Source organism: Arvicola amphibius, chromosome 14 (genome assembly GCF_903992535.2).
Source record: "Arvicola amphibius chromosome 14, mArvAmp1.2, whole genome shotgun sequence".
NCBI lineage: Eukaryota > Metazoa > Chordata > Mammalia > Rodentia > Cricetidae > Arvicola > Arvicola amphibius.
The window spans coordinates 12,141,580-12,243,560 of NC_052060.1; the positions used below are offsets into that span (position 1 = coordinate 12,141,580).

The following is a 101,981-nucleotide window of genomic DNA, read 5'->3' on the forward strand; positions in this document are numbered from 1 at the left end:
ACATCTTCCTCCCAGTGGGGGAGCTTGAGGCAGGAAAGGAAGATGGAAGCCAACATGAATAGGGAAGGAGGCCCCGTACTCTGGGATCTAATTTGACTTTCCTATTGACTGATAATTAAAAAAAAATCATCAACACGATTAATAAAGCCAAAATTGCCTGCAGAAACAATTTGTTTTCCTAAAGACATCTCAATCAAGACTGTTAAAAACAACAGGCAAATTCTGCTGATTGGGGTTCCCTTCTTAGCCCCATTAATAAAGGAAGTTAAGAATGGACCCAAACAGAAGCACAGCAACAATTTTATCAGAATTTAAGAGACCAGCTCCAGGGCAGGCCAGCTGTGAGTCTCAGCAGCTGCCTTTAGGAGAAGCATAGAGGGAAATGAGAAAGGTCAGTCGTGCTGTTTGAGCAAGCAGGCCAAGGTCTGTCATGTGCTAGTAGGCCTGGGAAGTGGGGCTTTAGAGGGGGAAAAAAAGTCCAAAGTATCAGGAAAAGCTTTGGCCAGCATCCAAGAGAAAGAGAGAGACAAACAAAACGAAGTTGCTGAATTCTGACTCAGGTGGGCAGATGCAGTGAACAACTTCCTGGCAACGTGACTATCCCGTGTTAGGGAGTGGGGATGTTGGCAAGAAGGGAAGTTTCTCATTAACAGAAGAATGAATGACTTCACCTCTTTCTTTCTTTTTTCTTTTTCTCTTTTCTTTCTTTTTTTTGGTATTTTGTATGTTTGTATGTTTTTTGTTTTGTTTATTCAAGACAGGGTTTCTCTATGCAGCTTTGGAGCCTGTCCTGGAACTAGCGCTTGTAGACCAGGCTGGCCTTGAACGCACAGAGATCCACCTGCCTCTGCCTCCCGAGTGCTGGGATTAAAGGCACGCATTGCCACCACTATTTCTTTAACTTTTCTTTAGCTTAAGGTAATCCTGCTTTCCTAGGGCAGCCCTCCTTCCTGAGGGTGGTCCCTTGGCCAGGTGATTAGCTCACCCAGCTGGAGTGTCAGGTCTCCACCAGGCCAGGACTTTCCCATAACAGGCTCTCACTGATACTCGACCGCTTACTTAGGAACGCACGTTTATACCCTTGAGTCAGAGAGCACATTAGTCTTCCTCTCTCATCCCTAAGCCTAAACAGTACACCTCACAAACCCTTTAGCGATTCTATTACAGAAGAAAATCCTTTACCATAAGAAAAACTAAATAGCCAGGCAGTGGTGGGGCACACTTTTAATTTCAGCACTCGGGAGGCAAAGTGGTCTATGGAGGGAGTTCCAGGACAGCCAAGACTACACAGAGAAACCCTGTCTCAAAACAAAACAACAAAACACCAGAAAAGGAAGAAAAAAATAAGTAAATCAGCTTATATGTTTCTACTTAGCTTTTAAACTCTACTTCAATTTTAATCTTTGCTTCGCCTTTTATTTTAAGGGTTAGAGACTATAGTCTGTAGGCTGTAAGCTGTATTTGTCAAGTCTATCAACCAAGAGGTTGCGACTAATATGGGGACATAGAAACATAACATCTCAGAACTCCATTGCTGAGCCAGCCTGAGCCGCCAGGTTTCTGGCTGCTACACGGACGTCTGGAAATGCTGCATTTTATAACCCCGGATCTGCCTAGAGAGACTAGAATTTTTGGCAATCTTGCAAAATCACAGGAGTTTTAATTAAATTGCTTTCAACATGGCTTGACTTAATGAGTCGTCGGACAAAATGTTGAATTAACACAAAGAATTTCCTAATGGAGCGAGAACAAATAGGAGGTGCTTGTCTGAGCTTTCTATAATTGGAGTCACCAATCAGAAGTGTCAGCTGAAGGCTCCCTGAAGAAATCCTTTGTCTCTGAGTCAGCATACAAAAATCAAACGCTGAGAAGAAAAAAAAAAAAGAGTCGACTTCTCAAATGCCGAATCGTTCAGGGTCAAAGGGAGATGGATGGGGCCCTCCTCGCTGCTGAGAACTCATGATCTAGACGTGGAGGTGAAAAGTGGACACGTATAAGATGGCTGTAAATTTCAGTTGAATGTAAGAGACCTAAATATAAACACTCAAGTGGCTTAAGTCGGGTGGAGGGTCAGTGTGGAGGGTCAACAGAGTGTTTGCTGCAAGGTTTGGGGGGGGGGCACCAAAGGAGCGTTCTGAGCCAGTCCAGGAAGTAAGGGTAGTTCCGTTGGAATGCGCAGACAGGTCAGGGTTCCAGGTGGAAACACGGTTCTTGTTGAGCTGACTGCAGGATGAGAGACCAGCAAGTGTACCAGTCTCAGTGCAGCAGGACTATCCAACAAGGAATCACGGGCCTTCAGGAACGGGCGGGTGGGGCTGGAGATGGCTCAGCCCTTAAGAACACTTGCCGCTCTCGCAGAGTCCCTGAGCTCAGTTCCCGGCACTGGGCACCCACACTCAGGTGCATACACATAATTAAAAATGCAATAAATCTTATCTTAAAAAAAAAGAGCATGGATAAATTCAGCATTAGACCGAGAAAAAGACTGAGAAGAAGAAAAGTAAATTTGACTTTATCCTGTAGGAAGGGCGAGCAATCCCTTCGCGGTTGTGTTTACAGAGAAGCCAGCTAACGAAGTTCTCCGGACTGCCGTACAGGGAGAAAATAATAAGAGAAATAAGCCAAGACTATTGAAAGAGTTCAGCTTGTCTATGGCCATACCTCCCTGAATGTGCCCAATCTCCTCTGAATAGTTCAGCAATGAAGAGAATAAGGAAAGTGTAAGTGAGACGTGGTTTCAATAAATAAATTTGGAGGCTGGGTGTGCTCAGTGGGAGAGCACTTCTCTAGTGAATGTGGGCCCTGGATCCCATCCCCAGTATCACTAAATAAATAAACAAAAATAATTGCATCTCTATTCTCTTTAGTTTGACATAGATAGTTCACATTTTCATTTTTGCTTGTGTATGTAGTGTGGAAAGCCAGCAGGAGCCTGTAAAGGGCATCCTGACCCGAGAGAGCAGAGGTCAACTTTGGGTGTCTTTCTCTATCACTTACTGTTTTGAGACAAGGTCTCTCATGGAACCTGTTTGGATTGAACTGGCAGGCCATCAGTTTTCAAGTCTCCACCTCCCTGGTGCTGGGATTAGGGACACGGGCCATCATACCTAACTCTTATGGGGGTGCTAGGGATCTTAGCTTAGGTCCCCATGCTTCAGCAACAAGCACTTTACCCACCAAGCCATCTCCTCGGTCCAAGTTTTAATCAGTGTGTCCTCCAGACCCTGCTCTGTTGCACACCAGAGCCTCACTAGTGACCATTTCACAAAGGCCTCTAGCAGCTGACATGTGCGTTCCGTTATATATGGCCACCCTCGGTGTGGCCTTGAACCACAGCCTCCACTAGTGCCACCTGAGCACATTTCTTTTTTTAAATATTTATTTATTTATTATGTATACAATATTCTATCTGTGTGTATATGTGCAGGCCAGAAGAGGGCACCAGACCTCATTACAGATGGTTGTGAGCCATCATGTGGTTGCCGGGAATTGAACTCAGGTCCTTTGGAAGAGCAGGCAATGCTCTTAACCACTGAGCCATCTCTCCAGCCCAACCTGAGCACATTTCTAAGTGAATTGACAGAAAGGGGAATTGCTGTGAAAATGATCTTTCGTCTATTTACTGGTCTATGCTGAGCATTAATGGTGCATGGCACACGGCATGTGCAAAGAATGGGATGCCCTTGGGATCAACAGCAAAAAGGAAGAAACTGAGATGGGATACATCCCAGCAAGGCTACAGCCCATTTCCCAGGAACCCCTAAGGAGACCTGCAGAAGGAGATCAAGTTGAAGGACTTGATAGGATCTTTATCAGTCAGTGAAGATCTAGGTTGCCAAAGGAAGGGAACAAGACCTTGGTCAAGGGATGCTCTTTAAGGAAATTGTGTAGTAGGCTGACAGCTGGAGTCTCTCCCACTTGCTGTGGAAGCTGTTCAATGGATTCCTACATTTCTGAGGAGGGATCCTAGCAGCTTGTTACCATTCCCGAACAAACTTATTGAACCCCCAGGAAGAACAAATAGGGTGAGTGTTCCTGATAGACAAGAGACAGAGCAAAGGAGAATCAGCTACACAAACCCTCATGTGCTAAGTTCTCCGTCTGCTTATTCACCCAGCGTCTGCAAGCAAAGTCCTGGGCTGAGTGCACCGAAGGCTGGAATGTCATACACAATGCGGTCAGGCCTCATGAGAGGACTTTGGTACAGACATCCACCACGCTACAAAGCAATGTCTTACGACTTACTGTGTATCCTAAGTGGATGCTTATGCAGGGAAAGGAGTGTGCAAATCCCACCCCAGCTAGGGGAGTGTGGGAACAGGATGGAAGAAGTCATTGTGTTGTCCTTGGCCTGAACGAGGGCTAATGTTGAACAGAGAAGTGGGAAGGATAGCTCCAAGCACAGAGGCAGCAGACAGAGGCTCGCCTGTTGGAAATCCTGAGCCATGGGCCCAAACCTTTGAGCTCGGAGGCTGGAGGCTCAGCTGCACATCCCTCAGAGGCCGCAGGACCCGGGTGCTCTAGTCAACCCTGGAAAATCAAAGTGCAGTCTTTCAGCTTGCTGATTCTTCAGCCTCCCAGGCGAGTTATACAATTCTAGGAGGCGTCTACTTTCAAAGCACTAGCCAGCCAGCAGTAAGTTCAGCCATCCAAACAATAGCACAGGCCAGTGTGCTAGAAAGCAGAGGGAGGGTTACACAGACAAGTGGTGTCTGGCTTAATCCGGTTTAAGAAGTTTAGAAGCAGAGCTGGGGAGATGGCTCAGTGGGTCACGTACTACCGGGGGAGCCCGAGGACCAGAGTTCAGATCCCCAGCACCACCCAGATGAGCTTAGTGGTGCAAACCTACAACCCGACTGCTGGGGTGCGGGGCAGAGACAGAGATTCCTGGGGTTTGCTGGCAAGTCAGTACATTTTAAAAATGTGAGTCCAGGTTCAGTGAGAGACCGTCAAAAAATACAAAACAAAACAAAAACAATATGGCAAATGATAGGAGTAGACACTGGATGTCAAACTCTGGCTTCTACATACACACATGCACAAACACACACACACACATACATACAAGTGAGTGCACCTGCACACCCTTATACACATGTGCATACAGACACATACACACACACCAAAATTTTTGTAAACCTTTAGAAATCAAATAAGTAGGTAGAAAGCTCTTCACTAGTGCAATCTTGCAGATGAAGAAACTGAGGCAGGAGAGAGTGTAAGGGTCTCGTCAAGGTCACATGACACACTGGTGTTAGAGGTGAAACATAACAGTAAACACACAGCCTCCCTGTCCCTCCAACGACCTCCTAATTTTTGGTTATGACTCCCTTGTTAAGTCCGCAAGCCTCCTTCTTTAGTTGCTAGCCACAGGCACCACCTGTGCTTGCTGGGTCAAATGGAAGCTCTCTTTCAAGTGTCGCCACTTCTCAGAGCAATGACAGTGGCTGAATTAGTTTTGTCCTCTGCTTTCCTGGAGTTCATGAATGACAAAGCAAAAAAATACTCTATGGACTTCATTGCCGGGATAAGAGAATGATTTACGAGGCCCCGGCAGAGGTCATTAGCCTTGGCTCTGATGGGAAGTAAGAGATTGCTCAAAGCCGTAATTCCAGAGAGTGGCAAACTCTGTAGTCACCTGAGACCGTGGTTTCAGCTTGAGGTTCCAGCTCGGCTTTGTGTTCATTAATTTGTTTGTTTAATTTAATCAGCTTCGGCCCCCACTTCCTGATATGTCTCTAAAACAGTCTCCCTGTCCCCTACTACAAATGACTGGCATTTCTCAGGGACCTAGATCTCTTTGATTATTTGATGACATGTGGGATACCTTGTGACCAGAAGGGAGCAAGATGGGAACTGGGTGCCAACAGCAGTGACTACAGTTTGTGACCAACCTGAAATGAAACAATAGAAAGCTATGATCTCAAGACTCCAGAAACTTGAAAACAGGCTAGGGTTTTCAAACGTGATGACTTCTGACTAATGAAGAAAGCAAACACTGTTTTCCCTCAAGAGCAGTCCAGGTGGTCACAGCTGCCTGGGTATGACCCACTTGAGTCTTTGCTTGTTTTTGTTTTGAGCTGGTGTTTGGCTGTGCAGTCAAGGCTGGCCTCTTCATCCCTCGGCCTTGGCCTTCTGAGGGCTGAGACCATAAGCATGTGTTACCACGTGAGTCTTTTGTTCATAACTGTGGGGATTCAAACATTTTATGCTTGACTTACTGGTTCCAGCAGGAGCTAAGCACATGGAGAGGCTTTGTTGATCCCCTTATTCTGTCTGTGAAGGTTTTCCATAGTGCCAGTTTTGAAATGAGACCTGGGTAGAAGAAAACTTTATAAAATTGCATTCAGCTTCAACTATCATCACTTACAGATATACCAAACACACGTTAGAAACAGGCAGAAACAGTTCCATGACTGTTTTTCTGTGCAATAGTAAGCTGTAGTGTGCTACAAGGTGATTGTTTTCCATCCCCGAGACAAATTGCTCAAGGTAAGCAAAGGAGGGAAGATGTCGTGGGACTCGTAGCTTCAGTTTGTGGTCGTTGGCTCTTTTGTTCCTAGGCTGAGGGTGAGGCAAATCATTATAGCAGGGAGCCCATGGCTGAACCAAACTGCTGATCTTGTAGAGGCTGGGAATGGGGCCCAGGCATATGTAAGGACAGGAGAGGAGAGACAGGGAGTCCAGGACCTCCTGCCTCAAACTAGGTCCCATCATATAAAGTTTATGCTCCCTATCAATAACCCAAGAATTTATAAATCTACAAGTGGATTAATCTATGCATGAAGTCAGACCCTGAAAGACTCAGTCACCTGTCCTAAGTTCCACTTCTGAATATTTTGGGAACCAAGTCTTTAACACAAAAGTTTGGGTATAAATTTAAAATCCAAACTGCTGGGCTGGAGAGATGGTTCAGTAAGGTTAAGAGCACTTGCTGCTCTTTTAGAGAATCCAAATTTAGTTCCGAGCCCTCACATCTGGCAGCTCATAACCATCTGTAACTCAGCTCCAAGGAATCTGACATTCTTCATGGGCACCTACACACACGTGTACACACACACACACACACACACACACAAATGATGATGATGATGATAAATCTAAAACCATCCCAAACTAACATTAGATAATTAGTAAAAAAAAAAATGTGTGTTTTACTAAGAAATGATGACAATCTGTATTAGACGAGGCTCTCAGAGGAGCAGAACAAATAGAATATGTACACACACACACACAAACACACACATTAAAGGGTTAACACAATGGTTGTTGTAAACCAGAGAGACTGAGAACCTGGTAGCTGCTCAGACCATGACGCCAGTTCCACTCTGATGTTGAAAGCCTAGAGTTCGTGGAGAGCTTCAAGCCTTCAGTCCGCATTAGAAGCCCAGAGACACTGGTTCCAGCAGCAAGAGAGGAATCAGCAGTGGCAGTACAGCATAAATGAACTTGCCATAGAGCGTGAAGTTCTATCCAGAAAGTTCATCTGATAGTCTTCTGGTCCATTCTTCCTGTCATTCACTTTTTTATGCTTAGCTTTTGCCCAATTGTAGGGCTCAAAGGTTAATCAGGCCAGGAACCTACCCATTTTTCATGTGCTGGTTACCTGTCCCTTTCATTCTCCACACGGATAGAAACATGTTCAATTCAATCATTTCTTAAAATTCAAATCTAACCAATATTTGTGTGGTGGGTTATGCCTGTAATCTCAGCATTCAGGAACTGGTACAGGAGTTCAAGGCTAACCTCAAAACATCATGAGTTTAAGAATATAATGGGCTACATGACTCCCCATCTGTCCCCTGTCACACAAAATTAAGATTTAACCAATATGTTGTTCTTAAGTGTAGCTCAGTGAGAGAGGGCTTATGTTGCATGTTTAAGGCCCTAGATTTGATCCCCAATACTGTAAAAGAAACAACTGAGATGTATCCTGATGTTGATGTGTGACTCTATGTGAGACACAGATTGACTTGCTTCATCCTGCAAGCGTCCCTGTTCACCTGGCTTGGGGCATGAGAAATATTTGCATGATTAGTATGTGGCAAGAGACAGGAGAGAAACAAACGGGGGTTAAAAATTAGCTGTGGCAGGTGCTGGGAAAGACCACAAGTGGGAAAACAGTAGAGCGTCCAAGTATACCCAATATCCTTATGACACCAACATCCTGGGGAGAATGAGAGAGTCTGGGCTCTGCTCTCTAGTTTTGATCCTAGAGAAAGCTTCCATGCTACACAGTAACCTCTTTTCCTCCCCTCCATCCTTCCTTCACCCCTCTTTGCTTCCCCCTGTCTCCTAGTTGGATGGCTTCTATTCTCCAGCCTAACAGACTTCGAGATACTTTCTTTGTCTGTGTTTAAACTATTTCTGTATTTCACTGAAGCCTCTTGCAGCAGCATTTGGGGAATACAGCAACAGCCCGAGGTGCTTGGCACATAGCAACCCAACTGATCGCTGACAAGTCTATGCTGAGATTTCCTGTCTCTAAGGATCTTTCCAATCCCAAGGCTTGTTGGGAAGGTTAAATAAGTATGTGGGAATTTATGACACACAGTAGAACTCCCTCAGTCAAGAAGTTTGTGAATCTGAGCTCGCAGGGGTCTTAACACTTTTTGGACTGGGTAAATGTGTCCTTAGTCACCCACATATAAAACTGTACACTGAAAAGTGGCTATATTGCTAGTCATGGAAGGCTGTCATAGAGTGGCGGTACCCCGTTTCTCCATTAGGACATAAGCTCTGAGATTGATTATGTTGGCCAGATACTTTCTGAATCCATCTATTCCAGCCTCCCTGGATACAAGTCAGTTTCCCTCCCTAGTATGTCTTCCATGGTCCTTCAGGGCACCTACATTTTCAATAAACCAGCATTGCTGCCCAGGTAACAGGTACAGGACTCTGCGTGGCAAGGCTGGGGGGAAGACCTGAAGATTTACCATGTTTTCAAAGTTATCTATGTGCCAATTCTGAGCTTGCATGTTCACCTCACTTACAAAGATGAACAAAGCAATACCTGTTCGTAATGAACATAAGGAAGTAAAATATATGGACACCAAAAAGATGTCAAATTATTCCAAGCACGTGACAAGTGGAAATCAGGGCAATAAGAGCAATGAGAATTTAGAAAAGGTTAGCGCTAAGGGACATAGTTATGGATGCTTTCAAAGGTGCGGGTGAGCTTATTTTAGACTGTAAAGGGTGGGAAGTACCTGAGTTATAAGAGAAAAGAAAAATAGACCATGCATCAGGAAGGTGAACAAAGCTAAGGTGAACAAAGACAGGAAAGACTCTCGTTTGTGTCTAGAAGACAGTGAAACCCAGACACGAGCAAACGCAAAAGTGTGTGCGCCTCTGCAACAGGCTTCACTCACCAACATCTTGGCTAGCTTTGCGGATCAGTGCACGTCAGCTTCCTGATCCTTTTACACACATGCACAGCATTCTACAGTTGGGCTGACTTGCTCACTCATCTAGCTCCCCTTGGAGAGTGCTTAAGTTGCTGCCAGATTCTAGTTATTGGGAAGCGCTGAAGGGAATCACACTGGGCATTTGGTTTGTTGGTCTGCTTGTAGGATAAACCTCTAGCATGACAATTACCAGAATAAACTGTGCATTTGTGATTGTCACTGGTGTTACCGAATTGTCCTGTTGACTACACTCCCATCTTTATCACAGGAGAGGGCCTGTCTCCCTCATTGCCAGCACAGCCTGCTGGCCAGTGTGGAACACTAAAACGCCTATAGCTTTCCTTGGCACTAATCTTATGGCTGAAATTATGTTTTCATACACTTTGAAGGCTGTGATTTCTTTATAATGAACAGTAAGCTTGTATCCTTCAGCTGTTTTCCTTGGATTCTAGGGAACGTTTATATGAGAAACAGCTCTTCGCAGAATGAGCGTCGAGAGCGCCCTCCACCCATCACTTGTATTTTGAGTCTCATTTTGTTTATTGCATCAACGATACCTTTTCTCCTGTGTTACAAACCACCACAGAAAGCATTAACTTGAAACCATGGCCACGTGTTTGCTCAAGATGGACTCAGCTGAATACCTCTGTGTTCCACTAGGTGTCCTTGTCCTTTGCTGTCAGTGGAGAAAACCTGCCACCTGGTACCCTAGAACTCTTCTTGGGGTGCTCACAAAAACAGTTTAAAAAATTCAAAGACAGACAAAAGACCAGCAAGGGAGCCAGTACCAGTGCCCATGTGAAGTCTCTGCATCGTGTCTGCTGCTGACCCAGTGGCCGCAGGAGCCTGGAAGAGAACACAACACAGGAGAATAAAGCAAGAGAAGAGAATCCGAGGTCATTCACCTTGACCCCACCCTAGTTCCGTTCCTTATTAATACTCCTGAGATACTTTTTTTTGTGCAGTTTATCACTCTCTATGGTCTTCAGTTCTGGAATTTGAGTTGTATCTAGGAAGCTCTTCCCACTTCTATGATTACAAAGGTAATTATTATTTTTGTCTAGTCCTATTGTAGATTCATAAATTACATTCAAACTTTGACTTGTGTGGAATTCACCCTTGTGTTTGCTCCGCAGTTGAAGATTGGATCCTTTTTCTTGCAGTGCTGGGGATCAAACTCAGGGTTTCCTAAAAGCAAGGCTTTACTATTGAGGTCCAGTCACAGAACTACACTTATTAATTAAATCATAGTCTTTCTCTCTTTGAAAACGTTGTGACTTCAGCCAAGAGTGGCAAAGCAAGGCCAAGAACAAACAACTTAAATATCAGTTGCCTTGGCACAAAAGATGTTTTCCAAGCTCGTACTCTACACCTATCATGAGTGAGCATAAATTCTGGGTATCCAAGATCCAGACTGATGGGCCACCCCCATTGGGAGAAGAATGAGTCTTACACAGAGCAAGAGCGATCAACCCCCCCCCCCCCCCCAACAGGAGCTGATGGCTTCCTGTAGGGCAAAAGTCCCGCCTACACACATTCCATTGGCTAGGAAGGCACAGGACCAATGTTGTCAATAGATGGAGGAAGGCTGCTCCCTTGAAGGACAGCAACAGTTCACTGCTCCGGGTTGTCCTTTCTGGGGATGTCGCTTTGGTCTACCCTAGAAAGCCCTGTGGTTATGAATGTCAGAGCTGTCTCAATCCCTTATCCAGCCTCTGGGCCACACGTCATAGAGGCTGCTGAGAAAAGAGAGTGCCCGAGTAGACCAAGGGAAGGGTGTGTAAGAAAGGAAGAAAAGAGGGCCTCAGCCAGGGACTGTAATGGGTTGAGTTTTCTCCCTTTGTTTTGAGTTGTCACCTTGAGCTGCCATAAGAAAATACCATACTCTGGGCAGTTAAACAACATTTGTTTCTCAGAGCTGAAAGACTGGAAGTCCAAGACTGAGGTGTCCTCTGAGCAACTCTTAGGGGACAGAGCGGGGCAGCCTCTTATAGTTTCTTCACATGGCCGAGAGAGGAGGGGGCAGGAGCTTTTGCTGGGTTCCTTCTAGCAGGGCATTGATCCCACCCTCAATCATTTCCCAGATACTCTCATTACCCTGAGGGTTCAGATTGCAGCCTATGGGGAGGGTGCTGTGGGTGCAGCTCAGGGGCAGACATTTTTCTAGAACATACGAGGTTCTGGGTCCAACCCTCAGCTCTGCAAAGGGCTGAAACGATAAAGATTTCATTTCAACATAGGAGTAAAGAGGAACCAAAAGACTTCAGTACCCACCAAAAGGATATATTGAATTCATGACAACACCTCCCCCGTCTGGAGCCCCGAATGTGACCTTCTTTGGAAAGAGTCTCTTTGCACAAGTAACCTTGGTACAGTGAGGTCATCAGAGTGGGCTACAGATGCGCCAAGGGTAACATCCAGGCAGATATGCAAAGGAGACAACATGAAAAACCTGCCTATGGGGCAAGGAGAGAAGCTTGCCCCACAGCCCCCGAAAGAACCAAGCTGCCAGTACTCTCAAGCTTCAGACCGTGCACCCACAGTTGTCATCTCTTCAGTCAGCCTCTTGGTTACAGTGCCTGTCTGTCTGTTTCCACACACCACGGCAGCCACCTCCAGCTGCTTGGTAGGAGATGTCTGCTTGCTGTTTAACAAGCACCGTTCTCACTCTGATAGAAAGAGAGAGCTGTGGCTGGTTAGCAATGTCTCCCAGACTTGGGGAGGGGGTGAACTTGGAGTCACCTGACCAGAGATTTTACCCAGCATTCCCATGTACTCTGCCTTAGTGAGCATTGTAAGGATTACATAAAACTATGAACTGCTAAGTCCGTGGGTGGGTTTCTAGAAGTCTGTGTCTGGGGACTCGGACCAAAAGGGAAGACAGAGAGAAGACGCGGCTTCTGCCTCAGACACTGCTCCCTGCAGATGAGGCGATAGCTCCTTAACGTTTTCAGGACCGTGGCTTGAAGCCAGAGCCTCAAGCGTGCATGCCAGGCAAATGCTCAGTCACTAGACCGTATTTCCAGGCCAGCTACTTAATATTGCCTAAATAGCAGCAATCCTTACTGAACCCTCTGAGGCTTGCAGCAATACGATTACAAGGTCTGTTCTAGATAGTTCTGCTGAGCACTAAGAGCTTTCCTCTAAATACGCTCGACAATAATCAGTGGTATGGTTCAAAATAGTCAGGAAAGGTAATCTTGAGTCTGCCTCAACACAAAGCAAGGACATATGGCTGAGGGGACACAATGCCAGTGACCCAGATCTGACCAGTTAAAACTGCCCACATGTATTAAATGTCACTCCGTCCCCCATAAAAATAGGTACAATTGATTATTATGTACCAACTACAAATAAAAATACATTTAAAAGGCTGACTCTGTTGGAAGAGGTGCAGTGATATAGCCCTGAGGGTATGCACATGGTGTAGCTGGCCACACACCCCTTGTCTGCCATGTGGTGGCCAGGGTGAGGGAAAGATGTACTTCCCAACCCCCCCACCTTGACCCTGTCACCTGTGGAGGGTGACAGAGTTGGCCTTGCCCCTGACCAGCTGCAGCACTCAGGAAAGTGGACCCTGGACCTCGACTGGGCAGCACAACCGAGCTGACCCTGTTGGCAGAGGTGTGCGTGAGTCAACCCTGATGTTGTGAGCATAGGAGAGCTGCTCGCATTACTCATCCATCATGTGGCAGCATGGGTGGGGGAGAGATGCCCTCCCCCTACACACATACCCCTGCCCATCAATGCTGGAGGCCAGCAGAAGCCGGTCCTGAGGTTGTAAGAGAGGGAGAGCTATCCCTGACCCTCATCAGCTGCAGCGCTCGGGATAGTGGCCCCTGCACCTCCCCTGGGCAACAAAGTAGAGCTGGCCCTGTAGGAGTAGGTGTGGGAGAGTGGACCCCGAGGATGGGAAAGCAGGAGAACTCGTGCTTGCTGCAAAGGGTGAACCAGCCATGGCAGTGCTGGAGAGCTCACCCTGGTGGTGAAAACAGGGAAGAGCTGGTGGACTCACCAACCTTGCAACTACCCAGGCCCAGAACCAGGGTTATGGGTTGGCCCACCCCAACATCCACTCCCTCTGTGATCTGCTGGAGCTTGGAGTAGGGGTGGGAGTCGGTCCTGTGGACCCAGGGCTGCAGGATCTCCACAACACAAGGCAGCAGCCAGATGTCCAGGAAGAGTCCTATTGAGGATCCAGCATCCATGTAGCAAAGACCACCAGGGGCCTCAAACCAGACCAATGAGTCTTTGCAATGAACACCTGCATCTAAAAACGTATGGATAACGGGGGTTACTGCGTGACTCACCATGTCACACCGCAGCTTCCATGACGAAGATTTTCCCCTTCATTTTTTTTCTTTTTTCTCTTAAATTTTATTTTATTTTCATGGTGAGAGGAGATGGGTGGGATTGAGAGGCAAGATGTGAAAGACACAAGAAGTAAATATGTAGATGGAATAGCGGGGCTGTGACCCGCCACCCGGCTAGCTTTACCCAAAATAATTACACAGAAACTGTATTCTTTTAAACACTGCCTGCCCATTAGTTTCAGCCTCTTTATTGGCTAATTAACCCATATTTAGTAATCTGTGTAGCACCACGAGGTGGTCGCTTACCAGGAGAGATCTTAACCTGCATCCATCTCAGTAAGGAGAAGCATGGCGACTGCATATGGCGACTGCCTGAAGCGTCTCCCCAACTCTGCTTTCTTTCTCCCACAATTCTGTTCTGTCTACTCCGCCTACCTAATTTTCTGTTCTCTTAAAGGGCCAAGGCAGTTTCTTTATTAATCAATGAAAGTAACACATAGACACTCCTCCATCATAAATAAAAAGAAAGTTTTTAAAAGGGGGGGACAAAATCCATTTTTAAAACTCTCTTCTAGCAAACACAATAACAAATAAGAAATAACACACAATAACAATACAAATAACACAATAACAAAGCTTCATGTCCTTGTCACTTTTTCGGTTGCTGTAACAAAACCCATGATCAAGGTCATCTACAGAGCAAGAGCTTTTTTGGGCTTCCAGCTCCAGAGAGAGAAGAGGCCAACGTGGTGGGGAGGCGTGGCAGCAGGCGAGGTGGCGGGAGCAGGAAGCTGAGCGCTCGCATCTCTAAAGGCAGGCAGCAAAGCAGAGAGAGCACACTGGAAGTAGGGTGTGGCTATGTAATCTCCCTGCCTGTCTCCTGGGGTGTACTTGCTAAGCCTCCCCAAACAAGCAGAGAACCTACTGTTCAAACACCCCCGGCCTGCGGGGAGCATTTCTCATTCAAACTACCACACCTTGCTAACCGCAAGGAGTTCTTTCCAGAGCTGATCTTCTTGCATTATGCTAGCCTGTAGAAGAGTGCCTGAAATCTTTCTTACAAGGAATGGCTCTTGCTTTGGATAGCCGAGGGTCCTGCTATGGTTTGTGTCTTAAGAGTCCTCCTGAAGGTTTCTGTGTTGAAAGTTTGCTGATGTCTCCAGCTTCACTGAGGTCTTAACCCATAGGTGAGTTCAGAGAGTGGACGGTTAGGGTTTTGAAAGGCATGGCCGGATGAAGTAGGTCACAAGGCACAGGGTCTATCATGCCTTGGCATTCCTGTCTTACAATCTCTGCTCCTTCCTAGCTGCCATGGGGATAGTCCCACCCCATCTGAAAGCCATGATATTGCGCCTGGCCTCAGGGTGGAAGCAGCAGAGACAGCCAATCTTGGACTGGAACCTTGAGGACTTGAACCAAGATAGAGCTTTCTTTTTATACGGTTTTTCTCAGCTGCTTACCACAAAGACAAAACCTAGCTAACCTTGCTTCCCTGCATTCAGATTCAATAACTTTTTTCTTTTCTACAACCCTGAGACATGCATGCGCATGGTTGTGTATGGGCCATGTGCACATGACATATATTAGGATGGTGCTAGCTAGAAGCATTTTTTTTCCATTTTCCCTACAGATATTAGGCTTGACTTAGTGTGTCCTGGCAATAGTGAAATGATACAGGAAGTGGCTCCCGAGAATTTCAGAGAGAAATGTGGAGCAGAGTAAGCTGAAGGTCTGTTATCTATTGCCTGCGTAACAAAGCACCCCCAAATGTAGCACCTTAAGGCCCCAACCCTTTATTTGTTCACCATTATGTAATCCAGGCAGAGCTGGTTAGGGCTTCTCACCCGAGGTTATCTGTGTGGCTGAAATCAGCCGCCAGGTCAGCTGAGGCTGTTGCTACAGGGGTCTCCGCTGGACCAGCTGATCACACTCCCCCACTTTCCACATGGTGGCAGAAGAGTGCTCGATAGCTAGATAGGACATCCCAAATTCTCAAGGACTCTGTCTGTGTCATGCCTGCTAATCTTACAGAGGCTACGCATCAGTACCCGTCTGGGTTGATCAAAGATACCAGTAAAGGAAAGCGTGTTCCTAGCGGCCCTTGTAGGCCAATCCTCAACAGTCTTCCTGGGAAACTTTAGGTGATGCCTTGAGACTACAAAAGGTAAAGTTTGTAGAAAAGCCGGAAGTTTGGTCTTAGAACGCAGGGTCAGGAAACTTTGAAAGCTGTGTTTCTTTTGTTAGCATGATCTCACGTAAACACATCCAGAAGTAGGACCGGAACTCACTGGGCTGGCAGCTACGCACAGCTGCCCAGCTACTATCTTTTTAAGAACAAAATGCGAGGCTTAGTCTCCTCTTGCTAAAAAACTCCTCCCCTAAGTTGTCTGTGGTGGGGGTCTTGTGAGCTCAGGGTTTTCTGTGAGAGCGGTAGAAGCCTCACACAGGTGTGGATGCTGTTCCTGCCTTAGCCAGGCCCTGCTGTTTTGGGAGACATTACGCGTGGCGCACAGGAAGATGTATGATACTCAGCAAGAAGCATGAGGCCCAGCTGCGTAAATCACCTTAAAAACTCACACGAGGGCTCTTTTTTTATTCCATATACGTTAAATTTATCTCTGTCGCTCTCTTTCCCTAAGATCAATAAAAAGAAACTGATTTTATTTAAAAAAAATTACTTCTGCTTCCCCTTTGTGTTCAAACCTAAATGGCTCCTTCTTTTCCAATGCAGCATTTTCTCTTCTGCCTCTAATGGTGTCAATCCAAATCACCAGGTGGTTCCAGGAAGAGCTCAACTGATCACAATCCAAGCCGCTCCCTGTTACCCATCCATCAACTGTTACCGAATCCTTTCTTTTCATGTCTGGGTTGGTGCTAGGACCTGGCGACCAAGAAAAAGCCGGTTTTTCTCCTCCAGGAGCTCACAGACCAGCCATGAGACAGATGCCGAAGCAGGAAACAGTGCCGTGGCTGTGTACTGCGAAAGAAGCAGATGTGTTTATTCACCAAATCTTTAATGATCGCCTGTTCTGTGCGTGCCTCAAGTCAGTGTGAAATACAGAGACGGTTAAGCTACCTCTTCTGTTTTTACGGTGTGGCTGGTAGAGAAGACAGACAAGTCAACAGCCTTCCTAATTCAGGACCGCAGAAGTCAGCACCAGTGTCGCGTGGGAGCAGGGAGGGCAGAACCTGCCAGGCGGAAGTGGTTGGGAAGGATTCCCACAGGTTTGTATGAAACACCAACAATACAAAAGGCAGGGATAGATTCCAGGCGGAGAGACCAACGTACAGCCAGGCTGAGTGGTCTGGGAAAGTATGGCGCATTGAGAAAAAGCAGTGGAGCCCGCCTGGACCACGGAGGGAGATGCGGGAGAGGGAAATCTGGTCAAAGCCCAGGACGATAGATAGCCTCGCTGGATCTGCACTGTAGGAAGATCATTACAGAAGTGGGTCACATGCCCCCTAGGCGCTGCCTCGGGGAACAAAGGCACTTGTAAACTAAATTTTTTGTTTAATTCATATGTACTGTACATGTGTCCGTGTACCTGAGTACGTGTATATGCACTTGCATGAACCCGCAGACACCAGAAGAGGTCTTTGGAGTCGAAGCCACACACCTGTGAAATAGCTCTGCAGAAGAAGACTGTAAAGGTGGAGATGACCCCAAGCTGAGGTGACGGGGTGGGCTTCAGGAGCCATGGAACCCGCCAGCACATGTGCTCAGGCTGAACGCCCAGCCTGTGGCACTCTGTTCTTCTGGCCACCGTAGAAAAGTACTCAAGGAGGAAGAGCCAGGCAATGGGTGGAGGAAGGGATGTAGGGAGCAAGGGGACAGAGAGGGAAAAAATGCTGAAGTTCCTGACTTGCGCAACCTCATGATGAGCCTCAAAGAATGATACTGTTAGGAAAAAATAATCCTAAGAGGGGCGCCGACTCAGGCGTTCATGTACGCGGGGTACATGAGAAATCGGTTGGGAACGTCTTCAGCCACCCAAATATCACCTCAGCAGGAGGCCCGGCCTCTGCTGCGTGTGTGTCAGGCTTTAGGCACGGCCCTGACTTCAACAAAAGCCCGAAAAAGTGAATGGGTCACCCCAAAGCCCTACCCGGATGCAGTTTAAAAGGGGAACTCACCAAGTGAAGCCGAACTTGCCTGGTGGAAGCACATGTGCAGGAAGGCTCGTTTTCCAGCGTGGCCCTGGACCCCAGGCTCTGGCGCCTGGGACTGAAGGAAAAATTAAGGTCTCTCTGTGGGACACTCCATATGTAAAAAAAAAAAAATGAAAAGAAGGGCAACTCTGCACGCGCAAAGAAATCCAATTAGGTAAGATCAAACCAAATCAAAATGCCTATCATTTTTTTTTTAAGTATGTTACTCTCTGGTGGCCGAGCGCATGGCAGGGAGCTAGGAAAGCAAGCGAGGAGCGCATGCAAACCCGGAACTATGAATTTCTCCTCTGAGAGCCCACTTGAATACTCTGTGGGAGTGGTCCTGGGTCCGGTCAAGACCTGGCATGCTGGGATTTGGAGTCCAGACCAATATATTCCCAGGCCAGGGGGCTGGGATGGATGCCAGGGGCTAGGGCTACGCTCCACTTAACAGATACCACCAAAATCTGGCATATGGGGACACATGAAGCCTGTGACCTAGCAGAAAAGCTTACTTCTGCCCACCGGAGGCTGAGTGGAAGCTCTGGACTCCCCCATCTCTGCGAAGAGTGCGCGGCCCGCCCTCCACCCTACAGCGAAGCCCACCAAGGTCAGTAAGACTGAAAGGATAATGTCTCTAACTTGTGCACGTTCAAATTCCAAAGGGGCCGTTTGACAACCTTATGGTCCTCTAAGCACCTGTGGGCCTCTAAAACCGTCCTCCTAGCAAACAGGGCCCCACGGTGTTTCAGTGACTCTGTCACTCCCTGCGCATGCCTCTCTCCTCTTGAGTGTTAATCAATTGTATGCCTTTTCTTCACAATCTTTCTTTGTTGGCTTATTCAGCTTATTCCCCTGGCCTTTCCGGGGCAGGGGGCGCGTTTCCCTTTGCCTCTGCAATAGCCCACAGGGCCGCTGCTGTGTTCTGAGAGGTGTGACCTGGAAGACTGGATGAGGCTGCAGATAGAGATGAGGTTGTCTACTTGTGGGGTCTCTGAGGGAGATGGCAGTGGGGACTAGCACTGGCAGTGTGAAGCCAGAGCTCACGGGGCATGAGCCAAGAATGCAGGTGTTGGGGTATCCAGACACAGGCAGCTGAAGCAGAGCAGCGGCTGAGATCACTCTCGCGACATCGTGTTTGTGCCAAGAGTTGGGCTGTGCTCAGGGGCTGAGGCAGGAGGATGGACGGAAGTATGAGACAGCCTGGGCTACATAGAGAGCTTCGTGAGTTTCAAGCCAGCCAGCCAGGGCTGGTGTGAAAATCATCTCAGACAGGAGAGACACGGACACAGAGAGGGAGGGGGAGAGAGAGGGGCAAGTGATCTGCCTTGCAGTGAAAAATTGGAATGCTAATCCACTCACCTTGAACAATTTTCTGTCCAGTGTATCCTAGACAACATCCATCTCTGGAATCTCAAAACAGCAACAAGAAATGGGGTGGGGTGGGGCTGGAGTGGGGGAGAAGTGATCCCCTTACCCTTTCACTGAAAAAGAAAAACCAGAAAAAATTTGCTCACATCGCTGGGTCTTGCCAGAGAGCTTCAGCAACATAACAGGGTTCTTGTCTCTTCTGCTAGTCTCTCTGTGGTGCCCCAGTATGAATCGGAGGAGTGAGAATGACTCCATGGGGGGCGACCCAGGCTACTGTTAGCACCAGCCAGGATCAGATGCATGAGAGACTCTTCTTCGGGGTGACCCAGCCTATGTCTGAGGTCAGCACCAGCAGGAACAGACACTTCCATTCCTCCTCCCCCACCCTCCCGCGCGACCCCCTCCTGGAACGCTTCCGATGGAGAGTTTGGATCACCTTAGCTAGCTCTCCCTATGCAGCTGGAAGCTAAAGACCTGTCTGAATTCAAGCCCTGAGGTCGTCCTCTCTCAGATCTGGGCCCGGAAAGCCTTCCTGGGCCTTGGCTTCACAGAGCTGTTTCCTCATACCTGAGCCTTCCACGGCTGCATACACCCCTCCCGGCCTGCACTATTTAAAGCCAGCACACAGGTGCTCCTAGTGAGTCAGAGCGCCCAGGAGGGCAGCGGCAGGCAGCTCCACTCACCCCGCCCCACTCTTCCCTCAGCATGGCTTCCTTGGGGCAGATCATCGTCTGGAGGTAATGTGCCCGTTCTCTCTCTCTCTCTCTCTCTCTCTCTCTCTCTCTCTCTCTCTCTCTCTCTCTCTCTCTCTCTCTCTCTCTCTCTCTCTCTCTCTCTCTCTCTCTCCATCCCTCCTTCAGATTAGGAACAGGGATGGGGTCTTAGGGAGGTGCTGAGAACGTCTGGGCTGTGCTACAGGGCCACACTTGCACCCTTATCTAATCCAGCATTGGGTCAGGAAGAGGTTAATCAAATTCAAAGCACACACACACATATACAGTCTCTCAGGCACCTGCTCAGACTCAGCAAAGGTTCTGGTTGGTGGTTTATCGTGGAAGCTTGTATCATCCTGCTAGGGCAGCTGTGGGCTGAAAACTATGTGTACCACGCTGGGGACTTTACTGAGATGTTCAGACACACTGAAACCCAGTGGCGTGGAGCTGTCTAGAGAGGATGGAGGGCAGGGACTGGTGGTGGCTTTAACACAGGACACTCCCAGGAGGAAGCAGGCCTCAGCTCTTCTGTGGGTAAAATTTCTCTGTACTACCCAGAAACTCACATCAATACCCCTACCCAAGACCTGGCTGGAAGATGGGGCCCCTTGTTTTCCCAGGAGAACCTGGAGGGGAGAGCCTGGTGTCTATTGCTGCCTAAACCACAGAAATGAAAACAAAATACAGTGAAAAGAAATAAGCTCATCTGCCGTCTTTTGCTCCTCGGGTATATTCCAGTTCCCTTTACCCCCAGGACATCATTGTCCTTTCTTATTGAAAAGAGATGGAAAACAGAGCTTTTGTTTTACTGAAGTAGGTGGTAGTTCAGTGTCAGTCCCAGCTCTACAGTTTTTAGGAAGACAAGCATGCTGGTTCTAGGGCTTGTTTGAAGGACCAGTCTTCCAACTTCTATGCATCTTTTCCAGTTTTTTTAAAGAAAGAAAGAAAGAAGGGAGGAAGGAAAGAAAGAGAGAGAGAGAAAAAAAGGAAGGAAGGAAGGAAGGAAGGAAGAAGAGAAAGAAAGAGAAGGGTGAGGTAGAAAGAAAAGCAATTAACAATGAAAAGTCTATAAAAAGACCAAGTGAACATCACTTCCCATAGACAGCCTAGAAAATTCTTTTCCCTGAAACAGAACTCTCCCTCACTCATGTTTGGCAAGATGGGGCGGGGGGGGGATGGGGCTCCACAGGATCAGCAGAGAGGGTCTAGGCTGCACCCCTTCCTCCCTGTGCTGGGCCAGCGCCCTAGAGAAGCAAGAGATGGCAGCCATCTCCATCCCAGCCTGTGTGAATATCCTCAGGAAGTGCCTGTAGCGGGGACTAGCATTTTGTGAGCCCCTCTCCTCCTGCCTTACACTCACTGCAGTGTGCATCTGGAATCTCCACACCCCTTGTGAAGGTTCATTGTCACCTCAGAGAAATCGGGCATTTGTTCATGGCCCTGGAGCTATATGGATAAAGGGTGGGGCAGATTTAAACCCACTCACTCTGAAAAGCCTATGAGATGCTCACTCCTGCTCCCACCGCTGCCCTCCTCCCCTGTCACCCAAGTTTAGGTCCCCAGGATGGGAACCATGAAACAAGTGTCCCTGTTGTTCCAAAGACCAGCGTGTGGGCTTTCTAATAATACACTACAACTAGTCTGACGGGTTTTGCTGGTGGATCAGCCAGAGGTGGGTGTTCAAACTATGAGTCCTCCACCCTCTAAGGTTTAGAGCCCCAGGAGGGTCAACAGAGGCTCCTCTTGTTGGCCATTGTTGCCTTGTTCACCATTTAAATGTTGCATTTGCAAAAACAGGGACAAACCTTGAGGGTGACAGCCTGGGAGGGGACACCGAACATCTCAGTGGAAAGTGGGGTCAAGAACTTTCCTCTATATACAGAAAGAACCCTCTCACGGAGACCCAGCATTCCCCCTCAGTGCCAACAATCCCCTCCCTTTGTCATAATCCCCTTTAACCATAATAGTTCCTCTCATTAATAATAGTCCCATGGCAGAGCTCATGGGAGGGCCTGCCATTTTTTTTTTTTTTTTTTGGGAGACCTGGCAGATTGCTCCCTTAATAGAGAGTTTAATCCCTTCAAAGCTCTCTCTCAGAATGTATGCTCCCCGGTGGTAAAATGCCCTAGTCCATGAGGAACTGTGTGTTCCAGACTCTTCTTCCATCAAGGCTGTCCACGACCCCAGCATTTATTCATGAAACTTTTGTCAAGTGCTGCTTGAAATTTAAGGATAGAGAAGTTAGATTTCTATCTCTGAAGGTGTTATGTTCTAGTGAGCAATATATTGGGGTATCTCTTCTCTACAGAGTGTTGCTTTAGACAATGGAACAAAGACGATCAATGCTGACAAGGGTAGAGTCTAATAATCATAAGATCCCCAAAGATGTTCCTATGTTATGGGATGATAGGCTCAGATGCCAGCGGGTGCCCTTCCTTGCCCAGTGCCTTGGGGAAGGTTTCCTGAGCCAGATGTCTGGGCTCCTTCTTAAAAGTGAGTTAGTAGGGACCAAATTAGATAAAGCGAGAAAGACACTCTACATGGAAGGAACAGGACAAACTAAAGCTCAGGGCAGTACGGAAAGCTGGTTGCTACTTTGTCATACCATCCCAAGGTGAACGCTGAGATGTACTGAGAAATGGGACAGGGAGGTGACGCCAGGTCACACGACGCCTTATTTAGCAGGCTGGGAGCTCAGGATTGGTTATTGATGATGACCAGCCTGCAAAGATTCTCAAGCAGAGGGATCGGAATTTTCTCCTTAGGTAGGCAGGAGTCTGGAGGCAATGAGAATAGATGGGAGGCAGTTGCTGTCAGAATGAGAAGGACAAGGGAGAGAGAACTATATTAGAGACCTTGGGAGGGGAACTAGATTCATGAAGCACGAGGCAGGTGGTGCAGAAGAGCAGAGGAGGAGGGGAAGGGCTGATCCTGGAATGAGTTGCCTGGCCCTGGATGGGGAAGAGTGAGATGAGGGAGAAGGATGTGATAGAGAAGATCCTTAAGTGTGGTGCGTTCTGAGCTTGAGATTCCCCTGGACCCATCAGATCTTGCTGATGTTCAGAAGAACAGAAAGCACGGGGAAGAAACTAGGAGGGGGCATGGGTAAAGATTAAATGTCACCAGCTCGCCGGCAGGGAATGGTTCCATGGGGCTGTCTCCTAAGGAAAGCCCATAAGAGGAGGAAGCAGCCAGGGACACAGGGGTGAAGAACACTGACATTTAGGGGCAGGCGGAGAAGAGAAGGGGAGAAAGACTGGATGTCCAGACAGGTAGAGAGATCAGAACCGAGAAATCACAAATACCAGCAAAGTAGATTTCCGCGGACCACCAAAGCCTGGGGCTCCATGAAACCTCTCTCTCTGAAATTATAGAAGATCATAGGACGGATGAAGACACCCAAAGAAGGAGATTACTGGACAGAAGGATGGGTGTCTCTTTGTCCCATGAAGGTGGCTAAAATAGACGACAGAAGCTTGAGCAAAGGAGACTCACAGAGCCTTGCTTTGAGTCCTGGCCTTCCATTTCCCCCACGAATTCATCTAGACAACCAGACAAAATCTCGGCAGCACTATACAAGCTTTCCCGGTGAGAGGGAGCAGCTTTGACGAGGTTAACTCTTCAAGCCCCACAGAGACAATAAAAGATGAGTCCAACTTTGGTCTCTTGGAGCCAATTAAACTGAAGGCTGCGGGGTCGTAGGCTCCCGTGAATGCTTACTTATGTACCTTCTGAACACCTGCGTGTCCCCACCTCTGCCCACTGTGGTGACTCTCACTTTCTTCAGCAGCCAGATCCTGTGCCACTTCAGCTTTGAAGTAGGTCCCTTCTGGCTTTTTCTAGGTACCTTAACTGCCTCTTTTATGTTCCCAGTCAGATGTGCTTATGAATGTATGTTCCTGGTGATTCTACTTTGCTCGTTAAAGATCTGACATGATCATTTTTGTGCAGGAGAGGGGAACAGTTATCACTGTAGACACATATCTGGGCTCAGACTGTGGACTGCCTGGGCTGATAGCCTGCACACTTGGGATTTCCTCTATAAGTCTCAGTTTCCCTACCTGTAACACGGGGCTGATGACAGGAAATGACTGCTCGGGTTGTATGAATGACATGTAATAAGTATGTACCCAACACATCCTAGTGTTCTACAGAGATTACCCGTTACTATATTCATTTCACATATCTATTACGTGACTGGCTAGCCATAAAAACCTATCTTCAACTCCATGGCCATTGGTTTTTCTGCCCTTGAAACAGATCTTGTAGTGATGGCATTGAGGACTTTTAAAGAACCAAGCTTGTGTGTGTGTGTGTGTGTGTGTGTCTGTCTGTCTGTCTGTGCACATGCACACAACATGACATGCAGAGACCAAAGGCCAATGGGTGTTTTCCTCTATTACTTTTGACCTTGGCTTTTACATTTGATCTTAACCCAAAGGCTAAGAAATGATATCACTGGTTATCAATGATTAGAAGTGGGGTACCTGTTTGTCAGCTTGAGACATACTACAGTCATCCAGGAAGAGGGAATCTCAATTGTAAGATTGCCTTTATCATATTGCCTCTAAGCAATTCTATGGGACATTCTCTTGATTAATGATTGTGTGGGAGGTCCCAGACCACTATGGGCAGTGCCACTCCTGAACAAATGGTCCTGGGCTGACCATTTGTAAGAAAGCAAACTGAGTAAACCATGAAGAGCAAGCTACTAAGCAATGTTCCTCTATGATTCTGCTTCAGTTCTGCCTCCAGGTTCCTGCCCTGACTTCCCTTTAAGACAGACTGTAAGCTATAGTACGCAGTACCACTGCCATGTTGCTTTTGGTGAAGTAGACAGCAAACTAGAACAGTCTCCTACTGAGCCCAAGGCTCATTTTTTTTTCCTGATAGGCTGGCTGGTCAGCGAGCTCCTGAGACATCTGCTTGTCTCTTTCCCCAATTCTTGGATTATGGGCACACCTGGCAATGCCTTATTTGTACATGGGTGCTGGAGGTTTGAATTCAGGTCCTCTTGCTTTCATGGACAGTGCACTTATCCACTGAACCATCTCCTCTCTCCTCAAGACAATCTATTTTAACAACACTCTAGCCACAGAGGGTTTTTTTTTTTTAAGGAAAAACCACAAAAGTCAAGTTGGTCAGCCTTTCACTCCTGCCTGTGACTATGAGACTGTCATTCTCTAAACCTGGGGGTCTGAGAATGAGATTTGAGAAACATCTGTGTCTGATAACCATCATAACATCATTGTCCAGACACTGAGGCAAGGGGCTTCCATGTAGGCTTTGGGAAGTCCTACTGTGTGCACAGGTCAGCATCTATACCTTCTGATGACACAGTGTTGATGACAAACATCCACCCACCCTGCAACCAGGGAAACTGAGTCTCCAAGGCGCGAAGGATATTCCAAAGATGTGATCTATGGGATAAGCAAGGAACTCGGGGTGTTTGAGCTTGAATACTGCCAATTATTTTTATTATGAAAGCAAGCAAAACATGAGGTGACATTTACAGTTAGCTTAAGCAAAGACAAGTACAGTGAGGGACTATAATATGTCTTATTATCTTTGGTCAAGTAAAAAGAACCAAGAATATTTTTCCTGGGCCTTTGGTCTTTTCCACAGAGTTAATGTAGACGTGTCAAGGCATTATTTTTAATGCCCTTGTTTTTAAGTGTTTGTACTTATCATAGTTTATGTAACTTTTTAAAAAGAAGGCTGCCTTGTGGGAGGAACATCTTATACTCTGTCCCATCCAAAGTTGACAGTAAGGTCACAGCTTTCTTACACAGGATCCCACAATAAAAGAAACACCCACCAGAACACAGTTAGAGTATGAGCCAAGGACCAGACATTCAGTACTGGTCACTTGGCTCAATTGCCTCACATGCCTAATGATCTCCATTTCATAGCTGCAGAGATGGAGGCACAATTATTGCCTGACAGCACATGCTGGGAGCCCACACGTTCCTGACTCATGCTCTCTGCTGAGTTATAAAGATAGTTCTCCTTCTAACCAACTGGCTTCATCTCCTGCCACTAAAACAGAACCAAACTCAGTGCTGGCAAAAACTCCCTTCCTCAGTGACTGGTGACTGCCATGGCAGAAGACTCCCTGGCTGGCTGACAGGGAGCGAGACTGAAGACCAGAATCAGGCTCTCCACTGTTCCAGTAGTTGCTCAACAGATGGTATCTTAGGGTTTCTATTGCTGTGAAGAGACATCATGACCACTGGAATTCTTATAAAGAAAAACATTTAATTGGAGTGGCTCACTTAGAGTTCAGAGATTCAGTCCCTTATCACCATGGTGGGACATGGCGATAGTTATAGAGAAGTAACTGAGAGCCATACATCTTGCAGGCAACAGGAAGTGATCTGAGACACTGGCAGTATCCTGAGCATAGGCAACCTCAAATCCCGCCCCACAATGATGCACTTCCTCCAGCAAGGCCACACCCACTCCAGCACAGCCACAGGTCCAAATAGTGTCATTCCCTGTGAGATATTGGGCCAATACAAACTACCACAGACGGTAAGCATAATGAAAACAAAACAAAAACAAAAACAAACAAAAACACAGCACACACTCCCAGAGCTGGGACTTTGCATCTGTGTACCCTTCAGACAACTAAAATAAACTGTGTAACTTCTCCAAGGCCATGCAATTAAAGAGTCACGGGAAAGGACATTTCAACATCCTGTAACACTAGTGATCTTAGATAAAAAGCTGTGCTGCTCTAAGAAAACTGCTTTACTCAAGCATCAGGGATCTTTGGGTCTGAGCATCCAAAGCTTCATTTGTGTTTACTCCTGATATATGAAAAAAATGGAAAAACACTGGAGTTAGTCTGACTTGTCTCTCTCTCCACTTCCTTGCTGTGTGACCTAAGCAAGCCATTCGATGTCTTTGTTCTTATTCCTCATCAGTAAATTGGGTGTTCGTAGTTTCCTGACCTTTAGGGATAATGTGAGAGCTACCTGATCTGATAAAGGACAAACTTCTACATCCTGTAGACTTGGCACTCAGTGGGTCCCTGCTCTTAACTGAATTGTTCCTTCCCTATGTTTGTTGAAGAAAAACAGTGACTTGGATGGAGGGAGGGTCAGGACCATTCCGAGAAGAACCTAGACTTTGTCTAGAATGTTCTAGGTTTTACAGGATCAGAGATATCTTCTTTTTAGTCTTTTCTCTGTGAGAACTCTCTGTCCCTAGAGATGTTGAACTGGGTAGACTTGAAACCACACACCTTGCCACGGTCACCCCAATATCCCAAGTGTGACCCGCAGCAGCAGCACCCTGGAGCTGGTGCAAGAGCACATTCTCAGTCCCCTCCAGGTCTTCCGAACTGGAGTGGGCCCAGTGATGCACACTCGATAGTCTCTCTGGGTGCCTCACAGTGCCATGCAAAGCAGATCTGCTCAAGCCTGGGATGGCCCAGCCAAAGGGCAGAGGTTCAATCCCGATGGACATAAACTTCACTGAGATCAGCTTTGCCACATTCCTCTTTAACAAGTGTTTAAAATAGCAGTGGGTGGGTCTTGATAAAAATGAAGCCAAAGGCTTGGCTTTCCACGGGTAAGAAGCAGGTGTTCTGTTTGCCTTCATATTTACCCTTTGAGATCCTGAGCCTAGCATCCTTCAGGATTTACCATGGCACCGTATCCAGCACGTTTCCGTAGTCCCAGCACGGCAGTAGAGGAGAAAAAAGTTTCCTTTCTTTCTATGTAGATTTGAAATGAAGCATTTCATGGAACAATAGTAGAGAAGACTTGAGAAACAGTGTCAGTAAGCTCTGGGGTATCAAATGGCGTCTTTTCTCTAGCCATCCTGGTTCCTTGCTGGGCTTTCTTCTCTCTCCTGCTCCCAGAATGGTCACTCCTCACATCTCGTCTCTCTTTGGTCCTCTGTCCAAACCCTGCCTTCCCATCACCTTGGTCTCAGCTAACTGTCAGATGTCGTCCTTCACTGAGGAAATGGAAATGAGCTGACAGATACTCCTTTTCCTCTTCGTTTCCAGCTGCCACATTCATGGATGCCCTTTCTCTGCCCTCAGACCGGACATCTGGGTGCAGGTTTGCCCAGCGCTAGCAAAGGTCATTTCCACAGGCTCCCTGTCTGTCCCATCTCCCAGCTCATGCCACTTTCTCTAGCTGTCACCATTCGTCTTCCCCGTACTCCTATCCCCCAATCGGCACACAGACTGGACATCAGGATTTTCCATCTTAAAGGCAAAACCTGTCTCTCAGCCTCCTAACGGCTCTGGCTGCCTACATCATCCTGCTCTTTCCCTCCTTAGCAAACTTACTGCAAGGCTGGTCTACAGGGATTTGTGGCGGGGTGAGGGCCTGCTTGTTCATCCCAGATGCCCGGCTAGCTTAGTCCCCAAATAATCACACAGCAACTGTATTAATTAAATCACTGCTTGGCCCATTAGTTCTAGCCTCTTATTGGTTAACTCTCAGATCATGATTTAACCCATTTCTATTAATCTGTATATTGCCATATGGCAGTGGCTTACTGGGAAAGATTCAGCATGTTTGTCTCTGGCAGCTCCATGCCATTTCTCTCACTCTGCTTTCTTTCTCCCAGCATTCAGTTCTGTTTTTCCCACCTACCTAATTTCTGCCCTATATCAAAAGGCCAAGGCAGTTTTTTTTTTTATTCATTAACCAATGAAAGCAACACATAAACAGAAGGACCTCCTACACCAGGGATTGAACTGATTGGTGTCTTGGGGGTTCTGAACACAGAGCGGCACTAGCCTGCCTGTTCATTCCCGGGTACACTACTTTCTTGCTATGTGGCCTTGGATGGGCTTCTTATCCTCTTTGTGCCTGGGCTCTTGCTCTGGGTGCCATCTCTGAGCTAACACTATAGGATCGTGTGAGAATTACACGACCTGAACTTGATAAAGCACTTACCAATCCCTCACTGCCAGCTACCTGTTCAGTTGTGACGCCCCCAGTGGGATTGTTCATCCTCACTGGACCGAGATATTACATCTGTCAGTGTTCCTGTCACGGCATGTTGTCGTGTCCAGGGATTGCTCTTCTCTTCTTCTCTTACTTGCCTTTACAACAGCTCTTAATACAGATGCCCGATGACCTCCTAGAAACACTCCTTCTTTGGTTTCCATGACAGCACAGCCCCCTTCTTTCCGGCCTCTTCCTTCTTCACCTTGACATGGGCCCCAGCTCTTGGAGCTGCCCTCTACTTCCCTACACCTGAGATAGCAGTCAACATTCTATAGCTAGGAAACTCGCCTTGAGTTCAAGGACCCAATAGTCATTCCTGCCTTGTGTTTGACGATGGATCCTTTCTTTTGCCAAAAGGCTCCAGGCTCCAGGAGCAGAACAGAACAGCACAGGGATGCTCACTCTTTGTGGTGGTTGGCACACTCTACATAAAGTACTGTAAAGTGTGTGTGTGTTGGGGGAGGGGAAGTCAAATAAACATCAAGCAGGGATAGACATGGTGGCTCCTATCTGCAATCACAGTATTCAAGAGGCCAAAGCAAGGATCTACCATGAGTTTAATGCCAGCCTGAACCCTGTCTAAAAAAAAAATAATAATTTTTAAAATCAAGCACTATGCAGTGTAGAAAGGAGCATGCTGTAAACCCAAGAACAGCCTCAGTCAAACTCCCTTAAAGTCTGGGACATTTCCAGACAGGTCCTGATGGAGAACCCTGTGGAGGGAGAGTTGGCTGAGGAATCGCTCCAAGCCGGAAACTGGTCTTTGGTTTTAGCTTCTACCTGTTCAGAGAACCTATTTCCCATTCCTTCCTTCTTTTCTTTGAAGACAGGTCATGTTTTGGTGACCGTCTTTTCAGTTAAAGAGAAGCCACTATCAAAGGGAAAGTCTTGCTGTCCTTCTATTGGCTTTAGACCAGATGACTTCATCTAATATCTTTAATGTAACCTTGTAGAATGATAGAAAAAGGCAGCCAAGCGCCACCCCCAACAACTACCACAGACACCATCACCTTGGGGCCAGGTCTGTGGGGCTCCCCTGCAGAGGAGCTCCGTCTGGTACTGGTGAAGTTGGCCACCTCACAGGGACGGTGTACAAGGATCATATGAGATGGGTTTGCCAATCACTGTTGGTCCAGAGCTTGTGACCTAGGTAGCATTGGAGAGTGAGACAGGGTGTAGAGAGGGAATTAGGCCTCTATAATTCCCCACTGAGGCCTGAGGGGAAAGGGTCGTCTTCCATTAGCTAAGCCTCTCTGAATAGCCCTGTGGAGCTACTGTATTGAGACTGTACCACAGGCCAGGCTTTGCCCAACAGCATGGGCAAAGGAAGTCCTGTACAGGGTGACCAGGTCATCCTCCACCAGCATCCTACAACGGCTGCAGCAGTGTCCTAAGTAAGAATAAGAAGAACACTTTCCATGGCAACAGCTTTATGAATGCCAGCCAGGTGCCAAATGAACCTGCAAAGCTATTCTGAGTCCTAGTTGTGACAGTGCATTCCCGTGACTAATGCTTTCTGCTGTCACTTCTCCTTGTGAGTGCACAGTATTTTGAAGCATTAAGATTCAGTGTTTAAGGCCTTGCCGAGACAGCTAATCATCATATGTAAAGAGCGTGGCTGTATCAAAGAAAAGACTTAGAGGCTTTAGAAAAGAGCTCTTGGCAGCGGAGGAGGTAACTCAGATGGAAAAGTTCTCGCTATGTCAGAACAAGGACCTGATCTGATACCCAGAACCCACACAAGAAGCTAAGCGAGGCTCTGCACACCTGTAACCCTAGCACGGAGGAGGTGGAGATGGGAGGACCCCTACAGCTGGTCTTCCTCCCAAGCTGTGAGCTCCAGGTTTGGAAAGGCTCTGCCTCCAAGAGCCAGGTGAGTGACAGTGGAGGAAGACACCCAACACTGACTTCAGCCTTGCACGAACGTGTATACACACTCCTACACAAGCATGTGCACACACATGAACATGGGCACACATACTTTAAATGTACACACATGGGTCATTGTGTGCTGGGAATGCCTGTCGGTTTTGGAACCCATGTGAGTAGCACTTTTCCTTTGGGTCTCTCACTAGTGACTTTTCTCATCTTTGGGAGCTGATATTTGAGGGAGGAAGGATTAATTTTGGCTCACGGTTCGGGGCAACAGAGTCTACTGTAGCAAGGGCTGCACTTCTCTGTGGGTCTAAGGATAGGTGTTTAGACTGCAGTTAGAAATTATAATGAATGGTTTAGAGAAATGGAAATGACCGGCTCGTCTCTAGATTCAATCACTTCCTTAGCTATGGGTGTAGTGATGAGCTGCGGGCAGCATTCCCACCCGGCTCCTGGCTACCCTGATAGCTCAGTCGGTAGAGCATGAGTCTCAGGGTCGTGGGTTCAAGGCCCACGTTGGGTGCCATTCTGTAGTGAGGAGGTGGGCAGGCTTGCTTTTCGTCCCATCCAGCTAGCTTTTCACCCGAAATAACAACACACAAACTGTATTCATTTAAACACTGTCTGGCCCATTAGTTTCAGACTCTTATTAGCTAATTCTCACATATCTTGCTTTAACCCATATCTAATAATCTATGTAGCACCACGAGGTGGTAGCTTACCAGGAAGATTCTAGCGTATGTCCATCTTGGGCCGGAGCTTCATCACATCTGGCTCAGAGAGGAGAGGCATGGCGACTGTCTGAGCCATCTACCTCACTTCCTTCTTTCTGTTCTGTCTACTCCACCCACCTAAGGGCTGGCCTATTAAATGGGCCAAGGCAGTTTCTTTATTAACGAATGAAATCAACACAAACAGAAGACTCTCCCACATCATATGGGTGGTTGTTTAGGTCAGGAAGGCACATGCTAGATGGCCCCGTGACTACAGGAACACATGCTGGGGCTTGCTCATATCTCAGGACACCAGCAAGGAGAGAGAGAAGAACGCCGGTACTCACCCAACTTTCTCCTTTGTAATTCAGTCTAAGACCCCAACTCATAGGATGATGCCATTCACATTAAAAGCTGATCTTACCTGGTTCAGTTAATCTTCTCTAGAAACTCATTAATACTTCCAAAGGGGTACTTTATTAATGCCATTGGTGTTCTTAACCCAATAAAATTGGCAAATTTAATATCACAGGTCTTCAACTCTGCCCAGATTAATGAGGAGGCTGGGAGGTCTTAGCATGGTCATGCCTGGCTGTCTTTTCTTTGATGTTTCTCTCCCACCTGGAAAGACAGGAACAGAAGCATTGGGATTGTCTCAGAGGATAGTCCCGTATGGGCTCAAACACAAAATGAACAATGTATCCTCTGCATTTTGACCAGTTGTGGATCTCTGAAGAGGTCTCCACCTGCTAAAAAAGAAAGAAAAAAGAAAAAAGAAAGGAAAAAAGTGTCTTTTCTGAGTGATAGCTACGTGTATCTATCTGTGGGTATAAGAATAAGTATCTAGAATACAGCTAGACATTATATCTAATGGCTTTGGGAAATGGAAGTAATAGGTTCTTCCCTAGGATCTATGGCTTTTTTAGCTATTGGTGGCTGGTTGGATTTACAGCAATCCCACATGAATTCCTTCCTATTGAGGGGGCCTTAGGTCCATTCAGAGAGCTGCTGACTAGCCTCAAGTTAATGATGTCGTGATTGCACCATTGGAGATATCTTGCTGGGTGCGTCATGGCTGCAGTTCCCAGGCTTTACCCCTGGTAGGACTACTGGTTGCTTTTCTTCCTTGGCAGCCTGTCTTGCACCTTCCGTGGCTAGGAGAGCTAGTCCTCGGGGAGGGGCTTCTGGGTCAGCTCCAACATGGTTCCTCCAAGTCCTATGTCCAAAGTGTGTGGTGTCTTCAGCAACAGGATCCCACATCCTTTTCTGGAAGGCATTAAGGGCAATGGAAACTGACTATACTTTTTTGGAGTCCCTTGGACTCTCATGACCAGGAATCAAAAGGAGGTTTCCCAGGCCTAGCACAGGGTTCTTGTTAGTCTGTGTCTGTTGAAGTAGTCTCACCCCATGTGAATAACTCCTGTGTGTATGTGTGTGTTTAAGTAAACTTATAAAAATAATATGTTTCACTATGGTTTTAAAAACTATCCTTAGTGTTATTTATCTCTCCTCCCTCCCTCTCCCTTTGTATTAACCTCCTCCCTTCTCCCCATTTAAAGGGCCCCTGGTTTTCCCATTTCCTGCTTCATAGTACCCCCATTTTACCATCCCATGTAATGTCTGGTTTTGTTTCACTGTGAAATACAATTGTAATATCTAAGGAAATGTTGAAAATAATCATTAAAAAAACAAAGTCATCTGTGGATTAATCACTGGGACTATTTTCCTTTTAGTTTCTTTGCTTTTAAAGCCAACTATAAATAATTTAAATAGTTGTTAATAATGAGGAACTCTTTTATACTCGGCTTTTCCTATTGGATGCTTTTGTTGTTAAAACTAAATTTGAGGGGCTGGAGAGATGGCTCAGAGGTTAAGAGCATTGCCTGCTCTTCCGAAGGTCCTGAGTTCAACTCCCAGCAACCACATTGTGGCTTACAACCATTTGTAATAGGGTCTGGTGCCCTCTTCTGGCCTGCAGGCATACACACAGACAGAATATTGTATACATAATAAATAAATAAATAAATAAATAAATAAATAAATAAATATTAAAACTAAATTTGAAAGCAGTTGTACAATTAAAGAATTTCTGTTTAAGGCTGCAGCAGTTGTAACCCTATATGGTAATGTCTTGCCCCCTCCCCGGTTAGAAAATGCCGTATCTGGCCACTCGTATTAGTTACTTTTGCCATCACTCTGACAAAACCCTTGATGAAAGCAACTTGAAGAAGACATTTATTTTTGACTCAGTTTCCATCACGGCATGGAAGGCATGATGGCTGCCACAGTTTGGTCCATGGCAGTGGGAACTTAGAGTATTAGAGTATAGTATAGTCACTCTTTGAAGGAAAAGTAGAAGAGAACTTTAATGGCCTTCCGCAGTGAGCTACCAGTCAAACCTCACAGCCTCCCCAAACAGAAAACCAACTGTAGACCACAGGTTCAAACACACAGCCCTGTGGAGGACATTCGATCCCAACTATAATGACACCGTTCTTCATGGAAACTCGGTCTCAAGGCCTGGTGGGATTCCCCCCTCCTCTTTTTAAAAACCTCAGCCCAGTGTCTAGTTGAATGTGAGCATCATGTGGGCCTAAGTAACACACATGACTTGGGTACTCAGTAGTGTTTGTACGCAGAAGCTAAGACAGTACTTCCCAAGGTGACTTCTAACCTTTCTCCTGAAAGATTTCTGCAGTCAAGCTAGTCTGGAAATGCTGAATGACATTAGGACTGGCCATGTGAAATTGCCAAGGGCTAGGGGCTTTTGTTCGCCTTTTGCGGTTGTTTTGTTTGTTTGCAACAAGGCCTTGCTGCAAAGCTCAACCCACCCTTGAACTTGAAATTCTTCCTGCACCAGCCTCTCAGGTGCTAGAATTACAGGTGTGTGCCTCCATAACTCTCTGCTCAACTGTTTTTAACCAGTTCAGCCGTAAATTCAGCGGACTGCACCCAGCACAAATGCCTCTGTGGCATTCTTTACGAATATCGGTGCTAAAGGCTTGACGAGCTCTGCGGAGGTAGAGAGACCACTGTGATAAGACTGACTTTATGAAAATGCAATCACTTAAAATCATACTAATTAGTATCCATCAGGACACCTTCGAGTTACCAAGGCCTAGGAAATAATAGTAACACATGCAGGCCTTGTAGGTGTAGAAGGAAAACTGAGATGCATTGCCCTATATATGAGTTTTATTGGTAGAATTACGGCATCCTGGCCTGGAGTGGGAACGCTGGTCTTCCGGTCTCAGGAAGAGAGCTTCATTAGCTGACATAACCATCACAGGTAACATGACGGGGACCTTGAGAGAAAATGCTTTAGATGGCCCCAGTTTCCCTCAGATTAAAAGACTGAGAGCTTTGAGCCACTCCCTGGAAGGGAGAGTCAGACCTTTCATTTCTAGGGAAACAAAAGGGTTGCTTTCAGGCGGGCAAGTTCCATACCATTTGACCCCATATACATCCTGGAAGTTAGGAAGGGACCGGTAAAAGTCTAGCTATGGCTGGGCATGGTGATACAAACCTTAAATCCCAGCAGCTGGAAACATCTCCATGAGTTCCAGGCCATCCTGGTTTCTATAGTGAGCTCCAGGACTGCATAGAGAGACCCTGTCTCAAAAACAACAAAAACCTAGCTCTAATGCCAGGCCATCTTGGACCTGAGCAAGATGGCGGCAGGAAGGCTTTGCTTGCAGCAGTTCCGTGAGAGTTGCAAGGTCACGGCACCCATTGCTTAGCAACTCTCTGGAAACATCTGTAGAGGTGTGTGGCTTGATTTCTGGGAGAAAGAAAGAGGCAGCCAGAGAGTCGTCAACCTAACAATCATTAGAAAAATAAAAAGCTTATTACTGTGGAAATCCCAGGGCAGAATCAAGGGCCTGGACTGACATCCTATGACATGGGCACTGGCTGAGCAGGTCTCCATAGGAGACCATGGAGGTGGCTATTTCCTTCCCAGGAACCCCCACACGTTTCGTATCTTTTCAGACTTCCCCTTTTCTAGCAAGTCTTTGTGGCTTAGCCCTGTTTGTTGTTTATGATGAACTTGGGGCTTTCGTTCCTCATTAAACCAGAAGGAGAATCCTCAGGTGGCATCGGTGGCTCACCTCAAATGATTTACTGGATAAACATGGGCTGTTATTTTGACTGCTCTCTTGTTATTATAATTGCTAATTAGTTCCGCTTTACAGGAAGTGGTTATCACTCTAGTTTATGGGTGTTCATCTGATTTGCCTGAACCCTCAAGTCGAATTACTCAGTCTAGATGCAGGGAGGACACTCAGGATTGACTACAGCTGATTGTGTGGACCCTGAAGACACACACAGCCAGCATGTGGGTATGGGTTTGGACAGCTTCCTGGAGCCAAATGTCCGGCACACAGAATGGAAGTGTTGGGCAGGGGTAGCTTCAGAGTACAGTGACAGCGGTTGGCCAGGACTAAACCAGGACTAGAGATGCTCCCTCCCTTCTCTCTCTCTCCCCCTTCCACCATCATTTTGCTGTCTGGTTTTCACGCTGCCTAATGCTCATCGGTTTAACCCACACTCTACAGTAACTGAGCATTTCGAGTGTTTGTCAGCTACATTTAGGAATAACAGTGGCACTCTGGGGAAGCAGATGGAAGGTGGGCGTTACCCCTATGCGAACGCAGAATTAATTTAATAGTAGTAGTTGACTATAGCTTGGTGGGGTTAAATGACATGCAATAAGGTCCTGTCGATTTTGGTCCTTACAGAAGGTGTCACTACCCAGAGAGGGTGTGCCTATGACAGACGTTCTCTGACTTTCAGGGGCACTGCTATAAATACTCAGTCACCAGAGGAAAAAAATCTTTCTGGGATCATGCTGCCAAGCCTGATGACCCAAGTTCAATGGCCAGGATCCCACATGGTTGTCTTCTGACCACCACCTATGCGTGTGTGTGTGTGTGTGTGTGTGTGTGCGCGCGCGCGCGCGCGCGCGCGTACACACGTGCACACAAACAAAAAAATACCATTTTAAAATTTAACAAAGAAGCAAGCCTTTTTGAGTTCTCATGAAGTAGAAATGAAGCCTTTAACTTGGGCTCCCTCAAGAAAACAAACACAGGTGAGCCTTGACCAGGCCATGTCATAGTGCAGATCCTCACATCCCATTTGTCCTCTAAACGTAGAGGTCAAATCATCTTAGCACTGTGCAGGAAGTTCTCCGAGCGCAATGAAGGAGGGAAGGATGGGGGGGGGGCATGAGCACTATGCGTGAAGTGCTCTGAGCACAATACGGGAGGAGACACGACACTACTAGTTCTCTTTGGACATCCCTTCCCAAGAGTACTGTGTGCAATCCCATGCCGGTCAGTGTCTCCAGGCCTCATATTTTCATCTGTCAGAAAGACAGTGAGCGGCCCTCGCTATGTGCAGGCTTCCCCCGTGAGAGCTCTGCAGAGTGCAAACCGCCGACCCTGGCATCTGTTCTGACAGCTTCATGGGAGCACGAGATTGAGAGCTGATGGCCTACATCCTGTGTAAGAGAGATGTCAAACTCCAAGTAACTTGAGGCAGAGGCGTGTAGGATGGTGAATGAGGGATGTGGGAACATGTGGTAGTACTGACAGCTACACATAGCTCTCTTGCATGACAAGACATAGCTACATGTTGTCCTTTGGAGAAAAGAGAACTTAGAAAAGGCACCAAGACCCCTATACCTTGGACTTTAAAATAAACAGAAGTTTGGACAATGACAGTTTCTCAAATGGCCACTGTTTACCACAGATTCGGTTTTCAGTCATAGCAGAGAGGCAGCATGATGTGTTTGAATCTTGATGTCAGTCATTCAAGTGACCTCTGGGTGTGGCCTTCTCATGGCCCGCCACTGCACAGTCACAACCTGTGATGTTAAGCTCCTCCGTGGTGTTGGCGTTCTGCTCAGAGCACCACACACATTACTGATTTAACAAATGTTTGTTGAGCAGCTTCTAGGAGTTTTACATATATTCGTTATTTAACAAACATTCACTGAACGTTTACCATTGTATCTGGCACCACAGTTCCTAGGGAAGCGATCAGGACTGAAGAATAAGGCCCCAATATTTAGGAACCGACTAGGAAAAAGAGACAGACAGACAAATGCCCAATTACTATACTGTGCGAATTGCCACCACAGGCTGCTCTCAGAATGCCTCAGAGCCTTCTTGGTTATGATTGGTGGCAGAGTGTGGTCGGAGACGGTTTAGAGGCGGTAACTTCTAACTTGAGTGTGGGTTGCTGAGAAAAGAGAAGAGGAAAGAACATCTAGGCAACAGGGAAAGCCTGTGAGGTGGAGTAAGGACGGGAGGGAAAAAGAGGAGATGTGTGTGTGTGTGTGTGTGTGTGTGTGTGTGTGTGTGTGTGTGTGTTCCAGAAGCAGCAGAGAGGTCACCCCAAGCCAGGTGTGATCAGCCAGAGAGGTCACTCCAAGCCGGGTGTGATCAGTCAGGTAGGTCACCCCAAGCCAGGTGTGATCAGCCAGAGAGTCACCCCAAACTAGGTGTGATCAGCCAGAGAGGTCACCCCAAGCCAGGTGTAATCAGTCAGAGAGGTCACCCCAAGCCAGGTGTGATCAGATAGAAAGGTCACCACAAGCCAGGTGTGATCGATCTTCTCAACAAGGGAAAGTTTTCATTTTTTTATCTGAATGAGTTAAGACTTAAAATGAAGGAGAAAGCAAGAGGACACTTGGAAGGGTGATTAGACAATATGAAATCAAGTTATTTTTAGACTAATTTGCTAATGAGCAAAGGGAAGATGCTATCTAGAGCCACGGCAGGACTCTGTTCAGCCCACAGTTTCTTTCCTGACCACTTTCTCCCAGCACCAGCAATCTCACGTTATCCATGCTAGTGCTTAACACAGCAGACACAAAGGGAATACAGCAGAATCTGGGCCTGCCAGCCTCCAAAACCTGTCTTCTTTTCTTATTTAGAAAAACGGTGTGGTTTTATTGTCAGTGAGTGTTCAGGGTGTTTGCAAAGAACCCAAGTGCTTGGGCTTTGTCAGATGACTCTCAGGATAGCAGAAGCTACTTCCCAGCAGCCCCTTGGAATCCAAACCCCAGAGGCCTCATTCTGCAGCCTTTCTGTAAGGTGCTAGAGGGGGGAACTCTACAGTCAGTGGAAAGTAATGAGGATTACTCGTCGAAGCTGGCAAGACCTGGCTGCTTTTGAAGATCCAGAAGAATATTCCTCTGAGAGGTCCCCTAAAACTGGCGATGCTTTCTTGTATTTACCAGTGAATGGATGAGGGAAACATTCCGCTTTCACAGATGTAGCAAACACATTATTACCCGATACCAATAAATGTCACATTCTTTTCCCCTGTGCTGTCACACAGCTAAGCAAGCCTCCCCTGGGCGGCACGCCCAGGCTCCACTCACCTTAAGAAACCCTTTGTCCGAAGAAAAGCTCTCCTCATTTCTCAAGGCAGAGAGCGTGAGACCTACATTTAAAACGTGTGGCCCATCAGCTAGCTTCATGGTTGTCTACCCCCGAGGCAGAAACACTTGTGACGAACAGAATTGCAGGCTGGTGGTTTTCATGACTCCCCGAAGGCGTCCCACTATGAAGTGTTCCGCTCATCAGGAATCCCAGAGTGCCTGGGGTAGCACACCTGGGCTCAGCGACAAGGCTGATATCTAATCCCTGCCTGGGGCAGCTGGCAAGAGCACACGCGTGCTGCTGGGGAGAACATGTGTGCTCACTTAAAGGTGGGGATAACGTCCGTGTAATTTATAGCACGCATTTGCTTGGGTACAGGCTCTTGCTGTGGACATTCTTTTGAGCACAAACCACTGACCGGGCAATCTGTTCTAATGGCCCTGGGGAAGACTGAGTTTGAGAGGTGACGCCTCCAATCCAGTGTGAGATGTCGAACCTGGAGTAACTTATGGGGGAGACCTGTAGGATGGGGAGAGAAATGTTTTTGAAAAATGAAACACATTTTACATCTGATGCTCCCACATTGTATGGCATTAGAGATTTTCCTGCTTGCTTCTGAGTCTTCTTCCTGTCCTCCCCTCTGCAGGATAGCTCTGTTGAGGTGTAACCAATGAGGACCAGAGCCTGTATTTAAGATGCATGAGTATTTGATATTCACTGCAAAGTGATTGTGTAGAGTTAACAAGTATGTCTTTCCATTCCAGTTAACATTTTTGTATGTGTGTAGGTCTGTATAGATGACATGTGAATATGTGTACCTATGTCTGTGTGCACAAGTGTGTATCTGTATGCTGTGTGTGTGTGTGTGTGTGTGTGTGTGTGTGATGAAAACATGGTCTCTCATCAGGTTTTGTATGTCTGATGTCATTACCTATACCTGAGTATTAGGTTCCTTGAACTCATCCACTTCATATGCAAAAGCTGATACCTTATGATTCCCCATTCCTCTACCACCAGCTACTGGTGGTTCCCACTACCTCTCTGCTTCTAAGATTGCACACATAGCTGAGCTCATATTACTTGTCTTTCTGTATATTATTTCACCTAGGATAATGTCCTCCAGGTTCCTTCTTGTTGTCGCACATGGTAGACTTTCCTTCTTCTTAAGGTTGGAGAATACTCCATGCTGTATTTGTGCCCCAAGGTCTTCATGCATCTAACTACTGATGGCACTCAGATTATTTCTGGGTGGGAGATCTTCCAGACGGCATCTCAATGGGTGTGTATATACAGGCATCTTCTCAAGATACTGTCGTTTCCTTTGGGCTCATGCTCAGATGTGTGGTTGCTGGATCATCAGGGCGTTGCATTGGTGATTTCGGGGGGACTTTCCATGAAGTTTCCCACAATGGCAGTAGTAGTCAATGTACATCGCTATCAACAATGGACAGGGGTCCAATTTTCTCCATCCCCTCATTAGTGTTTCTTACCCCGTTTCTGTCTGGTAAAGGTTTTCCTAAGAAGTGGAGGAACTAGCTCACTGAGGTCTAGATTTGTATTTCAGCTAGTTATGATAGCTCTCATCTATAGTTCCAGTATTCAGGAAGCTGAGGCAAGAGAATCTGAGGTCAAGGTCAACATATGCTACAAGATAGATCTCAAGAGGTGGGGATAGGATAGGGTACTTCTTTGAGGATTAGTGATTGGGCACCCTTCCATACACCTGTTGGTTTATAATTCGGTTTCTTTGCCAATCAAAAGTAGGTTATTTGGGGCTTGCTACTGACTTATGTAAATTCCTTTTGTGTTTTGGACATTAACCCTTATCAGATATATATTTAGCAAATACTTCTTCCTTTCTGCATGGTCTCCCTTTAATTTATTGATCACTTCCTTCATGACACAGACATTCTCTTTAGTTCGAGGTAGGCCCATTTGCTTAGATTTGCTTTAAACATTATATGTTTAATAACCATCACCAGAACATCTGGGTTATTTTTCCTCTGGGTTCTTTTCTAGTCATTGAAGGCATTCAGGTTTTACATGAAGATGTAAACCACTTTCAAGTTCATTTCACATGTTAGAGGCAGGTGCTTCTGGATCATTGTGGGACCAGGCCTCACCATGATAGTTACAGCCTTTTGTTCTCCTGCTTAGATCAAAACTCCTATAGAGGCATTTGTAGTTGGCATTTTCTTTAGACCATCAACCACCTCCCAAATAAAGACATGCAGTCACATTATTCATTATGAATGCTCGGCCTTAGCTTAGGCTTGTCCCACTAGCTCTTTTTAACTTAATTTAACCTGTTTCTATTCATCTATGTTTTGCCTTGGGGCATTTTATCTTTCTTTCATTCTGAATGTCCTACTGTCCTGCCTTTGTTTTCTTCCTGGAACCCAAATTCCTCCTCCTGCTTACTCTTTCTCTGTTCAGAAGTTCTGCTTCTATCTCCTCCTTCTCTATTGGCTGTTCAGCTTTTTATTAGACCAATCAGATGCCTTAGGCAGGCAAGGTAAAACAGCAACACATTTTTACCTAGTTAAACAAATGCAACATATCTTCACAAGTTAAAAAAAATGCAACACTTCTCTGCATAGTTAAACAAATATCCGGCAACAGGAGCCAACCAAGTTAGTGTTGCTGTTGGAGAATATGGGGACCTTCCCAGTCCCCACTTTGCCGATGTCAGTTCCTCAGTCTCTGTTCTCTAGCTAACCACGCTACCACACTCTTAGCAAGGTATTCCCCCATTCACCTGGGTATCAGTAGCTAATAAGATAAAACAGCATAGTAAATATCTCAGTTGGGAACAAAACCAACGACAGCTGTCTCTTTTTGTTTCTTTATTATCAACCAAAGAATAAAAGTTCCTACGAGGTGGAAAAAGACTTGCAGGGCCTGGGGACCATTGGCTTCCTAACATCTGATGCCATCCTTAGCCAAGTCTGGGGTGGCAGTAGAGAAGAGATACCCACAGGCTCCTCTTCCTGCTGACTCCACATGCTCCAGCTCACAGGACGAGCCCAAGGGGAAAAAGTCACACCAAGAAGTCCAGATAGACTGTGAGGGATAGAACACAAAATAGGAGGGGATACTAAGGTGGGAGGAGACCAGAAAGAGTCTCAGAGAGTTGAGGGGAGAGGGGCTTCAAGGAGGAAAAACGTTATATAGGTTGAGAAAGAGGAATTCTTTAAAGGAAGATTTGCTGTGCACCACCCATGAAATGCCTCTTAGTAACTTCCTAGCCGTTCACTAGATTCACATAAAGTTTTCTGCTGTTTATCCTTTATGCTTTGATTTTAAGATGGGGTCTTGTTAAGTAAGTGTCTGGTCTGAAACTCTTTCTGCCTCCCAGACTGGCCTCGAACTTGTAACTCTACCTTAGCTTTCAGTGCTGGAGTCACAGGCATGGCTGCCACACTCGGTGCCTCATGCTTACTTGACTGACGCAGTGCCACAAGACATCTGGAGTGTGTGAGGCTGCAATAGGTTAAGTTATATGGATCTAGAAAACATCTATGGGGTGGGAAGTACTAGAGAGCAAACACAGGGCCTACACATATGCTAGGCCAGTGCCTGCCTCTGAGCTGTAGTTTAGCACAAAAGCCGACTATAAATGTGGCGCTCTCTCTCTCCCCCTTTCCCTCTCCTTCTCTTTCTCCCTCCCTCCCTCCCTCTCTCTCTCTCTCTCTCTCTCTCTCTCTCTCCTCTCTCTCTCTCTCTCTCTCTCTCTCTCTCTATCTCATGGACATCATCTGACCCAGTAGTGGGCTGTCAGCTCAACACCACATCTTCAGATAGCTGGGTGAGTCAGACCACTTAGGAAAACGTGTCTTCTTCAGGGCTCTGCTGTCACCTCAGCCCCTGATTCCTCAAATGTCCAGCTGGGCATGATTTGCTTCCTCAGCTGCCTTTCCCAGGTGCCCTCCTGGCAAGTGGGCTGTGCAGTTCTCACAGTTCTCCGAGGCCCAGCCTGCCAGGAAAACCCATGTGGCTTGCTTCATACGCCAGCATTGACTTCACAGGCGGAGATCTCTGTTCCCTCCAGCTGTCTCTGCTCTCTGTCTCTGTCGCGTCTCTCATTTGTTCCGGATCACATTAGTTTTATAAAGTGTGATTTAGGCCCTCATTCATGGATTCCCCCAGCTCGCCTCATGGGGAACCACACAGCAAGCTCTTTAAACTACTGTCTGTATGTTTGGGAGAGAGAAGGAAAAAAAAAACACTACAGAAAGATTCTCCAAAGCAACATGTTCACTAATCTCTCCCTACTCTGAGCCTTTTATATCCTTTGTCTGAGGGATGCGGCTGAGAATTATGGAAGTGAGTCACAGACTCCCTTCGAAGCTCTGTGTAACGAGCCGGAGCCTCTTTGGCATGCAGCATCTATCGTAGGCTGGAACTCTGTTCAAAATTTAAATTTGACACCTTATTGCACCAAAGTAAAAGGATACAGTTCTTGCTCTTGAGAAATCCCTGAGATTAGAGGAGACTCAAATGTAGGAACAAGCCACTTTAACACTGGGATCCTGTCCATCTAGAGGAGTATGCAGGGTACTTCTGTGTGGACACAGAGGTGAAACCACTGGCTTCTCCCAGAAATCGCCTAGAGGGAGGAATCATGCAAAAGAGAAAGGAGGCTGGGGCTTGGTTGTAGGGCGCTGCTGGGAGCAAAGGGTTAATAAACACCTTACCCGCACCCACCAAAAAGACAATCAAATTGCCAAGTGGCAGCTGTACTCTTTAGCTGGTTAAAGTGACTAGAAAAATAACTCCAAAAAAAAAGAAAGGAAGGAAGGAAGGAAGGAAGGAAGGAAGGAAGGAAGGACAGAAGAAATAAAGGAAGGTAGGAAGGGAGGGAAGGAGGGAGGGAGGGAGAGAGAGAGAGAGAGAGAGAGAGAGAGAGAGAGAGAGAGAGAGAAAGAAGCAAAAGACTTATTTTAGTTTATCATTAGTATCTGCATGTGTCTGTACTGTATGTGGTTACGAGCACTGTAACTGCTGGTACCTGTGGAATCCAGAGGAGGGCAACAGATCCCCTGGAGCTGGAGTTACAGCAGGCTGATGGTGAGCTGCCCAGCATGGATGATGGGGACCACATTAGGTCCTGAGCAACAGCACCGCATAGTTTAACCACAGAGCCGTCTCTCCCGCTCCTACAGCTCCTTTGTAAGCGTTTGAGAAGTGGCCCCAAAACCCTATCAGTCAAATGTGAACATGGTAAACCTCTCTGGTCTGCCCTAAGGAGTCCTAAAACAGGGCCCATCTGAGTCTAGATAGTTGAAACAGATTCACGATGCGCCTCTCAACTTCATAAACCTCAGTGAGCATCTGTGATGAGGGGAGGCCTGGCCACAGCATCTCTCTCCTCATTTCCCACACTGTTTTCTACCCAATCTCTGCTCCCTACACAGGCTTTCTAATAAATAGTCCATTTCACCTCCTCCGTCTCCAGCCCCAACATAAAATGTAGAATTATGAAATAGCCAGGGAAATACTGAAAAGGCCCGAGAACATGCTTGTTCCCCGAATAACAATGAACCAGGGAAGAGGAAACCATGACCTACAGCGAAGGCATTGGTTAAAATTGCTGCTGGACCCCAGAGTCCTAGAGCTGTTTCGGTCATCTGTCCAAACAGACACAATCCACATTACACAGGGAGTGCTCGGGCTGGGTGGCTACGCGCCCCACAGTTGACAAGCTTATTCTTCTCATTTCAGCTACCTCATCGTCTTGTTGTCCCTTCAACGACATAGCCCAGAAATCAAAACAGAAATGAGTCCAGACTATGCCTTTCTCAATGACTTATACTTCAAGGCCCTGCTCTTTTCCATCTGGGGGATAAGCAGTGCCTTTAACTGGGGACCACTGTCCAGAGCAGGGAAACCAAATTCCACGCGAGCGATGCAGCTTTGGGCCCTGGTGTGGGTACTCCCAGTCCAACTTTATTTTGATTTTGATAGAAGTCTGTGAAAACTTCTGCCAGAAGGCTGGGATTGACTTTCATGAGGACTGCCCAGACAGAAAAGGACCAACAGCCCCAGTCAGCCCAACTTCTTTTCTCCTGAAGCCCTGCTCTGTCTGCTCCACACACGGAGTTTCCCTGAGTGTCTCAGGCTCAGCGTCTGCCAGAACTATTGCATTGTACTGAAAGACGAAGGTAGCAATTTGTTCTTGTTTCAAGTAAGATGCCTGAAGAGGGAAAGAAGCCAAGAAGCATCTCAAATGTAAAACGACTAGAGCTAATTTGTTTTCATTCTGTCTCCGGGTTGTGAGAGGCAAAGCTAATTGGCTTCTAGACTGAGAGAAATCTAGAGAGGTTATGTCTCCAGACCCGGTTCTCAGGCCCTAGTGGGACCTGCCTCTGAGTGTCTCTGGGCGATCCCTTCCTCTAATCTTTAATCCTCCTCTCTACCACTTAGGCCTTGCCGTACGTGTACTTCAGATTCACAGCCGTCCAAGGTCTGGCTGTGGTCCTTAGCTCGTGTTAGAAGTAGTGTCTTAATCAGAGTTACCATCGCTGTGGCAAAACACCATGACCAAAGCAACTTGGGGAGGAGGGGAAGAAAGGGTTTATTCAGTTTACACTTCCACATTGCTGTTCATCACTGAAGGAAGACAGGACAGGAACTCAAACAGGGAAGGAACCTTGAAGCAGGAGCCTATGTAGAGGTTATAGAGGAGAGCTGCTTACTGGCTGGCTCAGCCTGCTTTCTTATAGAACCTAGGATCATCTGCCCAGGTGTGGCCCCACCCACAATGGGTAGGGTCCTCCCCCATCAACCACAAATTAAGAAAATGCCCTATAGCCAGATCTTATGGAGGCATTTTCTCAGTTGAGGTTCCCTCCAGATGACTGTAGCCTGTGTCAAGCTGACATAAAACTAGCCTGTGCTAGTGTTGCTGGTGTTTGTTTGTTGATGTTTGGTTTTTCGAGACAGGACTTCTCGGTGTAGCCCTTGGCTATCCTGGAACTCACTTTGTAAACCTCTAACTCACAGAGATCCAGCTAATTACTTGGGTATTACTATTATTATATATCTGTTAATATTTTTTTCCCTAAACCTATCTGGCAATTGGTGTTTGTTTGCTCATTTTAATATGCACTAGGCATGTTTGATATTCTCTTTCTAATGATTTTGGTATCCAAACTCTTTTGATTTAAAATTTGGCCCTGCTTTCTATCAGTTCTACCAATAGTAGTGTTTTCCTTGAATATTTTCTGTCTTAGAAAAAATTACTATGAACTTCTACTTATGAGAATTTTATCAGCTGAAATTCTTCGAGGTCTGTGCTAAAAAGTGCATTTCCTCAGAGAAGAGTTATTTTTTGCTACTACTGAGAATTGGAGCATTGCCAACCGTGCCCTTTACAGCTAATTGTTGGTTTAAGATTCTCTGGGACTTAAGGCACCACAGATGTGTGTCTCAAACACATCTGAGGGATTTGGGGAGGGGGGTTCTCTATTGTGAAAGTCTCCAGTCAGGGTCCTGTAGGTTTTGGGCCCTTAGCTTTGTCTTGGCATTCTGTGTGTTTCAAACATGCTGGAATGCATGGGCAGCCACCATGCTCAGAGTCTCTCACTGGTCTGGATTCACGTTTTTGCTTCGCTCTTAGACTCTTTGCCTCCTTCTCTTTCCAGCAAAACCAAGAACCAGATTTATGCATGCGTGGTTTAGGTTGGTTCTTCAATTCAGCATTCTGAGTACGTTTTAGTTAGATGGTTGATTTTTTTAAAGACTATTTAATCCTCCTTACTGTTGTAAACTTCGCTGGCATCCCCTACTATGTTACTTTTCTCTTAGAGGGAGAACTTTGTTCGGGGGGCCTCATTTCCAGAAGAAAATATCCAAGAAGACTCAGTTTGAACAAGTAATCACCCACCGCTATTATCAGTTCCTTTCCCAGGCTTCATTCTTGATCATAGCCAACCTGGGCTCTCTTATTTCAATGTTCCAGAACATTGTGTATAATCCATAGCAAGACTTCACATCACCATCTTCAAAACCAGTTTTCCTTTATAGAGAAAGACAAGTGATAATTTCTACCATAAATGGCTCCAAAAGTTCAGAATGGTTTTGTTTCCCATAGTAGCACAGTATGAATATTTATTAATCCAATGTGCTTAAGAAACCATGTGTTAGACACTGAAGGAAACTGCGAGGCAGAACCTTTATTTAACAGGCACGACAAAATCACATTTAAATAATTAAATGCCATGTTCCATGATCCTGTATAGCAGCACAGATAAGGGCATAGGGACAAGAAACAGCTGGGCATATTAAAGGCCCCAAAGTTATTTAGAATGGTTGGGGAATAGAGGTTGGCAGCCCAAAATGAGGGGGTAAATGGAATAATGTTTACAATCTATGCAAACTCTTGAACATGTGTGTGTGTGTGTGTGTGTGTGTGTGAACTTTTTAAACATTTAGGACCTATATACAGTCTTCCCTTTCTATAGTCAAATCAATATCTTTATATTTAAATCATATTCTTTTTTCAAGAGAAAAACAAGATATTTGAAAGTACAGACATTTTAAATAGGAAAAAGAGAAATTTTAATTTCATGATAGCTCAGTAACTCATGGCTGGGTCTATGCCAGGATGTTGGCTGCTGTAGATCTGGATGGCCCCAAAAATCAGAAGTGGAACTTGGAGGAAGAGATGGGAGGATTGCAGATAGACAGAGGGCCTCCCGGCATACGGTGTCGGGCTTGGAGTTCCTACCAGGAAGACTTTGTCGGAGAAGGCTAAGCCCCAGAGTTAGCATGGACAAGAGGAAAACGGCAAAGTGGCAAAACCTGAAGTCATGAGGTAGGCTATGGGCTAGCCTGGCCCCAGGGAAGAGGGAGAGATCAGATCCCATGCTGGGGACTCAGAGAAACTTCTGTATGTTTGTTACAGATGGCCAGGCCCATGGAACGGGTCAACTTAAGGACAACTGTTGCCCCTAGGACAGGAAGTGTCACCCTATCTTGGGTCTCAGAACAGTTCTTGATGTGATCAAGCAAAAGTCATAAGGGAAGTCCCAGAGTGCAGCAGGGACAAATCGAGGACACGGCTAGTCCACCCATAGTGACTGTGGCTCTAGTAGGCCAGGCCTTCATGGGATGGGTATGGCAGGCTGAGTGTACACCCAACTCTGGAATATGAGAATGTAGGTCCCAGCAGGTAAGGGTGAGCACTAGGAAGACTGCCTTTAAGGAAACTGAATAGTGTAATGCCCTGTTGACTTCCAGCATATAAGTGTGCATTTTCGTGCAAGACATTCTGGTATTCCTGACGGAATGAATGACAGAAGCCTCAGAGCACACAGAACCTGACACTGTGCCTTATTCCAGAGCACAGAGGAGCCAGACCCCTGAAACAAGGGTGTGACCCGGCAGACAAAAGCTCCAAGGGAGACAGATGGGCTTTGTTGCTAGTTTTGTTAATGAGCAAACAGCAAACTGACCCCTCAGAGAGGCAACCTGCCCAAGTGCTTCTGTCTTTTTTAGTGACAGGTCTGGGTTCCCAGGAGGCAAGAAGAGGAATGAGAAGTCAAAAGATCCGCTGTGGCTTTAGGGTGTTGGCAAAGGTGACCTCGGTTATAGATCCCTGGCTGTGCCAAGCCACATGTTAGCCTGAGACCAGGTCACAGGGACTTAGCGCCTCCATGAGTGATGGAGAGGGTGGGCTAATGGAACCACCCTGTCCGTCCCCTCTCCTGCCTCCAGCCCTGTGCACTAGTGGTGCCCTAGGACCTGCCCTGTTGTCCTACCTCTCAGAGGGTCTAGGCTTCTGAGGTCCACCTCTCCCTCCTCCTTCACAGCCTAAATCCATGAAGGAACGAGAAGAGAGGACAGCTGTGGGCTGGTCACTAGGACTAGTGCCTGAGGCTGAGACTGTCTGCCAGTGGCTTTGGGTGGCTTTTGACAATCCACAAGGAGGTTGATAGGCACACTAAGCAGAGAACAAAAGGGCACAATAAGCAAGCCAGTTTGGTGAGAACACACAGTTCCAGGGACAGAAAGGTGAGAAAACAAGCTCGGGGCATTTTAGGATGGACTTAAACTCTGACCTCAGTCTGAACTTGGAGATAGTGAGAAGGGATAAAAATAAATATTAATTTTAGAGTGTAATGATAACAGCTAATGTTTAAACTTTAGAAAGCTTAAGCTGAGCCACTCCCAGCAACCCTGTGGAAGGATTGTTGGATGCAGATGTGGGTATCAGATGACATCAGTGTGGCTCAACTCTAAGTCCCTGCTCTCACAAAGCCTTGGTTAGGAAGAAAACTAACTTCTCTTAAAGAGTTTATGTAGGAGAAGGCCAGCGGCACCCTCTCCCTGTTTCTTCGATTCCAGCCATGATATTCCTGACTGAGTCATGCTCCTGCCTCTGTCCATGACTGAGCCATGTTCCTGCCCCTGTCCATGACTAAGCCATGCTCCTACCTCCATCCATGACTGAGTTTTGCTCCTACCTCCATCCATGACTAAGCCATGCTCCTGCCCTTGTCCATGACTGAGCCATGCTCCTACCTCCATCCATGATCCTGCCCCTGTCCATGGCTGAGCCACGCTCCTACCTCCATCCATGACTGAGTTTTGCTCCTACCTCCATCCATGACTGAGCCATGCTCCTGCCCCTGTCCATGGCTGAGCCATGCTCCTACCTCCATCCATGACTGAGCCATGCTCCTGCCCCTGTCCATGGCTGAGCCATGCTCCTACCTCCATCCATGACTGAGCCATGCTCCTGCCCCTGTCCATGACTAAGCCATGCTCCTGCCCTTGTCCATGACTGAGCCATGCTCCTACCTCCATCCATGCTCCTGCCCCTGTCCATGACTGAGCCATGCTCCTACCTCCATCCATGGCTGAACCAGAGGGATTAGATAAAGAGCGCAAGGTGCCATGCAGAGGGACTGTGAGTGACAGAGAACCCTCTAGGACTACAGTCAGTCAGAAGAAGGGGGCGTTTGTTCACAGGCAAACCTCAACTGTTTGGGGGTATGGTGTGTGCACCTCTCTCTTAACTCCCAGCCTGGAGAACTTACAATTAGAAGGCTGTTTTGGTTTAGATGGCATAGCTTGCTTACAGGCTTCCTAACAGTACAGGCTCTTCTTCAAGGGAGAGTCATAAAATATCTGTTTGCAATGCTTGTTTTTGAACACAATGGAATCAGTTATATCGCTGAAGGAATCTTCTGGAATTCGTTTTTCTTCTCTGCATTGAGAACAGGAAATACAGGAAGGACTAGTAATCAACCTTGCATTGCCTTTTGTCTGGCTCTGGTTACACAGTAGAAACTACCAGGACAATGACAGGTGTGCTAATGTGTGCTTCACGGCAATCGGGGGCAGTTGGAAATAGAACTGGCCCGCCAGTGAAAGAACGCTCCACTGCCAACTCAAATATTGCCCAGGGAAAGGTGTTGGTTTATTCACGTTCTGGAATTTTCCATTTGGTACTCCCTTTTCAGCTTCCTTTCACAGTCCCAGACACAAAATAACTCGCCAAGGGAGATGAGCGTTGCTTTCAATCTGGGTGTCACTGTGCATCCTCCCATGGGTTACAAGCATGCAGAGCACAAGACTGGTACGTGTTTACAGGACACATAAACACATTTGACAGTCTTACATAAAACACACTGCAATAGTCAAGACTAATAAGGAGAGCATCTCAACCAGAGTCTATCCTTGCTCTGATTTCCCAAGGAAGAATCCTCGGGGAGTTATTCCACATTCGGCCTCAGCTTGCTTCCTGAGGGGACTGTACAGTTGTGGGGACTGGATGAAGTACCAGTTGTCACTGCTATAACAGGAACAAAGGTCTGGGGGGCATATGTACAGAATCCATGACTATGGGAAAGACAAGATCAGAAAGAATTTCCAGGGACTATTAAATCATAGAATCACATAACGTTCTTAAAGGACGTTCAAAATTTCTGTCTTTTATCTGATGTCACAAACACTTTGCCACCTGTGTCTGTCCCGGTGCTTACCCTACCCCCACCTCTACACATTCATCTAGTGCTGCGGGGACCAGTGTCAGAGAGCTCCGAGTCTAATCTAACCCCCAGGACTTTCACCCAGGGGCTGTGTTTCTTCCAGAGTCATGGAGAACAAGCCCATATGGCATCTTCCAAATAGTAAAATAATCACAGCTTGTGTTTACTCCCCTTTAAATTAAATCAGCTCGATTCCTTCAATGGTTCTTTGAAAGACTTGTATTCGAATGGGGCCATGGATGTGAAAGGCTTCTGGCTACCAAGAGGGTACAGGTTTGTAAGGAGCCTTTCTCTGTCCTGCTAGCCAGCTCCCAAATAATGACATGGAGATTTATTATTACGAAAGCTTAGCCTATAGGTTAGGCTTATTCCTAACTAGCTCTTACAACTTTACTTAACTCATATTTTTATTAATCTATGTTCTACCACGTGACTTTCACCACTCTCCCATCCTGTGTGCCTGACTTGTTTCCTGTCTCCATGGAGTCTGTTGTGCACCTAGATTCATCTCCTACTTCTTCTCTCCCTGCCCAGAAGTCCCACCTACACCGCCTGCCTCGCTTGTGGCCATTCAGCTCTTTATTAACCCAATCACAGCGATATATCTTCACACAGTGTACAAATATCCTACAACAAAAATTAAGGACTAAAAGGGAGAAGCCAGAGAAGCTGGCTACAAATACTTGACAATGCACCAGATCGCTGCCTCCAGCAACAGAAACCTCATTCAGTAAAAGTAATCCATTGTGTCAAGGTTGGGAAACCCCATTCTAACTACATGTGCCCATCAAAATTTTCAGCATGTGCCCAAAAAGTTGCACAACGAATGTTAGTGGTCACTGACTTCACACCGGCACTATGTTTTTAAATTAGCCTAAGATTCTAGCAATTTTTAGTTGCAGCCATGTAGGGCACTGTTTATCTTGTTGCTGACCCACAACTGACAACCACAGGGCCTGCATGCTCCCATTTATCATGGCTAGAATCCTTCCCTGGGAGCCCTCAGGCTACCTTGAGATCTTTTCCAGCACAATATTCTGGGCTACCACTATCCGTCATCCAGATAGTTGTTGGAATGTTTCCTGGCCATGTATCTCTCCTTAGATCGGTGATGTTGGGAGGCAAATCACGATGTAATCACAGGGTCTATGCACCAGAGTACTCCACAATACTGTGCTGTGATTTGGGGGTGGTGGGAAACTAGAGAGAACAGAGAACATATAGACAGTGGTCAAGTGTCATGCATGTTGCTTCCTAAAATCATCTGGTTATACACAAAGCCTGGCCACCCACTGCCACCAAAGCACTGTGGACAGGACAGGGTGTCTCTCATCTCCTATGCACAATCCTCAAGTCCCAGTCAACAGTGCCTGCTCTCCCAAGTGCAAGACCTTTCACCCACTGCTCCCAAGCCTCCCGTTTTCAGTTTCCTGAATTAAAGCGTGATCTTGCCTTCACCATTGGAAAGAGTTATAATGGTGAGTGGCGATCAGCAAACACTGTGCATCCTGGATTCTTCAGCTCTGGGGGAGGAAAACGGGCAGACCATGGGCTCAGAAGCTCAAGGCTGATACTCGTCAACTGATAGAATATGGCTGTTTTTTTTTTTCCTTGAAGCTCAATGCATTGTTCTTTAAAACACATTAAAGACATTGTCCTTCGGAATCTGGGAAGGACAAGTTCCAGAACACCTGCTCTCTGCACAGACACAGAAACCTACAGAAAAACAGCACAGGGTTTGTGTATTGCACACCCATTCCTTCAGACTTTAAACACATTTCTAGATGGTGTGTCCTGCCTAATCTAATGTGACTGCCACATAAATAGTCATTGCACTCCGTGTTTCAGTACAGACACACGTTCCTCCGTGTGCAGATGCTTACGTAGTATCACACAAGGCTTCAGGGCTCTGGGTATGGAAGGATGGTTGTTATTCCCTCTCTCTGCTGAGGAGAAAATCAAAGTCACGTCCTCAACTTTACTCAGACAGTCTCCTTCATAGACTGCTTTAAAGTAGTTCAGATTGCCTTCATTTGCTAACCTAACCTAGCTTTCAGGGTTTTAAACACATTCAGTTATGCAGGTAGAGCTGAACTGATGACCTGCTAGGAATGTGGTCATGTCTACATGTGCTTGGGAAGAAAACAAGAACCATTCATCCCAGAATAAAACAAAGAACGTTTATGTTTTCTAAACCAAGCACTCTACACGAGATAGATAGAGCTTCAAAAAGCCCTTGTTTCTGCAAAAGGAGCTAATTGAGATATGCAGGGGTGGTGACAAGGGGAGCCTTCCAACCTGTGGCCACTTTCCATGGTCATTTTCAGTTCCTTCAACAAGTAGCCAAGGGCACAGGCTCATGGGCCAGAATCCACAGGCCTGAAACCTAACAGTCAGAGCTGTGCACATTTGATCTGCCACGTAACCTAAGACTCAGTTTCCTCATATGAGAAAGGTCATGAGTGTTGCTTACCGTATAGGATTAGTGCTAGCATTGAACAACAAACTGCGCATAGAACATTGTAACACGGAACACTCCAAGGAGCTATCGCCTTTTAACAACGAATGCAGAGATGGGCCAAACGGAGTCCCCATTCACCGCTGGTGGGGATGGAAACTAATGCAGTCACTATGGAAACCAGCATGAAGACTTCTAAATAAAACTGAACACAGAACTGTCATATGACCCAGTTGTACCACTCCGGGGGATGCACCTGGACAACGCCAAGTTCTACCATAGAGATGCATGCAGATGCTCGTGTATTTAGTACTATTCATTATAGCGAAGACCTGGAACCAGCTTAGACGTCCACCAGCAAATATTTGAGGAAAACTTGGTTTATATACACAGTGAAATTTTGTTCAGCCATAGAGGAAAATGGAACCATGACGTGTGAAGGGAAATAGATGGAAATTATTGTTACGCACAGCATCCCAGAACCAGAGGCAATTACTGCATGTTTCTCCAGATTTTAAGTTTCATGTGTGTGTGTATGTGCGCGCACGCGCATGTGTGCATGTGTGTGTGTGTGTGCGTGTGTGTGTGTGTGTGTAAGTAGGGATAAGTCATGAAACTAAAAGAGGCCCATGGGGGATGTGTAAAGGTGTGGGGACGGTAAGAGAACATTTATGAAAGGAAGGCAGAAAGGCTGTGCAAGAAGAAAGAGCATTAGCCCACAAGGAGGCAAGTGGGGGTGGGGAGGAGAGAATGGGAGGAGTGAGAGATAACAGCGTGTATATATTTACCGCAGCACCTTTTCCTGTTGCCGTGATAAAATAACCCTGACAGAAACAACTTGAAAGGAAGGGAAAGGTTTGTTTTGAACTCTCGCCTCAAGACTACGCATCACAGTGGAAGTGTAAAGGCAGCTGGAAACGGACACGTCTGAGCATATTGCTTTTACCATCAGGAAGCAAGTGTAATGAACATTAGGGCTCCTCAGCTCACTTCTGATTCCAGCCCAGGGAATGGTGCCACCCACCGTGGGCAGTCCTTCCCACTCCAATTATCCTAATCCAGATAACCCTCCACTAACAGGCCCAGATGCCACCTCCCAGGTGACTCTAGATCTCGTCAAGTTGACATTTGAGATTAACTGTATTAGCATGGCAATTCCGTAGTGAAATCCATTTGTTTGTATGCTAATTTAGAAACCAATTTTAGGAACGGGAGCTCTGATAAAATGAAATTTTATCCTTCAGAGATAGGGGGTCTCTCTCCTAGTTTACATCTTAATATTTGTAGCAATATTGTCTGCCATTAAACGTGTTTCTAGAACATGAGTAAGCTTTTGTAATTAGAAAGCAGGGGGTTCATGACAGTATTCTGTGCGCTGCTTTGCACAGACTTTTTCCCAGTGTAAGAAAAGCTGAACTAGAAAAACAACAACCTCGGTGGGAGAGGCTCTGCGTGGCTTTCCCGTCTCATTGTCTGCTTAATTCTGGATGAATAGCTGCAATTGAAACTGCTTCCCTGGAGCAGGGCACCCCAGCCCCGCGTGTAGGGTTCACTTCTGTGCTCTTCTCAATGGGCCCACTGCTCACGGGGCCCTAAGCCAGGGCACCCATTTCTTAGTCTGTGTCTGTTTAATGTTTTCTGGAGCGCTGTCTGGTCCTAATGGGCCGCCTAGCTTGGCTTCCAGTTTACTCACCAAGGTACGGGTTACTGTTTCTGATGATGGGCAGATTACAAAGTCGCATGGGTTTTGAGTGGTCTGTCCTTTGCCCCACTTTTTTCTCCATAAGTCTCATGACCTTTATCGTAAAATATGAGATTTTTCAGGAACTCATGCAAGATATTTTTTTTAAATTCCCCATTTCTTTCGAGGTCTGTGGAATGCAGCAAGAGTAGGATCGAAGACACGTGAAGCAACTAAGCATGGCACCCTGGGGCAGGAGGGATGTGTTTCGGCTGCGCAGTTGGTTGCTCAGCTTGAAGGTTTCCACTCTGCCCCTCTGAAAGCACCTCTCAGCCAGACCCCGAAATGAGATGCCAAGGTCCTGACCGCACCCCGTGTGGTCAAAACAGCAGCATTTCTTTGTGTTTCTGACTCAGACAGGCTCTCTGAGGTAACGTGGCTCAGTTAAATGTATTTCTGAGTGAAATCTTTTTTTTTTTCACTCTCTGGAAATGCGCTGGCAAATGCCTTTTGATTGTTCTCGTTTCCCACTGGCTTAAACAGTTCTGACCTCCCTGGAATTCCTGGGGAAATTTGATTCTTTCTTTACTGAAGCCTTGATCACATTCTGCATCCTATTAAAAACATGCATGCATGCGTGTGTGTGTGTGTGTGTGGTGTGTGTGTGTGTGCACGCGCGTGCGTGTGTGCGTGTGTGTGTGTGTGTGTGTATGTATGATCTAACTCAGTGCCATGCAAAAAGCTTAGGAAGGAGATAAACATTTTACCTAGCATATGAAAAGACAGAGGGAGAATATATTGAAATACACAGCAAAGAGGCAGCTCCCAAGTAGAGAGGATCACTGTAGAAATGGGGGACGCTATTTGGTCTTAATCTTACGTGGCGTTCCTGATGGGTTAGCTAGCCAGGCTGGCTTTTAGCTCTCTTGATAAGTGGTAAGCTTTCTAGTGTGCATTGTTTTCATGAGACTGGCCACCAAAGGCTCCATGGGGCATTAGGTCACTAGCCAATAACTTCAGGCTTCAAACTATGAGGGCCTGGTCGATAAAGTGGGACTTTAGCTTTTCCTTCTGGCTGTTTGTCTTTACATTTAGTTTAACCATGAATGCGCCTTAATGACAAAGACTTTATTTGCCCTGGCTCTGTGTTTCAGCTGCATTTCCTAACATCGTCTCTTTAACACAAAAGGTATGTGTGAGGGCTGGAGAGATGGCTCAGTGGTTAAGAGCATTGCCTGCTCTTCCAGAGGTCCTGAGCGAAAAAAACCAAAAAAAACAAAAAAAAAAAAAAAAAAAACAAAAAAACAAACAAAAAAAAAAGGTGAAAGTAGTGCCAACCATTTCCAAAGCTCTTCTGAGGACGAAGGGAGAATTTCAGCCGGGCGGTGGTGGCGCACGCCTTTAATCCCAGCACTCGGGAGGCAGAGGCAGGCGGATCTCTGTGAGTTCGAGGCCAACCTGGTCTACAAGAGCTAGTTCCAGGACAGGCTCTAAAAAAGCTGCAGAGAAACCCTGTCTCGAAAAACCAAAAAAAAAAAAAAAAAAAAAAAAAAACAGAGGTCCTGAGTTCAATTCCTGACAATCACATGGTGGCTCACAACCATCTGTAATAAGGTCTGGTGCCCTCTTCTGGCTTGCAGACATACACACAGACAGAATATTGTACACATAATAAATAAATAAATAAATAAATAAATAAGGTATATGTGATTAATATTTAATAAATTAGCAAGTCTCCCCTAAAACATTGGTTTTCATTTGGACCCATTTTTTTTTTTTTTTTTTTTTTTTTTTTTTTTTTTTTTTGGTTTTTCGAGACAGGGTTTCTCTGCAGCTTTTTTTTTTTTAGAGCCTGTCCTGGAACTAGCTCTTGTAGACCAGGCTGGCCTCGAACTCACAGAGATCCGCCTGCCTCTGCCTCCCGAGTGCTGGGATTAAAGGCGTGCGCCACCACTTTTAAAGAGAGCATTTAACAAAAATGCACAGTGAATCTCAGAGCAGAGGTTATAAGGCTGCTTTGTTTGTTTGTTTAAAGACATTTCATGTGCATGAGTGCCTTGCCTGCAGGTGTGTCTGCACACTATGTGCATGAGTGCTTTGTATATAGGTGTGTCTGTGCATCAGGTTCATGAGTGTCTTGCCTGCAGGTGTGTCTGTGCACCAGGTGCACGAGTGTCTTGCCTGCAGGTGTGTCTGTGCACCGTGTGCATGCATTGCCTTCAGAAGCCAGAAGAGGACATTGGATCCTCCAGAACTGAAATTCTGGATGGTTGTGAGCAGGCATGTGTGTGCTGGAAACAGAATGAGGGGCTTTTGCAAGCCTAACAAGTACTCTTAACCACTGAGCAATCTCTCCAGCCCCCAGAACACGGCTTTATGTTACCGTTTTTCCTTAGTATTATTTCTGGAAACTATTTGGAGAAAGTTAAACCCAGAAAACAAGGTAAAACTTTTTGTTTGTACTTTCTTTAGGCCCACTAGCTCCTTATTTCACACACTAAGAATGTTCTGTCCCCATAAAGGGTCCCCAGGACAGTCCAGGTAAAACCACTAATAAACTCCTATTGAACTAGAATGAACAGTGCAGACCGGAGGCTAGCAGGGGCTTTGACCTGCACCACCAGCTAGCAGGGGCTTTGATGTGCACCCCAGGTACACACCAACAGAGAGCTAGATGCCCCATTCACCAAGGGGACATGCGGGTAGTGGCTCTTTCTGGCAGGCAGAAGCCCATGTCCCAGGTTTCTGAGGAATGCTACATGGCAGCTTCTATCTATCTGCCAGTAAGCCTTTCATGTCTAGCCTGAACTGAGCCCAGACTGTCATTTTGGGGTATCACTGCCTTTTGAGGGGGCTAGGCTCTCCCTTTAGACCTAACATCTTTCTCCACCATGAATACACTGTAAGACCTTTCACCATTGGTTTAATGAAGCAGAGAGTAAATGCTGAGCGTGCATGTGGCTCTTTTAAAAATCTTCTGTGCATCAATACATACTGTAGGACACCCAGAGTTACCTGCAGAATGACTGATAGATTAATGGACCATAAGGCAGTGGACTTCATTCATTACTATATGGGTGACCTAAGGAGAAATGTATTTTTTTAATTAGCAAGCGGCAGACAGGAATTATTTAACTTGGCTTCTCTGACAGCCCCTGCTTCCCTTTCTGAGGCTCTGGAGGCTGAATGATTTCCCAAGAGAACACAAGTTCAGAAAAAAACCTCCAGCTGGCGCCTTAGACAGAACACTGGCCTGCAGACAGATGGCAATGTCCTGCGGTGATGTCCAGGGACACGTTCAGGCCTGGGGGTGACGGGAACGGGCTCAACGCCTTTCCCTGAAATACACAACCTCCACTGCCCTCCTACTCGCCATGAGGGCTCTAGCTTCAGTCTGTTGCCATGAGATAAAGACTCTGGTAAGCAGCAGCTCAGGAGAGAAAAGGGTTTATTTCATCTGACTGGTTGGAGTCCATAATTGAAGGATGACAGGGTAGGAGTCGAGCAGGGGCCATGGCAGAGCGCTGTTTGCCAGCAGGCTCAGACAGGAACACGCTTAGCTAGCTTACTCATATAGTCCAAAGAGTGGTACTGCCCACAGTAGGCGAGCCCCCCCCCCCCACGTCAATTAATCAATACAACCCTCACAGACATGCCTACAGGTCTGATTTGGGGAATTCCTTCGCTGAGACTCCCTTCTCTAATGACTCCAGGCTGCATGAAGTTAAGAGTTAACGCTGTCTAGGACAGTGAGCTTGCAGGACTCTGTCACTGGCTGCTGTCCAGTTGCTTCTAAATTTTTAAAAATGAACAAAATAGAATCTTAAGATTGAGCTTATAGGACTGGAGAGATGGCTCGGGAGGTAGGTGTGTGCACTGCGCTTGCAGAAGGTCCAAATAGCTCACAACTTCCTGTAACTCAGGTTGCGGGCAACCCGACACCCTCTTACTTCCTCGAGCACTGGCTGCACTCAAATAATCATAAACAATGTATGTGTGCGCACACACCATTTAGTAATAATAAATACGAAAACAACAAAACTTAAAAGAAAGGGCTTAGAGCAAATAGCTACAGGTAAAAAAAACTATTTATTATACAAAGAGTAATGTATGAATAACCCTTTGGGGGTTATGAACTATCAACTGTTTGGTCCCAAAATAACGTCTTTGTTGGTTTGTCAGGGGAAGTCATAGCCAAGTGGCACAAAATGGATGGCTTATCCAACAGTAAGAGTGTTGTCTCATAGTCTAGACTGCAAGGCTAGTTACATCTGAGAACTAGGAGAGGAAATGCGTCCCATCCCTCAGCCCCAGACCATGAGAATTGCTAACCTCGCTTCCTCAGCTCCCGCCTCTGCTCTCGTCCTCACGGGGCACTCTCCCCGTGTGTATGTATGCATATATGTTTTGCATTTTCTTATTTTTAACTTAATTTGCTTTTTGAAACTGTTTCATTATGTTGCCTGCACTGGTCTTGAGTCCCTGGGCAAAGGGGTCTGTTGGGAGAAGGGTCACTTGTTCGTCCCGGCTTCAATAATAGTTGCACACAATGCTGCCAGCTTCATTTCTCCTTTTCGTGTGAGGACACTTGCTCATCTGAACTCACTCTCTCTGCAATGGCCCCATCTGTAAGTAAGGCCATGTCTGTGGTACTAACCTAAGAATTTGGGGTGGGGGAATATTCGCAAACTGTGGCATGTTTCCTGTTCGTGGCCCATTTTATAAAGAAATGAGGCTCAGAAGGTTATCATATCTTCAAAAGGAGTGAAATCCCTGTCATAAATGCAACTGGCTGAGGTCAGGGCAAGCCGCAAGATACCCCCTTGCTCTCAGTTTGCTAAGCTACTCTCAGGCCTGGTGAGTATGAGCTGAGGCTGCGCTGAGGTGTAGGGAGAAGGGAATTGGTCACCTAGGTCTCCTGGAAGCAGGTTAGCAGATGCCAGGTTATTAAGAGGGCCACTCGCTGTCCCGTGGCTGAACCTCAGAAGGTATTGCTCCCAGGCAACTGTTGAGTCAAGTTTTTCCTTGCAAGTCAGCTCTCTTTGACGGGCCCAACCTGAGCCAAAGGGAGGTGGGTAGAACGAGCTCATTCAGGACCAAGTACAATGCTGTGGGCCTCCTTTCTCACTTCGGAACATCATTCTTTGCTTCCCGTGCCTCTTCTGTCTTGCCTGTTGAGTAACGACAGTGTAGGTGTCAGGAGTGTGTGAACTGCCAGCCGCTGAGTGTTGCGGAGCCCACTCCTGAGGAGGTACATGGTAGGGCAAGCGGCAGAATGGGAGTGTCTCAGAAATGGCTTTGCCGGGGCAACCCTTTCACCTGCACCTTCTCCGCCTGAGTCCCTCGCGCGCCAGGTAAATCTCCTGGGCTCCACTAAGCAGACACCCACACACACATCACTCCCCTCCCCAGCCTGCTGCGCACAGGCGCATACCAGCCCCCCAGCCTCCACTCTGAGGAGCACCAGACAAAGTAGCTGAGTGCAGATCTAAGGGACAGTCTAACCTTCGCTCTGCTACTTGCTAGGGACTTTAGGGAAGATGCTTAATCTCTATGTCACTCATAAAGTGGACGCGATGTGCTTGGTTTGCCTCATAAAGTTATTGACTGGGCAGGTGACGTAAGCTGTAAGTGTGTGAGGGACAACATGTCTGTCACACAATTCAAGCAATCAGTAAGTGTTCACAACACTCTCTTATTCAGCTGTTTTCTTTCTCAAGTGCCATTTGTTAATCTGTTAACTAACAGCTTTCAGGATACTTGTCAAAATTGAACAGCACAGCGTTTGGGTCTGGATGATGGAATTGTGGGTGATTTTATTGTCCTATCTTTGATCGATTATTTAAGTTCCTAAACTTAATTGTTTAGCAAATGCATATCACTTTGAAAATGTTTAGTGTTGGAGGTGGAACCTAGGGCCTTGAGCATGATAAATATATGGGTTTCTTTTTATTGAAAATACTTTTTTCATAATATGTTTTGCTCATGTTCCTTCTTCCCGGATTTCTCCCAGATCCTCCCCACCCACCCAACTTCATGTTTTTTAACAAACAAAAACAAGAAACACACACACAAAAAAACCCACAACCTCTCCCTACCAAAAACAAAAAACAAAAATCAGAACAAGCAAAGGAGTAGTAACAAAAACAGCCAAAACACAGAAACATCAAACAAAAGGCCCACCGAGAACACCAACAGTTTCCTCGTGCCTTCTACTGCCGGGCACGGGGCCAGCCCTGCAGTGTGATTTCTGTACCCAGGGAGACTCCACTGAGAAAATCGATTTCCCCTTTGCCATCAGACATCAATCACAGATAGCATCTCAGTCAGAGTGGGGCCCCATATTTCCCCATCTCAGCGCTGGGACTCCATCTGCCTCTGGCCTGTGCCCATCTTGTGTGTGATGTAACAGTCTCTGTAATGTCCCCTTTACATCTCTAATTTTTATTAATTCGGATCTTCTCTCAGTGTCTTTTGTTTAATTTGGATAAGGGTTTCTCGACCTTGCTGATTTTCGCAAGGAATTAACTCTTGGTGTCATGGATTCTTCTCTTCTCTTTTGGTTTTTTGAGACAGGGTTTCTTTTGTTGTATAGCACTGGCTGTCTCGAAACTAGTTCTGCAGATCAGATTGGCCTTGAACTCCCAGAGATCTGCCTGCTTCTGCCTTCTGAGTGCTGGGATTAAATTTAACCTCGAATGCTGGGATTAAAGCCATGTAACACCACCACACAACTGTTTGTTTCTATTTCATTGATTTTTAGCCCTGAGTTTGGTTCTTGTCCTCTACTCTTTTCGGGCATTATTTCTTCCTGTTCTTTGAGAATATGCAAGTATGTCACTGTGCTGTTGGCATGAGATTGCTCCAGTTTTCTGATGTAGACACTTAGTGACATGAATTTGCCTTTTGGAGACACTTGAATTGTGTCCTGTTTGGATATGTTGTGCTTTCATTTTCATCCAGTCGTCCTAAAAGGGTTTTAATTACCTTCCTTTCTGCATTCTTCCATTTTAAATTCATTGGTGAGTTGTTCAGTTTTTTCTGCTGTCTCTGTTGTTGATATCCATCTTTAATTCATGGTGGTCAGACAGGATGCAATGTGTTATTTCAATTTTCTTATTTCTATTGAGATTCCCTTGGTGTCCTAGTGTGTGGTCAGTTTTGGAGAATGTTCCATGAGCTGCTGATGAGAAAATAAATTCGTTAGTGTTTGCATGAAATGTTCTGTTGCTGTCTGCTAGGTCCATTGGATTCCTGACATTAGTTAACGCTAACATTTCTCTGTTTAGTTTTTGTGTGGATGATCTCCCTATTGGCAAGTGTGGGGGTATTGAAGTCCACACTATCACTGTGTAAGGTCAATATGTGATTTTTAGCTGTCGTAGTGTTTCTTTATGAATTTCACTGCTTATGCTTTTCTGTAATCCCTTTTCACCAATCAGAAGCTCACCTAGGTGGGGTCTTGTCCTGAGGTCACCTCTCTTTTTATTCTACTTAGTATCAAGCATTCCATCTCCTTGAGCATTGGACTTCGCTCCATTCCACTTCCTGGTGCTCCTTTTCTCCTCAAACTGTACATTTTCTGTTTTTTCTTGCTCAGCTTGATCCTTTCAATTATAGATCTGGATGAGCTGTCACTTATGGCCATATGGTCAATCCTGGGCTGTCTTGAAATTTCGTCTGCCAGTGCCATTAATACAAAACTCTCCAGTTTAGCCTTGGGCAGATTTTTTGGACAAAGACAGAAAGCTGCCACATTCTTCTCTAACATATCACAAGAACAGTCACTAATATTGTTCCCCTCTGAAACCTCCTGAGCCAGGCTGCACAGTTCAAGTCCCCTTCAGCACCACTGTCTTCCATGCTCCTACTAGGATGGCCCATTAAGCCATGCTTAAAGCATTCAACTGTTTTTCTAATCCAAATTCCCAAAGTCCACACTCCTCCAACAAACAGCACAGTCAGGCCTATCACAACAATACCCAATCCTGGTAGTAACTTCTGTCTTAGTCACTGTTCTGATACTCTAAAGAGACACCATAACCAAGGCAACTATAATAAGAGAAAACATTTAATTGAGGGGCTGGCTTACAGTTTCAGAGGTTTAGTGCATTATCATCATGGTGGGGAGCATGCTGGCAAGCAGGTAGACATGGTGCTAGAGAAGTAGCTGAGAGTTCTAGATCCACATACACAGACAGCAGGAAGAGAGAGACAGACAGACAGACAGACACACACACACACACACAGAGAGAGAGAGAGAGAGAGAGAGAGAGAGAGAGAGAGAGAGGCTGAGCCTGGCTTAGGCTTAGGCTTTTGAAATATCTAAGCCCACTCCCAGTGACACACTTCTTCCAATAAGGCTATACTTCGTATTCCTTTTCAAGTAGAGCCACTCCCTCACTCCCTAATGACTAGGTATGCAAATATATGAGCACTATTTGTGTTTCCTGGATGTTTTGTGCCTAGGCATTTTTAGATTTAACATTTTCTTTGACTGAACCAGCCATTTCTTCTACCTTGTCTTCAAGATCTGGAACTCTCTCTCTCTCCCCTTCATCTTGTAATATGCTAAGAAATCTTACCTCTGTGGCTTTTGTCTGATTTCTTAAGTTTTTCATTTTTATTTCTAGTTTCATTTTAGCCTGGGTCTTCTTTTATGATTTTGTTTCTACTTTTGTGTCTTGAAGTCTTAAAATGCTTTCATTATTTCACTTAACTGTTTGTGCTTTCACAGGCTTCATTAGGGTAATTGGTCCATATCCTCTTTAAGGTCTTTAAACATATTCATAATTCCTATTTTGTAGTCCTTGTCTTACACTTCAGCTAAACTGCATTTCTCAGGGCTTTTATTGAAAATATCAGCCTTCAGAGGAGGCATAGTGTCTTAACTGTTCATGTTTGTGTTTTTGCACTGGGATGTAAGTATCTGTAGTTATAATATTTGGGATTATTTCTTGGCATAGCTATCTGGTCTTTTTTGTGCGAGCAGTTCTGTTCTCTGGCTGCTCATTCCCACTCTAGATCCTAGGAAACTATGGTGGCTGAGGGATCTCAGGCAGAGATGGCTTCTGTCAGTCAAAAGATAACACAAGGAAATGGAGATGGTGTAAGAGGAATGGCAAAGAGGGCAGAAGGAAATATCTAGGGAGACAGAGGGTGCACACCAAGAGGCAGGGTCCCCAGGGAGTGGAGGTGGGTTAGGAGAGGGGCTCCTTCAGGAAGGCTCAGGGTGAGTCTAGAGAGGGGAGCAGGAAGGATGATGAAGCCCCACCATTGTGTTTTCTCTAGTAGAAAGTGTCTCTGCAGATCAGCATCCGACATAAAGGAATGGAGGTGGGATGGAAGGGAAGGGCAAGTGGGTTACTAGGAAAGAGCTAAGGGCACCCTGGGTCTGCACCAAGAGGTGGAAGGAAGGTGGTGCTCCTGCAGCCGGGCTGTGCTAAGATAAAGAGTAAATCTGGAGAAACGGGAATTAAAGGGCTAGGCGGACCCTGGGTTGGCACCTAGATGTGCCATTCTAAATATGTGATTTATTGCTATATCCCCCATCGCACTTGTTTAAAGCAGGGACAGGAGACAGTCACTGAGAACCTGCGGGGCATGGTAGACCAGGTGCGAGTACAGACAAAGTAGAGAAGGTATCACCAGGTGGAGGTGAGGGTCAACAGAAAGAACCAAGAAAGGAAAAAAAGTGCCACAAAGAGGTGGCACTGATGCTAAGGGTAAGGCTGAGTAGAACACAAGGTCTCCTCGTGTGCCATCGGACAATGCAGAGAGATATCACCGTCAGTCTTCCTTCGACAGTGTTAACAGCCTTCTCTGATCCGGAAACCTGTTGTGGCATTTCAATTGTATTTTAATAATAAAGCCTGCCTGAAGATCTGAGAGTGAAACAGCCCCGCTGGTCAGCCTCACAGACCAGGTAGTGGTAACACACACCTTTAATCCCAGTAGTCACACTAGCTTGCCATAGAAACCAGGTGGTGCATGCCTTTAATCCCAATGGTGCACGCCTTTAATCCCAGCCCTAGAGAGGGTTACAAAACAGGAGGAGACCGCTCTCAAACACAGTCTCATTGTGAGATCCCTGGAGGCAGGATCGCCATTTCAGACTGAGGTCGAGGTAAGAGCCAGTGGCTGGCTGTTTTGCTTATATGGATCTTCAGGTTGAACCCCAATTTCTTTGAGTTTTTATTAATCGTGCTTCAGAAATAGGAAATTGAGATGACACTATCAGATAAAAGGGACATTTCTTCACTTGTCTCCAGACTCCAGTGGGATGGGGGTGGGATCTCTGAGACTTCTAAGGTTCCCATTTCTAGGAAGGGCTCACGTGGGCGAAAAGCTTGTGATGTCTTACATAGCACACCTTACACGGGATGCTTGTCAGGCCGTGTGTCGGATGGAACGAAGAAGTAACTTCCTGTCTCTCCCCCTCTGTCCGTAGTGTGATTAACATCATCATTATCCTGGCTGGAGCAATAGCGCTCATCATTGGCTTTGGCATTTCAGGTATGTGCTACCCAATCCCAGCCCACGCTGCGTCCATCTCCGTTAAACCTCTTCTCGCTCACGGGGACGTGTGGGAAGAGCAGGACTGCTCCCCAGAAAACTTCAAAGTAGAGACTTGCTCTATGCACTATGTCCTCTTCACCTGAGACGTTTATCTCCTTAGGCCTCAGCCATTCCTAAACAGGGGCCTTGTAGAAGGATGGCTGGCCATGACTAACGTGCCAGGTAGGAAACAGACGCCAGAAGAACCACTCTTGAAAGGCAGTCAGCGCATGTCAGTCACAGGAAGCCCCCTCGTCCCTCTTCCCATAGGCCACTTCTCTAGAACGTCTATTATTATTATTATTATTATTATTATTATTATTATTAATAATAATAATAATAAAACAAGTGAAGAAGACAGCAGCTGTCTTCTTTGAGGTGAATCCTAGACCTCGTTCTTGTAGACCAGGCTAGCCTCAAACTCACAGAGATCCGCCTGCCTCTGCCTCCCGAGTGCTGGGATTAAAGGTGTGTGCCACCACCGCCAGGCCCAAAATACTTATTTTAGCTTGGTCTGTGACCAAGCTGTCACTTCATGATTTTAGTCTTTATATTTTCAGTATCCTTTTTCCTCTGCCACACTCCTCCAGGATATGGGTGCTTATTATAGGGCAGCCACAAGGCCTGACCCAAAAAACCTTGCTATATGTGTATTTGCTTACGCAAAGCATCAGCACCCTTAACCACTCTCCTTATCATCAGAAACATATTCTGCTTGCTTTAAAATTGAGTTTCTCTGTTTGTATTTTTTGTAAGATTTTAGTTTTATTTTAATTATGTGGATATGTGTCTAAGAGCAAGCTTGTACACATGGGTGCAGTGCCCAAGGAGGCCAGCAGAGGGCATTAGACCCCCATAGAACTGGGTTACAGGTGGTTGTGACCTGCCCAGTGTCCTTGGGGAGCCAAACTCAGATCCTCTGAAAGAGATCAGTATGCACTCTTAACGTCTGAGCCATTTCTCCAGTCCTTTGTGTTTCTTTTTGACTTATAGTTCTTTATATATTCTGGTTGCAAACTACTAGAGCTCTCCTGATCTGTGGCTTGCCTTTTCTCTCCCTTCATACCTTTCAATGAACAACGAATGGTCTTCATTTTCACATAGACAAATTCATCAGTCTTTTCCTTCATATGTGGAACTTAATCTAATCCATTTAAAAAATGTTTGCCTTCCTTGAGGCTGTGGAAGTCTAAGTTTTTAGAAGCTTCGGCGTTTTGCCTCATGCAGGTATACTTACAACTCATCTAGAGTGGCTTTCATAGCATACAGGTCAAGATTCAGTATTTCAGCGTGGCTGTCCAGTAGACTCAGCATCATTTATTCAAAACACTTTCTTCTCTCCAAAGCCTCCATTATCATAAACCAACCATGATGTGTGTGTTGATATATTTCTGAACTTGCTAATCTGTTTCATTCTAATACAGATGGTTCTTGATAATACAGCTACATTCCAATGCATCAATTGTAGGCTGGAAACATTGCATGTTCAGGGCATTTAATACACCCAGCCTCTCAGACACCATGCTTGCCACACAGGACACCGCAGTGTGGCCATTGCCTCTATGATCATGTGGCCAATGGGAGCTACACTCACACACTTGGCTCCCTGGTTCCAGAATCACCAGAGTATCTCACCACATAACACCAGCACAGGAACACATAAAAGATCAAAATTTGAAGTGTACTTTTTACCAAATGTGTGTCATTTTTGCCCCATCATAGAGTCTAATAAACTCAAACTGAACCCCTGTAAGTGGAGGACCATCTCTACTCCCTTTTACTGTCTTTGGATTTACATTATTATTTCATCTCTTTTCCTGCTCCTCCATGAGGATTTATGTGCAGTAACAATTGCTAGGGCTGAGAGGCTCATGCGCTCTCCCTCCCCCAAGGAACTAGTGGCAGTCAATGTTTGCTGGGCGGGGAGGAAGGAGATTCGTTCCTCCTATGCTCCTGAGATAATCTCTCACTCATGATCATAGAAGAGACCCTAATTAAGCCTATTGGGTTAAAGACAAGATAGAAAGGAATCTTAGAAGAAGGGGATCCACGGGAGTGGCAGAGGGACAAGAAGGGGATAATGGGGTGAATATGACCAAAGGCATGAAAGTCATAATGAAGCTCATCATCATCTATCACTAATCAATATATGCTAATAAATAAAAAGGGAAAACCAAACCAAGGGCTGAGGATGGATCTCAGATGCAGAGCCCTTGCCCAGTGTGCAAAATCCTGGGTTCCACTCCAGCATCGCAAAAATAAACAACCAAATAAATAAATAAACATTCTAAATGTGGGCCTCATACAACACAAGCTGCACTTCAGGTGAATCTTTGGAAGAGAGGTTGAGAGACTCTCATCAACCCCTCATTAAAGGATACTCAGGAGGAAAGGAGGCATAGCGGGAAGGTGTCTCCCTGGCCACAGTAAGTGTCCCCCAGCACTGCAATGTGGCCACTCCCTGGCCGTCCCCAACAACGCCTCACAGTACAAGAGTTTAAGGATCAGAGACAGGCAGGTCCCAAATTTGACAGCATCATGTCCTTTGGGAGGTAAATTAACTTTCCAGAATCAGCTGTTTTCACTGTTAAAATATGCATGATCATGTGAGAACCTAGAGATTGCTCACACGTGCATAAGTGGCTGACACAGTTGGACACCATGAATACTGTTAATACCCATTTCCTTTTGTCAGTGAATTCATTTAGCACCTCTTGGGAATGGCACAATCTTCTGGCCATGCGAAGGAAGACCTTTAATGAAGTTAGGGTGGCCAAGACAGACAGCCAAAAGACACCATCTAATACTGTTCCACCTTTGGACACAAGATACGCCCGTGTTCCTATCAGAAGCATTGTTCAAATTGTTTGGAAAACATTTGATATTTCCAAACATTACAGTCATTTGTAAAAAAATAATTCTTTGTGTGTCTTATATTTATGACCTTTTACTGTTTTATCTTGAAGTTTTTACATGTATGTACTGCGGTGATGGGGTGAATCAAGCCTGGGGTCTCACATGTGCCAGGCAAGTGCCCTGCCACCGGATCCCACCCCAAGCCCTATGGCTTTTATTCTTAAAGTGGTGATGTCTTTATAATGGGTTGGTTCTTGAAATGCTTCAATCTAGCTTTAGCGATCAGCAAAATATGCCAGAAGCAGTCTGGGTTAGGTACCAGACAGGACTGGTTTGGTCCTGGCTCCCCTGCTTGCTAGACACAGGGCACTAAGCGAGTCATTAGCATCAGAGCTTCTTTACACTCATTCATAAGAAGGATCTGATGCTCGTTCTTAACTTTGGTGGCTTAAAATGAGTCACTAAGGGTAACGCCTTTAGTGCCATGTTCCTTTCTTACCTCCCGAGGCCTGGTCCACTGTCTTTCCAAATTGTCAGGATTAATGTTTTCAATACCCAAGACTTAGGTTTAGCATGACAAGTTGGGTACACTATTAAGCCCTTTACTTGTGCTGTATCATTTAGTCCTTTTAGGGACCCCATGAGGGCACATCCTCACACTACACATAAAAGCACTAATAAAGGTCTTGGAAATATCGCCCAGTGTCACATATCCAGAAAGTGACAGAACTATGATCCGGACGGTGTGACATCTTCATCATGCTCCCAAACCCCCACATTCTGCCACTTCCCTACCTCTCCCCTTTATTTCTCCCGATCTAGTTATCTTTCCTAATTTCTTCTCACATGAGCCACTGCTACACTCCCACTTTTCCTCTTCTGCTAGAGTGTTACCAATAGGTGTCACCCCTGCTTGGAGCAGGCTGTGTGTTTCCATCACCGAGCCATGTGCTATGGTGCACTCTGCACAGCTGGGCTCCAGCACACGCTACAGGGCCTCTGCTAACAGCATCCAGTGTGTTCTATGCTATTGGAATGTATAGAGCCTGGGATGCATTGTGTCAAAGGACAGTTCATGTCCTAAGTCTTATCCAGGGCCACCCCCATCCCAATCTCTATGAAATGCTTGCCTCGGGTTTCCTGTACTCCCAATCCCAAATATCCCTGCAGGAAAGAACCAATTAAACATTACCTATATGAAACTGAGATGTTGAGATGTGAGAGCCTGCTCACCTCTGGTGCCTCCCACCCCTTTCCTCAAGCGACCAGAGCTATGGTAGGAATTGCCCCTCTGTCGTAGCTTTAGTTACGACTCGGCATAATCCTAGAGTCACCTAGAAAGGGAGCTTCCACTAAAGAACTGCCCAGGTCAGATTGGCATGAGGTCGTGTCTATGAGGCTTTTCCTTAATTGCTACTTGGTTTAAGAGGGCTTAGCACACTGTGAGTGGTGCAGGGCAGGGGCAGGTGGGCCTGGGCTATATAAATAAAGGAAGCTAAGGTGCTGGGGATATGATTGGGCAGTTAAGGGCACTGCTTCTCTTGCAGAGGGCCCAGCTTTGGTTTCCAGAACCCACACAGAGCATCACAACCACCAGGGGAATCTGATGCCTTCTTTTGACCTCCTGAGGCACCAGGCATGCATATGCTAAACATACATACACACAGGAAACATTCACATACATTAAAAATATAAATATTTTTTCATTAGAAAAGTAGCGAGCAAGCAGAATAGGCAGTCCAGTAAGCAGCGTTGCTCTGTGGCCTCTGCTTCAGTTCTTGCCTCTAGGTTCCTGCCTTGTGATTTCTGAAGTACTTACTGGCTTTTATTTCTCCCCTTCCTTTCCTATGGATGAGAATTTGATTGGTGTCACGCTCATCCCATTGGCCACGTCATGAATAGGAACTCAAGTGACCTGAAGCTGCCGCAGGTCCCCAGGCACGCTGAAGCTGCCTACTTTTAATTACCAAGTTCTCTAGGAGATGTGTCAGTGGGTCCCCTACCTGTGGGCTCAAGGCCAACACATTAGACTGAATTCCGTAACACAATTACCAAACTGAAATATATCATTATCATTTCATTTCCTCCATAATTGTGCTAATTATGTGCAGGTTTTTTTCTGAAAAAGTAATTTTCCAGATTAACTTCAATGACACTTTATGCAGTGCAGTCACCTTCACTCTGGCTCTGGTTAAGTCCCAGTTGTTCTGTGGTTTCATTCAGGATCTGTATACATTCTTATGGTCGTCTTTTTTTAAATATTTATTTATTTGTTTATTATGTATACAGTATTCTTCCTGCAGGCCTCATTACAGATGGTTGTGAGCCACCATGTGGTTGCTGGGAATTGAACTCAGGACTTTTGGAAGAGCAGGCAATGCTCTTAACCGCTGAGCCATCTCTCCAGCCCATTATTGTCGTCTTTTTAAGGCTAATGTTTCTCCCACATTTAAGTGAGGTGGCCTTGGTTCTTTGCTCTTGCAATAGGTATATTATACAAGCAGTGCTTTGATTTGTGTTTATTCTCATTTACTCTGGAGCTCACAGAACATTATTTCTCTGTGGAGCAGAGCAGCACACACGATCAGACCTGTAGTTATAACTAAAACCATCTGGCCCTTGGACAAAGCTTACAGATGAGTGCCAAGTCCAGATGTGAGTCAAGAAAGAAGGCAGTTACCATGGTAAAGGGGAAAGACGAGTTATGGAGGGGGTGTATCTGTCAGTTCTACCTTGCCTGGCTGAAAAGAGTTTCTCAGAAGGACTGTCATCCTGTCTCAAATATGAGTGGAATGTGGGTAAGCAGGATCCAGGAGAGCAGGAACTCTGCACAGGAGAAAGACGAGCAGGGTTGGGAAGGAACAGAGTGTGACCCTGCAGCCCGTGCAAGCCTGAACCTTGATATAAAGAAAGAGGATTGAAAATAATCCTGAACCTTTAAAGCAGTGTTCAAGAAAATACAGGAGACGGGGGTGCCGTGTTACCACACAGTCAAACCTCCTTTTGCTCTCTTCCCTTGTTAGTTTTCCAAATGTCTTAAATGAAAGCTGCTCCCCAAATCCCTTTTTTTCCATGCTGTCAAGCCTCAAAAAGATCTTCCAGCCCAGCCTATGTGTGCATGCCTGTTTCCTCTGCCTCTTTTTTCTAGCTGTACTTCTTCTTCTACCCATAGCCCTTTGTTCTTTTTTATGCAAATCTACCTAGCTTAGTGTCTTTGGCTCTATTTCCCATTCATTACCCTCATCTCTTTTGTTCAGGTCTTGGAGTCAATTAGACAATCCCAGGCCTTAATGAGCTAGAAGTGCCAAGGACACCCTTGTGGCTAGAATGTTTGCTTCTGTGTTTGAAAAGGAACATGTACTATTTGTTCATGAATCTTTAAATTGAAGAAAGAAAATCAACACACCATTGGACAGAGACAAAGCAGACGATGAAGGGAGACAGTGGGAGAGGAAACTGCCAGGCAGGAACAAGAGGCATTTACTGTGTGCCAGGCAGTGCTTGGCAATGAAGGCCAAGCTGGGAAATCTGCAACTCATTCCAGAGTCCATAGTAACCACGGGAACTCAGTGGCTAGGTGGCAGGTGTATTTGGATTGTATACTAAGAAAGCTACTTGCAAGATCAATGCATTCAAAATGTGTGGGAAGGAGGCAGACAGGCGCAGTGGGAAAACCAATAAGGAATCTGAAAAGTACAGTTGAGCAGTGTCCAAGACCCATCATAGTAACATCTGAGGGTGTCAGAAAGGCTTGTGAGGACTACCTTAAGCACTTAAACCAGGTGTTTGTGTAAAGGACAATACAGAGATACAGAGGCCGGGTAGCACCTCCTGCAGTCTTGACTATGCCCAGCAGCCAACATGGCTCTTAGGATGAGGCTCTCCACGGTCTCTTTCCCACACTTCCTTGTTTCTGTTCCCTGGTCTTCTTGGGCTCCACGGCTGTCGCCTTAGCTTCACATCCATGTCACAAGAACCTCTAAAAATAATCTGTCACCCTAGGGTGCGTTCAGGCAGAACAGCGGGCACAAAGAACCCCCAGCTTGAGTGTGCTGTAGGCTGCACAACTGTAGGAAAGGCCATAGAATGGAGATATCACCATAGTAATACTCCTCCAGATGGTAGGATCAAAGAGGTGAGGAAGGAGGCTTCTATTGTGGATCAAATCATCATTAAATACCACTCTTTATTACGATGTAAATAATATCATAACCTCAGAACCATCACTTCCTTTCTTGGTGCCTGAGTTTCTCCATCATTCCAAGGAAGATCAAGTCCCAGCTCATTATGATTTAACTTTCTTCAGAATTACTAATACTAATTAACAGGATGTACAGCTTTGCGTCCCTCCTGCTTAGCTAAAAATAACACCTTACTTGTGCAATTGCCATTTCAGATCAAGTTTACCCCCATCTGATTTGTTCCTCAGAACGACCTCTCAGAGGCTGTTACCTCCATTTTCCTGGGAATCAGAGGAGTCACACAACTTATTTAAGGTTGCATGGCAGACTTGAATACTTGTGTTCAAACCCTCAACTCCAACGTGTTTTTCTCTTGCCGCCTCTCCGGGTTTGGGCAGATTGTTCTTACAAAATCTATTGTGCACAGCAGATCTGCCGTAGATGTTAACATGGCTTCCTCCTTTTTCTAGTCGTGTCTTTTTAAAACGCTTTTCTTTACTTCTAATTGATCTGGACATCTCTGTCCGGCTTGCATTAGTGAAAAGCTTGGCTGTCAAAGTACCAGGGCTTCACTGTTCCTTCCTGAATCGCAGGCAAACACTTCATCACCGTCAGGACATTCACCTCGGCTGGAAACATCGGAGAGGATGGGATTCTGAGCTGCACTTTTGAACCTGACATCAAGCTCAACGGCATTGTCATCCAGTGGCTGAAAGAAGGGACCCTGGGTTTGGTCCATGAGTTCAAAGAAGGCAAAGACGATTTCTCACAGCAGCACGAGATGTTCAGAGGCCGGACGGCAGTGTTTGCTGATCAGGTGGTGGTTGGCAACGCTTCCCTGAGGCTAAAAAATGTGCAACTCATAGATGCTGGCACCTACACGTGCTACATCCGTACCTCCAAAGGAAAAGGGAACGCTAACCTGGAGTATAAAACTGGAGGTGAGTTACTTCTGCAGGGTGGGCAGAGGGGCCCCCCAGAGATATCTGAAAATAAAGGTCACGAGTCACTGATGAAATATAGTGTATTCATAAATGACCAATATTGGACGAAACTCTCTCAGCTCTGTTAGTAGTGGTTGTTATGCCCGAGACCACACCAACTTCCACAGTGACCTGCTATAATATTAGGACTTAAAATATTTTCTTCAAGTCTCTCACCACCTTTGAATTTCTAGGTGTATTCCCAAATCTCTGTCTCTCTTTGTCTCTCTGTCTCTCTGTCTCTCTCTCTGTCTCTCTCTGTCTCTCCCTCTCCCTCACTCTCTCTCTGTCTCTTTCTCTGTCTCTCTCTCTGTCTCTCTCTGTCTCTCTCTGTCTCTCTCTTTGTGTGTGTGTGTGTGTCTCCAGGGTCTCTGTAACTCACTATGTAGATCAGGTTAACCTTGAACTCACAGAGCTCTGCCTGCCTCTGCCTCCCAGCTACTGGGATTAAAGGCTCCTAGCTAATAAATGCAGTCTCTTGAGCCTTGGCGTCTTTATCTGAAGAGGGAGCCTGGTGGGCAATATCGAACAGTAAGACCACCTGCACAAACTCCACCCAAAAGCCTAAAACAGCGAGCCAAGAAAACACGCTACTAAATTATGACTCGGGGTCTAAAGCACACAAAACACTTACAAGGAGGAAGATGAAACAACTCATACAGAAATTCCAAATAATTTGCTTCCCTCTCTCCTTCTCCAGGAGGGGGAGGCACCATTTGATAGTCTGCCCACTCAGCTCAGTTAGTGTATGCCGGAGACGTGAAGTCAGCTTTCTAAGACACCTAACACACGCCCCTCACATCATCGAGTGTGGAGAGCTCCCGCCTTCCAGCAGGCCGTGCTGACAGAAGGAGAACTTTACCCTGCCACGGTATTCCTCTCCAAAACCCCCACCTGACTCTAACCATGAGAAGAACATCCCGTAAATCCCAACGCAAAGGCACCCTACGCAATACCTGACCACTACTAAAACTGTTAAAAAAAAAAAAAAAAAAAAAGATGGGAAGATTGAGAAAATGCCACAGTTCATCCAAACCTGAGGTGAAATAATAAACCACGCTGGCATACTAGTGAGAATCTGGGACAACAACAGAATTCCAGCGTTAACGGGAAGATGGGCAAAATACAAATAAAGTCTGGGTTTAATTAGCAGTGATGCTGGTTTCTCGATTTTGACAGAAGAACAAAGACTATTGAAGATGCTTTGTTAGAGGAAACTGAACGGGAAACTTACAGGAAATTCTCTTACTGGATATTGTCTTTGAAATGTTTATGTAAATCTAAAGTTGTTCATATAATTAAATTTATTTGTAAGCTAACTTTAAATTTTTAGTAGATTGGGACAGCCTGGAAAGGTGGCTCAGTTGTTAAGAGTCCTAGCTATCCTTCCAGAGGACTTGGGTTTGTTTCCCAGCATGCACATGCCTGCACATGGCAGCTCCGAGAACCATGATCCCCCTTCTGGCCTCTACAGGTACTGTGTGCACATGGTGCACACATGGACATGCAGGCAAACAGTCAAAGATATAATATTAAAATAAATCAATTTTTTAAAGAAAATAGAGCCGGGCGGTGGTGGCACACGCCTTTAATCCCAGCACTCAGGAGGCAGAGGCAGGCGGATCTCTGTGAGTTTGAGGCCAGCCTGGTTTACAGAGTGAGTTCCAGGACTACCAGAGCTGTTCCACAGAGAAACCCTGTCTTGAAAAACAGCAGAGAGAGAGAGAGAGAGAGAGAGAGAGAGAGAGAGAGAGAGAGAGAGAGAATAAATTAGTAAAATAAAATGATTACAAAATTGTAAAGTTTAAGCATAGGTATAACAGATAACCATAGGATTATTTCAAAGCTCAAATAAAGTAATGCCTGGGATACACCTCTAGCACAAAGCATATGCTCACGACTTAGTTTCCATATCGCTACAAGCATGTGCATCTCATCTTCCTTGCTATGGAACAGGCTTATTGGGAGGAAGTGAAGAGCAGGGTGTGTTGGCACACGCCTGTATCCTCAGCGCATGGCACCGAAGGCCAGAGGATCAGGAGTTCTATGTCATCCTCAGCTCCATGGTGAGTTGAAGGCCAGCATGGGCTACATGATTCTGACTCAGAAATGAAACGAACAAAAACAACAGCAAGGGAAAGGTTTCATTCTCACTTAGTACCAGCCTAACCCTAAGCAAAAAAGCAGTTAAATGGCGTAATGAATTACCGACTACCTGGAGGCCTGGTGAGAGGGCTCAGCAGGTAAAGGTGCTCCATATTCAAGCTGTCAGCCTGGGTTTGATCCCTGGAAACCATGTGTCTTAATGACTTTTCAATTGCTCTGAACAGACACCACGATCAAGCCACCTATAGGAAAAGGTGTATTCGGGGCTCACAGTTTCATAGGGTGAGTCCATGATCATCACGGTAGGGAGATTGGCAGCAGGCAGGCAGGCATGGCGCTGGAGCAGCAGCTGAGAGCTGACGCCTGATTCACACGCATGAGGCAGAGAGAGAGCTCTGAGCTGGGATGGTGTGAGCATGTGCAGTCTCGAAGCCCAGTGACACACCTCCTCCAACAAGGCCACGCCTTTTAGTCCTTCCCAAACAGTTTCATCAGCCGGGACCAAGTATTCAAACATATGAGTTGATAGTGACCATCCTCTCTCAAACAACCACACCATGTAAAGATGGAAGAAGAGAACCAGCTCTACAAAACTATCCTCCAAGCTTCACAGGTGTGCTGTGGCACATGGACCCTTACAGCCATCATCAGCTCCATCAGTACCATCAGCACAACAACAATTTTTAAAAATTAATTGTGGATTGCCATTTTGGCATAATAATAAGCCCAGATCCTTAACACTTATTTATTTATTTATTTATTTATTTATTATTTAGTGAGTTGGTTATTCTTCTCTTATGTTAATACAGAAGACCAAAGCTTCTTCTCCCTCTTTTCCTCCAAGTTCCTCCCTGCCACCCTTTCTTCCCCCCAGATCAACTCCCTCTGTTTCTCTTCATAAAAAAGAAGGCGTCTCAGGCATATCAACCAAACACAATATAACAAGTTACAACAGACTAGGCACCCCCCCCCCCCCCACACACACCTACATCAAGACTGGACAAGGTGACCCAGTAAGAAGAAAATGCCCTAAAAGCAGGCAACAGAGCCACAGACAACATGGCTCCCACTGTTAGGAGTCTCACAAGAACACCAAGCTACACAACCATAACATATTGTGTTATTCTGACTACTTGGAGAAGAAGGAATGCCTTAATTCCCAGATGTTACTTTAATGAGCACAGAATTTCTTAGAATAAAACAAACGGCTGCCATTCTATTCCTAGGTATCAGAGCTATAGTTTCCACCCAAGCAAACTCCAAATCCCCATGGCGACAAGGCCTCTGAGTGGGCTTTCTGTGGCGATAAGCGAGTGCTGTCGTGCTGTTTGCTTCTTTCTCCTTCCTCCTCCCTCTTTATCTTAAAACATCAAACCCAGAAGCTATCCAAGACTTGACTTTATTGTTATAAGGCAATAAACATTTTCTTTCTTTCTTTCTTTCTTTCTTTCTTTCTTTCTTTCTTTCTTTCTTTCTCTCTCTCTCTCTCTCTCTCTCTCTCCCTCCCTCCCTCCCTCCCTCCCTCCCTCCCTCCCTCCCTCCCTTCCTTTCTTCCTAACTATCCTTGTACATGGAGGACATTACCTATCATAACACTGATATACTTGAAACTTAGGCCCCTGGAGTTCGTGGTATTAGCCAAAGGGATATAATTTATAGCGATGCTCTGGGCAAATTATTATTTATTTATGCCCACGACATAAAGGGCCACACAAAAATCATCATGGGAAAGCCCTGAGTCACTTAAGTGACAGAAGTGATTGTGGTTGTGTTTTTTGTTTATTTGAGACCAGGTTTCTCTGTGTAGCTTTGGAGCCTGTTCTAGAACTAATCCTGTAGACCAGGCTGGCCTCTAACTCAGATATCCACCTGCCTCTGCCTCCTGAGTGCTGGGATGAAAGGCGTGCGCCACCACCTCTCGGCTGATTGTTTGTGTTTTTAAGACCTAGCACTTTAAGGCTTTTTTTTTTGTATAATCTGTCTTCCCTTGACATTTATCCTTTTTGACTTTTGCCCCTGCAGCCTTCAGTGTGCCAGAGATAAACGTGGACTATAATGCCAGCTCAGAGAGTTTGCGCTGTGAGGCTCCTCGGTGGTTCCCCCAGCCCACAGTGGCCTGGGCATCTCAAGTTGACCAAGGAGCCAACTTCTCGGAAGTCTCCAACACCAGCTTTGAATTGAACTCTGAGAATGTGACCATGAAGGTTGTATCTGTGCTCTACAATGTCACAATCAACAACACATACTCCTGCATGATAGAGAACAGCATAGCCAAAGCCACAGGAGCCATCAAAGTGACAGGTGGGTTTCCTGGGGCTTCCTGCCTCCTGGGCTGTAGGCTGAAGCCCAAGATCTGGGGGTTCTAGTCAGGCACTCTCTTCCTAAACATACCTGCACAGCTCTCCATGTTTTTCATGTGTATTATTAGAGAGAAGATATGTCAATTAAAACTGTATTTATCTGATATGTACCAGGGCACAAACATCTCTAGTCTTCCAGATTCTCTAGAGCAGTGGTTAAGTGTGGGTTGCAACCCCTTTGAGGGTCACCGGGGTCACCTCAGATCATTGAAAAACACAGATATTTACATTACAACCCATAACAGTCGCAAAATTAGTTAGGAAGTTGCAATGAAAATAATTTCACAGTTGGGAGTTACCACAGCATGAGAAACTGTGCTAAAGGGTCACAGCATTAGGAAGGTTGAGAACCACGGCTCTAGAGATTTTGACCATAACTGATTTATGTAATTGAAAGCCTCACACAGCACAATATTTATAGCACACTGGTTGACGGGGTGCCTGAGATTGGCATGGTAACGCACACTTTTAACGCTCCCCCTTGGAAGGCAGGTGGGTCTCTGTGGGTTTGAGCTAACCTGCTCTACAAAGTGAGGCCCAGGCTAGGCAGAGCTACACAGTGAGTCTCTGTCTCAATTTCCTCCCTCCAAAAGGCATTGATTGACTTCTTCTCCTCTGTTTTCTGGAGAGCGTTAGCACTTGGAGGCTCTTTCTAAGTCAGTGGGAATACTTGGTGCAGTGGAGAGACATAATGGCTATGTGACAGCTGTGACCAAGGTAACTGGCCCACTGCACCCTAAATTCCCCCAAATTCGCGAGATCCCAACCTGTCCTTGGGAAGGCCTGGAGTCTGAAGATCAGAGGCCTACCTCTCTGACTCCATTTTCCTCAGTCATCGTGGGACTGAACGGCGATCTCACCAATACTGACCACTATTGAGGAAAATCTGAAAACTGTAGCTGGAAGTCACCTCTCAGCAGCCTGTCTGAGAAGCCCCCTCACCTGCCTGGGGTGCTTTAGTGCATTTAGTGCATGCCAAACCTAGAAGGAAGCCAGTTTCAAGAAAAACCAGACTCAGCTGAAACTTATGAGGCTGTGGCTCCTTGTGCCTTGCGGAACCCTGTCTTCAGAGGCTGGGGTTTGCCGAAAGAGCCCCTGTCTGTGTCACATCTAGAAAAGTGCAAGCGACTATCTTGTACATTGTAGGTTCTTGCCAAAGGATGGCTGAGTTTAAGAGACTAAGTCACAGCAGCCTACATTTGTATTCAGATTTTAGTTACGAAAGTTAATCTGTAGGATAGCAGAAAATACTTGCAAATCATATATCTAATAAGGTGTTAATATCCAAAAGAATCCTTATAACTTAACAAAAAACTAAATAGCTAAATTGAAAGGTTTTGTTTTTCAGTGCAGACCCAGGATCTTGTGCACGCTAGGCAAGCAGTCTACCTGGGGTTACATCTCCAGGCAATGAAGACTTGTTGCCTTTCTCCACTTTTCATGCATGCGTCCTTTCCATTTTGCTGCGCATGTGATGTCTATGTGCATGTTTTTTCATGTGTTTTCATACATGGACTGAAACAGCGTCTCTCAATTAAACCCAGATCTAGTCTTGATAGCTAGCCTGCTCTGGGGATTGATCCTCAGTTCTCACACTTGGAGACTGGAATTATGGGTACGCTGCCACGCTCACCCCCACGTTTATGTGGGCTTCTGGTGAACTCAAGTCCGGTCCTCCTGATATCACGGCAAGCATCTTTAACCACTGATTCATTTCTCCAGCCCCCTGAGCATTGAATTTGATATAAGTATATGAGAAAGAGTGTTTTTCTCATTCTGTTACTCAAATGACCAAAAAGGCACATCAAAGTGTGCTTCACGACATCCATCCTGAGAGGAAAGCTAAGTGAAACAGCAGGAAGCTAATCACCTCAGACCCCAAGCTCATTGAAATGGTCACCAACACGCCACCAAAAAAAAAAAAAAATCAAGGCACAGAATTAAGAAGAGGTGGTGAGGAACAGAGGAACTGGACCACTCGAGCACTGTTTGTAGGACGGACACTCGTGCAATCAACAGAAAATGGCAAGCTCTAAAAACAGACCAGCCATATGACCTGACAGCCATACTTTTAGGTATAGCCCGCAAAATCAAAGAAAAGTCTTGAATAAATATTTGCACATTCGTGGCCATAGTGATACTATTTATAATAGTCAAAAAATGAAATCTGAAGTGTCCATTGATGGCATAGAAAGCAAGTGGACAGAATGGATGTACTATATTAAATGCACACCGTGAAAGATTAGTCAGTCTGGACAGTTGCTCAACAAGCATGTGTACCCAGACAAACGGTACAAATATCATTAAAAAGTGAATCCCAGTATTAATAAGGGCCCTCTAAGGGAGAGTTGTTATTTGTGACTAGACCGGAGCAGTGGTTAAGCAGAATTTGAGTGAGATTATAAAGAAGGAAATAAGGACTCAGACGCCTTGAAATCAGGAGGCTGTGGCAGTGTCCAAGGGAGGAATTGTGAGCATATCTTTCCTTTGAAAGAGAAAAAGAATCAAAAGCTGCTTGAATAAAAACAAATCTATAGATCTTGATAAAGCAAATGTGAATGTCAAGAGCAATAAAAGTCAAAATGGGTTTGATGTCACCACCGCAATAAAAGTCAAAATGGGTTTGATGTCACCACCCGGGATATCTAGGAACCTGGTAATGCAACCACCACAGCAGGGAAATAGGAGCCATATGGGCAGGGAGGAGATAATGGTTTAGAGATGCTGCTCTTCAAATGTCCATGGAGGACGCAGGCAGAGAAGGCTGTGGTTGGCACACCAGCTATCACATGTCGGCGTCGGGGGCCGCATTTCCACTCTGTGTGTTTGACTCTGGGAGCAGGATCCCTGTGTGTCTAACCTGTGAGTGCACATCTTCCCTGGAGAAGGAGACCATCAGAAGCTGAACATACATGGTTGAGCTCCCTTTCTCTGCTGTCACTACCATGAAAGACATAGTCTGCTCTGCTCTCTAGGCCAACGGTGCTTTGGGAGCTGGATCTGTCTCAGAAGATGGAAGCCTGCCACACTCTGGTGCTGTCTGCCACAGAGTGAGGGTCCAGGCTGCGGCTGCCTGCTTCTACCAAGTGTCCCCCTTCACCGCTAGATTTTTGAGCAGCAGAGGTGTTATTTAGGTCTTCTGCTTGCCTGGCTTTTGTCCTTCTTTTCCTTGGCTCAGCGACAAGCTGGGGAAAGGGTGTTATTTATTGGACTCCTCTGAAACCCAACGATATGGGGCTGGAGAGGTGGCGCAGTGGTTAGGAGCACATATTACTCTCACAGGGCACCCGAATTCTGTCCCAGCAGCCACATGGGGCAACTGACCTCTAACTCCAGGGGATCCAACATCCAGTTCTGGGGCTTCCAGGAGCTGCGCCCACACAGGTATGTCCCCACAGCAGATAGACACACAGAAAAATCAAATAAATCTCGAAGGAAAAATGAAACCCAATAGTAGATATTAAAAAATATTTATTGACAGGTGGTGGGGGCAACACGTGACTTTAATTCCAGCACTTGGGAGGCAGAGGCAGGTGGATCTCTGTGAGCCTGAGGCCAGCCTGGTCTACAGAGCAAGTTCCAGGCTGTTACACAAAGAAACACTATCCCAAAATATCAAAAACCAAAAGCATGAATTTACGGAATAATTGTGTTTTTTAACTGACCTATTTGGTAACAATAATAAATCCAGATGTGAAAGTTAAGACAGAATTAAACTGAAGAAAACCTTCGTAAGCGGGGGTGGCGGAGGAAATAGCTACTCAGCTGAGTAGGTCTACTGCGTTGGTTGTGTTCACAGCTAACACTCAAGTTAGCCGGGCACCGTGCTAAGTCACCCAGGGATCCTTATAATCGCCCTGTGAAGTAGGCCATCCTTAATTTAGCTTTCTTTGTAGAGGAGGAAACTGGAGCCAACATGTACTGAGTTACTTACTGCAGTCACACACCTAATGAGTGACAGAATCGAAATGGCCGCATGAAATCGGATTGTCTAGGAAGAAAGGAGTAGAAGAGGAAATTGACAGTTCCTTATTTTATGGAGGTGTGATGGAATCCGATGGCCCAGAACCTGTGAAGGTCCCTGCCTGGAGAGAAGTAGGTCCAAACTCTAGGAACTGGCCTGAGCCCTTCCATTAGCAACGTTTTCTCGTAGAAACCAGCATTGATGTCATATTTCATTTGGCTGCATCCTCACTGACTTGGACCACAGAATGGCCCTTGCTCCATGAAAAGGGAAACCTCTGAGTTCATTTCAGAAGTGTAAAGAGAAGACAAAATTGCCCTGTTAGACACAAATTGCTTCGTTTTTCAGGTGCTCTTTCTTCTTCACGCAAAAGGGACATTCAGCTTTTTTTCTGTGACTTTGAACATTTTTCTCTCCTCTTACAGATTCGGAGGTCAAAAGGCGGAGTCAGCTGCAGCTACTGAACTCGGGGCCTTCCTGGTGTGTTTCTTCTGTCCTTCTGATTGTCTGGGCACTGCTGTCTCTCTCCACTGCCAGATGCTAAGATGAGGGGTCTTGGCCACACAAAAGCATGCAAAGTGGCTGGTACAGCAGGTGAGCTATTGCACAGAGCATTGCTGGACGGCCGAGCCCACGCCCTTGACAGCTGAGCCTACCCTCCAGCCCTAGACAACTGTAGCCCATGCTCTAGACTAATCATTAGGAAGCAGGAGTCCAACAGCTGCCAGCATCGGCCACAGGAAGGAATACGCCTTGATGCTAGGGGCAGGGACCTTTCCCAGTGTTGTGAAAGGCTAAGGTTTGTGAGGATCTAGTACTAGCCAAGAGCAGAGTCCTGAGCGACAGGTATGAAAACAAACTCTACACAGCTCAACTCTTTGTGTAAATCCAAACACCTATTATTCTTTTGCTGAGTCGCTAACCGGCCCATCTTGGGCCCAGGTGACTCACCAGCTGGCCTCCTGCTGAGATGTATTCTCTGGCTCCAATTTCTGATGGGACATTTCCATCTAACAATTCTTCTGCAAATAAAATTTCTTCAGCACTGAGCTGTGAAGTTCAGCACTCCTACATTCCCACGAGGCCTGAGGCTCACAGTCCCAGGGTTTTTCTAATTGTTCTCTGTCCTTCCGGTCAGTGTCTTGTCATGATCCCTACCCACAGTGTTTCCTCCAAGTTGTCTCTCAGACTGATCCCAATCCCTTTTTTATCATCTTATATCCAAGTTAATCCTAGTTTATTTTATTATTTTATGTACATGCGTGCTTTGGCCATATGGAGCTCTAAGCATCGTGTGTGTGTGCTTGGTTCCCACAGAGAATGAAGAGTGTATGTGATTTCCTGAAATTAGAGTTACAGGCAGTTGTGAGCTGACATGTGGGTGCTGGGAATCAAACCTCCATCCTCTGGAAGAGCAAGCAGTGCTCTTCACTACTAAGTCATCTCTCCAGCCCTAGACTAATTCTTGCCCTGTTACAGGTGATAAGAAACTAGGTACCAGAATGAAAATATTCAAACACTATTTCACCATGGTGTCTTTTTGCTCAGGAACCCAGGATGAGTCTGGGCACAGCTGTATCAGAGATATTATCTTCGGCTGAGCAATCAGAGGCCTCTAACTTTCTTCTCTCAAAATATCCCTCTGCCCCCAACACACACACACACACACACACACACCTTCTGGCTTTGCTCTCTCCCTCTCTGTTCTTTCTGGGAAATTTCTTCTCTACCAGTTCATATCCATGACTTCCTTTATCCATTTCAGGGAAGTGCAGTTCAGCCTAAGATCCCTTTCCCGGGGGTCCCTGAATCTCACATTCACCTGCCATGTATACAGCGCATCCTGCCCTCTCTGAGGCAGATGTAGGTAGTTAAGATCTGGAGGGAGGTGGAGATGTGTTCATTTGTTTCTTCTCTTCCCTTTCATGTTCTCTAAGCTCTTAAGACAGTGCAGTATAAAAAGTGGACTGGTTGTAAAGAAACCTGCCAGCTCCCATCACTTCTGACCCCATGGTTTTCTGCAGAGGGAGACTCCCTGCAAGGGACTGTCCCTTAGGGATGTCACAGGGGGAAATAGGAACTCTATCTTCCTCCCTTGATCCCTGTTTCCACTCTAATTGGGTTTTGTTGTTGTTGTTCGTTTGTTTTTTGTTTGGGTTTTTTTGTGGGGGGTATTCGAGATAGGGTTTCTCTGTAGCTTTGGAGCCTGTCCTGGAACTCACTTTGTAGGCCAGGCTGGTCTCGAATTCACAGAGATCCACCTGCCTCTGCCTCCCAATTGCTGGGATTAAAGGCGTGCGCCACCACTGCCCAGCTATTTTCAGCTTTTCTTAAAAAGTCAAGTCATACATATAAAAGACATGTTCACACATAGCACACAGGGTTACATAATCCTCAGTTACTACTTTGTTCTCTATAGAAAGTAGTTTTCTCTACAGAAGAATAACTTTAAACCAAACTTTTTTTTTTCTGGAGGAGATTTTGTTTTTTTGTTTTGTTTGTTTGTTTTTCTCTATGTAGATTTTTAAAATAAAGGGATGGCTCATTATTTGAGATACACATTCTTATTGGCCATGACATTTTCGGTCACACACTCTCTGGCTAGGAGTAGAGACAGACAGAATAGTGTCTACCAGCCTCACTCCAGGATCCTGTCCATCCTTTATCTCTCCATTTCTGTGTGTTCTGAGGGCCTGCTGCTCCCCTGAGACTGTAGCTGGATGCTCCTCCTTTAGTTTAAAAGTTAAGCCATCTCAGCCGGGCAGTGGTGGCGCACGCCTTTAATCCCAGCACTCGGGAGGCAGAGGCAGGCGGATCTCTGTGAGTTCAAGGCCAGCCTGGTCTACAAGAGCTAGTTCCAGGACAGGCTCTAAAAAAGCTGCAGAGAAACCCTGTCTCGAAAAACTAAAAAAAAAAAAAAAAAAGAAAAAGAAAAAAAAAGTTAAGCCATCTCCTTCCCTCATTAGCCCATACACCGTGGACCACGGTAGGACAACAGAATAAAGGAAAAACAATCCTGTTTCAAAACAGGAAGTATACTCACACAGAGGCAAGTGGGGGGAGACTCTGGGTTCCCAGTGAGCTTTAGCTGAGTTCCTCTCACCATGTCTCCCTGCTGTTCTTTCCAGAATCCCAGAGATCTACAGACATAGTCTCCACGACATATGACCTAGTTTTGTATTTCTGGGAGAAAATGAATTCGTGTCTAGAAGTCTGCAGTGAACAGACAGGAACAAGACGCAAAGAAGAAAACAAAAGCAACCCACAGATGCCTCCAATAGGAACAAGACGGACCTAGAAAATATTTCAACCAAACTAGAGTGTAGTAAGACCGCTAGTACAACGTGTGCAGGGTTTTCCCAGGCCTCAGGGACCTCCCCTTGGCTGCCAGCTCCGGGGGAGTGAGAGGATGGGCTGTTAGTGTTGCTCTCATAGCTCCTGGATGGGTTTGATCGCCATATCCTCGTTTTGTATTCAGCACATTAAACATAGTGTACACTGTGAACAGCAGCTAATCAGCCGCCACTTCACAGCTCCGAGGTGGCGGCGTTTGAGTGACGGGCCCCCGCGATGCACTTCTCATTAGGATGCTTTCAAAACTGCTTTGGCTTCTCCTCCTACCTGACAAATGTCAACCGTGTAGGGAGGGTGATCATAATTTCAGGGCAAACAAAATATTCGAATGATGCTGATTTTTCCAAATAATCGGAATGACTTCTTTCTCGGGCAAACAAATGCAGCTTAGTTCTCGGATGATGCTGATTTGTTCACGGCTCAGGAGAGGCGCTCTCCTCATCCTGCCCTGTGGCCTTATGTCATCATGAGGTTTGAAGTTTCTACTTTCTACCCTGCATGAATAGTCGTGACCTCAGCTTCCGGCCTCCAGAGCACTGGGGGTGAAGTGGCGTGATTTTCCCCCCTTCTTATCTTTCATGTGACGTTTGGCAATGGAGGGAGACTAATCGCCACAACTAAAGGAAGAGGGAGAGCAGGGTTACTGGTACCGAGAGGGAAGAGCTCAGAGATTATGTTCAACATCTTGCAATAGACAGGACAAGTCCTGCTAAGAAAGAATTTATCCAACTCCAAATGCCAATCACATCAAGGTTGGGAAATCCTGAATTAGAACAGAAAAGATGTGGGGAAAAGGTGAGTGCAAGCAAGCCCATTTGCTTCTGAGAGTGGGCATCGGCTGCTGTCTCTGGCTCCTGTGCAGAGAGCCCGATCTCTGCGCTGTGTGACATCCTTCAGTGAACAGTTGGCGAGCGATGTGAGAGACTCTCCGCAGGATTATCTTCAGCTCACGGTACTGCTGCGGCCTCTCCCTTCATTCTGCCACACAGTAAGTTTGGCTCAAATGCTGCCCGATTTCCATTTCAAGTTTTCTGTCTCTGGATTTACATCTCGCGATCATGTCTGGACAAAACACACGTTAAGGCAACAGAAATAAATCTTCCTCAAAACACACAGAGACTTCTGGGCTTTGGGAGTTCTGCTTGTTTTTAGGGTGCTAGAGATCAAGTCACTGAGCTATACCCTAGCCGACGCAGAGACTTCTAAGAGAAAATGGGGCAGTGTTCTTTGAAATGAAGGCTTAAGAAACAAAGCTTGGATGGACAGAGAACACTTTTTGCCAACTCTCTCCCCATGCTCATGTGTTGATCACTATCTCCTTGGACTTTGGATCATGATGTCTGTATTACATTTTGTTACAGAAAGCTTGAGACCATTCTAGAGAATTATTAAATACACATTCCCTACACTGCTGTCTGCCTGGTCTGTCACAGAAGGTGAAAACGGAGAGATGCATGAAAAGTCTACAGAACATGTTCTAAAGATCAACACCTCCCACAGATAACAGGCCTTCCACAAATGTTAATTGGTTAAATAGGAAAGGATTGGAGTCTGTATGGACTGAGTGTTCTGGATAGTTACTTAAGGAAATTTCTACAGGCTTGTACTAGCCTAACCTGTTTCTATCAGGGAAAATAGTCGTGGCTCTTGATTTGAAATAGATAAATTCAGGGCACACACACATACACACACGCGCACATATGTGTGCGCATGTGCGTGTGTGTATACATATCAATTGCGCAAGCATCACAAAAGACAGCTCCTTTTTGTGAGATGGGGTCTCTCCATGTAGCTCTGGCTCTCCTAGAACTCACTATACAGACCAAGCTGGCCTCAAATTCAGAGATCTGCCTGCCTCTGCCTCTCAACTGCAGGAATTAAGGGTGTACATGACCATTCCAAGCAAGACGACGCTTACTATTGAGAAACTGCGCAATTGATAGAAAAAACAATATCAATGGAGGGGAAATTTCCAAAGAAGCCTAGACATGGATATTTATCCCTTTTTGTAATCCCAACTGAGTCCCAACATACCTTATGTAGAAAAGGACGATAGGCTTCCTGTCACTGACAGAACAGCTAAGATAAGTTAGGAAGGATGCATCTTGTTCAGCTTTAGGAGTCTTGGTACATGGTTGGTTGACACCATTGCTTTGGGCCCGTGGGGATATGAGTTTATTGCAGGGAGCAGACAATGAAGCCAAACAACTCACATCATAATGAGTGTGAAGCAGAGAAAGGCTCAGGCAAGTGACCGTTTAAGGTCACACTTCAAGGGCCTAAATTCCTCTCTTGGCCCTACCTCCTTAGGCGTCACTACCTCGACTGGCTTCAAATACTGAAAATCAAGTCTTTAACACATGGACTTGTGGTTATATTTCAGAATCGGAGACCAAAGGTGAATCAGAGTGTGAAAGTAAACACTCCCGTGGCCTTGTCTACATTCACACAGCAAGCAGATGCAGTAGACAACAGATATGTAGACCACAAACCAGCATATGGTATAGACTACAACCACCTGAAACTGTTCAAACCTAGATGCGCTAAAGCCAAAACACATTTAAAGGAATAAACCATTCTACCCTCAAAGTGAATCATGAGGGGTTAAGTCTGGAAATCAAGGGACCTCAAAAGCTCATGTGCTGAAGGTGTGGTCCCCAGCTGGTGGCACTACTGAGTCGTGGTTAGACCATGAAGAGGCTAGCTATATCCCGAGTTCATCTCTTCATGTGCTAGTGCTGAAGGGGATATTAGGAACTAGGACCTAGCTGGAGGAAGCAGATTCCAGGGAGCCTGCCCTTATAGGGTATGTTTTACGCCTTCTTCCTTCCTGTCTTGCCATCTCTGCATTCTGCTGGGAGGTCAGCTGTGATGTTTGACCAGTCGCAGGTTCAAAGCAATAGGGCCTGGAGCTAGAGAGATTACTCAGCAGCTATGAGCACTGGCTGCTCTTCCAGAGAACCTGGATTTAACTCCCAGCTCCCACAAGGCTTTACAACCATTGGTAACTCAGTCCCCCTGGGTCTGATGCCCTCTTCTGGTCTTCTGGTCTCTGCGGGCACCATGCCCACATGCCTTGCATAGACACACATGCAGGCAAAATGTCCATAAAAAATGATACTTAAGGTGTTCCGTGAGTCTCCGCGCAGATACACACAGCTGCCCAGCTACTAAGTCTTTAAGAATAAAATTGGTGCCACGTGACCCCCGAACCAGGTTGCTTTTCCACTCTCGCCACCGACTTCCCGGCTCACTCGTACCTTAGAGACACCAGACATTTCCATGCCACAGACACCGGTCAGAAGCAAAGAGACCAGCTATGCCAGGATGTGACCAGCACCCAGCCTTCTCTCGGGTTCCCCCCCAAAGACGACGCCTACAATCAGCCGGAAGCAATCTTGACAATTCGCCGCCCCAATTCCTTCAAACTGTGATGTCTAATTTTTGCTTTTTATTGTAAGAAATACCCGGGAATGTTATTCTTTTGGTCCCCGCCCCTTTCCACGCCCACTCCCAGCGACCTCTGGTCTCTTGGAGTCATCCTCAATCTTTTCCCTCTCTCCTCACTGCCCCCCTTTTGCGTGTGCACATGCGCCCCCTCTCTTTCTCTCTCTCTCTCTCTTTTTCTTTCTCTCTCTCCCTCTCTCCTTTAATAAAGCTTTTATGTCTAAAAAAAAAATGATACTTAAAAAAAAATCACTGGTCTTGGACAAACCAGATGCCTCAATGGTAAAGATACTTCCAGCAAGCCCAAGAATTTGAGTTCAATCCCTGGGACCCACATGGTAGAAGGACAAGGAGCAAGTTGTCCTTTTACCCCCACGCGCATACCTTGGACCATGCACAGGTACTCCCACACACATGCAAACAATTTCATTAACTAATCAAATTTTAAAACAACAGGACTAAATGACCGTGGACTGGACTCTCTGAAATTATGAGTCAAAATAATCCTTCCTCGTCTTAAAATGTTTGCGTCAAGTATTTGTTACAGGGGCAAAAGGATGAGCACCTAGGTGAGCTGCCCACCATGCCCGGGTTACAAGAAGACTCGGGTTACATGCATAGCAACTTAGATCCGTGCATTGAGAAATGTGTGCGGGTCGTAATGAGGTCATAATAAGACCTCTGCTCGCGTGGATGGTGATACCTGCAATTCCTACAGTCCCCCAACCACACATCAGAGCACTAGATGCGCTAATTCAAGCTGTCTTATTTCGTGCCTGAACTGCTTTCGCTGTATCATTCCCATACATTTCAATGCAGGCGGGATCTGTAGACATAAATAGGCTATTCTTTCTTCCATCTTTAAATTTCACCTACCCTCAAGAAGCAGCAAAAACTCTTTCTTCATGATTCAGAGCAGGGCAGCACACGCTGTCATCCCACCCTCCTCTTTAGCTGGTCTGTGTCCTGTCACACAAAAGCAGCATCTGTTCCTTTCATCCTTCTGCCAGTAGGCTCCCTTGGCTATGTTGGTAAAATAAGCACAGGGGACCAGGCAGCCTTTGGAGGGGTTGGGACATAAACAAGGTCAGACAAACATTCCCTGGGAAGGCTCGCGAACTTTTAGACGCTGGAGCACAGCAGCTAGGTCCGAGCCTGGAAAGGGACGTCTGCAGCTATCACTCCAGGAATCCCGCCTACCAGAAGACAGCACTACTCCAGATGATGTCAATCATCTGACTGTTTCTTCAATTTTTTTTTTCCTTTTACGTTTTTCTGTTTGCAGGGATTGGAGAAAGCATATGTGCCACTAATACACGGAGGTCAGAGGTCAACTCATGGGCATGGATTTTCTCCTTCCACTATGTGGGTTCCAGGGATCACGAGACTTGGAGGCATGACCTTTACTCCATGAGCCATCTCACCAGTTCTTTGTCTGACTGTCTAAAAAACATAATTTGGGGGGGCCAGGAGAGATAGCCCTGAGGTTCAGGGTACTTGTCGCTCTTGCAGAAGACCAGAGTTTGGTTCCAGCTGCCTGTAACTACACATCCAGAGGATCCGACACCCTCTTTGAGACTTCATAGGCATGCACACATTGGCACACACACACTTTAATTAATATAATAAAATTATGTCTTGACTTTGACCCTCACTTGGATCATTCCAGTTCAAATCCGATTGCCTAGTCTAAACATTATTCTTACTATTTTCAAGCACAGTGTCCTTTACTCAGAACTCTAAACACGACCGTTTCATGGGCACTTTGGTCCCCTACAATTTTCCCTGAACAAGAGAAAAGTGCTATTTAATGAATCTAGTCTGTTGCTGTTCAAGGTACACCAGGACTACGGCCTTTCTCGCTGGTCTTTTATGCTGGCAATTACCCAGCTTCCTTTGTGACCATCTACATTCACAGGGCAAGGAGAACTATTTCATGTTTGACAGAGAAATTTCTAGAACTTTATGGTATTTGATATGATGAGTGAAGTATTTCAGGTTGTCATATATGACTCTAGTCGGAAGAGTCAGGACCCTTGGGTAGGTGAGACTGAACATGTGTTAGGGTTGGGGCAAGAAGACAGCAGGGTCGAGTGAGAGGCAGAACGTATTCCCAGGGGATCCACCACATCCTGCTAAACAAGGCTCTATGAGAAATGACAACTGTGTTCTGCTTCTTCTACCCTCTCTCTTAAAACATTTTCCCGATCTACTGCTCTCTAGGTCCGGCCTACTCTGTCTTTCCTCTGTTCTTTCTATCATCCCCTTACCTAGACCCTCAAAAGCTGCTCCCTGTCTCCCAGTTACACAGGAGAAGGCGTTGGAACACTGTTTGGGGAGCCTCGTGTACCACACTCCCTCAGACATTGTTTCTCCTCACTGAAATCGAGTGATGAGAATAAATGGTAGACATCACAAAGCTTTCAGCTAGTCCGGGATGCTCGAGGGCATCACAGCTAGAGTACTGTGTTTCTCAGCAGAGAGATCCGGGACGGTTTCAACTGTGCGTCTGTGCATCACAGAGTTAAGAATCACCGTGTAACGTGAGGTACGCTCAAAAAGACTGTGTCTCCTGCATAAACATGGAATCGTTATGGAAACCAGACACAAATAACCATCTCTATAGGAGGAAAGGAAAGCAGCTACCTGCTATACACCAGCATCGTATTTCTCCCATCCCATCATTACCATTCGGTCCTAGTACTACCTCCCTCACTCTTTCACTCAAGCCCTGAGAGGTTAAGTACCACCATCATCCCGTAGTCAACAGGCTAGCCAGAATTCAAATCTCCGTCATCACAACCTAGTTCTGAACGCGTTTAAGAATGTACAGAGGGCCTGGTAAAGCCTCAAATGTTATATAAATACTGGCTTCCATATAGCTATTTGCCATAAAGTGTGGGGAGCTGTTGGAAGTCCTCAGTTCTATTCTCAAGATAAGGAGAATGGCTTTATCTGGAGCTGTCTGTGAAGGGCATGTTGAAAGGACTCCACGTCCTAGCACAGGGACACCCATCCACAACATCATGGTAGAGCTGCGTTTCTCACGGTGGGATGCAGGGAATAGGACCCGCCAGGTGTCCGTCACCAGTGAGTGGGCGATGAAAAGGTAACATGGGTACGTAATGGAATGTTATTCAGAAGTGAAGAAAGACACAGTGTGCGGGAAAACCCGCAGATCTAGAAAATATATTAAGTGAAGTGGCCCAGACTCAGAAAGGCAAACATTGCATGCCCCACCAATTAATGATTGCATGCATGTAGATATGGGATGTGAGCGTGGATATTGACTGTTAGGCTGGATTAGAGACCATGAGAAGGAGAAAGAACTATTGAGAATGGTGGGAAGAACAGAATGACAGAATATTAAAGTAGAAGAGAGGCTGTGGGGGGTAGGTGTAAGGGTGTGAGGGTGCAGGATATGGAGAAGAAGAACCAACAAAAACAGATGCCGAGTTACTGTTCTTTATTTAAACGCTGTGGGTATGCCTGAGTATCTGTGAGCGCCTATGGAAGCCAGAAGGAATCCTATTGGATTCCCTGGAACTGGAGTTACAGGCAGTTGTAAGCCCAACATGGGTGCTAGAAACCAAATCCTGGTCCTCTGCAAGAGCAGCCTGTGCTCTTAACTAGAGAACCATCTTTCCAGAACCCTAAACAGATTCTCTTTGGAAAATACCATAATGAAACCTAAAACTGTGTGTGTCATTTTTTTTTAATTGAGAGAAAGAAAAGAGGGCTTCCCTCCCTGAAGGAGGCTGTGTTGGTTCCCAGATCATGCTCACTGCTCTCCCGCTTCCCCCAAAGGGTTCTCCGTGAACCTACAAGATGCTCCTGACTCCCTCTAAGGCAGTGGTTCTCAACCTACCTGATGCTGTGACCCTCTACCCAGTTCCTCACATTGTGGTGAGCCCCATCCATAAAATTGTTTTTGTTGCTGCTTCATAACTGTAATTTTGCTACAGTTATGAACTGTATTGTAAACATCTATTTTCTGATAGTCTTAGGCGACCCCAGTGAAAAGGTCATTCACCGTCCAAAGGGGGAACGACCCACAGGTTGAGAACCATTGCCCCAGGACTGACTACCACATTCTCCTCACTGTACTGGGTAAGGATGCACACAGCCAGCCAGATTCTGCGCAAAGATCCTTAGCCTCGCTGAATCGTTGTGCTTAGTCTGCCAAGCAGAGTACGGTACACTAGGTGGGCTTAAACATCAGAAATGTGTTTTTCTACAGTTTCAGAGCTCAGGATCAGGGTATGGGGAAGTCTCTCTCTGTCTTGCTGTCATCTGTCTTCTTACTGTGTCCTCAGGTGGCCTTCTCTCTCTGGGGGTGCACCCCGATACCTCTTCCGACCTTTTTTTAAGACTATGTGTTGCAAGGTATCCCAGACTTGTGGACATTACAGGTGTGTGTCTCCCTCCCTCCCTGGCTCTTGCTCTTCTCCCGAGACTGTCAGACACCATGGACTAGGGACAACATATATGCCACCATTAAACTCAATTGGCTAGTTAAAGGCTTTAATCCAACACAGTCACATACTGAGGTATTCTGGGAGCTGAGAATTCAGCATATAAATTTGGGGAAACAATTTAGTCAGTAATATTCACGCGAGTGGGGTGTGTGTGGTGTGTGTGTGTGTGTGTGTGTGTGTGTGTACTAATAAAATCAACCATTACAAAGTGTATGAACTAAGCAAGATAAATAAGTATTAGGAATTATGCCAGCAAGCATATGAACAACCTTACTCTGTTTGACCAAGAACAAATGGTTAGTGTTTGAACAGTCGGCAACAGCAAAGAGTCTGCTCTACCAGCCACCGACTCCAAGAAGGTCAGGGGACATCTGAGGAAGATAGCACAATGACTCAGCAGGCAGAGGCAGCTGAGGGAGCTAAGTGGATTAATGGTCTTCCCACACCACCGGTTACTATTTTCAATGCTACAAAAGACCACTGGCCATGAAAAGATGAAAATAAAACCCGTGTGCCTCCAATTTCAGAGCAAAAGAGCTGTGTCAGAGGAGAAGTTGGGTTCCATGTGGGCAAACCAAATTGCAGTACTAAAGCTGTCTTTGGATAACAATGTTTCTTTCTTAGGCTCTCAGAAAGGAAACTGACTGTTGTTGCTGCCGTTAGGTTTGTTTTATCTTTTTATCCTTTCTTTTCTCTCTATGTCCTTGAAGATGAAGAACATACAAGGTCAAAGTCATACAAATGAGACACAAACACACTGACCATAGTGTGGGGCACAGTGAAGTAATAAAAGAGCTGAGCTTGCAGCAAGGAAGATGGGCCTGAGACAAAGGCGCTTTCTACACAAGCCCAACAACCCAAGTTCAATCCCCAGAACCCATAAACAAAGCCAGATGCAGTGGCATGCATCTGGAATTCAGCAGATGGAAGGTGAGATGACAGACAGACAGGAGAATCAGCCCAAAGCTCCCCAGAGGAGAACCCTCAGTCTGTCAAACACTGAGACCAGCAAGGAAGACCTTGTGGGAGCAAAGCGGAAACTGGGAACCTCCTGAAAGGTGTCCTCTGACCTCCACACACATGCGTGGCACCTGAACTCACACACACATACACGCACACACACACGCACACACATGCACACACACACACACACACATACAGTGTGTTTTTTAAATAAAGGAGAAGCTACTAGGAGGGAAAACTCACTAGATGAGAAGGTCCAGGGCAACCCTGTGGCACTTGGGTTGGACGTTGGCGGAGGGCGACTGAGCTAAGTGATTTGTGTAACCACCCTGGCAGGAATGAAGATCTCCTAAAGAGACTCATGCCCTACCTTTGGCTACTAGACTATGGAAACAATGGACCCCAAGAAAGTACAATTTCCTTCAGGAATCTCATGCTGGGAAAAGGGGAAGGCTGAAGCCAGAGGGGAAGTTTGTCTTCCAGGAAGTCCACACTATGGTGACAACTTGTCAGACAAATTGTAGTAGAGACAGCTGTGGATGGGACTTGACCAGGACTGTTCCTATGCCTGCCTTCTGCCGTCTGTTTAAACTAAAACTTGTATCGGAACCCCAAAGATGGACTTTGAAGGGTCATTGGACCTCTTTCTCACACCCAGTGCGAACACACTAAAATCTTTCGGTTTCCTTATTACTTGACTTTTTGTTAACAAATGATTTTTAGTTTGTGACTGTACATGTTTGTATGTGTGTTCACATGTGCATACAGTTGTGCATGCATGTGATTTGGGATCAACACCATGTACTTGAGTTACAGTGGGAACATAAGGAACTTGTTTCAAGAAGAGAAAAGCAAGCATTCACTAGACTTGGCTAAAAATGAATGAATGAAAAATTCTCAGCCTGGCACAGTGCTTAGTCTGATCCAGTACTTCAGCCGGGTCCTCCTCCTGGCCCTAAGAAGAAACAGGAAGAAGACTGTCCTGGTTAGTCTTTATTGCCAACTTGATACAAGCTAGAGTCACCTGGGAAAAGGGAACCTCAATGGAAGAATTGTCCCCATCAGATTAGCCTATGTCCATGTCTGTGAGAGACTAGCTTCATTGGTTATTACTATGGGAGGGCCCAGTCCACTGTGGGAGGCACCACCCCTAGGCTACTGGCCTATGTAAGAAAGCTAGTTGAACACCACAAGCCAATACGCATCATTCCTCCCCGGTTTCTGCTTGAGTTCCTGCCCTGATCCCTACCCCCAACTCGCCCCATGATGAATTGTGACCCGGAAGTGTAAGTAAGACTTTATTGACTGTCTGCCCCTAAGTTGTCTTTGGTCAGAGGACTTTGTCAAGCAACAGAAAAACAAGCTAGAAGAGAGATGTTTCTGACGGCAACCAGGAAATGGAAGAAATCGCTACTCTCCTTGGTGGCCAAAACATCTATCAGGGCTCAAGACAGGTGAACCTCAACTTCTCTTAATGTGCAAAGAAACTTGAGTGTGTGTTTTGGCAATTTATATCATAGAGAAAAATACAATTCTTCAGTTAACCTCCCTAACCGCGGTTACTTTGTGTGGCCGACTCCTCAGCCACTCGCATTCATGGTTCGTATGGTAGCCATTAGAGTCTTCCTCCTGAGTAAATATAGGATGTTGTACCTGAGGTATATCAGAAAAGCAATGGACTTCACCCCACCTCACTCATTTCATCTGAGGAACGGTGGGTCTGGAATCCTGGAGAAAAACGAAAACACAGCCCAAGTTCTGCCTCTATCTTCCCACACAGGGCGTGAGATCTGGGAAGTTGTACACTCAAGTTTTGTGGGCCCTAAATAGGGTGGATATGTCTAAAAATCTAGAAACCAAAAAGAGCGGCTCTTACTTTACCAATGCATTCGGGGTTTTCTTTACGTTGTTCTGACAGCAGGCTATGGTGGTTTGGACACAGGTCTGATCGCTGTCTGTGTGGGCTGTATAGGAAGGTTGTGAGACCTCTCCGGACTGTGGCATGGTAGAAGGAAGCCCGGCGACTGCAGGCTTGGTGGATACTGGCTCTTTAACTCCTCCCTCTTCCTCATCCTGCTTCCTAGCTGCCACCAGGTAAAAAGACTTCCTCTGCCGCACACTCCTGACGTGAAGCTGAAGCGTTGGCCACCACAGCCAAAGGAGATGAAACCAGGGACCACAGACTGAAACCTCTGAACGGGAGAAGGCAGAGGAGCATTTCTCCTTGGCTGTCTCAGGCCTTTCTCCAGAGTGGTGGAGATCTAATGTGTGAGGCTAATACTATTGACCTTACAGTAACCATGAATATGTCTTTCTATATTTTCACAGTTACAGTTCTGTATCTTTATTGGTTTCATGTAAAGTGTCTCTCTCACTGACCTCCCAAGTCCTGAGGGAGAATTACCTAGCGTTCTGTCTGTGCAGCCTCCACCCCCACTTCCCCTCCTCCCCACTGGCGCTCCTGCAGAGAGCTGCAGGTACAGAGAGGCCTGAGCAGAGCTTTGTCCGGGGGGCAGGAGCCCTGGGTCTTCCTGGCATTGGCAGGCATATTTCACAGAGACTTTTTACAAGGATAATAATGAGGAGCTATTTTTAATATTTCATAAAAGTCTAATGTGAAATACTGTTATCAGCAGTAAAGCTTTACAAAGCAAATAAAAGAGGTTTTTCTTATTTTGTCCTTTGGAATGGAATTATATAAAACCACCATGCACTTCATAGAGAAATTATTGTGTTATTTTTAAATAAAATAAAGTCATAAAGTCCCGTGGTGAGCTGCTAAGGTCAGAGATAAATAAACCACAGCCTTTGCCTTGAAGACGCTCACAGCGCAGTGAAGTTAGACAACCTGATGTGTAAGTGTGACGTTGAAGGGAGGTTGCTTGTTGGTTCCCGGCCACCCGGCAAGCTTAGACCTAAAATAATCACACAGAAGCTGTATTAATTAAATCACTGCTTGGCCTATTAGCTCTAACTTCTTATTGGTTAACTCTTATATTAAGTGAGCCCATTTCTATTAATCTGTATATCGCCATGTGGCTGTGGCTTACCGGCAGAGTTTCAGCATGTCTGACTCTGGCAGTGGCTCCATGACTTCTCTCTGACTCCACCCTTCTTTTTCCCAGCATTCAGCCTAGCTTTCCCTGCCTACCTAAGTTCTGCCTTGCTATAGGTCCAAAGCAGTTTATTTATTCATTAATGGTAATCACAGCACACAGAGGGGACTTCCACATCAGTGTGATGATGTGGGGTAGTTACCATAACTGAAATAGATTTGGGAGCATAAGCTAGACATGAGTGGGGTTGGGTAGTCATGGAGGATTTCCTGAAGGAAAGGGAACTAACAATTTCTGGAAAACACCCAGGCAAAGGATGTATGAAGGCCAGATGGGAGGTTCCATACACACGGAAGGTAGCGTGTGATGCTGGAGTGTAAGAGAAGTTGTGTCCCACAGGGCCCCAGACAGAGCAGGGCAGGGGTGGGGAGAGGTAAATATGCAATGGCATTTTTTTTTTTTTTTTTGGTTTTTCGAGACAGGGTTTCCCTGTAGTTTCTAGGGCCTGTCCTGGAACTAGCTCTTGTAGACCAGGCTGGCCTTGAACTCAGAGATCCGCCTGCCTCCACCTCCCGAGTGCTGGGATTAAAGGCGTGCGCCATCACCGCCCGGCTGCAATGGCATTTTATATCAACTTATCTGAGAGGCCATCTGCGGGTGGGTACGGTGGTGCGCACCCAGGACTCGGGAGCCTGAGGCAGAGGATGGCAAGTTTGAAGCCAGCCTGGATTGCACAGTGAAACCCTGTTTCAAGGTAAACAAAGAAAACATTTAGGGAAAGAGTGCAATAAAAACCTACATACGGTTTACCAAGTCACTACGAGAGAGAGAGAGAGAGAGAGAGAGAGAGAGAGAGAGAGAGAGAGAGAATATAAATGAGCTGGCAGGGATAACTGTTTGGTGAGACTTTGACCACCCATCATCGCTCCCTTTTCCTCACGGCAGCAACTCCAACAGGAGCCCAGAGCAACTGCACTGAAGAGTTCAGAGAAGTAGGGCACAATACAAATGTAAATGTTTTCATATATTTTCTCTGTTTTATACTCTTTCCTTTCCTTGGGAATTTTGGGGTATTAACTGGTTTAAATGACAGAGTACAGCTGTTCTGTGCATGCCCTAGGAATGTCTGTGAGGAGCACAGGAAGCCGTGCCTGTCAGCGTATCATCATCAACCCCGGAAGAACACTGAGAACACTGACTTCAGCACAGGACAGTTTATCTAAGATATACTCTTCCTCTTCCTCACGGCGACTCCAACAGGAGCCCAGAGCAACTGCACTGAAGAGCTCAAGAGAAGTAGGGCACAAAACAAATGTAAATGTTTCCATATATTTTGTTTTATACTCTTTCCTCGCCTTGGGAATTTTGGGGTATTAACTGGTGTAGCCTTGTGTAGGCAGCCGTATATATGCTTTATACAGTGAGAGAATAGATCTGTTTCCACCACCTGCAAAAAACCATCTTTTGCTCATCTGGGCACAAAGTTGTCCCACTGAGAGCATAGGAGATAAACGGATTGAAGACAAAAGAAGAATAAATCAGATTATAACGGAATGACCTCATATTCCAGGCAATTTCTAGAGACAATACTAATATAAACTATGGAAGATTTATTCTAAGACCTCTAGCGCATGTCTTTATCTGCGAACTCTGTTTCATCTCTTCCCCTTAACAGTGTTCTCCTGAACACAAGCCACAAGGGCACATTTCTGTACGTTCCCAAAGGCCCCGTGCAAGGAGATGGGATCAGTCAATGACCACCTAACCCCAATGCAACAATTTAACTGCCTTAAGTGTCAATGGGGAGGTGGGAGCTGGAAGATGGGGAAACACACCCATCAATTAGGGGTGGCAGAGGAGACAAAGCAAGCCAGGCAAGTCCTTAGAACAACACCCTGTGTAGGGGACAACAGAATCCAGGCAGGTGTTAAAATGGAAGGTTGGTTTGAAGCTAACTCTACTGATTATGTGGTTTTGCCAAGGTCCAGGGCAGAACTGCCCCAAGAGGAATTCACTGGAATTTATTGTGGTTTTGTTTTAGTAACCAACTTTAAAGTAAAGCAGAACAAGTGGAAACAATTTAAATATTGATTTTATTTAATAGAATTTTATTAAAATCTTACCTCTTTTCGATGAATAAACTGTGATGCACTCATACAAAGAAACATTCTTTGGAACAAGACAAAAAAGAAAGGGCCAAGAATGGAGGTACATCTCTTTAATCCCGGCACTTGTGGGTCAGAGGCAGAGGGGTCTCATCCAGGCCTGACTGGTCTACAAAATGAGTTCCAGGCCAGCCTGGTCTGCAAAGTAAAATCTTGTCTCAAAAAAATAAAAGGAAAGAAAGAGGAGGGAAAGAGGGGGTTGGGGAAAAGAAGGGAGAAGGAAGGAGAAGGTACTCATCAAGCCATGAGATTACCAAGCTGGGAAATAGAATGAAGAATCTGAGGACACGAGGGCCAATAGAGATGAGGCCATCAATGTGAAAAGCTGTCTATTTGATTCCCACTGCATAAAACTCTGGGAAAAAAAAAAAAGGCAAATCAGCAGAGCAGGTGGTTGAAGAGACCAGTGGTTGCCAGGAGTCTGAAAAGAGATCAAAAGAAGAGATGTAGCACAGGGGACTTCGGAGACAGACACTGTGATGGCTGAGACACGGGGTGCATTTGTCAAAACCTACAACGTACAACACCAGTGTGAACCCTAATGCAAACTGTGAAGGTCAAGTGGCAACACAGTGGCTTCAGTTCAGACAGCAGCTAGCGCACCACCGTGGTGCAGGGCACTGATGGGCTCCAGTTCACAGACAGCTGCTAACTCACGACCATGGTGCAGGAGGATGCTGATGGGCTTCAGATCACAGACAGCAACTAATGCACGACCATGGTGCAGGAGGTTGATGGGCTCTAGTTCACAGACAGTAGCTAATGCACCACCGTGGTGCAGGAGGCTGATGGGCTGTAGCTAATGCACTACCGTGGTGCAGGAAGCTGATGGACTTCCCATCACAGACAGTAGCTAACGCACCACCGTGGTGCAGGACCCGATTGGAGGGTGGGGGAATGCGTTCTTATGTGGAGAGAAATATAGAATCCGCTCCAGTTTGCTATGAGCCCCAAACTGCTCTTTGAAAATGTTATACTGTGACTCAGGAGACGGCTCAGTGGGTAAAATGCTTACCTTGTAAATGTGAGGCCCAGAGTTTGGGTCCCCAGCACCTAGATAAATGCTGGGTGGATGGGGAGCCTGCTTGGCTGAATGGGTGAGCTGTGGGTTCAAGTGAGAGACACTGCTTTTGTACGTAAGATAGAAAGAGAGCAGAGACAACATGGGCACGCCCTAACGCTTGTACACACACATGCAATCTTGCACACACTGACAAGTTTATACTTAAGAATTATGAAAATAAACATAAATATGTATCATTTCAACATGCAATCAATGACATACTTTGCATCCTCTTTTTCCATTATCAGTCTCTGAAAGTCAGCACTTACTTTATACAGTGTATCTGAATTTGGAAAAACCATATTTCAAGTGATTAACAGCTGCATGAGGCAACTGCTTCCCACATGTTTCCACATCCGAAAGCGCAGGACTGGGATGCGGCTGTGTGGAGGAGATGCTGCAAGGGTGGTCATGTGGAGACGCTGCAAGGGTGGCCGTGTGGAGATGCTGCAAGGGTGACCTGTAGAGATGCTGCAAGGGTGACCTGTAGAGATGCTGCAAGGGTGGCCGTGTGGAGATGCTGCAAGGGTGGCCTGTGGAGATGCTGCAAGGGTGGCCTGTGGAGATGCTGCAGGGACCGCAGCTATTCCTCCTAACTCTCTGACTCTAACCGCATTGCTCCAGGCCACACACAAAACAGAGAAAGTGCTGCTTGCTCGACAAATGACAAATGGAGCTTCCAAACCATCCTGTAACCCTTTCCACCAAGACTGCTGCCTCTCAGCCCCTCAAAGACAAATACTTGGCAGTACCAGCCGGTATCTCACCCCAGGTCAGCACTATCACAATCTACACCAAACATTTTCTTAGGAGATTTTTAACAGAGCACCATGGAGCCCTGAAGGAGAGAGGAGCTCTGTCCCAACAGCATTTCTGTGAAGTGGCATGTATTGCTCATTAAATAAGAGAAGAAACTGAGAGACACTGCCTCCATACAAAAGACAGAAAGTCCTTCCAAATCCTACATACTGTGCAAATAAATGACCATTTTATTAAAACGCGGCGCAGATTTAAATGCTTCCTAGGAAATAGGTACTTAAGAAAAAAATAGCTGCCGTCAATCTAGAATACATAACCAGGCTTTGCCTCAGTAGGCGAAGGGGATTTATATTTTCTTGCAGCTGGGAACATTATTTATATTTCCCACTGACACCCCTGGAACTAATGTCTAAACGTCTCCCTATACCATGATGTATTATAATCTACTCATGCCGTAAATGCGGTTCCTGAGCTGTGGGCGACGGGCGCTCGGAAAAGTTAGCTGTCATTTGAATGAGAAGAGACATGGTATTCCATCACAGCCTGGCCTGTTATAGTCATTCTCGGGTCTCATCACTCAGAGAAATGAGGGGGAAAGACACGCATTTGCTAACCATTTTAATAACTCTTCCAAAGAA

At 46.0% G+C, this 101,981-nt stretch overlaps 1 protein-coding gene across 1 annotated transcript; it reads left to right on the forward strand.

The window, feature by feature from the left end:
- The first annotated feature begins 19,899 nt into the window (after window positions 1-19,899).
- On the forward strand, window positions 19,900-86,655 carry Vtcn1 (V-set domain containing T cell activation inhibitor 1). The gene is made up of 6 exons (XM_038311796.1): window positions 19,900-19,977; window positions 65,502-65,566; window positions 73,239-73,586; window positions 77,757-78,035; window positions 82,484-82,652; window positions 85,187-86,655. Exons 1-5 carry the CDS (start codon window positions 19,946-19,948, stop codon window positions 82,600-82,602), a joined length of 843 nt encoding a protein of 280 aa, XP_038167724.1. The 5' UTR covers window positions 19,900-19,945; the 3' UTR covers window positions 82,603-82,652; window positions 85,187-86,655.
- Window positions 86,656-101,981: the final 15,326 nt, after the last annotated feature.

Bases quoted from the DNA above. Each gene is read 5' to 3' on its own strand.
- Vtcn1 (XM_038311796.1), top strand. From the start codon at position 19,946: ATGGCTTCCTTGGGGCAGATCATCGTCTGGAG. The intron at 73,587-77,756 runs GTGAGTTACTTC...TTGCCCCTGCAG, and splicing joins CCTGGAGTATAAAACTGGAG to CCTTCAGTGTGCCAGAGATA. The intron at 78,036-82,483 runs GTGGGTTTCCTG...CTCCTCTTACAG, and splicing joins AGGAGCCATCAAAGTGACAG to ATTCGGAGGTCAAAAGGCGG.